Raw genomic sequence first — 123,260 nt, 5'->3', positions numbered from 1 at the left:
TAGCCCTAGCCTTAAGTCTGATAAAGGTTAACTTCATGGAGCATGGAGGGCACCACTAAGTGATCAATTGCTTTAACAGGCAATCTAGATTCTTGCACACACGTCTGTCCTTGGGTCTGTCACCCTCCTCAGAACCCCTACAGCCAACTAGCCACTGCAGACCTATCACCTTTCTGAGGACCATAGCCAGAACACATACCTTTCTGAAATTGTAAGCAGGACCAGGAGTAACCCCTGACCCCTGAGCTCACAGAAACGTAACCAAGCCTCTATTAACATGCAGACACAACTTTTGCCCTCACAGTCAAAAGTAATGCTTGGGGGGGAAGTTGGCATCATCTGAGTGGGAGGATTTTGCCCGAAGTCAACCCATGATCTTAGGGGTCTATACCAGTTAGGTATCTCATTCAGCGATGAATTACAGTGACTTCTCTTCCCCAAGGTGGGATTAGACACACCGGATCAGTGCCGTGGTTTCATGAAACCCTAAGGGACTCAGCCCCTTCCAGCTCTCTGACCCACCAATCCTATCAGCCTTGTCATCAGGGTCCAGAAGGTGGTACTGAGGCTCCAGCTAATACAGGCCCATTTCAGGCCAAAGACTGGAGAAAAGGAAGAAAAAGGGCTCCCACCTTTTAAAGGAGAAATTTTATAAATCCTGCAAGAAAGCCCCTCTTGCACTGAGCTGTGAGGAAGTCTGGAAAATGATAAGTGGGCAACAAGGAGCTTAAGTGAAAATTAAGGTTTCCTTATTAAAGATAAAAGGAAATATGAATATTGGGTTAGCTAATAGTAATTCCTGCCATCAGGTCCAAGAAAATCAAATTCTTACTTTCCACCATAGAAAGTAGTAACAGGGTGAAACAACACCATTACAAGAGTGGGTCTCACATTTGGGGAACAAGACTAAATGCCTGCTGAAGTTCAAGCTGCTGGCACCCAGGAAATCCCAAATTCACCCTCTAATTTAGTTATGGTGATTCAGGAGGTAACAAGGACCGCACTTTGGAAGACTCTGCTTTACAGCTTCCTTGCTGTTTGTCAACCACTGGCTGTCTGTCACTGCCTGGAATGTTATTGATAACAAATTCTGTTCTACTCCTTTTTAACTCTTATTCTCTGTGATTTGACCTTGCACATGGGTTGGACACACTCACCAAAATGTTTGTTCCATCACTACAGTCAAGTTGGAATGATAATAACAGATGGGTTTTTTTAATTTTTTAATTTATTATTATTTATTTATTTAGTCTTTTTAGGGGCGCACCCGGGGTGTATGGAAGTTCCCAGGCCAGGGGTCGAATCGGTGCTTTAACTGCCGACCTACACCACTGCTCATGGCACTGCCAGATCCTTAACACATTGAGCCAGGGATCAAACCCGCATCCAAATGGATACTAGTCAGGTTCATTACCACTGAGCCACAACAGGAACTCCTAATTTTTTTTTAAGTTGATTTACAGTGTTTCTTCAATTTCTATTGTACATCAAAGTGACCCAATCACACACAGTTCCCTGCGCAGTACAGTAGGTCCCCATTGCCCATCTCATCCCTTCCAAATGTTCCAGTTTGCATCCACCAAACCCAAACTCCCCATCTATCCCACTACCCCCACCCCCACAGCCACCACCAGAACAGAGGGGATTTTAGTAACTCAATAAGCCCCTCTTCAAAGGCAGGTGGGAAAAGCCTTCCCCAGAAGGAGTTAACCTGGGTCCCAGAGTGGAGTGGCAGGGCCATGCCTTTCGGTGACTCTGATGGCCGGAAGCAGCTGGATCGGGCAGGGCAGTCACTCTAACCGCGAGTGATTAATAGACAAGCAGAATCTCTGGAGCTTTATTCCCTAGTCCCTGCTCCGCTTCCTCTTTAACACTCAGGTAAATGTCAAAAATGGACCTAGGGATTATAGCTGACAAGGGGTAAATGCCTTCATGTTGTCCTCCAAAGGTTAAGGTTTCCCAGACTCAGTTGGAGGCCCCAATCTCCAATAACCATTAATCCAGTCTACACTGGTAGGAGTGAGCATATTTATGACTGCAGCCACTAAAGGGTGAAATAAAGATTAGTTTTTAGTTAGGAACGCAAAGCTTTTGAGATCAATACAAACTCACTGCTGAAATCAATCTAAAGTTTGGAATTTTTAAGTAAAGATTTACTGGGCTTCCTTGTACAGTTAATTTTCCAAAGGGAAAAATAAGCTCAGAAATGTAACATAGTCATCAAGTTGAGTCAACTACCAGTCAGCTTGTAAACTGACCTCAGTTATGCACATATCAAATAAGTGTGTACGCAATAAAGATGTCCATAATGTGGATTGTAAATTTACCAATAAACAGGTAAAGTCGAAATACTCATATAGATTTACATAATAAAAATACTAGCAGCTACTTTTGCCTATTTGAAAACATAAACAATCAATAAGACATTAATAATGAAGTTATTCGTGCGTTTCCCTATTACTGTGCATACTGTTTCAATTGTTTCTACTTAGTTTGATAGAGAAATGTATAGCCATATTTTACGAAAGCCTTCCAAAGGTATGTAGCATTGTTCGTGAAAACAAAAGCTACTGTTTGGATGAAAGAGCAAGTGGACTGGAAAGACATAGCTTGTTATACTCTGATGTTCGTGTCTGATGCATGTATACAATTTATTATGCAATTTCTTGAGATTTGACAAAGTAATTGTCTGGCAAACCATAGCTTTAATGATTTTCTTCTGTTTCATATGAGAAGACTGTAGGTATCTTAGGGAAATGGTTTAATAGATCAGTGTCTATAAGTACTTTTGTGCTTGTTATCTATCTGTAGGTTGTGGAGACCCAGGGATGTTTTAAGAGGAGTGTGATTCCATGTAGTAAATTCATTTTCTTCAGCAGAGTAAGTGCATGAAAGCTTACAGTAAGCTATAACTTCAGAAATTATTTAAGTTACCCTTGGGCCCTCATAGTAGAACTGCATATCTTCTCAGTAGGATCTATGGGAGAGTGAACAGGAGTGCATCTCCGACACAAAGGGGATGTTGGGAGACAGGCACAGCCTCCTGTTCAGTTCTGCCTAGGCAGCTGTGATTGTCACCTGCAGGGGTTAGAGGGTAGAATGGTCAACTACACTCTAGCCGATCAACAGCTCAGATTCATTTGCCACCGTTGGCTGCCCGGATGCCAGAGATAGGCTCCTATAGCCCTTCACCTAAAGCATGTTCCTTCCATTCATTCCCAAGTTTTCAGGGAAAAGAGTATTATAGAGGCGTGTATGGGCAGTTATTTAATGTTGTGCGATTTTTGTGGATTTTTCAGTATCCGTGACATTGCTAGCTTTTCAAAATTTGTCATTTTTGGCACCAGAAAATTGCATCTGCTCCTGTCTACACCCCGCATGTGTTTCTTTGAGGATCCATCCAAGTCCGTTAGAAGCAGCTGTGGGGGTAGATGGATTTCTCTGATGCACAAAGATGAAGAATTGAATAGAGATTTCCCTTTAGATCCTCTCTACTTCAGGAATCCTCTCCCGTGAAATGAAGAATTGAGGCTCTTAGAGCTTCCTTTTGTGGGTATAGCCCCCTTCCCTACTGGCCTAGAAGAATCCTCTGGATCCCAAGGACTCAACCTACTACTACCTGGAGCCTCTTAGGTAATTGACCTGTCACCACTGGGGCTAGGAGACTTGAATTTGTTTGTTCCAGTTGTGCTGATGGATTCCATTGTGCATTCTTCATTCACTCATTTGTCAACAAACTATGTATTGCTATGTGTAAGGCCTCATCTGCATGCATATGTTGTTTCTTAGAAAAAATGTTTTGAGGTTTATGCAATAGAAGCACTGTCATGGTATGAAAATGTATACATTGTCATTAAAGCACATTGTCACTTATTGACACGGTTCTGAAATCAGCAGTAACTTAGAAATTCTTCTGGTGTCCTAACTCCCAACCTGGCTCATCTTGAAAGCGTAAATATTTGCTTTTGCAGTTTTGGTTTCATGACCTTCAACTGGCATGATGGCAAATTCTAAATAATACTATTTTCTAGAGAAAATAAATTTTTACCAGTTAGTCTTTCTAGGATTTCTTTTAACATGATTGACCAAAATTTGTTTTGTTTTGTTTTGTTTTTGTCTTTTGTCTTTTGTCTTTTTAGGGCCGCACCCACAGCATATGGAGGTTCCCAGGCTAGGGGTACAATCGGATCTGTAGCCGCTGGCCTACACCACAGCTCACAGCAACGCCAGATCCTTAACCCACTGAACGAAGCCAGGGATGGAACCCACAACCTCATGGTTCCTAGTCAGACTCGTTTCTGCTGCACCAAGATGGGAACTCCAAATTTATTTTTTGAATTCTTTTTGCTTAGAAAATTTCCTTCATCTTCCCAACTTGTAGTATGGATAATATGACATATTTGGGAGAAATTCTATGAGTTTCATGCACGAGCTGTATGATTTCAAATTTTCTTATGAAGAGCACCATCTATTATTGTTATTATTATTATTATTATTACTCAATGAATTTTATTACATTTATAGTTGTACAATGATCATCACAACCCAATTTTATAGCATTTCCATTCCAAACCCCGACCGCATCCCCCACCCCCCAACCTGCCTTGTTTGGAAAACAAGTTTTTCAAAATCTGTGAGTCACTATCTGTTCTGCAAAGAAGTTCATTGTGTCCTTTTATTTAGATTCCACATATAAGTGATCACATTTGATGTTGGTGTCTCACTGTCTGACTGACTTCACTTAGCATGATAATTTCTAGGTCCATCCATGTTGCTGCAAATGCCATTATTTGTTTCCTTTTTAGGGCTGAGTAATATTCCATTGTGTATATGTACCACATATTCTTAATCCACTGCTCTGTCGATGGACATTTAGGTTGTTTCCATATCTTGGCTATTGTATATAGTGCTGCAATGAACACTGGAGTACATGTGTCTTTTCAAGTCATAGTTTTCTCTGGATAGATGCCCATGAGTGGGATTGCTAGATCAAATGGTAGTTCTATTTTGAGTTTTCTGAGGAATCTCCATACTGTTTTCCACAGTGGTTGCACCAATGTACAATCCCACCAACAGTATAATAGGGTTCCTTTTTCTCCACACCCTCTCCCACACTTATTGTTTGTAGACTTTTGGATGATGGCCATTCTGGCTGGTATAAGGTGATACCTCATAGTGGTTTTGATTTGCATTTCTCTAATAATTAGTGATGTTGAACATCTTTTCATGTGTTTGCAGAGCACCATCTTAAATACCTTCATGGTCTCCAGGGACTGTTGCAATGGGACACATTCATATGAGAATATACCTCCTAATCCTATTCTTTCTTGTCTCTATTGTGTGTGAGTTAGCAAAGTGGGAAGTAAAAATGGGAAGTAAAAATATTTCTGGTGGTGATTCTTTTACTGGGGGGAGGGGCTAGCAATAACTTTACAAGGAAGTACAGATGGTCCTTGACTTGCACTGTCTAACCTGCAGTTTCTCTTTTTTTCTTTTTTCTTTCTTTCTTTCTTTTTTTTTTTTTTTCAGTCTTTTTAGAGCCGCACCCATGGCATATGGAGGTACCCAGGCTAGGGATTGAATTGGAGCTGTGGCTGCCGGCTTACACAACAGTCACAGCAACTCCAGATCCGAGCTGCAGCTGCAACCTACACCACAGCTTATGGTAATGCTGGATCCTTACCCCACTGAACCAAGGCCAGGGGTCAAACCTGTGTCTTCATGGATGCTAGTCAGATTCATTTCCCTGAGCCACAACAGGCAGTCTCCTACAGTTTTTCAATGACTTACAAGAGCAATAGCATTCTGTAGAAACTTTACATCGAATTTTGAATTTTTGTCTTTTCCCAGGCTAGCAATATTTGGTATAATATTCTGTCATGATCCTGGACAGTGGCAGGGAGCTGCAGCTCCCAGTCAGCCACATGATCGTGAGGGTAAATAACTGATACACTTAAAAAAATTCAGGACCCAGACAACATTCTGTTTTTCACTTTCAGTCCAATAGTCAATACATCGCATGAGATATTCAACACTTTATTATAAAATAGGTTTTGTGTTAGATGATTTTTCCCAATTGTGGGCTGATGTAAGTGTTCTGAGTAGGTTCAAGGTAGGCCAGGCTAAGCTGTGATATTTGCTAAGTTAGGTGTATTAAATGCATGTTCAACCTAACAGTAATTAGCAATTTACAATGGATTTATTGGGATGTAGTCCCATCATAAGTGAAGGGAGATCAGTAATTGTGAACACAAAAATACATCCTTCTACATCCACTACCTCAGTCTACACTAAATTCCTGGATCACCTTCCCTTTCTTTCGCCATCTCTCAAAAATATTTATGGTCCCTTCAAACCATCTGACATGAGGGAAAGTCAAAGTGGAAATAGAAGGCAATCAACTGATTGCAATTAAAATGTCTTATTTTTGCAAATTTTACACCTTGCAAGGGTCTCTCTTCCAGAGACTTGGAAGGGACATGGAGTGAGGACCCTTCCAACTGTAGCTTTCTCTGATGACTGAACTGGGACAGAGGGATGTATCATAACTAAATCAAGTGGCCAATCCCTTTAGCTTACATCAAGAAATTAACCCAGGCTCTGCATTATGAAGAATGGAGCCTATTTCCCATGCTTCAATCAGCATTTTAAGGAAATAGAGTCACAGAATTTGAGCTTTAGAGCTAAAAAGGAAGTTAGTAACTATAGGGTCTCCTCACTCCATAGGTGATTAAACTAAAATCCAAGGAAAGTTAATATGGAAATAGATTTATTTCTCAGTTCTCTTGTGAATTCATTCTTTGAGATTCACCAAGCTGATATTGAGTGTTTTGTATGCACAAGGCATCCTCACACCAAATTCTCACAATGAGCTTGTAGGATAAATGAACTCCATTTTCAGAAAACTGAATCTCAGAGAAATTAAGTTTCTTGACTATTTGACACAATTAGTAAATAGGGTCACTGGGATTTTTAACCAGAATTCACTTTCCTTTTTTTTTTTTTTTTTTGTCTCTTTTTATGGCTCCACTAGTGGCATATGAAAGTTCCCAGGCTAGGGGTCTAATCAGAGCTGTAGCCTCCGGCCTACACCACAGCCACAGCAACGCCAGATCTTTAACCCACTGAGAGAGGCCAGGGATTGAACTTGTGTCCTCACGGATGTTAGTCCAATTCATTTCCCCTGAGCCACGATGGGAACTCCGAGAATTCACTTTCTTGACCACCGTGTTATATCATCTCCAACTACCCACATATGTATGATTTCCTATGAAGACAGTATGAATAATCATACTCCTTGCCTTGTTTTATTAGTTCACAAATTACTTTCACATATACTAGTTTTCTTGATCATTACACGGCCCCTAAAAATAAATAGATGCAAACTATTGCCTTTGGAATGGATTAGCCATGAGATCCCGCTATGTATTACTGAGAACTTATGATGGAGCATGATAATGTGAGAAAATAGAATGTATACATGTATGTGTGACTGGGTGACCATGCTTTACAGTAGGAAAAAAATTGTATTGGGGAAATAACAATTTTTAAAAAATGAAATAAATAAATAAATATTGTAAGAATTATTATTCTACTTCACAAAAGAGAAAATTAAGGTTTAGAGACATTAGGATATTTGTCATCAACAAATTGTTAGAAATAGAATGAGTATACTAGTGTGGGATGGAGGGGTAAGAAGGATATGGTGAAAGGGATAAGACAGAGGAACAGAGAAATATTATTGTGAAAATAATATTTACTTTAATATCAAAGAAACTAAGAGCAGAAACAAATTGATATCTCTAGTTATAAACAGGTCATCTCTAAGGAAAACTGGACCTCAGTCAAGAGAGTATATCCTTGTAATGACACAGTAATAATTAATGATCAGGCATATAGGTATTTGACTGAGAAACATCAGTCATTTCTCTCTATTAACTATAAAAAAATTTCAATCTGCTGGTGAATATTCCAACACAGTAATATGTATCTTTGTTTTTAAGAAATAATAAGAAAAAAAATATTGCCACAAATAAAAGAAAAATTTGCGGCTGGAAAGGTGATCAGAATAATTGGCAAATTTGGGTGATAACTTTATGATAAAGATGAATTGTCTTGAGTATAGAGAAAGAGTTTCATGCCTTTCTTTAATGCATATTTGGAATATGACGTCTAGAGTAAAACAAATACTTTCTCATAAACTCCAACTCTTTGAAAAATTTTGATGCATACTAAAAGAATTTACTTGTGAATGTACCTAATATACTTTCTATTGATATGCTCAAAATACTTTCAGTTTTTGATTGTTGTATCTGACTACTTCCACAAAGATGCCTGGGCATTTTTTAGGGGGCAGAGACGTTCTTTTCTTCTTCTATTACCTAAATCCTCATCTTCTTCCATACATCACTGGGAACATTTCCAATGGTTCTTTGGGAACAATTCACTTTAGTCACTTCTTTTCATTGCAAACCTATGCAGTAGTTACATGAGGGAAATGCCATCTCTCTCCAAATAGGAGAAAATTGAGACTTGGAGAAGAAAAGTGAATTGTCCAGAGTCACAGGTAACATCAAAGACAGAGGCTGAAGTACAACATACTTTGTCATCTCATCCTTTCTCATCTGAAGTACTATCACCAAAGAGCTGCTTTTCAGAATCAGAAATATAATCTGCAACTATCATTAACCTATCATTAATAATAAACATCATTACTTTTTTAGAATCCCAATCACTCAAGACATGTATGTGAGATGCCACTTGTCCCCAAAGATAAAAAAAAGTTGATTTTTAGGAGTTCCCATCGTGGCTCAGTGGTTAATGAACCCAACTAGTATCCATGAAGACTTGGGTTCAATCCCCGGTCCTGCTCAATAGGTTAAGGATCCGGCAATGCCATGAGCTACGATATAGGTTGCAGATGTGGTTCAGATCCCAAGTTGCTGTAGCTGTGGCATAGGCGGCTACAGCTGCGATTCAATCCCTAGCCTGGGAACCTCCATACACTGCGGGCATGGCCCTAAAAAGACAAAAGATAAAAGATAAAAGATAAAAAAAAAAAAGAAGATTTTCAAAGTAATAGGTAAAAAACTATAAAATAAAATATTTAAAATGAAAAGTCAAAAATAGTGGTTTTTTTCGTTAAAGTGACCAGTTGCTTTTTAAATAGCATCATGAATCATCGCAACTCTGAAAAAAGTAGATTTTTCCTTCCTCTATTCAGTATTTGTTGAGCAATGGACATAATGGACAGAAAAGAAAAAACAAAAAGGAACAATGATACTAACTATGTTTCTGGAACAGTTCTAAGTACTTTTACTAATATTTTCAAAAACTGATGCATCAAAAAACCCTAAGAGGGAGGTGCTACAATTAGTCCCATCCTCAAGATAAGGAAACTGAGCAGAGAGAGGTTATTTCCCCAAGGTCACACAGATGGAAAGAGGCAGAGCTAGGATTCAAATGTGAGCGGTCTACTTCCAGAATCCAGGCTTAGACAAATGATGCTGTGCTACCTTTGCTTGGTGGTTTAATATTTCTGTAGAAGTATCTGCTCTCTTCAAGTACTTAAGAGCACTTTGCAGAGTCATGGTTGCCATTGTTGAAGTATTTCCTGGAGGCACTCACTAAGGTCCCATCAAACTGTAACCCAAGTACTGTGAACAATAAATTATTTATTTCACAATGTTATAAAGATTTTTATTAATTTTTAGACAGTAGATCTATAATCAAGGCATTAACATGACTTTAGTCAAATACCCAACCCAAGCTCTGATTATGAAATACCTCTTTGTTCTTTCTGCTGTTACCCCAATAAAACTGAAAACTTACCTTTCATAGTCCATCAAAAGATTTTATTGAATAACTACTCCAGGCAAGATACTGAGCCATGCACCATGGGAGATTTTATCAGGCACTCTTTCTACCCTCAAAACTTATCATCTAGTTGAAATCATAAAACTTATTATCCTAAACAAATAACTAACAATACAAAGAAGTAAATAATAAATGTCCAAAGAATATTACAGGGCTCAGCAGTGACAAACCCACAGATTCGATCCCTGGCCTCACTCATTGCATTAAGGATTTGGCGTTGCTGTGAGCTGTGGTGTAGGTTGCAGACGTGGCTCAGATCCAGTGTCACTGTGGCTGTAGTGTAGGCCAGCAGCTACAGTTCTGATTCGACCCCAGCCTGCGAACTTCCATATGCCATGGGTGCGGCCCTAAAAATACCAAAAAAAAAAAAAAAAAAAAAAAAAAAAGGAATATTACAGATAATAAGCACTAGAAAGAAGTTAGGAGCCTACTCCTTTCGGCTCCAGTAGTTCATTATACGTATCCTTATTAGAGCAATTATCACATTGTAATTATTCACTTACCGTATGTAATTTACCTGCCTGTCTCCTCCATTAGAATGTTTGCCCCTTGAGGGCAAGGAAGCAGTTTTATTCATCACTGTATCCTCAACCTTCACCTCATTGGCTGACATATAATAAATACTTAACCTATGCTTGATGAATGAATGCATGATGCTCCCGGGAGGCAGGCCTTTGTTTTGCGGCCAATGCAGCAGAATGGTTCATCTCTGGAGTCAGATTGTGGGCTTTGAAAAGCTGTGTGATCCTGAAAAATTTACTTGATTTCTCTGCACTTCTTGTTTATTGATAAAATTATGGTAATTAAACCATTCTTTATCAGCCAGGGTTACTAGGGAACATATCACCCTAAGAACTAACAGCTTGAAGCAGTAGCGATTTATTTAGCTCAGAGTTCTGTGGGTCAGTAATCTGGGCTATGTTAGTTTTTTGTCTTGGCCGAGTTTAGTCACACCTCTGAGTTCAGTTATCAAGCAAGCTGGGGAATGGATTGGTCCATGTTATATCTTATCTGCCACCAGACTAACCTGGGTCTTTTCCCATGGCAGCTGGCAAGGTTCAAAGAGGGAGAATTGAAGCATAAAAGGCCTCTTGAGGCTCAGGTTTGGAGTTGGCACAAAGTCACATCTGGCGCATTCTATTGGTCACAGCAAGTCACAAGGCCAGCTCACATTCAAAGTGCGAGGAAATAGACCCCCCTCTTGATGGGAAGAGCAGCCACATCATAATGCCATGTTCATTCCGGGAAGGATGGCGATTGGGTCCATTTTTACAATCTACCATACTTTTATAGGATTAGCAAGGAGATTAAGAAAATAAAACATCTAAAGGATTTAGACTAGTGTCCCCCCTCAAGTAATAAGCTCAATAAGGATTAGCTATTATTATTCTGCTTGCGGGTGCCAGGAAATTTTTCACATCAGAAAGAAATCTGAGTTTCTTCTTGAGTACTAGGTGGAATTTCTGTATGTAGAAAACCAAGGTCTCTCATAAGGACACAACCTAAGCATTTAAGCATCAGCACTGATGTGAAAATGGGTTGTGTTCATAAAACAGCTTACAACAGACTTCCAAGACCCACTAGAATGAGATCATGGCAACACAGGATGCTGGCCAAGGAGTTGGGTTTGACCCTGGGGCCATAGTAGACCTTTGCCTTTTGATTAAATGCTAGACAATAACACTGTTTCTTATCTTTTATTGTTGCTTCTGATTTTTTGTTCTTTAATAAGCTTCTTGATGCTAATGGCTTTGCAATATCTCTGGCCAAGACTTAAAGTAAAACACTAGAAACATGAGAGTTTTGTCTGGGTTTTCCACTTCCTGGCTTTAGGGAGCCAACAGGTCTTTCCTTACTAAATTTTACTGTAAAATGGAATAATATCTGCCTTCATCCACCCACTACACAGTGCTGGCACTCTGAAAGGTCAGGGCACCAGAAGTAGGTTTTCCTAACTGAAAGACACACAGGCTTTGATGTTTCTGTAATTGGGGGATAACTCATAAATCTTAAGCAGAAAAGTGAAGAATGAGAGAAATAAAATTTCAGTGCAGCTGCTCCTTTCTGTTAGGCAGCATAACACTTCTTGAACCACGCGCTGGAGGTAATCTTGGGTACCCCCAGTCCAGTGAGATGACCCTGAGAAAACTGAGCCACTGATGCCCCTGGGTCCCTGCCTCCCTGAAGGCTGACCAGCCTGCTCAGAGCTGGTGGCAGCTCTGGTTAGACTGCTCAGTGCCAGCAGTTTCAGCATCTTTCCACTGTACATACTTTAAATGCAGATTCACTGATGAATAATTTTGATAATTCTGTCGAAGTATGAAGACTGCTTGAATTAGATGACTACATGATCATCTTTAATTTTTTTTATCAGACAATTCTGGCTTCTCTTATGCCATGTGAAATCCATCCCGCTGAGTGCTCTTGACTAGTCACGTCCTTCCTGCCATTTTAAAAACAATAGTGGCAGAGATGCAGGCTGCTGGTAGAGCTCAGCAGGACAGATCAAACACACAGATGCAATTTCTGTACGTTGAACAGTGAAGTAGGATAAAATTCAAATACTTAAAATCGCTTAGTAGCTAGCATCTGATTGCTGCAAATTGAATCTTTCATAACGAGATTTATTGTAAATAGTGTCATATCATTTGTGAGTTCTGCAATAATTTCAGTCAAAATCAGAGCAAGATATTGGAGGTGTGTGATTTACAGGATATTAACGCTCGTTTACACACAGATTATGAACGGATTTTTTTATTATAATTTAATTTTTTTAATTGCTTATAAAATAGCCATAAGTGTAATTTTTCCCTGGATTTTAAACATCCTGAAATAGTGTAACTTTAAAATCCAAAATAAAACAGCCTAGCCACCTCATTTCAACAGCTGTTTTAGAACTGCAACCCCAGTGCTCCCTTCCGCTTCCTTAGTAGTTAAATAAGCACTAAAATTATAGGTAGTTAAAAATTTTGAAATGTGGCTTTTACTTGTTTGGAAATGGCAAAGATCCTAGTAATTATAATTAGTGATCAATATCTTCTATCAACATGTATAAAAATTCAAACCTAAGATATTGTGAGGTCTATAAAATATACCTTGATTCCTAATTCCTTTATGATAAAACAGAAAGATGGCAACAATTTAAGTGACCAGTACTCTTACTCCACTTTGGATTTGGATCAGCATACTTCACTGGAAGATCATAAAAGATCAACATCAAAAACATACTATAAAATTGTACTTTGCATTTCTGAGAGTTTGGTAACACTTCACACACTTGATAGCTTTAATTGCTAATGAAACAGAACCCCCAAAAGGCACTATATTACAGTCACACAGTCTTCCTTGTCAAGACTAACTAAGAGAAATTAAAAAAAAAAAAAAAATAGGACCAAGACTTGGATAATGTGTTCTCTTTCTTTTCCTTCCTCTAATCAAATTGTCCTTTTCTATTATTGTACTATGTATTGGGGTCTTTTATTATAAATATGAATATGAAAATGTGACATCTCAGCCAGATCTGAGTAAAGTAGTCTTACTCTCAGACAATCTAGGACCTTGATAGAGACAGGCCTTTGTGAGGGATAAATGCTTCGGTTAGATTCTTCTTCTATTTAAGAGTAAATATCTCATATGCAATGTTAATATTTATCATTCTAAATGGGGAATTCCCTATTTCTGAACCAAAGAATTTTCAGGTTTCCCCCCCTCCCTTAAGCAGATGTCTTTCATCTCTCACAGATCAAAGGGGGAAGGTAGAAAGACAGCCCTTCAGTGGTGTCCTGATATGTATTTTAATAAGTTTACTAATCAGAGCACTTATAAATTAAAATGAATAATGTTCATATATTTAATAGCAAACAAAACTCAGTTTAACTCATGTCCAGCTTTCCTCCATGTTCATTTTATTCAAGGGCATACCTTCCTTTTTCCTGCTTCTTTTTTTTTTTTTTTTTTTTTTTTTTTCTTTCTTGGACACCTCCAGCCCACATTGACAACCAAAATGCAGGGCTATAAATGTAAGGGCGCAATACATCATGAGATAAGTCTAGAGAACATGTCCTCTACCAAAATGCACATGAATCTCTGGTATAGCTCAAATTCCAGAGTCATGCTGGGGTTCATTTTGCATGCTAAGCAGGGTCAAAAATGTGAGCTCTCTGCAGCCGACCTTATATATCAGATGAGCTCCTAAGTTTAAAGGTTACATTTATGAGATTGCAGCTGACTTTCCTAGCACTTGATTCTAGCTCCTGCAAATCAGAGACTCCTAATTGAAAGACAAATCTGACAAAAGGATAATCTTCCTCCCCCAGAAATGTTACTTCTGAACCCTTATTGTGGAAGAACTGACAGAGAAGTTCAGAGACGATGGTATAACCGGATAAAATGATGGAGAAAATATGTTTTCCAACAAGATCATAAAGCTTGAATAGGGCAGGGAAACAAAAGTAAAGCAAAGGGCTGCCTTCTATTCCACCAGCTCCACTGCCCCCACCCCGGGTTGTACACTCAGCCACTCACCTCTTAGGCCAGGGCTCCTGACTCCCAAATCAGACTCAAACCCCCAAATACCAAGACACTATAAAGTGGCATCCTGGCATACTTGGAGATCAGACGGTTTCTGCATTTCATAGCGTGGGGGGAGGGGGGAGTGAAAGGGAAAAGCAGCATACCAATGTAGTGAAATCTGGAAACAACAGCACATATACAGACACAAAAAAAGTTTGCATATTGCACAGAGCGCTTGAAGATCATAAATCTATGCATGAGAAAGATGTAGTGGAAATTTTGGGGGGGATTAGAGTTTATTTTTGTCATCTCTGTGAGACAGCTACTCATTCATCCAGATCACAGCTAAGAAAAAAGCTGGTCACAGAAATTAGCAGTTTCAGCTCAGCAGCGAAGTCGCCAGCCTGTGAAGGCAGAGAGAAATTGACTAATTAGCAATGCGCACTAAAACTTGACGGTTCTTTATAGAGAGAGAGAAGAGAGAGGGAGAGAGAGGGAGAGGGAGGGAGGGGGGGCTCGCTTTTTCCCCTTCTTTCTTCCAAAGATGTTTGAAATCGCAGTCATTTACGCTCGACAATTTTTACAATAGCCTTGAGCCATAATTTTGCGAGTCTCTCCAGCATCCATCCCCCTGTATGGTCTCTCTCTACTGGCCAAGCACGACCGTTTCTCTCCCCAACCGTGGATTTCCTATTACTCTCGTTACGACTCACTGAGCCCCAGGCCCAAGGATAATGATGTGTTGTTTCTTGGTAGCATAATTTGTCACACGTACATTTTTTCTTCTTCTTCTCTTGCAGAAAGCTCTGCTCCCTCTCTCTCTCTCCCTCTCTCTCCCTCTCTCTTTCTCTTTTCTCCCTCTCCTACATTTTCTTGCTGTTGCTAATTCATGGTGATCAAATGATGTACGACAAAATAAATTGTAAAGAGTGACTGCCTGGAGTTGGGAACCAGAAGGTGTTTTCCCCCCCTCCCAAGGAGAGAGCAAACCTTTAAAAAGGAAGGACAATTGATTTTTGGGGGGGAGCTTAAGTGAGCCTTGACTTTGCAGCTGGTTGAAAGCAGGTAAGTTTCTGGCCTTGTGTCTGCCTTGTGTGTATTTTGTTCTGTCTTTTGGATTGTTGGCGCGGGGGGGAGGGACGGGGAGGGAGTCTTTCAGAAGGGTAGCCGGGGTGGTTGTGTGGCAAACGCTCATAAAGAATAAAACTCCTATTGCAAGAAATAAGCAGATGAGGGGGAAAGGCAAAGGAGGAGAACCAGAAGGGGGACAGGAAAAGATGGGGGTGGGGGGAGACAACGAAGCGGGGAGAGCTAGAGGTATGACCGGGTCCACTTAAAGGGAGACTCTGGGAGATGTTTCACGAAAGCCAGAGCTTTGGGGGCGGAGGGTGGGGTGCAGCCGGGGGAGGGAGCTCAAGGGGAGGTTGGGGTCCACCTGGAATGGGATGATAAAGTGAGTCGAGTGGAGCCCAGTCCGGTGTAAATAGGAAGCCGGCGATCCAGGACTGGCGCCAGGGAGGGCAGAGTGAGCCGCAGTGGAAGGGGCAGGTCCGGCGGGATCCCTCTGAGCTGGGCGGCGGCGGCGGCAGCTCTCCCCGGCCGGCGGGCGCGCGGGCGGGATGTGGGCAGAGGGTCCCTTTCTGCTCAGCCCTAGAAGGTGCAATTACAGGTTAAGGACCTGGCGTATCGATTTTGCCTCGCCTCCCCCCATCCTGCCCTCCTCTGCCTAGACACGGGCGGCTCAGAGTTTTTACAGAAGTAGTTCCAGGGCCAGGGGAGTGGGGGTGCCCGAGTGGGGGGCCGCTGGGGGCTGTACGGAGGGGCTCTGAAGGAAGCTGCGGTTTCCGGTGGCGAGGCTGTGTGGGGTGCAGAGACCCCGCACCGAACTGCGCTCCCCTCCCCCTTGGACAGCCCCCCCCCCTCAACACCTGCCAGTTAACTTGAACTTCTGGTAGTTACTGGAGTTAAAGCCACTGAGCCTGGTGCCGGGGAGGGAGTACCGTCCACATGAATCCCTCTGGGCCTCCCGGCTCTCCCTCTAAATACCCTTAAGTGGCCCCACTTCCTCCCTCCTCATATTCCCCGGTGCCGCCCCACAAGGGAAGGAGAGATACACGCGTGAACTTCTGCTCCTTGAAATGCGGGGGAGGGGGGTAGGGGGGAGAAGAGGTCGGGGTGAGGGAGCTGGAGGGATTCTCCTGGCAGGTTTAAAGGCGTCTCTGGAAAATTAGTAAAACTGAGTGGTGACGGGGAAGCCAACAGTTTGCGAAGCAGGGAAGCAGGCAGGGCCGGGGTGAGGGAAATGAGCTAGAATTGATAAGGACAGCTCCCGCCTCTGCCGAGTCCACTGAGCTGGTCCTCACCGCGCTCCGCTGCACTTTCCCGGGAGAAGAAAGGGCTTTATCTGCTCCCTCAGACTATTAGCCTAGGAGTTTCTCGGGGCAGCACGGATAATCGAAGGGTCCCTAGCATTTGGAGGGCTGAGAATCGCCCGCCCGCGCGCTTGTCGGGCCCCCTTTCCCACCCCCACCCCTCCAAAACTGGACCAACTGCGAAAAGCAAAGCTGCAGGCGCGAGTTGACCTGGAAGCTCCGCCGACGGTCGCCTCTGTGCTCTTGGGGCACCCCGGCACCCCACTCCCCGCCTCTCCCTGCCTCCGGCCCGGCATGGACACAAGCACACGAGGTGTCTCGGCCTCAGCCGCCCCTTTGCCGTCGCTGCTGCTACCGCTGTCGCTGCCAAGAGCCGAGCCCGGGTGGTTTTAGGAAAGTGAGGGACGAAGTGTGTGGGCGGTGAGGATAGGAGTAGCAGGGAGCAGAACGGGCGCCCGGACCCCACTCGGGGCCCTTCTGGTGGCGCTCAAGGATCCAACGCCTTCAGACCTGCCTCTCAGGGTCGGGGTCTGGAGGCCAAGCTGAACACTGATTGTGGTTCTTCGCCCTCCCTCCCCTCCACACCCTTCCCCACCCCGACCACACCCCACCCCCTCCACTACCCTTTCCCCCTCCCTCCCATCCCCCACCCCTGTCTGCCAGGTCGGAGGAGGGTTTAAAGCCAGGTGCCCGGAGTCAGCTCGCCATGTCCAGATCCGGGGACAGGACCTCCACCTTCGACCCCAGCCACAGCGACAACCTGCTGCACGGCCTCAACCTGCTGTGGAGGAAGCAGCTGTTTTGCGACGTGACCCTGACTGCCCAGGGCCAGCAGTTCCACTGCCACAAGGCCGTGCTGGCCTCCTGCTCGCAGTACTTCCGATCTCTCTTCTCCAGTCACCCCCCTCTCGGGGGAGGGGTCGGCGGCCAGGACGGCCTGGGGGCCCCCAAGGACCCGCAGCAGCAGCAGCAGCCGCCGCAGCAGCCGCCACAGCAGCAGCAGCCACCGCCGCAGGAGGAGCCCGGGACTCCTTCCTCCTCCCCCGACGACAAGCTGCTGACCAGTCCTCGGGCCATCAATAACCTAGTGCTGCAGGGCTGCTCGTCCATCGGGCTGCGCCTGGTGCTCGAGTACCTCTACACGGCCAACGTGACCCTCTCCCTGGACACGGTGGAGGAGGTGCTGTCGGTCAGCAAGATCTTGCACATCCCCCAGGTCACCAAGCTCTGCGTGCAGTTCCTCAACGACCAGATCTCGGTGCAGAACTACAAGCAGGTGTGCAAGATAGCTGCGCTGCACGGCCTGGAGGAGACCAAGAAGCTGGCCAACAAGTACCTGGTGGAGGATGTGCTGCTGCTCAACTTCGAGGAGATGCGCGCCCTGCTGGACTCGCTGCCGCCCCCGGTGGAGTCGGAGCTGGCGCTCTTCCAGATGTCCGTGCTGTGGCTGGAGCACGACCGCGAGACCCGCATGCAGTACGCGCCCGACCTCATGAAGCGCCTTCGCTTCGCTCTCATCCCGGCCCCCGAACTGGTGGAGCGGGTCCAGTCAGTGGATTTCATGCGCACCGACCCGGTCTGCCAGAAGCTGCTGCTGGACGCCATGAACTACCACCTGATGCCCTTCAGGCAGCACTGCAGGCAGAGCCTGGCCAGCAGGTAGGAGACAACAAAAGGGGGGTGGGGAGCCTGAGAGGCCGGAGGGAGGGGAGGGGGGCAGGAATGAGGGGAGGGGGCGGCTGGGAGGGAGGCTCCTGCAGGCTGAAAACCCATGAAAACAAACAATTCAGACTGTGTGGGGAAAGTTGATTTCAGAGTCCCTGAAAGGTCAACAGGAAACTGGCCTCGCTGCATCCCTGAGAGCTAGAAAGCCCACGTTCTCAACATCCCCGGAGCGAGGAATGTGGGACCTGTGGACTGAAATGGACAGGCAGGTGGGGTCAAAGGCCAGACCGTTAGAAGTGCCCTGGCTTTGGAACCCTTTCTATCCAGTCCTCTCTCTTCTCAAAATGAGCTTGCTTAAGGAAAAGGATTCTGTGATGACAAGTCCCCACTCCACTCCACCTCTTTTTTGCCTTGGGAGAGCAGAAGTACTGGAGGAGGAAAGCTTTCATTCATTCTGACACTCAAGTTGTTTTGTGTTTTTCAGTGCCTGGGTGGTTTTCTCCCTTTGGGGAGCTTAGAGCTGTTGGGAGGCTTTGTTTATTAGGGTCACTAGTGGAAATTCTGGTATCACACACCCAGGCAAACTTTTCTATCTTGTGCAAAGCAAAACCTTTCCTTTTTGCTTTCAAAGGAGAGTGAAGCAAGAGGTTTCAGGGTGTCAGAATGAATCCTTCCTAGGAACTCCCATCTCAAAGGGGAGCACAGCTGAAAATTGAGAGAAGGGGTGTCATCTAGCTACAATTAGGTCTGTGTGCCTACTCTGAAGTCCTAAGAAGTTGGAGAGTTATTATTGTGGCTGTTCTTGATATTTGGAGTGTAGTGAAGGCAGGATTTCACGTCAAAGGAGAGAAAGGAACAATGCCTTTTAAAAATGCTGCTGAGATTTTTTTAAAAAGACTAGGAATTGACAATGTTTTATTGACTCCAATTTTAAAACTCTTTGTTTTGTTTTGTTTTGTTTTTGTAATTTTAAAACCCTTTATAATGAGCCCCAACAGAAGGTTGCTTTCTCTTTTTAGAAAGGAAAAGCAGTATCGTCTCAGTTTCTCCTGATAAAACATCATGATTCCATATGCCAGGTTATCCCCAGTCTAATTCACCTAAAAGCTATGTTAGAAAGTATATGGTTTAAGAATCCATCATGGCCTTTTACCATTCAGAAGGATATGTCGAAAGATGGGGTCCACTTTCTGTAGCCTTATGGAAGTTGTGTTTATTTTTTCCATCATGATGTTTCTACCAGACCAAGGTAACTAAAGTTTTAAGAAATTGGAAGACAGTCTCTACAGTTGTTTAGAAAGCACTGGTGTGAGGCCCACGGGAGGCATGGGAAATCTTGAACTTAGAAATCTTGTAAGTTGATTTTTCAACTGTTTGTGAGAAATGAATTAATGAACTGTAGTGTCAGAAGATGACAGTAAAACAATAGCACAAGCAAGAAACCAAACTCATGCTTGAATAGTGAATGCAAGAGCCCAGTGACAACAAGAAAGTGGAAAGTATTTTTATTTTGTAAGAGTGTCCCCTTTGCCTAAAGATCAAAATGGTAAGCTTGGTGTGATGGGCAGATGTCACCACACCAATGGACACTGGTGGGCAATAGTCTGTCATTTTAACTTTTATAACTTTTAAATGACTTACAAGTATACTTAATTCAGCATATATCATACATATTCAGTTCCAGTCCTGAACATATCAGTATTCATATTTTTTTAAAATGTATAATCTAGTATAAATTCAGAAACCCAGGAAGATAATAAAATTAAGATTTAACTTGTTCTAAGACTCATTTGGGGGAAATGAGTAATATAAATTTGATCCAATAAATAAGCCTGAAACCTTTCAGGCACTTTTAGTTGATAAATATGTCCTGGATTTCCCTGTTAGAAGAGTTGACTTTCAAAATGCAAAATCCATTTCCCACCTTAGTGTGGGTTCAGCATACCAGCTGGGGCCTGCTGGCTCTGTCCTGGTGGATGGCTGAGATACCAGGCTGCCTGGCTCCGTGACGACACCGACCAGCTTCACTGGGCCATGTCATTTGAAGGATATGTAGTGGTGTCTGACCACTGAATGCTTACAAGTGTCATGGATGCTGCAAGAATCTGATACTTCTGTGGGAGGAAGAAAACTGTATTTTCCTTTAAAAGCAGAAGATAGTTCATGTGAACCCACTGTTGATCTCCAAGTAATAGAATTTAGACTTAGTTCCGTTATTAGTAACTGTATCACTTTAATTTTAGGAACTAATTACATTATTCTAATTTTAATTCACAGAAAGAGTGCAAGAATAACCATCAAGATCTTAACTTTAATGTAGACAAAAATACTGTAAGTTGAAACCAATTGTATCAGATTGGCCCACTTATTACAGCATCAGCATAATATAAAAATGTTCTCTCAGCCTTACATGTAGTTTGGCAGAGCGATAAATGTGTCAAACAATTGTTTTTGAAATTGTGTCACTTTTATTGAAGACAGTTGAATGAAAGGGCATTATATTCATTGCTTTTTATCTACCTGTAGTTTCTAAGGTCTAACTATGAAAGAGTTCCTCAAGTTCGGAGAAGGAGTTGGGAAGTGAAAACTGGCCAGTCTGTTGGAATAAGTTCAAAATACAAGCAAATAGAATAACTTTGAGGGGTATTTACTAACTTAAGAATACATGTTATCTATGGGATGTTGGACTATTAATATAATAATATTTAAAACATGTTTTTTAATTATTATGTAATTTTGAATTTGTATTCAGTCTAGAAAAATAAAGCAAGCCAAGCATAAAGACTTCATAAATACCCAAATTAATTTAATTTTTGCCTTAGTTGTTTAGTTTTTCTGATTATGCCATTTGTGCTCAGATTCATATTTTATTTTAGCAAACTAAGCATTAAGAATGCCAAAAAACAAGAGACTTATTACCTTATATTCAGATATATAGTTAATGTAAGATCACGAGACTTGGATGGACAAAAGTTAAAATATTTTGAAGTCTTATTTTTTAGTTATTTTCATTTTGTTTTATTGCAAGAAATAGAATATTTAAGAAATAAGTTTTTGAAAAAGTTTCTGGGAAAGTCATTATTAAAGACCTGTAAAGTACAAAAATTTAGTAACGCAACATGACATGCAATATTAGTGCATTAAAAAGTAAATATCAGAGAACTTATAGTCTAAGTTTAGTTTACGTAACCTGAAAAGTTTTTATTTATATTTTGTAAATTTTCATGCATAACTGAGTACCCAAAATAATCAAATTGGACTGGATTAATTAACCTCACTTCTACATTTTCATTGCACCTCTCACAATGTAACAGTTAAATAAACATTTAGTGAAAGTTGAAGGAAAATAAGAAAAATAAGAAAGCCTCACTATTATATTTTATAAATATGTTCCTAAATCTACGTTATAATCACACATTACAAAAGGCCATTGAACCTCCTCCAGGAAAACACCTGTAACAAAAAAGCATTTGTAAAAATATTTATATTTTTTAAACATTTAATCACCAGCTATTACAGTCCCATATACAGTCTTGTTTTGAAGTGTAGTTTTCAAGAGATTATATTTTTTAGAATATAGAAGGCTATCTTATAAAGATTTCGCTCTCTACAAAACTGTCTATTTAAAGATTTCACACAAATTAACATAAAAATCTATTTAAACATCTGTAATACTAATTATCTATTGCTAAGATTACTTGCAAACTATTAGATTTCCTTGAGGCACAGTTTTGATTCTGGTTTGGGTATTTAGAAATTGTTGCTTTAAATGTAGGACAGTGTTTTCTATTGGTTCCCTTCCTAAGACCTGAATAACAACCTTAGCAAAGCAAACTAATCTTGCAGCCATTGCATCCTCTAAATTGTTACTTCCCTTTGTATCAATTTGATACCCTCAGATAAGAAGTTGTTAGGTAGTAAGATTTTATATCAGAAGTCACTCAACCATTCAGAATACAATTTGTTTATTATCTGAAGCAGGATCATTGATTACAAAATTATATCACAGGTATGGGAGCCAAATAGTTATATCCCACGATCAAAACACAATTAGAGTAGATGTTAGTGCATGGCATTGGCTTATAGGACTTACTGACAATCGCAGACATGTTCAGATTTTTAACTCATGCTTATATTTCCCCCCATATTTATGAACTTACTCATTCCCTTAACTAATTTCTAGGTAACTGAACTTTCTTAACTTAAAAATACAGTGAAAAATGTGTTACTTTATTTACAACAGGTACTTCCTATGAAGTGATGTTCTAAGCATTTTACAAACGTTAATTTATTTAATGTTCATCACAGCCCTCAGGGAAGACTATCATTTGCTTCATGTTATAGATGGAAAAACTGATGCACGGAGAAGTTAAGCATTTTGTCCATGATTGCATAGTTGGTAAGTGGCAGAGCCAAAGTCTGAGCCCAAGAAGTATGGCTCTTGAATCTGTGTCTCATCCATGGTGTTCTGCTTCTTACTATGAGCCTCTCTATTCTATCATCTAATATAGTGATTGAACCATTCCAGGGCGGGGTGGGGTGGTATAAAATAATACTTCTACCATGCCAATTTAAAATTTCAACTCTCCATAATCAGACTTAAGAATTTAAATAGTGATCCCAGGAAGGTAAATAGAATAAGCAATTAAAACAGTGAATGCACTGCTTATTTTTTCAAATATGCTGGATATAGACCAACTAACATAGATTGGACTTTATTCAGAATAGGCTTTAATCATTGGTATGGTATTTTAATGATTTCCAATAAGAAATTAGAGGAGCCAGATACATTTAACATACTGTTTTCTGAGGTTGATGTGCACATATTGAATAAACTAGGCATATAAATAATCATATGAACAATTATTTTTCTAAATGCCAACCCTTATCTCCAGTTGCTATGATGGAAGGGCATATGTTGTTAGGACGCTTGACCGCTGGGGGAATTACCTGGCCTGAAAATGTCTGTAGAACTCCCTTGCCTTCTCCAAAGTAGGTAACTTCTGAAGGAGCATGCTTGCTGCTCGAGGTTTGGCTGTGTCTTTCTCCCCAACTAAATCAAGTGCCCATCCTTGATTCCCAAATAGGAGTTCAATATGTATTGGTATTGGTCTCAAATATAACTGTGGTGGACACTTAGGATATGTTTCAGTTCCATGTGACTTGACAACGCCAATGTAAGATAAAAATGGAGGAAATTTTAAAGATGATTACACACACACACACACACAAAACTGCTGTTTGCCAATAATAATAGTAGCTATCACTAGTTAAGCACTGACCATGAATGAGCTTGACATATTAATTTGCATTCTTTCTAGTCCTTTCAGTCTTTTTAAATATTAGAAAATTGAGGCTCAGAGAAAATACGTAATTTTTCCAGTCATCTGAATGGTATTGAGTGGGAAGTCAGCTGTCACCATCTGAAGAACAGTCTCTTATTATGAGTGCATATTGTAAATATGGCTTCTATGAAGAGCAACTCTAATTTATACCACCTATAGCTTTGTTTTACCACAGCATAGTAGTGATTAAAAGTTATAACCCTCTAGGAGTTCCCGTCGTGGCTCAGTGGTTAACGAATCCGACTAGGAACCATGAAGTTGTGGGTTTGATCCCTGGCCTTGCTCAGTGGGTTAAGGATCCAGCATTGCCGTGAGCTGTGGTATAGGTTACAGACTCGGCTGGGATCCCACTTTGCTGTGGCTCTGGTGTAGGCCGGTGGCTACAGCTCTGATTAGACTCCTAACCTGGGAATCTCCATATGCCATGGGTGTGACCATAGAAAAGACAAAAAAAAAAAAAAAAGTTACAACCCTCTAACACTTCTTCAAACTGCCCAGCCAATGAGGGAGAGTAGAATGAGGAATTCCAGTGAGAGGAATGCAGTAGAAAGCCCAAAGTCTCTCTTACTCAATTATTAGCACTGAGAGTAAGGGGCTAAATAATGAGTTTGCTGAGAATTACTGGCATGATATGACTTGCTAGAAACAGGATAAGCCTGTTCTAAAATAAAATGTATTTTATTTTATTTTAAGATTTTAATTTTTTCTATTGTGGTTGATTTACAATGTTTTGTGGGAGTTTGGAGTTAGTAGATACAAACTGTTGCATTTGGAGTGAATAAGCAATGAGATCCTGCTGTGTAGCACAGAGAACTACATCTAGTCACTTGTGATGGAACATGATGGAGGATAATGTGAGAAAAAGAGCCAATGTATTTTAAATAAATTAATTCAATAAGAACTTTCAGTTTAACCATGAAAAATAATTGTGAAAATAAAACAAATTAAAACAAAGCCCTGGAGCTTGAATTTGAACCCAGAATTTTTCCCCTAGGTATCTGTGCATTGGAATCATAAAATGCTGTCAGCTTTGCCTCCGTAAAGACAATAGAAAGCTATTCATGTTGGTGATGCTGATAGGTGATAAATAGAACAGGTAGAAACCAGAATTACAAAAGTGCCCGTATGTTTTAATAACATAAATAGGACTATGCTCATTGGAAATTTATTCTGTTTATAATTTGTTTCCAGAAAATCATTTTTAACAATTGCTATGCTGTAGTGTTTATGCCGTCTGTCATTCATTTAGAATTTCAGAAAATATATTCATTGCTATGTCTTTTCCATCAACATTCAAAATAATTCATGATGATGAGTTACTAATGATGATTTCTCTTAAAAAAACAAAACCCCAAACAAATAAATACTATTATGATGTGGTCAGGAGAGTGAGTTAACAAGGGGAAGGACTCTCATTTGTAACATATAGTGAATATGTCTATTTTACGGTAAACACAGAAAAGGCTTGTTTATTCACAAATAATATTAAAGACAATCAGGTTAAGGCTATTTGTAACATTAGAAGTAAAGGAGGAAGGTCCTAGAAAGCCTACAGCAGTCGGGAAATGAAAATAGCAAATACTTGTGATAAGAAAAGAGAAAGATAAATCGCAGGAAAGTAAAAGTAAAAAAAGAAGAAAAATTCAATAAGAAAAATGCAAGGAAATATGGGAAATCAAAGAAACTATTTTAAAATGATCCATATGAGCAAGAAAGAAAAAGAGAACTAGTAGCAGAGGAGGATGGGCAAGATAATTCTAGAGTTTGGAAAGTAGATGTTCGATATTTGTTGGACTAATAAGCACAAATTAAGAAGCATTTAAATCACTACTTAGTGAGCATGTAATTTGCAGTTATAGACAATGTTCGACTAAAAGGAAAAAAACTTCATTCTTCAAAAGAAAAATATTTTTAACAAGAAAAAAATCATCCATCATGGAACCTCCACTCCTATAATTTGACTCAGTTCAATAATTATATATCTGTAATCTGAGTTAAGATGTTTTATAAATAACTCTTTGATCTTGCGCTAGATAATGCAGTACTTTCAGAAGCATCGGAGTTTAAAGGGGCCAGCCTATTATGCCAACAGGAGGAGATGAAAATATAATTGTATTCTTTGTAAATCTTAATTTCCGGTATAATCAGAGCTGGCAGCAGACCTGAGAAACAGGGGTGACCTTCATGACCTTGGGTGGCTTTTCTAAACCAGTGCCTATGACCTTGCCATGCCCGTAGTGGGAAATTTACCACTAGCAAGTTCTGCTGTGGAAATACCCCCGAACCTGTGCTGATCATGTATATGAACCAAACTCTGTGCTATGTTCTGAGATACAAAATCGAGCAAGACAGACACATTCGTGACTTCACGTAGTTTACAGTCTAAGAGGAAAAAAAAGGAAATAATTACATCAGTTAATCACACTGGTAATACATGCCGTAGGTTAGAAAAGTGCCATTTGCTGGGAGACAGTACACAGTGTGGTAACCTTTTTTGAGTGGCCAAAGAACTCCTTCTCTGAAGATGAGGTTTAAGATGAGTTTGGAGAGATGAGATGAGATATGCAGATTCATGGGTCTGACCAGAGGCAGGGTCTGCAGCTGGGGAAAGCACAGGCTGAGAGAGGAGTCTGTGCGTAAACCCTAGGCGGTAAAGGGTTTGGTACCTTCCGGGAGCTGGAAGGAGGTGTGTATGGTTATAGATTGTGCAGGAAGGGTTGTCCAAATCACAGAGGAAGTTGCAGGCCCTGCTAAGGATTATCTACCACATGGATGAATTCCACATGGAAAAATCAGCATGTTTTTATACTTGAACCGAGTAAATGATCCACACGAAAGTGGAAACACTGCCGCCTTTGAATTCGTAAACCTTAATGTATTTATCTTAGCTCCACTTTAGCTGAGTCCCACGTCACTAAAATGGGTTTATTATTAGAGTTCGCAAAGGGGAAAGGGAGGAGAAGAAGGGATAAATTAGGAGGTTGGGATTAACATGAGCATAACCACTGTATATAAACAGATAACTAGCAAGGACCACAGGGAACTATACTCAATATTTTGTCATAAGCTGTAAGGGAAGAGAAGCTGAAGAAGAATATATTCAGCAATTGCTGAATTGCTGTGCTCTGCACTGGAAACTAACACAACACTGTAAATCAACTATACTTCAATATGAATAAATAAATAAAAATAATCATAGTTGAACTTCCTGGGGTTTAGCAAGGATCGGCTGAGAACATAGCACTACAGAGAGTGTTACTTATAATTGATTTGTTTTAATTTTAAAATATATGCTAAGCAAAATTCCCCCTGAATACGTTTTTGCCCATCGAGAAAACTCCTAAACATATTTGTGACTTCACTGATAGCACAGAAATGAGAGTCACAGGTTAGGGACCTATGAATGATGCTGGAGGGACCCAAAGGTGAACACAAGGGCACCAGCAGGACGTGGGTAAATCAGAATTTCTGATTGCTCTCAGCAATTTAGATTTAATTCCTCAACGGGAAACATGATGGCCTTTTTAGGTGTAAGAGTCTTCCATTTCTTGCTTTCACAGAGGACTGTCCCTTTTTAATCTCATAAATTCAACATCGTGCATCATCCTCTGTGGCTGGCAGAGCCCCTGGCATCCGTGTCTGGCTCTGGTCTCCCAGAGCTCCTGTGAGCGGGTTGGTGAGTTGCACCTGTGCAGGGGCCCAAGCTTCCTCCCAGCTCAGCTGGGCTACCGTATGGAGACTGGCTCACTGGAGGCTGCAGAGAAGTGAACTGAAGAATTACAGTCGGTTTCACTTCCCTGCCTTATGTTGCCTTCAGGTGCCTCTGAAGACAGGCGAGGCCAGTGAAATGGAGAGGAGGAGGAAGAGAGACCTAGGTTAGAGAAGAAAGAGTCCTTGACAGTGTAGAGGTAGGGCTGAAAAATGCGGATCATTGGATGTGTGCACATGTCTGTGTCTGTAGCCATCCACAAAGTGCGTCTTGTATGCTGCCAGCTTGAAATGTTCTGTAGGGTGGCTTCTAAGATGTGTTTTTTTTTTTTTTTTTTTTTTTTTTTGTCTTTTGTCTTTTGTCTTTTTGTTGTTGTTGCTATTTCTTGGGCCGCTCCTGCGGCATATGGAGGTTCCCAGGCTAGGGGTCGAATTGGAGCTGTAGCCACCGGCCTACGCCAGAGCCACAGCAATGCGGGATCCGAGCCGCGTCTGCAACCTACACCACAGCTCACGGCAACGCCGGATCGTTAACCCACTGAGCAAGGGCAGGGATCGAACCCGCAACCTCATGGTTCCTAGTCGGATTCGTTAACCACTGCGCCACGACGGGAACTCCTAAGATTTGTTTTTATCAGTTTTATTCTGTATCTGAGGGTGGGGCCGAGACAGTCAAAGATTCACTGCCCGGCACTGCGTGAGGAATTACTAGGTTGGGAGGGTCAATTTTTTTTTTTACCGAAAAGGAAACAGTCATATTTGTAAATCCTGCTTAGAACAAAGCAGCAGACACGGTCTGGCCCTGATTTTCAGCACCCCTCAGAATCAACCACACTGGAACATCTTGGGCAAATGGAAGGGCTTAGAAGAAGGAATGGAAAATCTGTGAGTCAGAGAGAGAAACTTTGAAGGGAAAACTTTAATACTTTAAGATGCATGCCAGGACCTCAGCACTTTCTACCTCCTGTGTACTAACCGGGGGTCATGGATACTGTGAGGGATCCCAGCCAATATTGGTGTATTACAGAGGCAGAATTTGTGCCTCCTAGCTGGGACCAATTTGATAGATTGGTTGCTATGACAACTGTACTACTGTCAGTGGCAATTCCTGTAAACTCCCTGTCTTGAGATTTTCACAAGCGTTCACTCCACAGTGACATTTATAGGTACAGCTTACAAAGTAAAGCTAGGAGATATATGCATGGAGAGAGAGAAAATGATGTAATAGGAAATACAGTGAGAAAGATCACATTACAATGCAAATATCTTAAACAGTTCTTTTGCATAGTATTTCAGACCTAAAAGTCAGACAGGGGTCAAAACCCACCTTGACCATTTACAAGCAAGCTAGCTCTCTCTGGGAAATTTACTAACCAGTTTTCTGATTACTAACTTATAAAATGCACATAATAATACCCACATCCTCAGGGCAATTCTGGACATTGAAAGAATGTATGTACTGCACTTAACATAGTGCCAGACCATAAGTGCTTAGTAATTAATAGCTTTTATTTTTATAGAAATAGTTTCTATTCACTTGTTAAGACTCTTAATTCCATACAGTATGTTCATCCTAGCTCTGGGTTCTCACAGCCTCAGTCCCAAGTGCTGCTCTGAGAGTGATCATTTTAGCTGACAGTGTCCATTTTATCCACCTTTGAGTAAACTACAGAGCTTAGTCCAGTCCTGGAGTCTGGTCCATCCTCTTGATCTATCCATGTCAGTAATTAGAAAAGTTAGACAAGCCTTTTGGATTCAGGTAGAACGGCTTTTATGAAATATAATTTACATATAACACAATTCACCCATTTAAAGTGCCCAATCCAATGATTTTTAGTATCTTCACAGTTGTGTAGCTACCACCAAAATTAATTTTAGAATATTTTATCATCCCCTCCATAAGACCCCATACCTATTAGCAACCAGCCCCCATCTGACCCTGCCCCATGCAGCCTTAGGCAACCACTAATTTACTTTTTGTCTCCATAAATCCACAGATTTTCTTATTCTGAACATTTCATATAAACAGACAGGCAATATATGGTCTTTTAGATTGGTTTCCTCCATGTAACACGTTTTCAAAGTTCATCCATGTTGTAACATGTAATGGTACTTCATTCCTTTTTATGGCTAAATAGCATTCCGTTGTATGGATAAACCACACTTTATTCATCAGCTGATGGACATTTGGGTTGTTTCCACTTTTTGCTATTATGAATAATTCTGCTATGGGCATTTATATACAAGTTCTCGTGTGAACATATGTTTTCATTTCTTTTAGGTATATATCTAGGAGTGAGATTGCTAGGTCATATGGTATAAAACAGTGAACAAATGTCTAATCTTTAGAGGAACTGTCAGGTTGTTTTGCAAAGCAGCTGTACCATTTTGCTTTCTCACCGGCAGTGTATAAAAGTTCCAGTTTCTCCACACCCTTGCCCACACTTAATACCTGTCTTTTTGACTATAGCTGTCCTAATGGGTGTGAAGTGCTATGTAACCGTGATTTGCATTTCCCTAATGGCTAATGGTATTGAGCATCTTTTCAATGTGCTTGTTGGACACTTGTATGTTTTTTTGTAAAAAAGTTAATTCAGATCCTTTGGACATTTTTTTAGTTGGGTTATTTTCTTTTTCTTATTGAGTTGAAGAGTCTTTTAGGCATTTTTAGAAGGACTCCTTATGGTTCCTAGATCCTAGCTGGGGCCACCTTTGGTAGGAACTGGATGTTCTGTTTGATGAAAACAAAAATCAAATGCATGCAGATGTACAGCAGAAAATTCTCCAGATACTTTTATATGGCACTTGTGTCTATTATTAAAATTCTTGGTGTTTAGTGTGGCAGAGGAAAATATCTATGGTTGACTTTGATGGTGTTTGTTTTCTTTTCCATGTGATTATTTTGGCTCTGTGTTGATTTAGTTATTGTAGTCTTCAAGTGCTGGTCTGGACCTGGTGTAGCAAATTGTTCATTTGAAGAAAAAATATATTTATTACTCAAGTTATTTCTTTAAATTGTCTTACAGGTGCATTTGAAATTTTTATTCAAAGTATGTTTGTACAATAATTATTTTAGGAAAATGGGGTAAAATTCTTTGCTAAGACTGAGAACTCATAAGAATCACTACAGAAGAAGAAACATGTAAAAAATGAAACAAAACAAAACAAAAAACACCACCCTGAAATACAGATGCTCTCATTTGAAAAAGGATGCAAAACTGGCATTGCTATGGCTGCAGCGTAGGCCGGCTGCTGTAGCTCAATTCGACCCCTAGCCTGGGAACCTCCATATGCCGCGGGTGCAGCCCTAAAAAGAAAATAAGTATATAAATAAATAAAATGAAAAGGGATGCAAAAGAGCTCCTTATGGGGATCTGCAGGAAACAGCACAGCCCAGGATTTTCAGTCATGGGTGCGATTCAGCTGAGGGCTTTAGTACACATACACCAAGGCAGTTTCTGACATGGAAAAAGCTAAATCCATCATGAGAATAGCTTGTCCAGTTTCATCTTCCTTTGCTACTAATTCAAGGCAGTCACTTCAGAACCCTGAAAGCACAACAAACTTCACTTGTCACTCAGACATTCTTATATTCAAAATTAGGATAGAGGGGGAGTTCCCATCGTGGCTCAGCAGTAACGAACCTGACTGTTATCCATGAGGACACGAGTTCGTTCCCAGCTTTGCTCAGTGGGTTGAGGATCCAGCATTGCCATGAGCTGTGGTGTAGGTCGCAGATGCAGCTCGGATCCCATGTGGCTGTGGCTGTGGCTGGCAACTGCAGCTCTGATTCAACCCCTAGCCTGGGAACTTCCACAGGCCATAGTTATGGCCCTGAAAGGCCAAAAAAAAAAAAAAAAAAAAAAAAAAAATTGGAATGAGGGAAAGCAGACAATGCAAAACTGAAACATTTAAACACGATTTTCTGCACTCAAATAAATTCAAGGTTTGTGATTACTCCAGAGTTAGGAAGCAGCAAACGAAACCAGCAGCAAGTAGCCTAAGTAAAAATCCATTCCAAGGAAAGGGGCCCCCTCTGTACACCGCCTCAAGCCTTCCATAACCCTAGTCAAACTGAGAGCCCAAGCTGCAGAACACAATAGTCTTTTTGACCTAGAAAGAATAACCTCACCTCGAAAAGATTTTTCTGGAGAATGCTTCCCCCCCCTTTTTTTTTCCTTCCCGTTTTTAATGGCAAGAAAACTGTAGAATCTCCCAGCATAAGAAACCTTTAAATATTTGAAGGCACAAAGAAATGTATGTCTCTAGTTTCATAAACACAAATTAGAATCTTCCACAAAAGCTCATGAGAATTACTTCTCCCCATTAGCTGTGTCTGTTCTTAGCCCTCCTGGCTGCCCTTTCTCCTCTGGAACATTGTTAACCATTAACATGCACTGCATATGTAAGTAGCCAGGCACCAAGCAGAGGAGGAAGAAAGGAGTCTACCCACTTCTGATGAGGGCTCTCTTCCTGGCTTTCAGATAGCTTCCTGTCCTCACAGGGCCTGACATGTGTCCTCATGTCTGTATGCAGAGCTGGGGTCAGGGAGAGCGGGAGGTCTGGTGTCTCTTCCTCCTCTTCTTCTTTTTCGACACTGTAGAGTTTTATATTATATTTTTTTTTTACTATTTTTTAATTAAAGTATAGTTGATTTACAATGTTGTGCCAATTTTTGCTGTACAGAAAAATAAACTCCCAGTCCCTCCCCCCTCCCTCCTCCCCCATGGCAAACACAAGTCTGTTGTCCATGTCTGTGAGTCTGTCTCTGTTCTGTAGATAGGTTCATTCGTGCCATATTTTAGATTTCACATATAAGTGATATCATATGGTATTTGTCCTCTTTCTGTTTTATTTCACTTAGTATGAGAATCTCTACCTACATCCATGTTGTTGCAAATGGGATTATTTCATTCTTTTTTATGGCTGGGTAGTATTCCTTTGTGTATATGTACCACATCTTTTTAGTCCATTCAACTGTCGATGGACATTTAGGTTGTTTCCATGTTTTGGCTGTTGTGAATAGTGCTGCAATGAACATAACAGGTGCATGTATCTTTTTCAAGGAAAGTTTTGTCTAGATATTTGCCCAGGAGGAGGATTCCTGGATCATATGGTAGTTCTATATTTAGTTTTCCGAGGCACCTCCATACTGTTTTCCATAGTGGTTGTACCAATTTACATTCCCACCAACAGTGTAGGAGGGTTCCCTTTTCTCCACACCCTTTCCAGCATTTTTTGTTTGTAGACTTATTAATAATAGTCATTCTGACAGGTGTGAGGTAGTACCTCAATATCGTATTGATTTGCATTTCTCTAATAATTAGGGATGTTGAGCATTTTTTCATGTGCCTACTGACCATCCATATGTCTTCTTTGGAGAAATGCCTATTTAGGTCTTCTCCCCATTTTTCATTTGGGTTGTTTGCTTTTTTGTTGCTGAGTTATATGAGTTGTTTATATATTTTGGAGATTAAGCCCTTATCAGTGCATCATTTGAACTATTTTTTCCCATTCTGTAGCTTGTCTTTTCCTTTTTTTTTTTATGGTTTCCTTTGCTGTGCAGAAGTGTGTGAGTTCATTTAGATCCTATTTGTTTGTTTTTGTTTGTATATCTATTGCCTTGGGAGACTGTCCCAAGAAAACGTTTGTATAGTTTATGTCAGAGAATGTTCTCTTCTAGCAGTTTTGTGGTATCATATCTTATGTGTAAGCCTTTAAGCCATTTTGAGTTTATTTTTGTGCATCATGTGAAGGTGTGTTCCAGCTTCACTGATTTTCATGCACCTGTCCAGTCTCCCCAGCACCACTTGCTGAAGAGCAGTATCTCTTCCTCTTCTTCTAAGGACACCAGGTTTTTGGATGAGGGCCCCACCCTTATGACCTCATTTAACCTTAACTACCTCCTAAAAGCCCTATCTCCAAAAAGGTCACATTGAGAGTTAGGACTTCCACATATGAATTTGGAGGCAGCACAATACATAACAAGGGCCAAGAAGAGGACACAAGGAATTATGAAACAGGTTTGAGAAACTAGAAATATTATTTTTCAACTAGATCTCAACAGGCAAATCATAGAGACAGTCGAGCAATTATCCAGCTCAGCAATATATTAACAGCTCTTCTATTAATACAAACCTAGAAGAGAGAAAAAAGTGCAGACCCACTTTCCTGGGCCCCATAAAATCTTGCTGAGATCAGTAGTTCTCTTAAGAATCAAGCATATAACGAATCCGACTAGGAACCATGAGATTGTGGGTTTGATCCCTGGCCTCGCTCAGTGGGTTAAGGATCTGGCATTGCCATGAGCTATGATGTAGGTCACAGATGTGGCTCGGATCCCGCGTTGCTGTGGCTGTGGCATAGGCCGGCGCCTACAGCTCCAATTAGACCCCTAGCCTGGGAACCTCCATTATGCTGTGGGTGTGGCCCTAAAAAGAAAAAAGACGAAAAGAATCAACCATAAAGTTTTTTAATTTATTTTTTGATTTTTTGATTTTTTTGATTTTTATTTATTTTTTTAATGAAACAGATCCTCCCCAGCTCTACCCTAGAGATTCTAAATAGATTGGTCCAGAACATGGACCCAGGAACCTGCATATTCAGCAACATCCCAGGTGGCTTTGCTACCAGTGGTTTTTGGACCACACTGTGGAAATCATGAGACCAAGCAGATGCTTCAGTTTTCCAGTTTGCTACCTATCTATAGACAATGGAAGAAAATATTGATAGCAATTTACTGGAAGATCAGTTTAAGGAAAATGTGTTGCAAAATTAAAAAGAAATCTCATTGACTGACAGGAGTAATGGGGAAATGAGTCATAGGGAAAGTTGCTGGATTATCAGACTCTAAGGAATTTGTTTCCTGATGATAAAATTAGGGTAACCTGCTGCACTAGAGAATTTTCGGAATAATTCATGCCACACTGTAGAGTGTCCATAATTCAGCTTCAGAGAACATGGTTAATTTTCCCAGAATAATTTGTTTCTGCCTGTCAGAGGTCGGATGATTGAAAAGGGGATTGTCAGAGATTGGCTGAGTGGTGGGTCTCAGAGGCTTCTACAGATGCCCTTTCTTGGGGGTAGGGGGATGTTTGGGGGATGTCGGGGGCCTCTGAGACCCCACAGAGCCCTCCAGCTAGGGTTTACGTTAGCACTTAGCCCCTCCAGGGTTGGTGAAGCAGCAAAGAACAGAAAGAACTGGCTCCCCACGGGGAGGGAGAGGGAAAGAGGAGGAGGGGAAGAGAGTCCTATTTCACCCACAGCAGCAGGGTGTCCCTAAGCTGGATCCCACAAGCCACACCTCATTGTCTCCACCACACACCCACCCCGGGCCTGCCTGAGCCCCTTGCTGCTTATCTCCCCCAAAATAAGGATAACTCTCTTCATTTATCTTAAGCTCAGCATGATTTTATCACCATCTTCTTCCCCTCAAAAGACATTCTGGGCCCATTTACAAGGTCTCAGTGGCAACAACTCCCTGTTCTTGAAGATGGATACCTATTTGTTGCCATGCATGTTCCAGGAGAAACCTCCAGTAATATATTCAGTTACTAACTAACTTTTCTCCCTGTCTCCTCGCATGGCCACTCCTGCAGTGACTCTCCAACCGGAAACAGCCGGCTTGGCAGGAGGCTGGCTCCCGTTCCTCAGAAAGCGCTTCCTACTTTCCCCACGAGAGAAATCTCTCCCTGGAGTTAGAGGAATGGGTAAAATTGGTCTCTAGACCCTGTGAGGTGGGATCTGGCCATTGTTCCCCTCAGCATCGTCCTGGATGGCTGAACTCCTGTTTGGGAGAATGTGATTTTGTTAAAGTAGTCATTTTGACTGTTAGATCTCGGACTGTCCAGTACAATCATTTCAGCGCGATGTGTGTTACATCCTGAGCCTGAATTTTCAACGTGATTCTGTGATCTTGTGTCTTTCTGCACTTTTTCTTGTGCAGCTGGTACCCAAATTTCCCCAGGTCAAAAAGTCACTCTTTTCAAAAAAGGTAGCCAGATGGGAGGGAAAGAGAGAGAGAAGTTTCAATAATGAGATTGGTTCTCAAGAGGCAGCATAGTCTAATAATTGGCCTTTATTAGGGGTTTAAATGCAGGCGTTGCTTATGAGTCCATCACTGACTTAAGAGTGATGCTTTGTCTCCTTTCGTCACTAGGCTGCACAGAGCCTGAATAGCTCCTTGGTGACAGGCTGCACAGAACCACTTCTCTCTTGAGCAAAGGAGAAGAGTGTTCTCCTGTTACACGAACATTGGTGTCCCTGCCAGCATGTTGAGTGGCATCTGTGCTAGTGAGCAGGGAGGCCCCAAGTCCCACTTGCAGGCAGGAGGATTAGTCTATGAGGTCATACTTGCCATGCAACTTCTTCACAGGGATGTGGGGAGGATTAATGAGATGCTTTTTCCATTGCAAATGGAATGTATGGGCTTCAGAAGAAAGGCTCTAAGTAGGTATTAGAAGTGGGGATTATATAGGTAATCAGGCAAAGAAGATATTCAGCTGCTTCTAGTTACTCAAGGAAGCTTTAATCTGGGAGGTGGGGAGAGAGGGGGGAAATGCAGGGAGTATAAAGTTGGCTGGACGCTGTTGTCCCTCATAAAGTGAAAGACCAGGAGTGGAGTGTGAAGTACAAGGTATAATATAAAGATAGACCCATTCTGGCTCTTGTGACTCATGTACTAAGCCTTGAGGAGATTTGCATTTCATGGATTCAGATGAAGACCTTACAGCCCTTTTGTCATGTCTGGCCTCGCCATCATCAGCTTTGGTGCCCAGAGAAATCTGGCAAAAACATCAGCAAACTACCCTACCTGCATGCTGGAGGACATGGTGACATTCGGAGATCAATGTGGCAGGGAAGAATTGTCCTGCAGGGTCTGGGGTGAGATGCGAAGGGGTGGGAAGATGGTCCATTACAACGGTAACGTGCAAAGCTACAGTCGTTAAAGATGCTGATCAAACATATGCAGGAGTTCCCTGGTAGCCTAGTGGGTAAAGAATCTGGCATTGTCACTGTTGTGGCACAGGTTTGATCCCTGACCCAGGAACTTCCGCATGGTGGGGTGTGGCAAAAACAAACCAAATGAAAACAGGTAAGTGGCCAAGTTGGAATATGACCAGGTTTTCAGAGGTTCAGATTTTAAAGTCCTGGTTTCTTCCATTTATTACAGTGTGTCCTCAGCTACGGTTTACCTACCTCTGGTAAGACAACTTTTGAAGGTACACGAGAAACCATTTTTTGATTTATTTTAATCATTGCGTTAAGTATTACTATATTTTAACATGTATTATAGATAAAACACAATTAACCCATGAATCCCATGATTCATAAATATAACTGTTATACAGTGATTCTCAGTAGCAGTTGCATGTTAGAATCACACAAAAAGCTTTTTTAAAAAATCGCCTTTTAAGCATCAATGCTTAGGTCCCACACTAGATCATTAAATCTCTGAGAGGAGTCCTCACCCTAAATATTTTATAAAAGCTCTCCCAGGTGATTCTAAAGATCAGCCACCATTGAGAATGACTAGACTGGACTGGGATTAAGCATTTTTAAGTGAGCAGTTTTAAATAAAACTTTAAGTAAATAGTATGATAAAGATCCTGAAGGTCCTGTATTGTGCTAACAGCTGAAATTTGGTGAACTTCCCTTCCTCATGCATAGCCCCATTCTGGAAGACAACACTGATCCTAAAGAACAAAGGAGAAACAAAAACAGAGATAGCCAATAAAGACGATGGGTGTGGTGGTGTGATGACAGCAAGACAATTATTTGGGCATGCGCAAATAAAAAACAAGGGATGAAAAACAGAAGGGTTTGGGGCCATGCAAGTTAGATGTGAGATCAGTCAGTAAGACTGTCTGTTCTCCAATAGGTCACCTGCTGACTCCTCCACATTTTGGTTCAGAAACATGGCTTCTCCTCTTTCTCTTTTGCCTTTTGATACCCCCATCACCATGTGCACAGACTGGACATTAAGACAGATGAGGGGGAAAAAAAAGGAATGATAAAGAGTCTATAATGACATGTTTCTGTATAGTGGGATTGCAAATGATTTTGACTCTTTTCACCGATTCGTTCTTTTATTTATCATTTCTTCCTACAACAAGCATTTACTGAGTACCTACTGGATAATACTAAGTTCTTTTTGTGCTTAAATATACTTAGAGTTTTTCTCAGTGAGCCTGTGCTGTCTTTATGATAAGCTCAAACAAATCTTAAAGTTACTTGTGTTTTAGGAAAATGAAACACTGTATATGACGGACCATTCCCCTGTCACCGCGGGGCCAGACTCCTGGTGGGAGAATGAGAGCTGGCACAGTGTCAGGAGATGGGAAGCAAACGCCCTTTTAGCCACACCTGAGAATCCCAGAAGGGTTGTGTGAAAAAGCCCCAGGGACTTTTCCTTGGTGAAATGGAGGAAATAAAACCCATCCTGAGGCATTGGAAAGGATGCCCAAGCCCTTTTTCCTCTATTCTCTCATCTGTTAAGTGGGGATAATGATACTCTGCGTTTACCTACCTCAGAGAGGCATTATCAGATCTATTTAAAGGCTCTTCTGATGAAAGCTGCTGTGTAATTACCAAGAACAGCTATGATAAAGAAACCTAAATACGACAGCAAATCAGCTGGAACAAGTTCTCTGGAGACTTTACTTCTCTGGAGAAAACTTAGAAAAAGGGTAGCAGCTCTTCTCTGGGAAATGGTGGGTACCCTTCTAGCTGGAAGTTTAGGGGAGGCTAGCTGATTTGCAGGGTCTCCTTCTGGCCAATGATTCAGGCTCTTCTGTTTACTTTTTCCCCACGGTCTAAGCAGTTTCCATCAGAAATTCCTCTTTCAGGATTTTTTTTTTTCCAGATCTTAACTCAGAAACTCTTTTATCTCTGAAAAGGATCTCAAGCAAGTCATTATGAGAGAGAGAGGCAGAGAGAGAGAGATGAAAGGGAAAAAAAAGGTTTTAATGCGGAGGGTAAGTGCATTTTATAGATGATAAGTAACAGGGAATTCTTTGATAGTTTTTAAAAAGAGGACTGAAGTAATTAATTAATGTCAGGCTTTGTTGAAATTCATTTGACAAAGAAGCTCCCAAAGTGAGGAACCACTACTATAATAGCTCAAGAGAAGGCCACCCAGCTGAATCTGGGTACTGGCAGGTTGCTTGAAAGGAAGAGATAGACTGAAAAAACATTACAGGTCCAGAATACATAGGATTTAGTAACACATTGACTAAGCAAGAAAATAGAAGAGTCAAGATTACCATCATATTTGGTGACTTAGATATCATAAAGTTTAGGTGACTTCCTTAACAGAGAGACATGGTAGCCAAGAGTGAGCAGGTCGAATTTACAAATGAGATCTAGACCAATACCATTGTATGAAGCCCATTGGTTTCATATTTTTGTTAAACTTGCTTATGGAGTAAATATTCTGTTTATAAACTGTGCACCTGTGGTATCAGAAAAGGCTTCTAAGCAGCAAAAGAAAATGCCAAGGAGTTCCTTGATGGCTCAGAGGATTAAGAATCTGGCCTTGTCACTGCTATGGCTCAGGTCAGTCCCTGGCTCCAGACTTTCTGCATACTGTAGGTATGGGCAAAATAATAATAATAATTATTATTATTACTATTATTATTATTATTTTATAAAAAAAAAGAAAGAAAATGCCAAAATTCCAGAGATGGCTTTTCAAATGAGTGCTTTGTAAGTTTAATGATTATGCATAAGAATAAAAGTTCTCAGGAGTTCCCATTGTAGCTCAGCCTGTTAAGAACCCAACTAGTATCCACAAGGATGCAGGTTTGATTCCTGGCCTCACTTCATGGTTGAGGATCCAGCGATGCCACACACTGTGGTGTAGGTCACAGATACCACTTGGATCTGGCATTGCTGTGGCTGTGGCAAATTACACAAAGGAATAGCTAATACTGATGATGAGGACGAGGAGGAAGAGAAGGAGGATAGTAATAGATAGCATTTAATTAGCACAGTTATAAATGCTTTAGATACATATTTTTTTTAGTCCTGAAAATTAAGCAAACCTTAGGTCTATTCTTACCTATATTTTACAAATGAGGTGGAAGAGGGCAGAGAGGCTAGCCCAAGGTCACTTGTCTCTGAAGAGCTGAGCCAGGAGTCTCACCCTAGTTGTGATACCTATACCCTTAACAATCCGGCTGTCCTGCTTTGAGAATTGTAACTTTTCCAGTACATGTCCCCGCTAGGATGGCAGTCACTACCATGAGGAACAGGGAGTGTATTCCTCTTGTTGGCATCATGACCTTAAGTGTTTGGAACATAATTGAAACTCAGATAATAATTGCCAAATGCTAAATGAATGGAAACAAAGTGTCTCAATCAGTAGATATAAAAGCATTTAAAAAGAGTCACACATTGATATTTAAAATATTTAACTAGAAGAAATATAGGATAGGGAAAAAAAACCCACTTGAAAATCTGGCTTTTTTTTTCAACCTGTATTTGTAGTCTGCTGGAAGCTGTACAGGAACCAAGGCTGCTTTGTGACAGCTAAAAGACCATTGTGATTCTAGAAAGCCTAAAAAAATAACATCACATCACATATCACATTTGGTATATTGTGTACAGTTCTGACCTTCACATTTTTAAAAGAGGCAATGATAGTCTCGACTCAAAGGAGGTGAACAGGATAGTAATGAAAACTGAAACTTTTTCAGAAAGAATGAAAATTTTCAATGTGGAAAAGAGAACACATATGACAGCTATGTTCCAATATTGAAGGTGCCTCCATGACACAAAGATGGGTATTTGCTCTTTTTCTCTGAAAGACTTATGCAGATTCTCAGCCCAGCACAAAGAGAAAAAAATAAATCTAACACAACAGTCCAACAATTTTCCGCAGCAAAGTGGATTTGAAAAACTAAGGTCCATTGAATTATGAATTTCCAAATTAATAAGAATATTACTTATTAAGGAAACTGTTGAAGAGTTCCCTGGCAGCCCAGAATTTAAGGGATCCAGCATTATCACTTCTGTGGTTCTGGTCACTGCTATGGCACAGGTTTGATCCCTGGCCTGGAAATTTCCATATGTCCCGTACACAGCAAAAAAAAAAAAAAAAAAAAAAAAAAAAAAAAAAAAAAAAAATCCACATTATGTAGAAAACTGACCTCACATCAGTGGCCTCAAGTCTGGCTGTGTGTTGAAATCAACTGGAAGATAGTGAAACTATTGATTTTTAAGGCCTCATCCCATTGAATCATAATCTCTGGGAATTGAGACTTAAGAATCTGTTTTAAGAATCTAAATTTGTTAATCCCCTCAGATGATTTTGATGACTTCCCAGGCCTGAGAATCCCAGAACTAGTTGACTTCCAAGTTCTCTCCTAACTCCCTAATTTAATGATTCCTAAGAATATTGCAGGACATTTTCTTTAAAAAATTAATGAGAATTATTTATTATGAGTAAAATGTCTTAGTCTAAATGTACAGAGGCAGCTCTAAAGCTCTAGTGAACCAGGTGAATTCTTAGCTAGGCTAAAACTCTTCTTGCAATCTGATTAAGAAAAACTTTTTTCCTGTATCAGAGGAAGGAAAACTTGATCTGGCCTCTCTCCCAATTATTAAAGTTCCAAATCACTGGCATATAAATAAATGAGACTTTGCAGTACTTAGAACACCAGTACGATGAAAAATTTGTTTACACCAGGAGGTTTTAGGTCATCCTTCAATCATTCATCCCCGGAACCAACGTACCTATGCGCGCGAGCACACACGCGCGCGCACACACACACACACACACGCGGGCGCACACACACACGCACAGATGTGACACATGGTAAATGTTGGGCAATTACTGAGGTGGAACAAAGGAGACCTTCAAATCCCATCGCCTTTTTAACCTTATATTTTTCTATGCAAGAATCTAAGAATTGAAAGGCATCCAAATAATATTAATCGCTACATACTTAGCTCTTTTAAGTTTCTCTAATTACTTGTCTTTTAAATACATTACTTTGGTCTAGGTGGTGCTAAAATGGGATTAAAAAGGAATATTTTAAAAATATTAACAGACTTGAAGAGAATAGACTACTTTTGCCTAAATCGTTTTCCTATGTAAAGAGCTTCTAAAAAATGTACTATGTTCCCATATGAAGGAACACTAATTATTGTAATATGGTATATTTTTGCCTAATCTAACGTTAAACCTGTGAGGCTCTACAGGAATTGTTTAGACGAGAATAATTGAAACCTCCTTGAGCAGATTAATTCAGATTCTTCTAGTTTTACATTTCTAGTTCACAAGGTATCTATTTTCATGGTGTTTTCAAACTGAACTTCACACACATCAAATAAATGGCATGACAATCAGAGGTTTCAATATCCAATATGCATTCATTATTATCTGTCATTATTGTCATTGTCACTATTATAATTGCACATTGTAAAATGAATGGAAGCTTTTCCATGGGAATTATTCACGTGTATTAGTTTCTAGGAGTAATTGAATAGTTGACATTGCATTTATATCAAAGTAAAATATGTGTTGGTTTTTCTAATTTGTTTTATTCTTAAGAAATAAGAAATGTAGAGTAATCTCTATTATGTCTCTTCATTTGGATCCAGAAAGGTTCGCAGTTTTATGTAATGTCCAAATGTATACTTTCTTATAACAAGGCTCAAAAGATAGCCAATATAATTAAAGGTATAATTTTCTAAGAATATACAATTGTAAGATAACATCTGTGTAGAGAGACCTTCTTTATTAGCTTGTATTTATATATATGAACTCAAGAATCTCAGTGAAAAATATTACTTTCCTTTTTTAACTAACCAAGTTTGGCATAATGAAATGAAGCGCACTTTGTATTGTCAATAGTAAAGACTGATTAATAATAACTTACCATAGAGTTTACATAGAACTTTTCATAGCTTTATATAATCTTCATGACAGTCCTTTGAAGATGCAGGTCAGATATTTATGCAAACTATTGCATTTTGAGTGGATAAGCAATGAGGTCCTGCTATATAGAACAGGGAACTGTATCTAGTCACTTGTAATGGAACATGATGGAGGATAATGTGAGAAAAAGAATATATGTATATATATATATGACTGGGTCACTTTGCTGTATAGCAGAAACTGACAGAACACTGTAAATCAACTATAATAGAAAAAATAAAAATTTTAAAAATCAGTAAATAAAATTTTAAAAATAAAAATAAAGATGAGGAAACATAGACTCCAAGAAGTCAAGTAATTTATACAAAGTCACTCTGATGAATAGCAACAATAACCTGAGTCCAGGTTACCTAGGTCCTAATCAGAAATTATGGCAAAATAAAAATTTTAAAAATAAATTTGAATTTTAAAAAGATTCTGGGCCTGGTAGAGTTAGAAGGCCTGGGTCTGAACACTGTTTCTGCCACCTTACTTGACTATTAAAAACTTTCTCACTTCACTACAAAAGGGAGCTATATCTATATGAGAGTCAATGGAGAAAATGGTGAGAAAAACCACTCAAATGTGTTTTGTTACTTTATGTGTTCTTTCTTCTGTGCTATGCCACTTCTCACATGCTTTATGCCATTTTGGGTTTCTATGTGATTCACCTTCACAAAGTAGAATTAAATAACTCAACTTTATTTGGAATTAAATAATATCAATACCAGGCTAGAACACTGAACAACATAAGCTTTAGAAACAAAATACTCCAAGTTAGCCATACATTGAATGAGTGATGGTATAACAGTGCAAAAGACTCAGCATGTGTTTTCACTCACCAAAAAGCCCACCCATCTGCTTCAGAGCACTGTTCCTTCACAAAAAATGAGGGGAGCTAATGCTGGGAGCTGGGACTTCCTTTCTTTCCATGTCATTCTCATCATCACATTCCCTGAGCAGGCCTGGGTGGTTAGTGACTTGTCTTCATTGACGTGGAATCTCCTGTTGCTGCTGTGCCAGCTCACCCTTTGAATCATCTTTGCTAGCAGGGTGGATGTTGGTACCATTTGCCAGCTGTTCAGTGGCTTGAGTATTGGTCATCTTGGTCCAGTTGTTAGGGGGCAGATGTCGATGACTGTCTCTTTGGACAGAAAGGCCAAAGTCTATGTCCTCGCTTCACCTGCAGAGATAGTCCATTGAAGGAGGTATTACAAAGCACCCATGGGCTTGGTACAGGGAAGCTGGCCTTATCAATTGCTGAAACACCCTTACAAACATACTCAAGTCATGCATTGCTCTCCCTTTGTCACTCTTGAAACACAATTTGAAAGCAGTACATTTATTTCGTATTAAAACAGAGATTTAATTACAGGGAAGGACCACTTCCATGAGTCCTTGCCTCTGTGTCTAAGGGGAGATATTGGTCCATCTTCCCCGACTTCCAGTCTGGAGCCTGTGGATGTGTGATGTCATGCCAGATACAGATCTGGTCGAACAGGTCAATCTACACTTGGTAACTGACAGCAATCTAAAAATATATTCACTCTCATCTTGACTTATACCCACAGAGTGGTTGCTTATTTGGGCTAAAAACTACAGTCCAAAAAAATGGTGTTCTGTAGTTCTGCAGCGAGGCATGTAGGAGATTATATGGCACCTGAATTATGTATGTATTTTTGCAAATAAAAGAGAGGTACTTATTGCACTGAGTTTTTAACCCCTCTCAGCAAACCACCCCAAGCATTGAAATCTTCAAAATATGGAACTCTTTGCTCTTGTATTCTGGTTTTGTTTCCCAACTAATGAGCTCTGAGGCATGTGGGTACAGTTCCAAGGTACTTTAAATTCAAAGAAGTTGAGGTTTTTTGGGGTTTTTTTGTTTGTTTGTTTGTTTGTGGCCCAGTTAGTATTGCAGGCTGATAGCTCATCAAACATTCTTGGACAAGCACCGCTCCTCCTATTCAGGAGTCCCTAATAGGAGCTTCTCTAGAAGTTATTTTTTCTGCTGAGGCCCATACGATGCATTCGATGGCACCGGAGTTTCATTAAAGGAATTCTCTCGCTCCCTTCCTTCACATGGAAATGTCATTAACTGTATTAAGTTAACTCTCCGAATGTTAGGTTCTTAACCAACAAACAGTGCTTCTCCACAAGGGCGTACTTCGCTAAGCGTCCTTGGATCAGAACGACTGGGCTGAATACGTAAGAAGAGATTCAGAGCCCCACGGTGGGTTGCCATCATATTTAAGAGGAACCCTTTTATATTTATGGACCTTTTCCTTCAGTCATGGTTGTTTCGTTCCTTCCACCACCACCTTCAGCCTTTCAGGTAAATGAAAAGTTCAATTATATGTAAAGCGACCATTAAATCAGCAGGCCCCATGTGGGAGTCTGGGCCTCCCCTCCCCGCTCCAATCGCAAGTGAGCTCAATCCATTACTGTTCCAGAGGATCATACATCCATCAGATCAAGTGTGCCGGCCAGGGTGCATCTTACAGCTTTTACTGCATATGAGATGTTGCAGGCCTGTTCCCAGGAACTGCCAGGCAGACTGGGAATCACAGTCACGGTTAATAGCAGTGAATTGCCAGCTCTTGATGGGTGGGTAGTCACTCCTTTCAGTGGTTGCCCCCTGGGGGAGAAGGTAGAAAAACAGAGGGAGGGAATTAGAGTGACTTTGCACAGTTGAGCAAGTTCATGCCGCTGGATCAGTGGCAAGCATTGGCAGGGCTCCACTCTGGGGAGGCTCAAAACAACCTCACAGTCTCATTTTTACCAATTGGTGCTGCTGTGTCACCAGTGGTGCCCTGGGATTGGGGTGGGGTGGGGTGGGGGGAGCTGGGCAGGGGATAAAGGCAGAAGTCTCTGGGCTAAATTAAACAGAAAGTCATGTTCATGTTCGTTCTGGTGAACCCACCCCAGTTAGCCCTGTGCTACTAATTGTACCCAACTGGTATTTGAAGTTCGCCAGGTGATTAAAGAGTTGGCTCACAAACTCTCTGCATAACCTTAATTTTTTCAAGGTTCTTTGAGTGGAGAATGGTTTATAATAATGATTTTGACTAATACGATTTTTGACATGCAACTTTAATGCTTAACCTTAGTACAACTCCAAAGCATTTCATGTGTACTCAGCTGTAAAGAGTGATGATTTAAAGGGATAATATAAGAAAAAGGTCGTTCTAGAATGAACCTTTAACAAATTGCATAAAAGGAGCTTATTATTCCTGGAGTATGGGGATATGCCGCTCTTCTGATCATTTTTCTGCTCAGTTCAAAAAAATTGTTGAGACATGAATGGGAGAAGAAACAGGAAAAAAATGAAATAGAAATCTGCAAGCAAGGAACATTCTTTTGATGGTTATGATTTTGTTGCCACTAAAAAGGCTCTCCAATAATGTGGTTATTCATCTTCTCTTTTGTTTTGGGTGAAGAATTCGCTCTAACAAGAAAATGCTGTTATTGGTTGGTGGTTTGCCTCCTGGACCGGACCGGCTCCCCAGCAATTTGGTTCAGTACTACGACGATGAAAAGAAGACATGGAAAATACTCACAAGTGAGTGTTCTTCTTTGTTTATTTACCCACCTATTTATTTCAGGGTAGAGCTATCTTGATGAATTCGAAAACATGGTTAATCAAATTAGACATTTTATTGATTGGTTACCCTTTGGAGGGCTGTTTATGTATCCTGGGGGATTTGGAGTAAAAGACTAAATTAACATTGCAGAGGTGGCCAGTTTGGTGGTCGAAGAGGCCTAAATTAAAACTGGCCTAAAATCACTGCCCTGAGTTGGTGTTTCTGTGTGTGCTGCGATGGAGGGGGAGGGCGACCGAGATCTTCCAGAAATAACGCTTTGCTTGTGCCTTGGCTCTTTGAAAAGTAAAAGGTTGGTGAATAGCACTAGGAAATTTCTCGCCTCAAAATGGTTGTTCCGTTCGTTGTCTCTGTAACTAACATTCATTGTGCTTTTTAGGTATCTTTGCTGGTTAATCCTTACTCTGTAGAATTGGGTCTTTAGAGAAGCACCCCCTTCCATTGCTCCAGAGTTGGGATGGACAGACAGACCCGTGGCCACCCCCAGCACCCCACCCCGCCTGCATTAAATTGTGTTTTCGGATTTCCACCCAAGACCTCCTCCCCTCTTTAAAGGGTGATTGTGTTTTACACCAAACTTCTCACCTTGGGCGGCTGAGATTTGGAACTTATTGTTACATCTGTTATGATTCCCAATCTGACTTGGGCATGGAATCAAAAATCATTGTTTCTTGAGTGCAGCAGGCTGTGGGCACCAGTCCCCTCGTGGGCACAGTGGCTGCACTGGTCAATAAAACTAAATTTTAACTGTCAAAATTGCCCAGAGCTGTATAGATAAAATAATAAATGAGCAATTTTGATCCATAAATCAAAGCCACACATTTAAAACTGACAAAAATGAGAGCTAGATTTTCTGATTGCCTGTGTCTTTTAAGCAGTGATGTAGCTTAGATTTTTTTTTAATAAAAAATCACTTCCTCTCCTCTTACTGAAGACCCTTTAAAATCATAGAAACAGGACAACAGTTTGCCCATAAAAGCTGAAGAGGAGCAAAGACATGTGAGGTGGTTCTGGAAGTAATTCATTTCAGAGTTGGCTTACCCAAGCGAACCTTCAAGAGCACTGTCCAGGAGCTGCAACGGGAAAGCTCCCTGGATACCCACACACGGCGATTGTAGTAACTAAATGGTGCAGAGTAGCAGCCAGATGAGGAAGGAAGAAAGAAAAATAAGTTAGAGATGCCTTGAAATGATTTTCATTCTCTTCTTGACAAAAATACCATTAATAGTGGTTTAAACATCTGAATGAATGACCAAGCTGTATTTTTAAGATTCATCAGAAACTCAAGCTGAAGTAAAACTAAAGAATCAATTTTCTGACACTTGATCAATAGAGAGCGCCTACATGGAATGAGACACGGATACCAAGAGAAGGAGAGAGGAAAAAGGAGGGACAAGAGATTCTTGAGAGAGGATGGAACAAGAGAGGCTAAGGGACAAGGAGATACCAGACTTAAGCCATAAATGCTATTCATTCACAAATCCATCTCTTGTCCCAAATTATTCAGGCAAGGTCTAGTTTTCTAGCGCTTTGAAGCTCTTCATTAAAGGCAGAAATATTAATTAAAGCAGTTGGTATAGTACCTAAGTTAAGTCTTAGGTTCATTTCAAGCCCTGTTCAGAGATCATCCAATTTACTGTTTAAACCGAGACACTTTTCTTTAAAATTGTAGTTGATTTATAATGTGTTAGTTTCAGGTGGACCGCAAAATGATTCATTTACACACGTATATGTATACATACATACCCAGACACACATATGTATAAATCCCAAACTCCTAATGTATCCCCCCCCCACTTCCCTTGTGGTAACCATATGTTGTTTTCTATGTCTGTGGGTCTATTTCTGTTTTGTATATAAGTTCATTTCTATCCTTTTTTTTAATAGATTCCACATATAAATAATATTATATATTTGTCTTTGGCTTACTTCATTTGGTGTGATAATCTCTAGGCCTATCCATATTGCTGCAAATGGCATTATTTCATTCTTTTTTAATGGCTGAATAATATTCCATCTTCTCTATCCATTCATCTGTCAGTAGACATTTAGGTTGCTTCCATGTCTTGGCTATTGTAAATAGTGCTGCAGTGAACATTGGGGTGCATATATCTTCTCAAATTATGGTTTTCTCTGGATATATGCCCGGGAATGGGATTACTGGGTCATGTGATAGCTCTAGGTTTAGTTTTTTTAAGGAACCTCCATACTGCTCTCCATAGTGGCTGCACCAGTTTACATTCCTACTGACAGTTTAGGAGGAGGTCAAACTGGGACACTTTGAAGCATGAAATGGGGATCTGTTAATTATGCTGGGACAACAGGTATAGACTGGAACATATGGTTACCCTACTTAAACTTTTCCCATTGCCTGATTTGACTCCTTACATAGCAGGATGTAGTAAGAAAGCATGAACTTGAATCAGTCAGACATGGATTCAAACCCACGTCTGTGATTTTGAGCAAATCATATAAATGTCCAGAGTCGTGATTCCTTCATTCTGTCAGCATCATTTGAGTATCTTTAAAATAAAATTGTGTTGGTAAACCACCTAGCACATAGGACGAACTCAATCAATTGCAGGTGCTATTATTCTTGTAACACTGCTGCCAATATTAGCACAAGGACTGTATGTACCTTTATACCTTACAGGCATCAGTCAATTCAATCTCTCCACATGGGAAAAGATAAATTACATTGTAACAGGTATGATAATACTAAGATGTTTTCTCTACTTTTCATATGTTGGATATAGTAACCTATAGACTAAGAAGTAAAGATAAATGGGTTTCTGTTGACTCCATTCATCGGATTTGAAGTTGAAGGACATAAAGACATTAATGTATAGAAAAGTTCTAATAACAGGAACATACTCAAAGATCTTGAATCTTTTTTCTTATACCCAGGCAGGCTCATAGCCTTGAAACAAGTGTCTACTCTACTTACTCTCTTCATTTCACTTGGCTTCTACTTTAAAAAATAGAGTTTATTACCCAATGGGCTGTGACTACATGGTCCCAAGTGAAAGCATATTTTTCAGGTTTATTGGACAAATATAGATAGTTTATCTGGATGATGTCTGCTGTTGGTTTGTGTTTTTTAATTAAAGCATCTTATTTGGCTAAATTGAATAAATAAGTTGGGTAACTGACCAATTTTCACACTCTCTGGGCTAATAATAAATGAAGAAATGTTTCTTATTGGGATAAGAAAATATCCATATTCTTCTTAAATCTGATCAAACATCAGGGATTGCTGAGGTTCCCATGGCATTTTTTTTTTTCACTCAGAAGGACTGCTGAACAAATTGGTGGGAAGTGAGGATGACAGTTAGCGCTAGGAGACAGTTCCTGGTGTGGGGTCTGCTTACTTATTGAATGACTCTCTCCATAAAATTAACAAATAGGCAAACTAGCAAAACGTTTAAAAGCCTTTCAGTCTCAGAATCCTTTGCCCACCTGGCTTGAGCAAACATTTTCTAGCCTGTCTCGCAGACATGCCCCTTTCAGAAGGATGGCATTCACAGGCAGGAGCACAGATGTCCACTTCTGGAAGCCACACTTCTCATACACATAATGAAATGAAGAAGAATTAACAGGAAAGATAGTCATTATTTCCTTTAGCTCTTATTCTGTTATGTTATTTATGTTTTAGAGACACTATGTAAGGGATCCACAAATAATAATAAATTGTGAGTTTTCTTGTGGGTCAGTGGGTTAAGGATGTGGCATTGTCATGGCAGTGGCTTGGGGTGCTGCTGTGGCACAGGTTCCATCCCTGGCCTGGGAACTTCTACATGCCACAGGCGTGGTAAAAAAAATTGTCAAAAAAATAAAATAAAGTGAATTGAATGGAGTGGAGGTGAGTAGAAGTGAAAAAGGGGCACTACCTAATATAAAGAAAACAAAATTCAACAGTGAGCCAACCAGTAGCTTTGTCCACCCAAAGAGTAAAGGGAACCATTATTCCCACTGCAAAGACTGTTTTGGTAACATGCTAGCACAGCCTTCATTTTTATCTTCCTCTTTGGAAAAAAACTATTTATATAATGTTATATAATTCATGTTAGGAAAAGTAACAGAGAGGCCCCCCCCCCCCGCCAACCTCAATCAGGAAAGTGTTGAGAAATACCCTGTAAAAATGACGGTCAGTCCTTTTGTACATGTGAAGTGTTAAGTATTAACAATAAAATTGGCATTGTTGTTCTCTTGACTGTTAATAATGAAAGGGAAGTGGAAATGCCCTTCTGTTCATTTTTATTTTACAGTACTGCTTTTCTTGCATTTCTCACTCCTGCACGCAGTCTCCCGTTTCATTCTTAACTTATTAGAAAGCGCTACAGGAGACATGAATACTAAAATGGCCAATGCAAAAAGCCTGCCTCTTGCACTTTGTAGGCCCTCAATCCTTCATGTCAAAATCAAACAAAATAATTCCTGTGGCTACTATGGACTTTTGTAACATGGGGCTGACATAGCAAAGTTTTTATGAAGTCCTCTTGTGGAAGCAGCTTACCTTCCTTCCCAGGTGACAGCACAGTCTCTGTCTATTTTATTTGGCTTCCTGTTGACTTTATTGGCTTCCCCATTGACATTGCAGGCTGTCTATTTTATCTGGCTTCCCCATTGTCCAAGTTCTTTACTGGTGGATAAAAGTGTTTCCCAGAAATGGACTCCCATTTTCCCTAGATTTCAGATGAGAGTCCACTTATTAGGGGCTTCTTTCTGCTTCCTATGAGCAATGACAGAAAAAGGATTTCAAAACATAGATTTATCTTTCCACCTGCTGATGAAGACTTCCCTTTGATAATGTTAGAATAAAAGTTAGAAGAGCTAAGTGAGAAAGGTGTGTGCCTTCCATTGTTAGACAAACGGCAAAAGGCCTTTTGTTCCTCTTCCTTTCACTTTACAGCTCTGTCCTCTACTTGGGAGTGCAAGGATTTGGGAACTTGTGTTTTTCTGTGGTAGAAAATAAAGCAAACCAATGTGCAGAGGTTTCCTGGGGTTGTCTTCTCAGATCCATGAAGGACATTGAATTTCATCCCATCCACAAAGGTCCTGGAGCTGGTGTCATCACTTTCTTCTAGGAGACTTACAAAGATCAGACACTGGTGGAATCTTCATTTACACACACACACACACACACACACACACACACACACACTCTTCATTTTATATATATACTTTCCATAAATGTTGAAGGAAGAGTACTGAGAAAATTCATCTTATGTAAGACATTGAATCCAGTTCCAAAAGATAAATACAGGTTGGATATTTATCCAATATCTGTTCAGTGGAGAAGGGTTTAATTTCTATTCAGAGAATAACAAATCTGCACATTTATACTTTCAATCTGACTTTTTTCGTGGTCCTTCTGTTTCTTGATTTCAGTTCATTTCTGTTGTTTGGAGATATATTGCAGGAGAGTCAAGTTAGCTGAAAGAACATCATCATTTCTTATACTGATTTGTTTTGAAAGAAATAAAAAGTAATTTTAATTGAGGGTTTTATACCTGTGGGTTTCCTTTATTCATATGATCTTTATTACCAAGAACTAAAACCCACAAGTTATTTAATTTTATTTCTAGACAGGTAGGTAGAGTCGATAGACAGTGCATTTCTCACTGCGGGAGAACCTTGGAAAACAACGAGCTGCTTCCAGAATGACTCGATGCTGGGGAAGAATTTATACTTAACTATAGGCCTTATTCCTTTAGGTAGCAAGCAGTTCTTGCATACCTACTGGGTGCTGGACAGTAGGCTACAATGTGCTCATCTCTCTTCCCAAGAACCTGGGAGGCAGTTAGGATAGAGTGTAAGAAGGACAGACAAGGGAAGTTAGGCTACTGTGGGAGCATGAAAGGGGGCCTTTTATCCAAACATGGGAGGTTAGGGAGGCTTTCCTAAAAGTCATCTTCTGTAAAGCTGACCAAAAAAAAAAAAAATGGATAGGAATTGTTGGTGCAAAGAGGTGGATGAGAAAGTATTTTAATTAACGGGTCCTATACTGGAAGTGCCAAAAGGCAAGACAGAATTGGTGCCTTCTAGAAACTGAAATGAAGCATTCGCATTGTGGCTCATCGGGTTACGATCCCAACTAGTGTACGTGAGGATGCGGGTTCAATCCCTGTTCTTGTTCAGTGGGTTAAGGACCCAGTGTTGCCGTGAGTTGTGGTGTAGGTCGCATACATGGCTCAGATCCCATGTTGCTGAGGCTGTGGTGTAGGCCGGCAGCTGTGGCTCTGATTCGACCCCTAGCCCAGGAACTTCCATATGCCACAGGTATGTCCCTTAAAATTAAAAAAAAAAAAAAAAAGAAAGAAAAAAAGCTGAAAAGAATTTGTGTATCTATAGGCGAATCTAAGGTTGAGGAAGTATGTGGTGTAGCCGGAGAATTAGCCAAGAATCAAATTAGATGGGACTATTTCAAGGAATTATTAAGATAGGGTCAAGAATTAAGAATTGAGAATAGAGATACTCTTCTCATGTTTTTGGTGTTCCTGGAAACACAGTGATCTAAAGGTTTTATATAATAGCAGAGCCATTGTTCTCTCTTAGCTTGGAACTTCTTATTTCAGTCCATGGAGTAATTGTTTCCATGACTTTGGACAAAGAAGAAGGAGAGAGGATTGTGTTTGGACTTTTTAAATATGTTAGCATCTAATTTTACCTTCAATGAGCTCAATTCTAATTTGAGATACATGGCTGCACATTGCTATATATCTTGAATTATTTGCTACTGTGTATTCATGCACCAGTGCATTAGTGGATTTTTCATAGATTTTTTTTTAAATATGTGTGGTGGTCACTCCAAATACTGTATTTCAAATAAGTTGGGTGCCTAGAAAAACTGGTTGACTTTATTTCTGGTGTATACTTCCCTTGAATATAGTAATCACTTTTTCTCCAGAGAACGGCAAGTGTACAAATAATTCTGGTGCCTTCTTTACACACAAGCTGTGATATTTGCTACTGAATCTGGCATGAAGGAGGCGTGAGTCATGAGGGCTGCTTAAATTTGCTCTGTGTCAATCCCAGGCAAATTGCAGATGAAGTCTGGCAAACCATTGAATGTGAGTACTAAAAGATTAAGTGATCTTCCTGCTCAACCCTCTCATTTTACACGTTAATTTCATTCATTGAACAAATATAAGTGATACAGTCTTTGCAGCAGGCGTTGTTCTAGATACAGAAAAAAAAACAAAAACAAGGCTGAGTCAAAGCAAATGTCATCTGTCTCCAACAAGTTTAGAATTTAGTGGGGGAATAAGCATTGATAAATAATGCCAGATAATAATATGTAATGACAACATGTGATACTGCTCTGAAGGAAGGGTATAAAATACATAAGCTCTTGTAACAGAGAGACCAGCTCTAGTGTAGAAATCATGGAAAATATCAGCAGAGAAGTGACATTCAAGCTGAAGGATGAACAGAACTAAAAGACGGGACAGAGGTGGCCAGGTGCCCAGATAAAGATGTGAGAGATGATTGTACCAGGTTAGTTAATAGTTAAGTCCCAAGACCCTGCAGGAAGAAGGCGCATGGCTGAACTCAAAGAGTGAGAGGGAGAAAGACATGATATGTAATAAAGATGTAGGAGAAACCTGACCATGAAAGCATATCTATGGCAGGTTCACAATTTTGGCTTGTGCTTTAAGTGACTGAAAGAGCAAGGTGTTGTATGCAGAGCCACACAATGATTAAGTAGCAGAATGAGGAATAGAACATTGGTCTCTGTATTTCCATCACACAGTGCTGCCTCACATACCACACCAATCTGTCTCACCAACAAGTGCTATTAGTCAAGACTCCAAGCAGATGAATGGGATTTAATCTGCACTGACCCATCAAACCCATGAAAATCTAAATGGATCCAATGCACTTGGAGCAGTAGCACATTCAGAGAGTAGAACTGGTACAGGTTAATTGAATGAATATCCTCCTAGAGGTCAAAACTATAGTCTTGGTTTATGGACTAAATTGCAAATTATGATGTATAAGTGATGAAATTTGCATGGAAGATTACTGACAAGCCATAATTCAAAGAAGACTTCTTGATATTTAAATTCTGTCTTGGAAGCAGTGGCAGAAATGAAACCACACACACACACAGAAACAAAGTACTGCCTTTCATTACAGATAGATCTAAATTATAATACACCCCAGATATTGTTGAACGTGAGACTTTGAGCATGCTGCTTTCTCTCTCTGGTCCTTCTCACCTCCAACGTGAGTATAATTATACTCACCTCTTAGATTTATTGTGCGAATTAAATGAAACAGTACAAATAAAGCTCTGGGCTCAGTATCTCAAGTATAGCTGTCCCTTGATACATTTTTATTCCATTTGAGTCCATTATGTATTTTTTTATAATCAAACAGAAGTGAATCATGTCTTCTCCCTTCTCATCAGAAGTCTGAGAATGAAGACACACTTTTGATTCAGAATGGAATTCTCTGTCTTTGGCATGAAGCTTAAGTGTATCTGTCAGGATGGGCTTGATTATACTGTGGTAACAAACAACTACAAAATCTTAAAAAAAAAAAAACCTTATTTTTAATTCATGCTACATCCCAGTACAAGTTGGCAGAGGATATCTGAGTCATTCAGGGATCCAGGGATATGGGACTCCATCTTAATATGTATTTCCACCATCAGTGAAACAGGGAAAAGAATGAGCTGCAAGCATCTTATACTGGCAATTTAAAATGACCCTTGTCATTTCTGCTCAGTCAAAGGACCACATCCTATTTCAAGGGGGCTGGAATGTACAATCTTAGGAGAGTTCAGAGGAGGAAAATTCAAGTTATTTGGTGAAAAATGCAATTATGTGACTACTGTAATATATCCTACTAGACTTCACATATTCTTTGTATGATGCTCAAAGTATACTCACCCCTCCCCACCTCAAGGAGCAAAGACACATCAAGCTCATTGTCAATCTCTGGGTGATGGACAGTCATCCCAGTATCAGGCTCATTTGAGACTCCTGATCAGGGAACCAACTAGAGACAAACTTTTTGGTTTGACATAATGCACAGTGATGGATTAGAGACAGAAGGAGCTTAATAAACTTCAGTTTAGAAAGAGCATGGCAATCTAGCAATCCCACCAAACAGACATTTGGAAGAGTGCCTATCCAAGGTTGAATTCCTTGATTAGATTTCTTCTTAATTCTGCTTATTGTCCTTTGTTCCCATGACCATGACTCCAACCCTTTGGGAGATCAGCCTTCCATTATCTTCCTTATCTGAAGTGAATCTGAGGAATGTGTACTCCCTGAGAGTGGAAGAGTTTTCTAAGTACTTTCCCCATCCAATACATTTAGGGGACAGTGGTTATTTTAAATCTCTAATTCACAGCCTCGTGTAGTCCACACTGGTGAGTTGTTTGGTAATTCATCCTCTAGAAAATGTAGCTGTCTTCTTATATTTCCATCCACTCCATGGCCAGGGACCATGTAAACATTTCTTTTCTGATATACTTCTTGGCTTGCTTTTTCCTTTGCTTTCTTATCCCCTGTTTTATCTCTCTCTCATACTCTCTATATTTGTATATCTACCACTAGCTTTAGTGGGAAAGCTCTCCTTTTGCCCTTTACCCTGAGTTAGAAGAGTTTACTTGGTGTCTCACCCTTCATTGAAATGTTCTTCTAAGATACTCTAAGGTGGTGAACTTTCGGTGATGAAAACCATACATTTAATTTGGTCTTCGTCAATTAGCTGAGGTTTAATTTGCCTTTTTGGGCTCAAAAGTCTTTTCAAGGAGTTCCTGTCGTGGCACAGTGGTTAACGAATCCGACCAGGAACCATGAGGTTGCGGGTTTGGTCCCTGCCCTTCCTCAGTGGGTTGACGATCCGGCGTGGCTGTGGCTCTGATGTGGGCTGGTGGCTATAGCTCCGATTTGACCCCTGGCCTGGGAACCTCCATATGCCGCAGGAGCGGCCCAAGAAATAGCAAAAAGACAAAAAAAAAAAAAAAAAAAAAAGTCTCTTCAATTTTATATTTTACCAGATGAGACCGCAAAACATTGCTTCCTCCATTGCTGAACAGGCCTCAATTTCTGGACTGTGTTTCTTTCAATCCCGCTTATAAATAGGCCAATTTTTTTGTATGTGTGAGATCATCTCTTTTTTTTATATCTTGCCAAGGGCAGCCAACAGCAACCAATACATTACTATCAACTCTCTTTTCCAACCTCTTCCCTTGAAGGTGGAAGTTTATTAAATCCCAGCTAGCCATTCAAGTAAGAGCAAATAACAGTTTCACCAACTGGTTTTCCAAACCATAATATGCTGTCCATCTTCCCACCCTCCAATATCAGTTTCCTTGTCCTCAGCCACTGACCCTCTTAGTACCATTGCCTGTATCAGTTAGAGGCTAGGCTAAGTTAGGCAGCCATAACAACAATCCCCAAATTTTGGTGGTTTAGATAAGTAAATAGTTCTTTCTTTTCTATGGTAGGTTCCTTAGGTCTCTGTTCCCTGTCTTCTCATGCCAGGAGTCAGATGGATGGAAAATCCACTATTTGGCTTATCACTGCCAAGGCAGCGGGGAGAGAAAAACTTCACACTGACTCTGGAAGCTTCTGCCCTAAATTAACACATGTTATTGGGCAGATACCAATAGATCAAATGCAGCAATCCTCCCAAGCCCTCAGAAAGGGGATACTCTGAATATTTGTTGGGTAGCCCTGATGATTATGGCAAGGCACCCTCATGTTCAGTGAATATTTGGTTCACTCTCCTTGTCACATGCAAATAGTCTCGTGACTCCTCAAGCAATTCTTAGTCAGAAGATGAAGAAGCTCCATGCTTCTTTCTGTCTCTTCCTGCATCAGTGTCACTTTATTGTCAGGACTGTTCTTTATTCACAGAAGATTAGATGCTTCTATGTGAAAGAAAAAAATTTTAAAGTACACTTGAAATATTACTATAATGCATTGGGGAGGGAATTTTTCTACCTTTGACTCTCCTCAAATGGTTTAAATATATCCGAGTTTATGTAATTTTTACTATTCCTGCTGTTTATTATATATTGACTATTACTCATCTATAATATAGTTTTACAAACACATATAGAGATATAAATCATGTAGATACACCTAATCCCCATAGAACAGAATGGTTTTTCTTATTGAGAGAGATGATAAAAAAGGAATTGAAATGACTTTCAAAATTACTACCTAAAAAAATGAAAACTCAGAGGACTGATTATCAGTCCTGATAATACTGATGAAACTGATGCATCCTGATAAAACTGATGGACTAATTAAGGCAAAGTACAAATTGGCAAACTATTCTTTTTCAGACTCAATGACATGACTCTATGGCAGCATCAAGGAACCAAATCTATATTTTGTGACTATCTGGCCAGTTCGAATTTTCATTGTGTATTGTACACAAAGTGACTCAATTACTGGGGAGTGATCATTCCTTAATATTTATTAATTATATTGTCTTATGCTTTACAGAAGATATCTTAAGGGCCTTGCTGTATGTAGCTGGCATTAAAGAAGGTTTTGTGAAAGGGGAGTGCTAAGCAGACGCTTTCTTACCTCTGTGCCTAGATATCAAGGCAAACTGCTGCTCCTTACAGTGTGTGCTAATTATTAATCCCACTGACATGCTTTATTTGGTCATTGTCTTCATTTCTTTAAAGAACAAATTTTAAGATTGAATTCCAGTTATCTAACTAGAACAATAATCATTGTGAGTTTCAAAGACCAAAATCTTGCCACATTTTTATGTTGAGAACCGCAAAGCACTTTCAGAAAATCCTACTGCTAAGGCAATGATGTATCACTTTCACTTTCATTATATGTTTTTAATCAGAGCGTGACTTCACACTAGACAAAGCGATGCTTTATGCATGGTCTCACTTGTTTTTGCTAAAATCTTTTGACATGATTAATTTTACTTTAATGCTTTTGTCTTGTTGTAATGGTAAGGATGATGGGTATAAACCAGGCAAAAATACATCCTTTTCTATTATAACGCCTCTGAGCATTAAAAATATCTTAGATGAAAGGGGAAAAAAAAATCACAGGAGACTGGTTGGACTGGAATTAAATTTCTTGCTACCTGAACACAGAGTACATGAGATTTAAAAAAAATGATTCAGTCATTGTTTTTAGTTTTATTTTTGGTATTTTTCATAGCAATTTATTCATCTGTATGATTAGATCTGAAGAGGAAGAGAGAGATCGTAGCTCACAGATTTCTTGATCTCATTTGTCGCTTTGTAGCATTTACCTCCTTCACAATATTAAGGGACCAGAGAATTAACCAATTCGATACGAGCTGCATTTGCCAGGATGCAGGTAAAATAAGCCATACTTTTCCATAGTGATGGCTGGCATTAGATATAAGCTAGTTTTCAGTCTACACAAATTGAATACAATATCCTTTGTCCAAATGACAGAAAAGCAGTGATATAGGTGACTTTAAGAAGAAAACAATAGATCATTCAACAAGTGAGGCTTCCTGTGAGCAAATGTCCAAGTATTGACTCTACCATGTTCACTTTTTTTTTTCCTTAGTAAGTGATGGAGTTGCTTACCCATGTTATAAGAGTATGACACTTTCCTTTTTCTACACAACCTGTCTGTTTGTTTTACTTGCCTCCTAAATAAATCATAGTACAATAGAAATATCATCTAGTACTGGCCAACAGAACTTTATGTGGTGATGGAAATGTTCTATCTATATCTACACAATCCAACATGGCAGCCACTAGCCCCATGCGGCTGTGGAGCACCTTCAGTATGGCTTAGTAGAACTGAATTGAAACTTACAGTACCCCCTGGGACAAATGGCTTCTGTATCAATAGTGCAGCTCTGGATAAAGTTGTTTGATGGGGTCACATTCACTTAGGAGGGCTGTCCCTGGCTTTAGTGCCCACCCTAATCCAGTCTGGCATCATCTTTACTTAATTACATCTGCAAAGACCCTATTTCCATATAAGGTTACATTCACAGGTACTGGTGTTTAGAATTTAAGCATATGGAGTCCCCGTTGTGGTGTAGTGGAAAAGAACATGACTAGTATCCACAAGGATGTGGGTTTGATCCCTGGCCTCACTCAGTGGGTCAAGGATCCAGCATTGCCGTGAGCTGTGGTATAGGTTGCAGATGGGCTCGAAGCCTGCGTTGCTGTGGCTGTGGCCGGCAGCTCTAGCTCCAATTTGTCCTCTAGCCTGGAAACATCCATTGCCACGAGTGCGGCCTACAAAAGAGAAAAAAAGTATTTAAGCATATCTTTGGGGTGGACCCAGTTCATATCACCACACTTGGCAAATGACACACATCAGGAAAAAAATATATATATAACAAAGAGCCATTAAACACTTGCTGTGTGCAAGGCACACATTCTCGGCACTTCACTTGCATTTGTTCCTTTAATTCTTACAACAACACTCTATGGTATTAGGTGCTATGATTATTTCTACTTCAGAGGAAGAAATGGAGACACAGAGACATTAAGTCATTTGCTCAAGGTCACACAGATGGTAAATGACAGAGCCAAAATGTGTACCCAAATAAAGCTCCAGAGCCCAAACCCTTTTCTCTTTCTCATTACTGTAGTAATAACAGAGTGCAAATTGTAAAAAGTTAAAGGTGAAGCAAGACTAGACTTTGGCATTGTAAGCAGAATAAAATAAAATATTTTCTGCACAAATGGAATATATTAAGATCCTAAATATACATGTGTATTTGTTGAAACTTCCACTAGCCCCTTTATTGTTATTTAAGATGAAAGACTACTCTATGTATTGAGTTATTTCTCAGCAAAAACTATTTTATTGTATTTTATTTTATTTTTATTTTACTTTTTCTGTCTTTTTAGGGCCACACCTGTGGCATATGGAGGTTCCCAGGCTAGGGGGTCCAATCGGAGCTGTAGCTGCCGGCCTACATTAGAGCCACAGCAACGTGGGATCCGAGCTGCATCTATGACCTACACTGCCGCTTGTAGCAACGCCAGATCCTTAACCCACGGAGCGAGGCCAGGGATCGAATCTGCATCCTCATGAATGCTAGTTGGGTTCTTCAACCACTGAGCCATGATGGGAACTCCTCCTTATTTTTTAAGGTTTTTATTTTTTCTATTATATTTGATTTACAATGTTCTGTAAATTTCTGCTATTCAGCAAAGCAACCCAGTCATACATACATATATATATATGTACATATGTGTGTATATGTGTATATATACATATACATATGCATACATATATATATGTACATGTGTGTATGTATGTATGTATATATACACACATACACACACACATGCTTTTTCTCACATTTTCCTCCATCACATTCCATCACAAGTGGCTACATATTGTTCCCCGTGGTATAGAGCAGGATCTCATTGCTTATCCACTCCAATGCAATAGTTTGTAGGCAAAAATCATTTTAGAAGGGGGTGATTTTCACTTCCTGGAGCCTTGCAACTTTACCACTGGTTTCTGTATGTACCTCCTCACTTAAAAAAGTTATGATTGTAAGCTCTGTGTGCCAAGATATGGTTTTGTAAAGAGGGGAAAGCTGTGCATTTTGCACTCTTGGTTTGGTTATATTATTTACCTTGTGCTAAGCTCGTAGAGGCATTCCTCAGTCTGGGTGCATGGTAAATCTCAGATCTTTGTTTCATGTTCATTCATAAATTTGCCTAGAGTTTATTGCATCACCAAAATTGTTAACTTTACCAAATATTGATAGCTGCTCTTGTGTGTGTGCATAAAATTCCTTAGGATTAAAGTACTTTCTTCATGTTAGAGCTTTCATTTTTTTTTTAATGATAAGGTGTCCTTTTCTGTCTTTATTCTTGTCAAAAACCCAAATCATTTTCCCCACCTGAGTGATAATCAAAGATGTATTGCAGATAAATTAAGGAGAAGTGTAATGGTTATTTGCTTTTAATATTATTATTAAATTTTCAAGGTTTGCTGTCCTATATTGCGTTTGTCACAAATATATGTAAACAGGTTTCTTGATCTATTTCAGAAAATGATCCACAATGGTGCTCATAATTTATATGTATCTCTAACGGCCAACTCATTTGCTAGTCTCAGCACCGGGGAATCATCTTCCATCCCTTGCTGCAGGTTGTTTCAGCCCCAAACCCAAAAACTTGCGTGAACATGGGTACAAGATAAAGCCAGAAGGGTGGCACCACCCAGCATTTTCATTGGTGGAAATAATCTTCCTTGACCTTTGGGGGGGAAATTTTTTTTAATTAAATATGGTTGATTTACAATGTTGTTCCAATTTCTTCTGTATAGCAAAGTGACCCAGTCATTTATGCGCGCGCGCGCGCGCGCACACACACACACACACACACACACACACACATTCCTTTTTTTACATTATCTTCCATCATGTTCTATCCTAAGAGATTGGATACAGTTCCTTGTGCTGTACAGCAGGACCTCATTGCTTATTCATTCTAAATGAAATAGTTCCCATCTGCTAAGCCCAAACTCCCAGTCCAACCCACTCCCTCCCCCTCCCCTTGGCAACCACAAGTCTGTTCTCCATGTCTGAGTCTGTTTCTGTTCTGTAGATAGGTGCATTTGTGCCATATTTTAGATTCCACATGTAAGTGATATCATATGTTATTTGTCTTTGTCTTTCTGACTGATTTCACTTAAGAATTTATAACTGCATCCATGTTGAGAATCCCGCTGTATGAAAGTCTCTAGCTGCATCCATGTTGTTGCAAATGGCATTATTTTATTCCTTTTTATGGCTGAGTAGTATCCCATTGTACGTATGTACCACATCTAATCCATTCTTCTGTCAATGGACATTTAGGATATTTGACCTTTGGAAATTTTTTAATTCTCCATATTCTGTTTTTGTTTGTTTAAATAAGGAACATAAACATAAAATACATAGCTTTTAAAGAAGCACTTTTGTTCCTTTTACCAAATAAAGTTTAGTCGTTTACAAATATGATATCCACTCTATTGTGATCTGAGAAAAGCCAAGGAAAAGAGTTCGATTCCCTTTACAGCTCACCTGGGTTCATAGAGAGAGATTTCTTTTTCCAAGCCACAGGCACCCCAACCAGTGCCATATAAGCATTAATTAATATTAATATGACTATTGCTAATGAGACCCCACTGAAAGTGAGGCTGGAATAGTGCAAATCCACTAACATGACTAGAGAATAAGGTCACTTATTCTGCTGAGAGTAAGTTAGTAGCATCTTCTCATGCATTTTGCTTCCTTAAGCAGAACCATGGGGGCAGGGTGAGCACACAGAGTACCTTCCCAGGTCTTCTGAGTTGCACTTATTTGCAGTGTATGATATGGCACTTGACAGAGTACAAACTCATGAATATAAACATATGTCCCAGAACAAATAAATTCTATGCCATCTTTTCCCTTTGAGAAAAATATGTTAGTAGTAGTTGTTTATCCAGGAGTCAGCAGAGTTTTTCTGCAAAGAGCCAGGTAGTAAATATTTGGGGCTTTGAAGCCATTAGGTCTCTATCGCAACTATTCAACTTCCAATGTAGCATGAAAGCAGCACAGCCAAAACGTAAATGAATAAACAAGGCCGTGTCCCAATAAGGCTTTATTTATTGAAATAGGTGGAGGGCTGGATTTGACCTGCAGTCCATAGTTTGCCACCCCTTGCTCTCAAATCTAAGGACGTATCTATTTTATTCACAAATCACCACTTCGTAATAAAATACTTCACATGGTAAGCATAACATTTATTAACCTAAGCCATTTTATATGTTAACTCCTATAATTCTCACAACAATCAATCCAATGATGCAAGTTCTGCTATGACCCACATTTTATAGAGGAGGAACCATGACATAAAGAGGTAAAAGCACTTGTCCATGAGAAGTAAAGCCAAGATTTGAACTCAGGTAATCTCCCTCCACAGATCATGTGCTTGAGTCACAAGCTGTAGTGACCCTCAGGGAATATTTTGTGACCTTCATATTTAACTTCTAGACATACTCTGTTCTGAACCTTAATGAAACACTTTCTCAACCAGCAACATAGGAGCCAACATTAAACTTACCTTGTCAATTACCTCCACTGCCCTGCCTGGTTCACAGGACCACGCCCCACAGAAATGGGGCAAATGCTGAATCAGGGGATTAGTTCTTACCCTTGCCACGGCCACAGGCAAGTCCCAAAGTAGCTGAGCATAAGCTACGGCGTCCTCCCAGAGGTCACATACTGCTTGTGCTGAGATGTCAGCCTTTCAGAAATATGTCCAGCCTTTATATATGTGTAGTTAGGCTTTTCTGCTTGTCTTAATTCTATCTTTGAACTTGCAGATACTTGTTATGTAAACCAGCCTCTTTACAGACTGCACATGCCGAAGAAGTAAGGGATAAAGAGACAAGGAAGGGGAGTTTCCTTGTGATACAGAAGGTTAAGGATGCGGTGTTGTCACTGCAGTGGCTCAGGTCACTGCTGGGGTTCAGATTCTATCCCTAGCCTGGGAATTTCCACATGCTGTGGAAAAAAAGAAAAAAAAGACATGGAAAGTGCGTTTTGATTTTAGCAATACCAAAATGGTAATAACCGTTTTAATTGAGCACCTATTATATGTATACATATTATGTTAACCACATTACATACCTCTTTTTGGTGCTCACAAGACGCCATTTTAAGGCAGACAGAATTATCCTGAATATTTTAAAAACTAAAGTTTAGAAAGAGTAAATAACTTTTTCAAACTTACAGCTGGTAAATATATGAGTTAATACTCCAAGGCATGAAGTTTTGACTGCAAAAACCAGATGCTGCACCCTTGTCTGACACTGCAACCACTAAGGGGCCCTCTCTCCACCTCGCGGCTGAAACTGACATGGATGGAGAACATCTATATGTGAGACATTTGGCTCCATGCTTTACAGATTATCCCATTCTGTACTCACAGTAACAGTGTGAGGTTGAGATCACTATTATTCCCATTCTATTGATGAGGTAACCAAAGTCAAGTCTTGTTCATGGGGGAACCAAATTGTGAACCGAAGCAGTTGGCTTCAAAGCTTACCTCTCAAACTCCACATTGCACTGCTTTTATCTTGTCTCTGAGGAACTTGATGTGTTTATTGGATACCTTTTGGCCTTATAACCATGCTGGGTTATATCCTTGGAAAGCACTTTCAAGTCAATCCATTCATTGGATCTCCCACAATCCCCTTGTAAGATAAACAGGACAGGCATTATTATCACTGTTTGATCTATGAGAAAAAACTAAAGTTCAGAATGGTTAAGTGACTTGTCAAGGTCATGCAGTAATTGATGAATCTGTGACTCAAACCCATGGCTTCTGACCTAATTTAGTTTAGTGTTCTTTCTATTAAGCCATGTTCCATGAAACCTTATTAGGAGTTCTTTGACCTATAACTGACATTATTTGAACTCTTTTTAACATGATATTTTTTTCCCAACTGGATTATTTAGAAAAGTCTATCTCAGAGGCTTTGACTTCCCTCAAGCCATTTTGAATGAAAAATGATTAATTCTTTGCTTGCGGATAACACAGAGGTGAGAGCTCACAGGTGCCATATTGAAGCTAAAGCATATTTGATGAAATCACAGGAAATAGAAGATGTTTAATTATAAGAGAGCTACTTAAATAGATATAGACAGGGGTTAAGAACACCTCAAGTGTACTCCCTTTCTCGAGCCCCAGTGCTAATGCGGTGGGACACTGTCACCACTCTTAGAGCTGAAAGGCAAGGGGTGAGAGATGTTACCAGAACTAGAAACTTCACTGAAACAAGAAAGGCAGCCCATACTGACTCAAAAGAAGGAAGCGAGGGGAAGAAATACTCTGACCTTTCTCTCCTCCCTCCTTCAATCTTCAGAAACCAAATTCAGCCAGAAGGTAGAGGGAAGGGAGCCTCAAGACATGGTCAATATCATCTGCACCCAGAAGAACTGAGCAGGGCCATCAGGGGTGGCGAGTGCCTCTGCAGGGCCCAGCAGTCATGCGTCACGAAGCTGCCTTTTATTAGATACCAAGCTCTTCCACTGGCAGTGTTTTCAGTTCTTTGGAACTGTAATAGCTGGTTTGGCTTACCCAAATTCCTTTTCTCCTGGGTCAAACTGACTTATGACCAAGTAAACAAATTGGAGTAGAAGCAGGTAGCAAGGAGACAGTGCCATGATGCCACCAAGCGAGCACACCAGTTACAGGTCAAGCTTGTAACCAGTGTGATCCTAAGTCCCTCCCCCATAGTAGGAATGACCATGAATGGTTGGTTGCCTTTTCAAAGATGGATGGCTTTTCTTCTTCCCCGTGATCCTCTTGGCCATGTTGAAGACAGTATCTCCATGGTACCAAGTTGTGCTTTGCACGCATTAATGTGACAAAGTGAAAACTCGTGGTTTGACTCACCTGTATCAGAAAGTGTGAGTGGTGTTTGAAGTGAGAACTGAGGGCACTGTCTGCAGTAGCCCCGATCCCTGTGGGGCTCCGAGTTCCTTCTGCATAGGGCACGGCTCTGCTGCCATACTGCGCCTCTCCCTTTTCCCAGCTTCCTCTTTTTTGTCAGTGATGTTCATATTACAGTAGACGTGAAGCCTGCTTCTGATGCAGAAAAGGTACTACAGGAGTTCCCATTGTGGCTCAATGGGTTACCAACCTGACTAGTGTCCATGAGGATACGTGTTCGATCCCTGGCCTCATTCAGTGGATTAAAGATCTGACATTGCCACAAGCTGCGGCGTAGGTCACAGATACAGCTCGTACACAGTGTTGCTGTGGCTGCGGCCTAGGCTTACAGCTACAGCTCTGATTCAACCCCTAACCTAGAACTTCCGTAAATGTGGCAGTAAAAAGAAAAAAACAAGGAAAGGGGCTACAAATCTGAGGGATGGCATAGGCTTGAGCTGGGGCCTCTGAATATCACTAAATGATGAAGGAGAAGCCATTGCCGGAATGGTCCTGTGGGAGAGCCACACGATTTTTCAAGGGCAGATAGATACTTGTGGATTTAAAATGGGTGGATCAGGCAAGTGGGTTCCCTGTGCTTGAGACCTGAAAGCAGAAAGAGGCTACTGGAGGAGTTCCCTTGTGGCCCCAGTGGGTTAAGGACCTGGTGTTGTCACGGAAGCACCTCAGGTCACTGTTGTGCTGTGGATTCCATCCCTGTCTGGGGAGCTTCCACATACTGTGGGCATGGCCAAAAAGAAAGAAAAAATAGACTACTCAAGAAGATGTCCCCACACTTGTGTCCCTGACATTTTCACCCTGCAGAGATTTTCAGGTTGGTAATTGAGGAAGACCAGTCATGTGAAAAAAGAATTTGATTAATTATCCAACTATATCCAGTCTCTTGGGATAGAATATGATGGAAAATAGAATGAGAAAAGAATGTATGACTGGGTCACTTTGCCATGCAGCAGAAACTGACACAACATTGTAAATCAAATATACTTTAAAAAATGTAAAAAAAAAAAAAATCCAAAACTGAATGTATCAGGATTGGAGGAGAGGAACTCTTCCCCAAAGGAAACAGAAAACGGTAAAAATGTAAATTTCATGAACAAATGCTCAGGGACTGAGCAATAACACATCATTTAAAATAAGTATTATTAAGCTCAATAAAAATCTAGTTTGATTTTTCAAACTAGCTTTGAAAGGAAATCTTCTTTTCCTTTCTTTTATCTCTTAAATAGATGGCTTCCCTATTACCTGGTAGTGTGTGGTACCAGTGCACCAGGGCTGGCGGACAATAGGGGCTCCCCTCTGCTTCTCTAAAACGGCCCCAAGTGTGTGCCACTCTGCAGGCTGCAATTAACCCTTGAACAAGGCAGGTTTGAACCGCATAGATTCACTTAGATGCAGATATTTTTCAGTCCTACACTATGGTGTTTGGTTGGATCTGCAGATGCAGAGGAATAGTGGATGCAAAGGGCCGACTGTAAATTACACTTGGATTAATCCACCATGTTGCTCAAGGGTCAGTTCTGCAAAGAAATCCCCAGGTTCCCTCTTGGCAGGATTTTAAATGGGCCTTTGCCACTTTTGCTGTGCCCTGCCTCCTATGTTATCTAAGTATCCAGAGTCATGGGCTGGAGGGTATAGTTGGTAGAGTGGCTCAGAAATCACCAGCCTCAGAGCACCAGCTCCCTTCTGGCTCACATGGGAGTCAAGAGCCTTCTCTCCAGAGAACGGGCTTCGTTCTCTACACCTGCACTTGTCATCTTGCCCCTGTGTCGTCTCATCATTCTCCCATATTTCCATTTAATAAGACTAATATGAAGGGGATAACCTTTAAATACATGCACTTCCAAGGGAGAAGACAAAGAACTTGAGGCGGAGGAGAATCATGACAACACTGTTCACATCTGAGGAAGCTTAGTTGGCCTGGTCCTGAAATCTGGAGAACTCAGCATGTTTATTGGCCAATGACTTCTGGTCCAGCGATCATCCATTCTGTACCTCTAGTACTTCTCCCATGTCCTTCATCTCAATGGAACTGTGTCTGTCTTGTTAAGTCATCTTCTTACTCCAATATGTGACTTTGTGAAAAATGTGCTTTCTCGAGTAATCCTGGATGCCTCTTTTTCTGGTTACTCTCTAAGTAAGTACTATAGTTTAGCAGAATATCCTCCTGAGCCCTCTTCCCATCCTGAACACCCCTCCTGCCACGTGGCATCCCTAACAGTTGATGGAACACTAAACTGTATTTCCTTCCCACCCCTCTCTCTTGAAACCAACCACTGTATTTCCAATTGCTTCCTGAACATCTCCACTTGGCTGTAAGATCATTATCTTGCCTCCAAACCCATTGTCTTTGTTGGTCTCTGTTGCAGTGAATGACATCTCCATCTCCCCAACCTGAAAACCTAAGTGTCATCCCTGACTTGTCTCCTTCCTCCAATCCCTTCTTCATCTTGTCAACAAGTGCTGTCATTTTCGTCTTCCATAGCCACTTCAATCCATTTCTTCATCTCTGTCCACAGTGTCAATCCCTAGCATGAAATCATCAGTAAACTCCCCAAACACACACCATGAGATCCAGCTCCATAGCTTCTAAAGCCTACCTCCCTGAATTCACTTTTTAAATAAAATTTTTTTGTCTTTTTAGGGCCGTACCTGCGGCATATGGAGGTTCCCAGGCTAGGGGTCTAATCGGAGCTGCAGCTACCGGCCTACACCACAGCCACAGCAACTTGGGTTCCAAGCCGCGTCTGCAACCTACACCACAGCTCATGACAATGCCGGATCCTTAACCCACTGAGTGAGGTCAGGGATGGAACCTGCATCAGGATGCTAGTCAGATTCACTTCTGCTGAGCCACAACGGGAGCTCCTGGGTTCACTCTAGCTGTTTCTCCCATCCCACACCCTTTCCTCCAGCTTTTCAAACCACATGCAGATCCCCGCGATATAGCCCTTCTGACACTGAGGCCATGGTCCACACCTTGTCTTCTACATGGAATACTCTTCAGTTCTAAGTCCATGCATAACCATGCAACACTTGTTCTGTTTCCAACTTTGTGCTTGGAATTTTGGATACAAATAGGTTATGGCCCATAGTATTAAGGTCTCTTCCGTTTTCACAGGAAACATAAATGAATCACAGCTATATAATGTGATAGGCTGAGATAAAAGTAGGTAAGATTGCTAAGGAAACACATGGTGTTATACTCACCTGGCCATAAATGTCCTTCAGACCAAGCACCAGGCTATCTCCTGACCCATCTCTAACAAATAATTGAGCTCTCCTCCATATTGTCAAAGCACCCTGCTCAGACCTACCTTAGATAGCTTATTATTTGTTTGCGTTGTAGTTGTTTAAAATGTCTACTCTACTGTGCTGAAAGCAAGAATAACTATGCCTTATCTTTATAGCCACTGTGTCAAACACATGGAATAACTATTGAAGAAATGACTGAATGGTACCTAAACTACAATGGCAGCTTAAGCAACCCTGGAAATCAGTAAACTGACAGACATCAAAGTCAGTTAACCTTCACATCTTATTCCTAGAGTGATCAATTCGGATGAGAGTTACATCACATTGTTTGAGATACACATAAAATGTTATATGGTGAGGCCCCCAGGTGCTTATAGTTATTAATGATGAGAGAAATGCCAATTCATTCTGGTCTTTGAATAATGGACTTATGAGTTATAGACAAATCTTATTTATAGCTCAAGTTCAAAAATTGTGGGCAAGCTTTGAAAATGCAGTCCTCCCTATGGACTATTTATTAACTGCCTACCATAGTTGTACCAAAGAAGGACTGGCTAAATATCTGTTGAAATAGTGTGTTTCCATCAAATTATAGCACAGGATATTACACATTATGATGAAACTATCAGGTGCTATTTTTACAAAATGTTCCTGGAGGCTAGACTGGACCAATATTGTGAGTATATTTATATCACTGCAAAGGTATACAAAGATTAAAAATAGGATGGAGTTTGCCATGGTGACTGAAAAATGCTGAAATTATTTTTTAAACTCTGAGAAATGTAATAAATCCAAAGATATATGGAACTTAAGAACTGGCCTTCTGTGTAGAAGCAGCTCTATACAGACATCACATACTGAGGGAAACCTGTGTCTCAAATTCATTTTATTAGAATGTATACATGTATGTGTAACTGGGTCACCATGCTGTACAGTAGAAAATCGACAGACCACTGTAAACCAACTATAATGAAAAAAAAAATCATTATATAAAAAAAATTCATTTTATTTTTATTTTTTATTTTATTTATATATATATATATATATATATATATATATATATATATATATATATATATATTTTGCTTTTTAGGGCTGCACCCATGGCATATGGAGGTTCACAGGCTAGGGGTCAAATCGGAGCTGCAGCCGCTGGCCTACGCCACAGCCAGAGCAATGTGGGATCTGAGCCATGTCTGTGACCTACACCACAGCTCACGGCAATGCCAGATCCTTAACCCACCGAGCAAGGCCAGGGATAGAACTGCATCCTCATGGATGCTTGTCAGATTCATTTCTGCTGAGCCACGACGGGAACTCCTCAAATTCATTTTATTAACTAAAAATGCTACACCTCAATCTAGTCTGTTTTTTGGTGCCAGTACCCACATGTTTAGTATATGGGCTGATGTTGAGTATATGGACTCTCTTGCTAATCTTTTTTTATTATTTTTTATCCCCTTCTACATCTACTTAGTTCCAATCATGATTTTCCCACCTGCAGCCAGAGGGAGGGAGTAAGGGTGTGACCCTGTGCTCAAAACCTCCCAGGTTCTTATCTCCCTTAGAGTAAAAGCCAAAGACTTCACAGCCCTCCACCCCGCTGATCCGTCCTCGTCCTCGGCTGGTCTTGTCTTGAGCCACTCTCTACCCTTCTCCTGCTCTATGATTCCCACCCCATTTTATTCCTCCACACCCCAGCCCTGGCCCCACCACAGGACCTTGGCACCTGCTGTTCATCCTTCTCGCCCCCTGAATCTCTCTTCCCCTAGATCTTCATCTGGTTGTCTCCTTTTTAGTCTTTGTTTCAGCAATAACTTTGCCAACTGCTCAGCCTCATTACTAATGAGAAATGCAAACTAAACCACAGTGAGATACGATTTCACACCATTCAGAAAGATAAAAGGTTAAAATTTGGCTGGTAGCAAGTGTTGAGGATGTGAGGGCAGCAGGGCTACTGTCCCATGCTGGTGAGAGTATCATAGGTACAAGCCACTTTGGAAAAGTTTGGCATCAGCTAATAACAGATGACTCTCCTCCCAGCAATTCTACTCTCTTGCTAATCCTAAGACCCTCAGTAAATCATGCACATGTTAAAGAACCCTGGCTCTCTTGATTTTAAATTCTGGGAAGTGATCTCTGCCTACTTTTCGGAAGGTGCATGGGGAAAATCCCTTATAAACTGGAAAGTGACATACAAACGATGAGTTCTTTTTATTCCGCGCAGAGAAAGAACAACATAAACAAAAGCAGGGTGTGTGACACTGCATGTTAAATCTAGGAAATTGCGAAGAGTTGGCAACTGCTGAAGAGTGGGTTGAGAGCCGGTGTAAAGGGTCAGGTGAAAAACAATTAAATCTTATTCCATAGTCAGTGGGGAGTCACCAAAAATCTTTGAGCAGGGAAATAATGTGATTAAATCTGTGTTTTAAAAGCTAATTTGGGTGAATGGGAAAAGGAGAGACTGGAGACAGGGTAACTATTTATTGTATAACCTGGGCAGGGGATAATAAGGGCCTGATTTACATCAATGGCTATGAAAATGATGAAGGAATGGCAAAATTAAAACTCATTTCACAAAGAGAGTTAGGCTTCATTTGGTAAGGCTGGGCAGTAGGCGATAAGAGGCTGTCTGGCATGATTGGCTACATTGAGCTGATGCCTTTGCTCAAAGAAGGAAACCTAGAAGGAGATTCAAGTTTAGAGAAGGATGGAAGAAGTTTAGTCTTAGACATAGAGTTGTGGTGTCTAGATCCATCATACTCAGCTTTGTGCCTGTGGGAGGTGTTTAATGCATATCTGGTGAATGTATCAATGAAGGAAGGAGAGACTGGGAGAATTTCAGGGAAGTGATCTCAAAAGGTGGAAAATGCTGGTCTACATGATGGGAGAAAAGGCTAGGGACACAAAATCTTTTTGTTTTTTTTTTTTTTGGTTTTGTTTTTTTTGTTTTTTTTTGTCTTTTTTGCTATTCCCTTGGGCCGCTTCCTCGGCATATGGAGGTTCCCAGGCTAGGGGTCTAATCGGAGCTGTAGCCGCCGGCCTACGCCAGAGCCACAGCAACGCAGGATCCGAGCCGCGTCTGCAACCTACACCACAGCTCACGGCAACGCCGGATCGTTAACCCACTGAGCAAGGGCAGGGATTGAACCCGCAACCTCATGGTTCCTAGTCGGATTCGTTAACCACTGCGCCACGACGGGAACTCCCTAGGGACACAAAATCTGAAGTCAGCGTGTAAGCAAACTGAGATTCGGAAGGAAGAAGAGATGGAGTAGAAAGAGAACTAATAACTCAACCCTAACAAAATAGGATTATGTATGTCCGGTGCCTGGCACAGAGTGGGGTTCAATAAATACATATTTGTTGAGTACAAAAATGATGGAAGGACTGCATACCAACTTTTTAGGAGTAGGTCAAGGAAGAACAGCTGGGAGTCTTATAGTAGCCCTTTGTTTTTGTCTAAAGTGTTTCGTCTGAATCATGGGCTAATTCTTCAATTCATCATTGGGCTCCCAAGAGAAAGTGTGAATTATATAACCTAAATTTCAAGTAACCATGAGGAATCTCTTCCCTTTGTCCTTCTCCCTGCCACATGTTTTCTTTTCTTTTTTTTTTTTTTTTTTTTTTTTTTTGTCTTTTTGCCTTTTCTAGTGCTGCTCCTGCGGCATATGGAGGTTCCCAGGCCAGGGGTCCAATCAGAGCTGTAGCCGCTGGCCTATGCCAGAGCCACAGCAACACCAGATCCGAGCCACGTCTGCGACCTACACCACAGCTCACAGCAACACCAGATCCTTAACCCACTGAGCAAGGCCAGGGATCGAACCTGCAACCTCATGGTTCCTAGTTGGATTTGTTAACCACTAAGCCGCGATGGGAACTCCCACATGTTTTCTTTCTAATTCAATTGATTAACTTAAATCTATCATCAAACTGCAATTGTAACAATTATTCTTTCCTTAAGCCTGCCTGTAACAGAACAACGAGGGGAACTGATAGCAATTTTTTGTGTACTAAAAGTGGGCATTTGGTACACTAAAATAGCACTAAAATAATCAGTGGGTTCACTTCATTTACTGTAACCCATTTACACAACATGTTGCAATAAGGGCTTTGGAGCTAATGGTCTAACACCTTGACTATCATTAATTAGGAAGATCAGTTTGGAGAGGGAGGCACTTCAGTCTCACTTCAGCCTCGCTCTTATAAGCCCAGCCTAGACTGACAGATGAGGACAGTGGGGTATGTAAAATAATAAGATATTAAACCTAAACTTTTAGGAGTCATAATGTAAAAGGTTTGTATCTACAAAAGCAATCTTTGGAAAACATTAAATATAAATTAGATACAAAACCTGATGTGAAAAAAAAAACAGTTTCTAAATATCAGTTATACAAATAAAGAGATAAAATGGTTAGAATTCAAGCAAACTGAAAACCTCACAGTTTATAAAATGTCAGCCCTATCATCCTATGCCCTCCCTACAAATACACACACCAAAAACATCACAGTTCTTTCATAGCTGATACATGATCAACTTATTTGCATTTACCACTGTCCTTTGGCTTTACCTCTTCTCTAAAGAATTAAATAACCAAAGAGCAGGCTGAAAGGTGGTCACAGAAGAAACAATAATACTGGAATAATATATGAACCAGACCACTGGTCATTGAATAATCATGAGTCGAATATATTTTTTAAAGAGTCATCATTTATCATTAGAGCCCAAGAATTCTGGTTTCTCAGTTAATAATACATTTCTCAGTTCATAATAAGTTTAGTCTCTTCTAAATGTCAGGTGAATGTAAGTCCAAAAATGAGAACATAAAATTAGTGTCTGTTTTCAGAAGCACCATGAAGGCTTTTCATAATTTCACTGACTTTTTAGATTTTCCAACTGAAGGTCCACCTACAGACATTTTTTTTTCATCCCATTATTGTGTGATGAAAAACATCTTGGAGCAGTTTTTGTCAATGCAGAGACCCCAGCTGGTTTGAATGCTATTTCCTCGCAAAGGATGATCATATTGATTTGCTACAGTCATCTTTGTCAAGGATTCAGAAAGTTAACTGCGATGTGAGGTGAGGAGCCATGATTCATAGAAGACCCAGGTGAATGTAACAAGATAGATTAGAAGACAGGTTAAAATTACTTCATCCAAAAAGGATGGTCCATAGTTTAAAGGTAGGTGTTGTTTGTAAGAGTGCTTTAAGGTAAGGAAGAGGGCTTTTTTAGTCTTTCAACTTCTTCACTAAAATGTTTCCTTCTTATCTGAAAGCAATTTTCTGAATTAAAGGTGATTTCAATAGAGAATAAAAGATATATTGATGCTACTAAAAAAAAATCACCCATAGTTAAAAGCCTGTATATTTGTGAAAACCTGAGAGAAAAATTTGAGGTAAGGAGGATGTTCTTTCAACATCTCTATAATGTTTGCTTCTTGACTTAAAGCAACTGAACCATTTAAAAATGTTTGACTGTTATGTGAAATTATTGCCTAAAAAACAAAGGAAGGCAAATCATTTTCCCAACCATGTGTATGCCATCAGTAGAAATGCAAGTTTATGTTGATGCATCGAGTAAAGTTGCTTATAAACAAAAGGACAGTAGTAAACTCTAGCGTATTACATTTCTGCCACATAAACACCATAGGACTTACCTGAAGATCTTTTAGGTTATTGGAAAATCTGGTCTATTTTAAAAATCTGTCTAACAATATCAGCATAGGTCGTCTCTGCTAAGTATTGGTCCATATGAGTTTCTAAAAGAGAAAATAAACTATATTGCCTTGAGCACTGAAGTATGAAGTTCAAAAGTAGGTTACCATGAATACCTAGCGAATCAGAGATAGGTTTTGGCCAGCTCAGATATTTGGAATCACTTGGGAAAAACCAAATAAAGAAAATAACATTGTTATTATTCGCTAACTCAGCATGGTCTGATCAGGGGAAAAAAAGGGGGGGGGGACACCAGGGTCTTAAAGAGATTCCCCAAATCCGGTCTTAACTGTTGTAGTTTTCTCTGTTTTGTTGCCCTTTCTTAGAGCCCCATATCTGAGCATAGTTCTTGCCTCCTCTGGGGGGCAAGCAAAGAACAGTGTACACCATCTAGTGGCTTAGTTCAAAATTGCAGCCGTGCAAGAAAGGAGTTGAGCAGAGTGCTGCCATGGCAATCAGACTTCTTCCACGTTGTTCCAGAGGAACACTGAAGTGGTTGCCATGAATTCCAGAGGGAAGCCCTCACAGCATGTTAAAAAAAATTCCATCTAGGAAGTTAATTTAAATAGCCCACAGTTAAAATCCTACTTTATTCTGACTACGTAGCTATAATTACTCTGCTTTAATGAGACCTTTTTACTTGTCTGCTTAGTACCAGAATTAATATTACTACTGTAACACTTTGTTATGTCAAGAAGTCAGCAACTTGGATGGAAAAGGAAAGAGGTTCCATTTATGATCATATGCCAAGTGAATTGCTTCTCTAAATCACCATCAACCAAATCTGTGGTTGCCAGTTTGTGAATTGTTAGGGAGCCATGAAGCAATCATAAGAACCTTGAATCCACAGTCACAAAGCACATTTTCTATAAATCAAATATATAATGTCTTCTACGTATACTGGATTCACAACTGCAATTCAAATGTAATTAGTAAAAGAACATTACTAAATTATCAATAGTTTGTTTATGTAATGTTCATCAATTATATGTTAGTATGTCACACTCATCTAGGAATCCGGAAAATGCATTTATTTATTTTTATACAATTATATGTACATTACATAAAAGATTTTTAAGAAATACAGTGGTCCTGACTTCAGTAGTCTCACTTCTAAGATTTGTTCTAAGGAAACAATCATTCGTATGTTCAAAGATATTCACATAAGTGTCATTTATAAGAGTAATTAATTGAATGGTTAAGTTTTAGTTTATCCATACCAAAAAAAAAAAAATAGCATGCCACTATTAAAAACTACCCATGAAAATCTATATTTTTTTGAAAATGAAAATGCTATACATTTACAGGTGAAAAGGGCAGATTAGAAAAGCATATATGTCATAACCTATTTTTATGTATTTGTGAATAGACAAAGGAAAAGTCTGCAAGGATTTATTTTATCCCATAAGAAATGAATGACTTATTTTTATCAAGCATAATATAAGAAACAGAAAGGAGTCAAGAATGCCCCTAAGGTTTTTGTCCTGAGCAGGTAGTAGGATAGCATTGACAGTGACTAAGGTAAAAATGTTTGGAGGGGAAAGCCAGGGGCTTGTTTGGAGGCATGTTAAGTTGGAGAGCCCATATGGTAGCCAAGGAGAACTGTACTGAAGTTGTTAAAGTCATGTGACTGGCAGGTTACATGGATGGAGGTGGATGGAGGTAAGAAGAGATTTAAAAGCCAAGCTCTTGCGGCATGACATTTACAGACTGAGTTGATAAGAAGCAACCAGCCAAGAGTCAAACTAGAGGACAGCCACTTAGGGACAAGGGGGATCCAGCGAGAAGGTCTCCTGGAAGGGCACAGGTAAAGGAGAGAGTGATCTGTGCTACATGCTGCAGATAGGAGCTGAGTGCTAGGAAATGACATTGGGCCAAGCAACATGAACGTTAGTAACAGCTGTTTCAGTGAAATGATGAAGCTGAAAGCCTAGCTGAAAGGGTTTTGGTGACAACAGAAGGAGGAAAATTGGAAACCTTGAGTAAAGAAAACTCTTCCAAGAATTATTTATATAAAGGAAAACAGAGAAATGGGGTAGGAGGAAGACAAGGATATGGATCCAAGAATTTTTTTTTCTTTGTGTGCGTGTGTGTGTGTGCGTGTGTTTTAGGGCCACACCCATTGCATATGGAGGTTACCAGGCTAGGGGTCAAATCGGAGCTACAGCTGCCAGCACAAGTCAGAGCCACAGCAATGCCAGATCTGAGCCACATCTGTGACCTACACCACAGCTCACGGCCACACTGGATCCTTAACCCACTGAGCAAGGCCAGGGATCGAACCCACAACCTCATGGTTCCTAGTCAGATTCATTTCCACTGCTCCATGATGGGAACTCACAAGATTTTTTTTTTTAAGGTGGCAAGATAGCAGCATGTTTCTCTGCTGATAGGAGAGATTTGATAAAGAGGGAAAAAATTAGACACAAGACTTGATAAAATTGCTTGGAAAAAATATATCCCTGAAAAGTTGAGAGGCAATGGGACAGGAATGGAGGGCTTGACTTTCGACATAAGTGTGGATGGTCCATCCATCCTTAATAACAAAAGGAAACAAAAGGACAGGCAGAGTACAGATAATACTGATGCAGGTAATTTGGTAGGTACAATGCTGGGAGCCTGTGGGAGTTCTTTTCTAAATGTTTCTATTTTCTCAGTGAAATAGAAAACAAGGTTATCAGCGGAAAGTAAATCAGGGAGCAGATGGTAGAGTGTTGAGGAAAGAGAACAAGGTATGGAATAGTCATTTAGGACAAAGGTCAGAAAACTTTTTCTTTAAAAGTCAAGGCGGTAAATACTTCATCCTTTGCAGGCCATTAGGTCTCTGTTGTAACTATTTAACTCTGCCATTGTGGAAAGAAAGCAATAATAGACAATATGTAAACTGATGGCTGTGGCTGTGTTTCAATAAAACTTTATTTACAAAATGGGGGGAGGGCCAATTTGGCCTGTAGACCATAGTTCGTTAACCCTTAATGGGATAATGAATGGTATAGGGGAACACAGCGGGAATTTCAGGCAACAATAACATGACTTTTTTCCCATTTTTAAGTTTTATTGAAGTATAGTTGATTTACAATATTGTACCATTTTCTGCTGTGCAGCAAAGTGACCCAGTCATTCATATATATGCATTCCCTTTCTTATATTGTCTTCCATTATGGTCTATCCCAAGAGACTGGATATAGTTCCCTGTGCAGGACCTCATTGCTTATCCATTCTAAATGTAATAGTTTGCATCTCAAACTCCCAGTCCCTCTCACTCCCTTTCCCCTCCCCCTTAACAACCACAAGTCTGTTCTCTCTGTGTGTGAGTCTATTAGTAACATGAGTTTTGGTGTGTGTGTGTGTGTGTGTGTGTGTGTGTGTGTGTGTGTGTCTTTTTGCCATTTCTTGGGCCGCTCCCATGGGATGTGGAGGTTCCCAGGCTAGGGGTCTAATCGGAGCTGTTGCTGCCAGCCTAGGCCAGAGCCACAGCAACGGGGATCCGAGCCACGTCTGCAACCTACACCACAGTTCACAGCAACGCCGGATCCTTAACCCACTGAGCAAGGGCAGGGACCAAACCCGCAACCTCATGGTTCCTAGTCAGATTCGTTAACCACTGCACCACAACGGGAACTCCAGTAACATGAGTTTTAATTGATGGTATAAATATCTCCAACCACACTCAGTTCTGGGGGGCTGGATATAACCAAGATTTGGTTCTTCTATACATGTGTGAAGAAAAGGGATAGGAGCAAGAGACTTGAGTGAGTGTGTGTACCAGGAAATTATTACAAAGGTGAGCATTGAAATCTGAACTGAGGCAGGAGGGAAGTAAGGACATGAGAGGTAAGTAAGGAGGAGTCTGAGAGACAGTGGAAAGGAGAGAGCCTCAAAGGATTTAGCCCTTGTGACTAGTCTTTGACGCTCAGATGCTTTTCCTGAGGGAAGATGACAATTCATTAGCTATTTTTTTTGGAGAGTAGGAGCTAAGTAGTGGTTCTAACTTTGTAGGGTGACACTGCTTTGAGTAGTTATCACTCTGTGGGTAGACATTATGCTACACCCCCTTTTATCAACTTGAAGTGAAGGAGAATCCACATGGAGTTTGAAGTGCTATTTGAAGGACAGTCTTGTTTACAATAATATCTAATTTTTAGTTATTAGGACTACAGCCTCTCTTCCTTCCCTTTGTTATTATAAAAAAAAAGTCATTTCCTACTCCATTTCCACAAATAATACAAATGCTCGTTGTTATGTTTTATTTTATTTTAATTACTCAATGAATTTTATTACATTTATAGGTGTACAACAATCATCACAACCCAATTTTATAGCATTTCCATCCCAAACCCTCAGTGCATCCCCCCATCCCCCAACCTGTCTCATTTGTAACCATAAGTTTTTCAAAGTCTGTGAATCGGTATCTGTTCTACCAAGAAATTCATTGTGTCCTTTTTTTAGATTCCACATGTAAGCGATAGCATTTGACATTGGTGTCTCATTGTCTGGCTGATTTTACTTTGCATGATAATTTTTCGGTCCATCCATGTTGCTGCAAATGCTGTTATTTCTCTCCTTTTAATGGCTGAGTAATATTCCATTGTGTATATGTACCACATCTTCTTTAAGCACTCCTCTGTCAACTGTTATGTTTTAGTTAATGTTCTTTTTTCCCCTCTTTATGACTCCCTCTTTCGTTTTCTTTGTCTCATAGCCTTTATGTGTGGTTGTGCTTTACCTTTTCTGGAACAACACTTGAAGGTGCCTATACTCTTCTTCTTTCTCCCTTTAGACTTTTATCTCTTTGGTTGCATTTATGATCTTTAAGATGATGGCTTTTTTAAATTTTATCAGAAACACACCCAGGTGAGAAAAGAACGTTAACACAATCTAAGAACAGGATCTATTCCCTGTTCACTCTGTCAGGGCTCTTCTGCCCTCCTGAAACCTTCAAGTCCTCTCTGCTGAGAGTGGTAGACTCTGGTTTTCAGGGACCTCCTTGACCTTGTCTGGTGCCACTTTTCCAACTTTATATCCTATTGCTTCTCAAACCTTACTCTACACTCCAGCCCTGAAAAGCTGCCTAACAGTTCCCCAGCCACCATGCCTCTGTGCACCCAGATGGCATTAACTGGAATTCCCCAGCCCTTCTTCCTTGGTCCATTTCCCACCCTTCCTTCAAGAACCCACCCCAAATCTCCTCTTAGCTTTATTTTCCAAGACAACTAAAAAAATTACTCTTCATTTGCCTCATCCTTCTCTGTCCTTTGGGCTTATGTCATTAACCATAATTTACTTTGCATTATATATTCATGTGCACATTAATTTTTTCTCCATTGCACATGAGCCCCTGGATTCTTCTCTGTTGTATACACATCACACAGTAGGTATCTGATATATGTTAGGTAAAAACTAACATATGTAATGTGTGTTGCTAGGAAGTTAATTAAACCACATGAAGATCATCAACATACCTCTTGATAAGGTGGGAACCTGTGTCACTTCATCCCAGCCACAATCCAGAAGTGAATCTTTGGGGACCATACATTTCTACCCCAATAAGCCAAACCTATGTTTAAATTCCCTTCTGCGTCAAATCCATGCTTTAATAATGTCATACTTTGGTCAAGTAGTTAATATCGCAAGTGAAGGAATTTTGCTTATTTGGAGATTTTTTTTCTTTTTTGTCCTTTGTAAAATTAAACAAAATAAGAATATTTGAAAGAGGAACTAAGGAAAGGGGACAATAAAAGAATGAACTTTTATAGTTTGTCTGTAATGAGCCTGGTGCTTTCTGTAAGTTACCTAATTTAATTGAATTTTTACAACAGCCCTATGAGGTAGATATTATAATCTACATCTTACTGATGAAGAAAATCACAACTGCTGAACTCAAATAGTTAAATGATACCATATCTAGATCTGTGTGGCACCCTACTATCTTCCGTTTCAAAAGGTAAATTGCCCATAAGCCTCCAATATTGAGCCTAGTAACTAAAACAATATGCTTATTTCATACTAGTCTACCTTCACTAAATCTCTTCACTTTCTCCATCTGAAATTTAAAAATATTGTTTGCAAGTTACAGAAATCCAGTTCAATGTAACTTAACTATTTTGTCATCAACTTAAAAAATATTTATCAGGTGCTTTCTTTGTGCAAGAGATTTTTTCCTAAGACACTAGGGATTCATTGGCGAGCAAAAGAGTCATGCAGCCATGTGGCTAATATATTCGTATTTTGCTTACCTATGCAGCTAATGTATTAGTATGGAAATACTTTATAAACAAAGGATCTGTAGAATGGTAGGCATTAGCGAGTGCTATTAAGGAGGAGTGGTGAATGATGGGGAGGCCTTTTTAAATGGGGCTGTCAGAGAAGGTCTCCCTTTCTAGCAGACCCTGAACAAAGTGAAGGAGAGAGCCGTGAGAACACACGAAGGAAGAACATAGGCAGAGAGCACAGCAGGTACAAAGTCCCTCAACCAGGAATGTGTTTGGGGCGTTGGGAAGATTTCCAAGGGAGCCATTATGGCCGGAGCACCATTGGTGAGGGGACAGTGGTAGGAAAGGATGTTAGGAAGGTGGGGCAGCAGCCAGGCCAGAGCATCCTTGTAGGCCATTCTGCAGACTTTAAAGTTTATTCCAAAGTCAATGGCAAATGAATGTCATCATCTGACTTGGGTTTTTGAAGGATCGTTCTGAGAGCCCTGTGAAGATGAAGCCAAAAAGGGACAAAAATAAAAGCAAGGAAATTGTTTGTAGGCTTTTGTAAAAGTGTGGTTGGAAAAAGGGATTTACGGGGCCACATAACCAGGAGGACAGGGCAGTGCTGGCCTCATGGACAGCTCAAAAACAAGATATCAAAATTTCGGTCTTATTCCTCCTGGTTCCATGACCTTTGCTCAGACCTGCTTCTCCACTGCCACAGGCAGCTCCAGGATCTGCAGTAAGAAAGGAAAGATTTCTTCTTGTCAGTGCCCATGTGAAACCCGCTCTGAAGGGCCTGGCTGGGTCATGGGACCATCTCGAGACCAGTCACTCACTGTGTCCAGCACTGTGATGATGGGCCCGGCTTTATGGTCCCGGGGATGGGACTCTCTAATGATACCTGGAAGGAGCAGGGAGGTAAAGAAGGTTGTATTTTCTGTGGCTTTTTTTTTTTTTTTTTAAGCTAAGCAAAACACCCTGTGAAGGCAGCAGAAGGATGTAGCTTAAAAATGGATGGAGATTAAAAATGGCACATCACTACCTAGTGGAGCCAAGCCATGTGACTTCTCCCTCCTCTGGATTATTTTTTGGCCACAAAGCTTCTGCACCACTGTATACCCCTTACAGTCTCCTACATGTCTGCAGTCATGTTTCAGGTAACTGCCAATTTCCCAATAAAGAGGGCCATGGTGTCAGATGTTCTGATAAATCCTCTAGTACCTGTGACGAGACAGCTGTAGGGATTTGGTGGATCCTTGGGAGATTTGCATGTTGATTCCAACCAGAGGAGATCTGGAGCCCATGCTTTCCTGGAGCCCAGAAGCAGCCATGTCATAAATATATAGATCCATAATCAGTTTATTGAAAGAATTTCATATACAGGACCAACTAAAAACAACTTCATTTTTCCCAACCACTGGTTTTTCAGAAACTCTCTCTTGGATGTCTCATCTCTCCCTGTGGCTAAACCTTAGGAATTTCTTAAAGCATCCCCAGGGATTGTAGGGGTGTTCAATCAAAACCTTCTTCTCTAAATACACTTAAAGCTTCTCTGTCTCCTCTTGACCCCCCCAGTTCAATGACTGACAAGGAGGACTACCGGGACCAGCATATGGTTGTACTCACAGCTATGACTCATTATGGGGGGAAATATAAGACAAAATCAGCAAAGGGAAAGGATGCCTGGGCAAAGTCGGGAGGAAATCAGGCTCAAGTTTCCAAGAGTTCTCTGCCAGCAGAGACACACAGGATGCACCTATTGCCTCCAGATTCAAATTGTGATAACACCTATGACATGTTTTCTACCAGAGAAGCTCACTAGAGATTCACTGCCCCAAGATTTTACTGGGGGCTTCTCAGGTAGACATCTGCCTAGCAGATACCAAAATTCCATAATCCCAGAAGAAAAGCAGTATAAATCCCATGGTTGTACAATTTGGGCACAGACAGCCACTCTTAGTTAAGGTAGTGGGAACATTCCTGAAGTCTAAGACATCAGCCAAAGTCTAACCTTTATAGAAAAGGCCAGGCCTTTCTTAGGATCGCAGTTTCAGCCTTACTCTGTTACATCTTTCCTACATGGTGAAAGTTAATGTGAGGGTGAGACTGGCTGACACACCCTTGGATGGGAGTTAGCCATCTGACTAGTTAGGTTCAACCAGAGTCAGAGCTGGAGGAGGAGAAGCCAAGGGGAGAAAATCTCTTATTCTCCTGGTGTTTTTAGAACCCGGCTTCCAGGAGGCAAGTGCTGTAAAGCTGACTTTGCTTTCTCATGAGCTGTCTTTACGGGCTCTGTTATGAACCTCTTTCTGAAGACTTCCTGCTGTCCACCACATGGCTTCTCTTAGGGATACCTTGACCTGGCAATTGCTCTTGGCAGTTGTATCGGGGATCCCTTCTGGCAGCTCTAGCCAAGCAGAGTTCCCAAGCCCCAGTTCAGCCCACAGAGAGGAACTGGGTACCCACCCAGTGGCCCCATGAAATCCAGAAATGCAAACCACTCCTGCACCAGCCCTCTCCCTCCACACTCCCATCACAGATGGCTCCCAGCCCTTTGTCTTCAGACTTCTTGTGCCTGCCAAGCCCCGAGAGGCACAGAAACATCTGCCCCAAGATTCCTCTACCAGCCTTTGTCTTTGTGGTGGAGGGTGGGAGGAGTGATCTGTTCTCCTGTGAATGGAAAATGCCCTCTGGTTCCACAACCACTCTCTTTAAAAAAAAAAAATTCCCATCTCATGAATAGTCTTCCACATCATTGTATATCTAGTCTCTGTGTGTGTGTGTGTGTGTGTGTGTGTGTGTGTGTGTGTACAATCACATGACCAATCCTGCATCCATGGTCTGGCACAGATATGTTTTTTTTCCCACAAAACTAGCATTTATTGAGCATCAACTACCTGCCAGACATTAACCTACAAACTGCTCTGCATAGAAAGAAAGGAAATCATTTACCAAAATAGCTTAAGGAGTTCAGTTTTTCTGACCCAATTTAAACATGACTGGAGCAAGTCTTTTGGGGATTAGTGTGACTGTCGGTGTGCCTAAGGACAATCTCAGAAGCATACTGAAATTTCAGCTTCCTAGACCCAATCTTGGAAATTCCAGAAGGTCAGGAATAGGATCCAGGCATCTGGGATGGCTCAAGGATGCTCGGACTATATAGTACCCATGGGATCTGTAAAATGAGGCTTGACTCAGGGTGTCTAGGGTGGTCTTTGGGATTCTGCATTGATGATTAGCTCCCAAGTGAGCTGGTGCTGCAGGTCCATGGAACACACCTGAACTAACAAGAACCTAGAGATCCAGTCTCCCAAAGGCTGGTTCATGCAGCACTTACCCACCAAAAGTCCTGGCACAGATCTTTAGATCAGCTTCTGTCTTAGAGGCTCAATCTAAATTCTAAGATAAGAGACGTGCCAAATATTCATGCATGTTCATAAATATATGCATAAGTAAATGTCACTTAGCAGTCAATGACTATCTAGTTTTGCCAGTAAAAAAAAATGGTGCCAAAAGAGGAGAAAGTGGAACTTCAGTTTTCATCTCATTGGCCTACATGTTTCCCTCTGTGGATCTGCACAGCTCTAGTTGTCTATTCTTTCCCAGCAATACAGATTTCAGAACATGCTCGAGCAGCAGTTCTAAGTACCTCATCAGCCAAGACCCTCCACCATGAACTCATCTCCTAAGATCATGGACAGTACTTTCATTTCCCTGGGAGGTTATTAGCTCTTGACTCAGAACAATCTTCAGTGCCCAACTTGACGGCTCTCATGCTTCCCAGATACAACACACACACATGGAGTCACATGAAGGTGTACAAACACACACACACCTACATGCACCCATCATGAAATGGCCACAGAGGGGTATATTGCAAATCCTTCTGAATCTTTGCAATGAAATGTCCTTTCATGTCAAGTCAGTGCAATAGCACAATGCCACGCCAAAGCAGTAAGAAGAGCAAATGCGGTGAGGGGTGTCTAAAAGACCAATGCCATGGCTCACAGTGCAGCCAATCCTACCAACTGCTTCCAGAACTCTGAGGTGGCTCCAAATATTGGGAGAGATTCAACTAGAGCAGAGACCCTGACTGCTGGTGGTCTAAGTCCCTCCCTTTTATTTGCTCCCATGTTCCCCAACCACATTTTCTGTAATTTCAACACAGTTGTTGATATTGTATAATATTATCATAGTAGTAAGGACACTTTGGAACCTGATTTCATTTAAAAAATCATTTTTTATAAAAATAATCCAATTAAAATTAAAATAATATCCCTAGAACCTAGCCCAAGATTCTGGCACATAATAGGAACTCAATAACTATTTGTTGAATCCATTTTTCTTTTACTGATAATGACTTCTGCTGCTGTGATAGCCTGGAAAATCCCGTCTTAGTTCTATGATGTATCTTAAGTCTCACCTTCTCCCTGAAGTTATGGACGTTTCCTCCTTGGTGCTTCTCTTGCTGTTCTAAAACTGTGTATCCTATTTCTCTGTTTATACCTTCTCCTTCTCTCTGCACTGTGGCATCCTAGAGTTTAGCACAAGAAAATACAGGAATGGCGTCTGAGAATTTAGCGCAATAACTAATTCCTCAGCACACATTTTTGAATGAGGCAAATGAATGAGTCCATAGATTCTTTTGCTGTCTCCTGGGTTTTAAATTGAACCACGAGAATTCACTTTTCAATATTGAGTGTGATCCACATCACAAAACGCTTCCTTACAATTCCTTGTTATCTGGACCGTACCCATTTCCTTCTTCCTGCCCTCAAGTACCCTGAGACAGCTGTAGGGTCATCATCGAAGAGAATTTAAGTTGTTTCACAGTCATTTTTGCTATCCTGTTGCCATATCATCCACGGCATGAACAGGCCTGGCTCCTTTGACCTCCGTTGAGGATCTTATCATCACAAGTTTAAGTTATATGAGTTGCTCTACTGCTTTCATTCATTCATTCATTAAAAAGTTGACTCTTTTTAATGAGCCTTTTTGGGTATAGAACAATAAGTGCAGTTTCTCACTCCCTGAGAAGGACATGATCAGGAAGGTGCTGTATTGGCCCTTAAGAAAGGACAAACATCAAAGTGCCAGCGTGTTCCATCACCACGTCTCTGAAAACACAACTCTTTATAAAACAGAAAACAAACAAACAAACAAACTCTAATCTTTGGATGAAACTGCAGCTTTCACCCCCAAATATTTTTTTTTCATTTTCCAAAAGTAAAAATAGAACTATTTAAAAAATTCTAACATGCCAAGAAATATCCAAGATAAAATAGCTGATGTTATAATAACAGTCGTGATATAAGAACATAATAGTGGAATTATTGTGATTAAAAATAAGACTTTGAAAGTCGGTTTTGCATAAATGGCTAATAGAAGTCCTATTTTTAAGTCCCCTTAGCCTCGCTGGCTGTCAGCACTTCCCTCCATTTACTTGCTCAGAGCTAAAACCATAAAGCAATAAGGATTTATTGAAAACCTTTGACCTTGGCACAATTAGACCTATGATAGTTCCTAAAGAAATATGTCACGGTCTTTGGAGAACTTACAAACCTCCTTGTTTAACCCATGTATTACATTTAGGGTGACATCCATCTAGAAGCCACAGAATCCTGAATTTCCTCCCTTTAATTCTTTTACGCCCTCCCTCCTTCACATCTTTTGGTACCTTTCACATTTTTTATACCTTCTGAAGAAGCAAATTCCAGTCACTCTAAGCCAGCATTCACTCATTCATGGTACTAACACTTCTTGATTCACTAATATTTCTAATTACCGAAATAGGTATAAAAGCTAGAGCAATGCCTAAGGCTGTACTGTCCTTTGTCCTGGTCACGGTGCTGGGCATAAAGCTATAGAGATGACACAGTCTGCCCACAAGGAGCTCACAGATCCTTTGGTTGGCCAGGGAGGGGGGTGTGATGTGCAAAGGACAGGTGATTTTAATACACTGTATCGTGACTGGTCAAGTGTAGGGTAAAGGTGTGCATTTACTGCAATAGTTGCACAGAGGAGAGAATAACAAAGCAATACTCATTGTTAGGAAGAGTATCTGTCCTTAGATACAGTTTCAAATTATGAAAGGGAAACAGACTCTCTTGGTTCTTGCATGGCCTCTGAAACCTAACATATAGGCACTTTTTTTCAGATTGATTTTGAACTCACTTCAATAACTTTGTCTCCAGTTATACAGTGTGCAGAACATGTTGGAAGCCAGGGAGAAAGTGTTGGCAACCTTTGGGTTAATTTAGAACCTCCACCAACTCATCACTAGATTCAGACCATGTGAATTTCTTCCAGGATTTAATTTTCCAGACTAACCGCCCATAATGATCAAATCATCCCCAAATACACAAAACATTTCCATTTATTTGTAATTTTCAGGGATAGACCAGTCCAAAACCAGAAAAGAGTAACAGAGCCTTTTCTGCAGATTATTTATTATATATTTAATAATATCTATCAAGCACCTGTTTCATGCAAAATGTTTTACTCTGTGTCTGTTTTTATCTCCAAAGAAGCACTGGCCACGTAGCTAGATCTTTGCAGAAAGATGAGATGGTAGAATTAAACCACTAAATTTTTAAACATTTATGTTTCTCAATTATAGTTATTATAAAATTGAAGAAATTATTTTTTAAAAGTTTTTCTACAATCCTATGGCAAGAAATACTCATTCAATATCTTTAAAGTGAGGCATCTCTCAGGTTGTATTTGTTTTCAACAGAATGTAATTGCTATTTGAATTTGCTTCAAGAGTAAATATTTCACAAGTATATATTCCAGCAATAGCATACTTCCAAAATATTATTTCTTTTGCCAGTTTGGATAGCCCCACAGAAAAGAATACTTTAAAAACAGAGATCACATAATAATAGGCAACATATGATATCAAGAAATCAAAAACCAACAGGAAAATATATAAAATACAAATAGATTTTAAGCATATGAAAAGATGCTCAGCTTCTCCCATGATTAAATAAATGGAGATTTAAATTTTAACTAAATGTGTTCACCTACCATGTTGGCAAAGGAGTACAATGTAAAACGGAGTACAATATGATGATATCCCTCAAATTGTGAAACACACCCATCCTTTGGCTCAGGAATTTCACTTGGAAGAATGACTCCTACAGATAAAATAAAGGGTATGCGTGTTGCGTACCTATGAGGACACCCAGCTGAGCACTGTCTATAATAGCAATGACTTTCAACACATATCCCCTTCCCTCCAACCCTAGGGTCCTTTCTGGCCACGACTTCATCTCCCATGTAGACCACAGAAGGAGCTCCCTGCCTAATCTTCCCCTTTTACTCCCACAGTATCCATAGGTGCCAGAACTGTAGTGTTTTTCTTGCTTTTTTTTTTTATGTGTTTTTAGGGCCACACCCATGGCATATAGAAGTTGCCAGGCTAAGGGACAAATCAGAGCTGCAGCTGCCGGCCTATGCTACAGTCTCAGCAATGCCAGATCCAAAATCCATCTGTGACCTACACCGCAGCTTGCGGCAACACCGGTTCCTTAACCCACTGAGCAAGGCCAGGGATCAAACCTGCATCCTCACGGATGCTATGTCAGGTTCTTACTCCCAGAACAGTAGTTTTAAAATAGATCAGAGTATGTCCTGCTGCTGCTAATAGCCCTCTAAAACCTTTCCCTCCATCATTGCTTAGAATAAAATCCACACTGCTTATCCCGACTTATAAAGACCCATCTACCCAGCCTCTGGCTACTTCCTGACTTACTTTGTGTCTCTCCAGCACTTACCCTTGGGACTCCAGACACAGGGGCTTTCTCTGGGCTGCTGCAGCTCACTTGTGCTTCAGGGTCTCTGCATGGATTCCTTCCCCTTATTTTCTCCTAACAGCCCCTTCTCACTCTTCAAAATTTACCTTCAATGCCAGCCCCAGAGAGGCCTTCCCTGGCCAGCCCAGCTAGAGCCATCGCCAGGCACTCACTCTCTCACATATTATCCCATTTTTCTCCTCTCTACATTGTCTGTCACCACCTGGCTGTGTTTCCATGCATTTCACTGTGTATCTGTTTACGTTTTTCTTTCCTCTGTTATTTAGCTCTTAGAGAGCTGGGACACTGTCAGTTTAGATCCCTGCTGGATTACCAGCAATCAGAAAAGTGTCTGCACATAGTGAGTGTTTAGAAAATGTTTGTTGAATGAATTTACAAGTAGCCATCAGAAGGGGATGGAATACATCATAGGACACCCATCACTATGTGGCTGTTGGAAAGAATGGGATGGTAGACAGTACAAGTGGTGACCAAGACCCCACCGTCACCAAGCTCTGCCCTTGATCTCCATCCCAGACCTCATCCCAGAGCCTTCTGTTCTTGGCCTTCTTGCTCTTCTTGTTCCACTCCACGCCTGCATACCTGGCCCTTGCCATTCCTGTCTCTGCTCCTGCCTCTACACTGCCATCTATACCTGCCTGGCTCCCTTGCTCACTTCTGTCAATTCTCTGCTCACAAATAATCTGCTCAGGGAGGCCTTCCCTAACCACTGTCAAAATTCCTCACCCTGGCTCTCCCTCTCCGTGGACCCTGCTTTCCTTGTCTTCATTGCACTTAGCATTTGAAATAAAAGTGCCTGTTTATTTATGTCCCTGTTGATTATGTTTTCCCCTGACTAGAATGTTCCTTGATGCTGTTTGTCATAACCTCCCAGCAGGTAGAACGTTGCCTGACATAGAGTTGCAACTGAACGGATATTTGATTGGTGGGGAATGAGTAAATGAATGTATTCTTGAGTGCAAAAAAAAAGCAAGGGGCTAAAGAGGGTGCCTAGGGAATGCTGTGCCAATTGTATTAAAGAATATGACCCATATATATAAACACTCTGGAGGAAAAACCCAAGAATGCAATAACATAATAGCCTCTGCTGTAGGGAAGTGAAAGGCTGATAGAGAGAGGAGGAAAACTTATTGTTCCTATGTATCATTACTTTTGAAAAGACTGTGTTTTTACAAAACATGGACACTAATTACTTTTTCCAAAAAATTATGTCATATTTGACAGTTTTGCAAGTTTATGTATTTGGAGCCAAAAGGAAATCCAGGCCCTCATAAAGATTACATTGAAATGATAAATGTTTGATAACCATGTATTTATTTTGCAATCTTATAAACTTAGCACAGTCCTGTGCAGTCGCTTGTTTGGATGTTCATGCAAATCTGTGGGTTGTAAAGGATACATGGGAGTTCCTGTTGTGGCTCCGTAGGTTAAGAACCCAACATAGTGTCCATAGTGTCTGTGAGGATGTGGATTTCAATCCCTGGCCTTGCTCAGTGGGTTAAGGATCCAGCATTGCCTCACGCTGTGATGTGGGTTGCAGATGCAGCTTGGATCCAATGTTGCTGTGGCTGTGGTGGAGGCAGGCAGCTGCAGCTTTGATTTGACCCTTAGCCTGGGACCTTCTATATGCTGCAGGTGTGGCCATAAAAAGAAAAAAAAATGGATATCTGTAGTTTCTGTTGGAAGAGGTATATATTACTTAGATGTAAAATGAAAGGAATCACTAGTGTAGATCTTTAGCTGAATATGGTCTTCATAAATGCAACAAGACCCCTGCATATTTTACATGCCAGGAAAAAACCCTGTGTGCCCAAGATACTTTGAATCTGCTTGCAAGGTAGAAATATGCCCTCTTTGTTTAAAAAATAAATAAAAGCCCTCTACCAACAGAACTCTACCCATCCTTACATCCTTAGCTGGCTGATTTGGTCAGTGTTTTTCTGGCTCCATCAAATAAATATATCTTACTTTAAGAAAATCCACTATTTGAATATATAGATTTACAGAAAAAACAAATGTAAAGGTGTGTCCTCTTGCTTTAATTAAGGATTCTTTTAAATATGAAAATAATAAACATTTAAAAAACGATTCAATACCAAAAAAAATTATACAGAAATTTCAGGAACACCATCATTGAACACACAGGTACTCAGTAATTACTTGCTGGTTGGATGAACATACCTATTGAAAATCAGTAGAGTGAAATGGATGAGAGCGTGGGTTGGGATCCAGATATCCCTGTGTTTGGATTCTATCTCTGCCATTCATTAGCTGAGTATGACCTTCAACAAGTGACTTAACCTCTCACAGCCTCAGTATTTCTTACAGAAATGAAATGAATGACTGATGCTTCCCTTGTAGTTAGTTATATTAAACGAAAGATATAGGCAAATAAAATGTAGATTTATTTTATCATGTATTATAATGTCATATATTATTCCCTTCATGTAATTTCCACCTGAATAAGAGCAAGTAAGAACAAAACATAAGGAGGAGTTCCCATTGTGGCTCAGCGAAAACGAATCTAACTAGCATCCATGAGGACACAGGTTCGATCCTGGTGTCGCTCAGTGGATTAAGGATCCAGCATTGCTGTGGCTGTGGTATAGGCCAGCAGCTACAGCTCTGATTTGATCCCTTGCTGGGGAACCTCCATATGCTGCAGGTGCAGCCCTAACATTAAAAAAGATTTTTAAAAAAGAACAAAACATAAGGAGTTCCTATTGTGGCTCAGAGGAAACAAACCCGACTAGTATCCATCAGTATGTGTGTTCGATCCTTGGCCTCACTCAGTGGGTTAAGGATCCAGTGTTGCTGCGAGCTGTGGTGTAGTTCACAGATGCAGCTTGCATCCCAAGTTTCTGTGGCTGTGGTGTAGGCTGGAAGCTGTGGCTCAGAGTCTACCCCTAGCCTGGGAACTTTCATATGCTGCACCTGCAGCCCTAAAAAAAGTAAAGAACAAAACATAAGTATTGTATTTTCAGAGATATAATATAGGTAACTATATTTATATAAATATCATTACACACATGTTTTACATATAGAGAGAGTGCCTGGCATATAATAAATATTTGGTAAATGGTGTTTACTATTATGAAAGTAACAAAATATTCTGAGAGTTTGACTGTTCATTTTTTCAAATTTATTTTATCAAAGTAGAATTGATTTACAACATTGTGTTCATTGCTGCTGTATAGCAAAGTGATTCATATATATGTGTTCTTTCTCATATTATTTTATTTTCCATCCTGGTTTAATCACAGGATAGTGAATAGAGTTCCCTGTGCTATGTAATAGGTCCGTGTTGTGAATCCATTCTATATATAATAGTTTGCATCTGCTAATCCCAAACTCCCTATCCATTCCTCCCCTACGCCCTCTCCACCTTGGCAACAAGTCCGTTCTGTGTGTCTCTGTGACTCTTAATTTTCATGTCCACAAAGTCCAGTTCTGTGCACAACATTCCAGGATATTTCATTGCACTGGTAGAGGGAGGGGTAAAAGAATTTGGTTCACTGGGATTTTTATGGCCTAAAAATTCTGGGAAAACAATGAACAGGTATATAAGTGAATTACAGCAGAGTTTTAACTTGTAACAATGGCTAACAGCTATTGAGTGGGTGATGATTAGTCATTCTGAAGAGTGAATACCGTGACTTAGTATCCTCTCCAAGTTGTTTTATAGTATAGCCTGCTTCCTACTTTCTTAATTAAAATATTAAATGTAAATGTTTTCTTGAATTTCTCAGATGAGAAGAGAATAGCAGGTGTTGGGAGGAAAAGCAAAAATGGTACAAATGGCTTCCAATTTAGGGACTAAATGAATGTGCTCCCTCAGTGACCAAAGGTTTCTTCTTTTCCAGTTTTCTTTGCTTTATTCCCCTTCCTTTCTAACGCTTCGAGTGTGTTTAATAAAGTTGAGAATTCTCACAAAGGGCCTTATAAACACGTGTTAGGAGATTTTAAATCTGATTTGAAAGTGCCTCTCTCCTGCTCCCTCTGAGTAAAGTGACCTTTTTAAATGGAGGGAAGTGGGTTTAGATGACAGTCATGATAAATGCGGTCATGTTCACTCAATAAAATAAGGCCCAGTGCATTTGAGGATAAATCAGTGAAATGTACAGCCCCACCTGTCTGTCTCCATCATTCATTTCCACTGTCACTTTCACAGTGGCTGATGGATCACAGTTGCTGTAAAATTAGACAGCCTTTAATCTCATTTCATCCTGATTAGCTTCTCTTTACCCTTTCCCTCTAACTCACTGACTGACACGCTAAAAAACTCACACCGGGCTGTATATGAACAGGGAGTGCAAACTTATCCAGTGCCTGCATCTGAGAGCGAGGCCAGCGTCCACCCCTAGAGAAATCTGGAAGGGAGCGGCAGGCACCGGCTTCCTTGTTATTTAAAAGATAATCAATAAATGCGGTATCCAGGGCCATTTTAAATAGATGTTTCCTCTTGCTTACTGCCCTCTTTGTTTTGCTTGCCTTCAGGTTTAATCAGAAGTCAAGAAATGAGGTCTTCTGCAAAACTCAAACATTGATTTAATATAGATTTTTTCCCTAATAGATTTGGAGCACTTTATATTCAAAAGAATCTCAAAGAGTTATTTGTATGTATTTATAGCTTCTCGATTTACAGTAATAATTCAGAAAAGATAATAATTCAGGAATGAAAATGCTGAAGTAGCCAAGAAATATGGCATACAAGGTTTTAAAACAAGAGTAAAAATGGGTAGACAAATAAGAATATCTTTAAGTAGCCCTTATATTAACATTTCAAAGACCTCTTATTTTGACGGTTTCAATAGTTTAGTGCAATAGTTTCATTTGTTTGCATAAAGCATAACAATAGGGGTAATCAAATGAGAAAGAGGCTTAAGGATAAATCATGTATTATTTCCTTCACTTAATTTTGGCCTGAATGTGAGCAAGTAAATGGAGAGAATGAAACACAACTGTTGTTCTATTTTCAGAGTCTGTGCTTTATTATAAAGCTGGACTTCCAGTTAAAAAGAAGATAATATAGGTTTTTATTATTTGTAAAATGTGGGCATCGAAGTGACCAAAAGTTCAAAAGAAACATTGCAAGAGCAGTGTTCAGAAAGTAAGCTAGAGGTAGTCAGGGGTCTCTGTTCTTACCCTCCTGTCTCATCTGAATAGATGCATATGGATGATCATCAGTGCTGCAGGTTTACTCTGCCCAGGTGACATTATGACAAGCCAAAGTAGTACCGTTCACAATATACACAATACACATAATATATGGGTGGCATAGTTTTGTGTTTGGTATTTTGGAACCAGCATCATACTCCAAACAATGAGGAGTTAATTTAAGAAAAAAAAAAAGATGTTCAAAACATATCCATTCACCCAAGTTTTGTTGCTCCATGAACTCAGCATATGTTCTGCCCCAGTGGACTCTGGAAAGTGAAGCCTGCAGGAGCTATGTAGTTAAAAGCATTTTGCAAAGAGATAACTGAGGATGGGGGGGCAGAAGGACGTTCCTGAGATGACTTCCTAAATCAGCTGACCTTATTCATGGACCACACAATTCCAGGGCACATCCAATTTCTCCATTACCCCAGAGATCAAGGGTTTCTATATTACACCAGGGCCATCCCCCTTGTGGATATAAGTTCAAAAACAATGAATATTCACAGTAAAAGCAAATACATCATAAAATAATCAAAACTCCTAAAAGCCTTTAATAAGAAGCTTCACTGATCTGATTTGCCCTTTCAGGAGCTGTATTATAGGTTTCCAAGCTGTGCCTGTTTCTTCTTATTTTTGTTTACATAGCCAGCATAAGTGCATTCTGAGAAAAATAGAAGATAATAAAAACAAAATGAAATGAGAGCTATATATCACGCAAAATAAATTGGGTATAAGATAGGTTCTCTCTCTCTGTCTCTCTCTCTCTCACCATTGGCAAAAGAGTACAAAGTCAGAGCTGGCCCTGACTCATATTGATTTCCCACTGCACTGGTTTCTTAAGTGCTCTGTTGATCCGTGTCAAGCAATAAGTTCCCTGCCCGAACACGCACATCACCTCCCCATTTGTCCTCACCTAGATTTAAGGTGCCCATATGATGAGCTGAACAAGGACATCATTTTTCCTACTGGTGTCACTGGGCCCAAACCACTGCATGTGCTATGATAACTAATGCCCTATAAGCTTACATTCTCCATATCATATTATAATAGCAGAGACCAGCACCAGGCTGCACACGGGGTGACAGGGGTGTCCCATTCTGGTCCTATGTGTCTCCCAAAAAGAAAATGTGAAGGAAAACAGATCCAGAGAAACCTGGCTTTTGTGGGTTTTGGAATCACACCCCCCTCTTCCCAGCCACCACATCTGGGGCAGAGAAGGGCAAGATGAGGGGAATGGATATTTGTGATGTTCCTGACAGTTTTTATCTTTGTTCCAGAAGAGCTCTTAAGCAGATAGATAGAAAATGTGTGATTGTGCTGCTAATGACATTGTACAGGAAATTAAGCGTATACATTTGGAGAAGGCATTAAATCAGCAGGACCTTAATTTAAAAACTTAAAACTGTATGGAAATTCAGCTTGCTCATTGCTGTGGAATAGAAAGCAACCAAGCACCCCGAGTCTGTTTATGGAAAGACTGCCAGCAAGCCAAGTTTGGGCAGAGCATCTTAATGGCTCCAAGTGTATGCCGGGTTATTTCTTCCAAGAAGTCACCCCCAGCCCTGACCATTTGGCAGTGTCAGTCATGGTTTTAGACTGTGATCCCCATCATAAGGCAGGTGAGGGGCACTAAAGAATGGAAAGCAGCCTGACAGGTTGTTCTTGACTAGTCTGTGGAATAACATTATGTAAAATTAATCAAAAGGGGTTGGGTTTGCAGTCACTGAGCCAGCCCCCATGGATTGGTGGGTGCCCCACTCTGCTGTCTCTGTGCTCTTCTTCCTTCTGACTTAGTGTCACATTTTCTAATTATTTTTTTTCTTTTTAGGGCAGCACCTGCGGCATATGGAGGTTCCCAGGCTAGGGGTCGAATCAGAGCTACAGCTGCCAGCCGACACCACAGCCACAGCAACGTGGAATCCAAGCCACATCTGTGACCTACACCACAGCTCACAGCAATGCCAGCTCCTTAACCCACTGTGCAAGGCCAGGGATCGAACCCAAAATCCCCTGGTCCCTAGTCAGATTTGTTTCTGCTGCGCCACAACGGGAACTCCACATTTTCTACATTTTGGTGAAAGCCTCTTAGTTGGGAGCCAAGGTCTCAAGTCCTAAGATGGAAAATTTTATACGTCTTTTTTTTTTCTTTCTCATTTCCAGTTATGCCATACAACAGCGCCCATCACTGCGTCGTGGAAGTGGAAAACTTCCTGTTCGTGTTGGGCGGAGAGGACCAATGGAACCCTAATGGTAACTATTGAACCACTTAATAGCAGGTGCTCAACAAGTACGTGCGTGATGAGAGGCACCAGGGGCGGTCCATTTGGTAATTACCGTAGAAAATATATTTCCGTGCAGCAGGGACAAATGAAGTAGTCGGTGAAGTGGGCTGACAATTGGAGGGAGGGTCAACCGTTGAGCTGGCAGAGGACAGACGCAGCAGTGCGTTCACTCATGGACTGTCTGGGGATTTGGCTTCCCTGGGATGCCCAGCCGCTCTCCGTATCCATCCCCTGAGGAATGCCACCAGCAGAAGCCCAGACTCCCTAGAGGCAGGTAGCAAGCGACAGCTATTAAGAATTCTCACCACTTTCTCCACCACTTGTCTCCCATGTTATCAGGATAATAACATGCAGTTTCAACAAATAAGCATTATCTGCCATCGTGCTGTAGGTAACCTGAGCTGAAGTTCCTCCGCAGCATTTATTGCTTGAAACCTATTCTGGCTGCTGCATCTTTGGCAAAGGGCTTCATCCACCAATTATTCACCATCTTCCTTGTTGATGTGATTTCATAATCATATCACAAAAAGACATTAAACATTTTAATACACTTCCCAAACTCGACGCTGGGCAAGCACTGCGCCTTGCAGAACATGCAAAATTATCAAGATATTTTTGGAAATCTTGCATGTGAAGGGAAGGGCTGCAGTTGTAGCCTTCTGTGTAACAGAGATAATTATGACTGAGAAACCATAAAACAGCTTGCAGGTACACATTTTTACTTTAAAACCCAAGAACATCCAGCTGAAATTACATATACTGCATATATTTTATGGTGAATGTTTTCTTTCAGCATCTGCACCAAGGCAAATTATAGAAAATTGTTACATCTGTTCCTTTGAGAAAATCTTAAAGGAAAACAACCCAGGCCACCCTCCAAGAACATTTCTTTAAAGAGAAGGGGACATTCTTTCTCAAGATCAGCTTTGTTGGTTCTTCTCTTTTAGTGTTGGAAAGAAGACAGTTCCTGGGCTTTGGGAGAAACAGATTTGGGTCAGGAACAAAAATGTTATTTAATATCTCTCCTCTAATTTATCTTTGCAATGACGGATTTGGTATATTACCAAAACAAACAAACAAAACAAAACAAAAACACCCTGGTAGATGCACAATCCACTGTGAACTGTCCATTTATTTTTTTACTTCTCTTCCTCCTTGGAAGTGATGTGAACAGAATAGAGCATTTGTAAGGAAACAGTGCAAAGCCAACAGGTTTATCGAAGGAAAAATCTGCAGAATGTTTTTGGTTTTTGTTTTTGAAGGCCAGCTTAAAATTAACACGTGGCAAGAGAAGGCTGGAAAGCCCTGTTTCTGTACCACAGTACCCTCTCAGTCCAGTTCCCTTCCCTGGTGGGATAAGCCTTTATTAAAAGACCAGTCTTGGGGGAGTTCCTGTTGTGGCTCAGCAGAAATGAATCTGATTAGTAGCCATGAGGATGCCTCAATCAGTGGACCAGGGATCTGGTGTTCCCATGAGCTGTGGTGCAAGTCACAGATGCCTCTCAGACGCCACGTTGTGGTGGCTGTGGCATAGGCCGGCAGCTGCTGATTCTACCCCCTAGCCTGGGAACTTCCATATGCCACGAGTGTGGCCCTAAAAAGCAAAAAAATAAAAGTTAAAATTCAAAAAAGACCAGTCTTGGGGCAACAACTCAGTCTTCACAAAACACTATGAACCTCCCATCCTGTGAAACAGACTTAATTAGTGACACAGAAAACCCGCTCCCCGCAAAACTGCCACTGCTTCCTGGTCAAGTTCTGTCACACATACAGCTGAAAGGATGAGTGGGGGGATGAAGGGTGTGTATAAGGGACAGATTCCCTTCTCTTGAGAATCAAGATTTTCTCGTTGAGCGAAGTCAGATTTCCATAAAGCTGTGGCATCCGATCTCACTGATTTGTCCACTTGGGGCAATGCCGGATCCTTAACCCACTGATCGAGGCAAGGAATCAAACATGCAACCTCACAGAGACAACATCGGGTCCTTAATCTGCTGAGCCATGACAGGAACTCCCCTTCAACTTGTTTTCTAATCAACACCTGGCTCTTCTCTAAGTTCTGTTTTCCCAACCACCCTCTTTGATGGCAACTGTATTGTTCCCCACCCCCACCCTTATACTGCACAATATTGGAGGCAGGTAGCTTTTGTATTTCCTCTTCATTGCCATACTCACATCCTTAAAACTCACCATTTTATTTCTTTTTCTTTTTTTTTTTTTCTTTTTTCTTTTTAAGGCTGCACCTGCAGCATATGGAAATTCCCAGGCTGGAGGTCAAATTGGAGCTGCAGCTACTGGCTGGAGCTGCAGCTACTGGCCTCAGCCACAGCCACAGTAACTCGGGATCCGAGCCACATCTATGACCTACACCACAGTGTAAGGCAACACCAGATCCTTAACCCACTGAGTGAGGCCAGGGATCAATCCTGCATCTTCATGGATACTAGATGGGTTCTTAACCCACTGGGCCACTACAGGAACTCCCCAAACTCACCATTTCAAAGGATGTCCTCAGGTTTTACCACCTGCTGCCCTTTTATCTGGCGATCATCTGCCATCATCCTAGAAATGCCACCTCCTTCACTCAACCCTACCACTTTTTCACTGTCTGTCACCCCCTCCTGCCCTCCTTACTGAGCTAATATTCTATTGCCCTCCCTATAACCACATCAGTGCTCAGGCTTTCATCCCCTCTTGTCCCTGAAATGGCACTTGTCACATTTATCACCAATCCCCATGTTGCTAAATCCTCTGGCCAGTTCTCCGTTGCCCAGTCCTCTTTTTGAAACACTGTTTGACATGGTTCCCAAAATATGCTTTCTTCCCACTTCTGACGATTTCTTACCTTTGCTGTTTTTTCTTCTTCTTCCCCAAAGCTCATTCCCAGGACTCATTATCTTTCATTTCCAAACCCTCTCCCTAAAGGGTTTCTTAGGGAAACCCTATGATTTTAAATAATCTATGATTATTAAATAATGATTTAATAATCATTCTATGATTTTAAATAATCTATGATTTTAAATAATCTATGATTATTTAAATAATAATCTATGATTTTAAATAATCTCTCTGAACTAATGACTCCAAAATTTGCACCTGCCTCATCTAGCCAGCAGCCTACTTCTATTTTGAGATCCCATTGGCCCCATAAGGTTAAGTCCAAAACAGAGCTCATGGCTCCTCTCCCTAACCCCCCAATTACTCCTGCCTAGTCTTTCCCACCTCAGTAAATTGCATGACTTTTCATCCAGTCACTATGGCTAAAAACCTGGCAGTCATCTTTAATTACTCATGTTTTCTTATCCCAATGCTCAATCTATCAGAAAATTTTATTGGTTGTACCCATACAATAGATCCCAAACTTGGCCATATCTTGCTTCTGCCTTCATTCAGGCCACCCTCAGCTCTTGCCTTGACTAATGCAGTGACCTCCTGGCAGGTCCCCCACTTCCAGAGTGGCCCTTCTACAGTTAATTCTTTAAACAGCAGCTGGAGTGAGTGTGGTAAGAGATCAATGAGGCCATGTTTCTCACGTGCTCAAAACCTTCCAGTGACTTCCTAATGTCCTTATAACAAAAGACAAAATTCGACCACAGTCCACAAGGCACATTGTGTCTGGACCTTGGTGTACTTCTGATGTCAGTCCAAGTCAGCCCAACATTTTTGCTGGTTTTGAACTCATGGCCAGCCCAGAGACCTTAAACTCACCTTCTGCACTGCCTGAGAGGCTAATTCTGCAGATATCTGATTGGCTTGCAGAAGGCATCTGTGAGCAGCTGACCATTCTACTGAAACTGGCTTCCCCTCTTGCAATCTCTACTTCATTTTTCTTTATAGCTCTCATTTTCACTTGATAATTATTTATTTATTGACAAGTGCGTGTTTATGTATTTACAAAGATAGGGAGTTTCTTTCTTGTTTACCAATATATTCTCAGAACCTAGACTACATAAGACACATAGTAGGCTCTCAATATATATTTGTGCAATTAATTATTGTGCTGTGTATACATGCCTGCGTGAGTTCAAGTACACACACACACACATGCATGTCTGCATGAGTGCAAGTACACACACACACACGCGCGCGTGCGTGCATGAGTGAGCAGTTTATTCCTGTTGAAGTTTGGTACCCATATTCCAATGGTTAGTTACACACATATTAACAAAAATAGACTTTTAGAGCAAAGACCTCAGGTGCTGTAGACAGTTGTCATCTCAAGTGCTACACAGAAAATGGAATATACTCTTGCTTCTATTTCTTGCTTTGGTGTCAATCTGTATGTAAAATTAGATTCATTTTAATCCCTTGGAGGCATTATGGTGCATCTTGGGCTCAACAGAGGAGATTAGCTGGTTAACCAGCTCTGAGGACTCATGTTTTCCCTTTCAGCAAAGGTACCTACAAATACATCACAGCGACTGTGCTTTTCCCAAATGCATAAATAGAACTTACATGACAAACATAGACTACAACTGACTTCCTAATCCAACTCTTATTGGAAGGATTGCTTTTATTTCCATGGGACTGAATGGACCCTACCACTGCTAGAATTCTTGGATCATTACAAAAAAGGTTCTAACTGATGCTATCACACAAGATGGTATCTAGAACTGATTATGTATAGACAGTAACTTCATGTTTTTAAAACATATGAACACTAAAATCCAGAAATTGTACCACCACTTTGGGGAGAAAAACCTGGTTTGATAAACATACTTGCTTTTATTATAATGGTTTGTTTATTTTTATTCCAACTCTCCCCCCTTCCCCAAAAATGTGGAGGAGAAAAGAAGAGGGGAAACATCTGAAGCGATCTCTTCTCATACCATGTGAGATTGTCCCTCTGCTTACTTTGTTAAACCTGAGAACAGAGGCATCTTATAAAATACTTTTAAATGTGCAAAACAACAAAGGGATCTAAGTTGTAAGAGTCTCAAATATATTTTTACAGGAAAACACAGTACGAATTTTGTCAGTCGATACGATCCCCGATTTAATAGCTGGATACAACTTCCGCCCATGCAAGAAAGGTAAGTGTTCATTTCTTGTATCTGAAACATTTATGATTGCATTACAGGAAGCAAGATGCTGAATGCTTTTCCATGAAAAAGTACACTAAAGAGAGCCAATGAGAAGACATATGAGGCAAAACACAAAACCTAGCCTGGCCAACTTAGATTAACTGCCTTATTAACTCATTGAAGAAAAAGCAATCAGATAAGTCAATTATTTGTCCCGATGTGGGAAGAAAAAATGTACATGACGGGTTTTCCTTTTTTTTTTTTTTTTCTCTTTTTACGAGTCAAGTTACACTTTTTTATTGACATAGTTGCTATACAATATTATATGACTTACAGATATACAATATAGAGAGTCATTATTGTTAAAGAGTATAAACCATTTATAGTTATAATGAAATATTGGCTATATTCCCTGTGTTGTACAATATATGCTTGTAGCTTATTTTATACCTAATAGTTTGTAGCTCTTAATCTCCTACCCCTGTCTTGCCCCTCCCCTCTGCCCTCTCCCTACTGGTAACTACGTGTTTGTTCTCTAGACCTGTGGATCTGCTTCTTTTTTGTTATATTCACTATTTTTTTGTATTTTTGGATCCTACATATAAGTGATATCACACAGTATTTGGTTTCTCTGTCTGACTTATTTCACTTAGCACAATGCCCTCCATGACCTGTCTTGTTTTTCATTGCATTAGTTTTTTGACAAGCAGAGCTGCAATCTTACTAGCTACCCCAGTCTTTTTCATTATAGTACATTTAAATCCTATCATTGAAAAATAAAACACCATTCTCACAATGCTATGCATTTTGATGCAGTATTTCAATATTGAATGTTTCAAGTCTCACTATCTCAAATCCCTTACATTTGCCTCCTCAAATCTCTTCCTATCATACATCCAAAAAACAGGTGACTTGTTAGCTGAAAAAAAAAAAAAAAAAGTTTTGCAAGATATCCTCTCACTTTAAATGTACGCAGTGTTGATCCCGCCCAATTCTCCTAGGATCAAAGGACAAGAAAGCAATTACGTTTAACATATTTGGTTCTCCTGACTGTTACATAGACAGGAGGCTCTGTCTTAATATGCATATACAAACTCACATACTAACTGTTGAACACAGTTCTTTTCAAATAATATGTCTATATCCTCTTGAACAAATTCTCCAATATAATAGTAACAATAAGTAGCAACCTATTTCCTCTTCTCAGCTGAACTGAACTAAGAAATAATTTTCTTTCTTATTTTCTTCATGATCTTTCACCTTAATATCTTTTTTATTTTTTAGGGCCACACCTGAGGTGTGTGAGGTTCCCAGGCTAGGGGTTAAATCAGAGCTGTAGCCACAGCAACACAGCCACAGCCACAGCAACTCGGGATTGGAGCCTCATCTGCCACCTACACTGTCACAGCTCATGGCAATGCCAGATCCTTAACCCACTGAGCAAGGCCAGGGGTCAAGGCTGCGTCCTCATGGATGCTAGTCGGATTTGTTTCTGTCGAGCCATGACAGGAACTCCACCTCAAACATCTTTTTTAAAACTTTCAATCAGATTACACTAAGATCAAATCATAAATTCGAAATTAAAAGGAAATTTTCAGATCATACCATTCACTCAAAAAGGCACATTACCACAGAGAGTATGAATCGTGCTATTATCAAACTTTCCATTCCATATAAGTATATTAAAGCTCTCTTTCAGGAGACTAAAAGTTATACACTGAAAATGATGAGGCACCATATACCCTAAAGACCAAAGAGACACTGTTAGGAATGTCTACATTAAAGGTACTTCAAGAAATTATTGAGTCAATTAATATCTTGACAAATTTCTCAATCCTCCAGTTGCGTACATATGTATATATATAAAACCCTCCTGATGTCTTTCTGCAACATACCTTATTTCTCTCCTTTTGCAGTTATTTTCTAGTTGCTGTTATTGTAGCTGCATCACTTTACCCTTTAATCAAAACCATTCCAGAAAGTTTTATTTAAAAAATTTTTTTAAAATACACATCAATGACATGTTTGATGTCACCATCTCATCACCATCGTCCCCTTTGCTGGGGGCTGTTCACCATGATAATTAACCTTCATGCCTTGGGTTTGGGAGGCATAATTCACGTCGTGGTCAATTATCTCACTGTAGAGCCCCTAAGGATGAGAAGTGTTGCTGCAAAACCTAATTAGTAATTTTTTTAAATGTGTATTGTTTACTTGATATTCTATAATGACTTCCTCTGAGGCACTATGGCCGATCATGGCAGGGTCCTACTTAGACAATTTTTAGCAGCTCATTGACCTGATAAAAAGACCTGCCATGGTCTGTCGGCACCCGGCAGCCACCGTTGACAGGATGGACTGTTTAACGTTTCTTTCTAAGTCATTATGGTATATCATGTCAGGTCCCTAGTAAAAGAAGTTTTTTTTTTTTTTTTTTTTTTTTGGATTTAGAACAATCAACTCGATAGACCAAATAAAGAGCTCCTTCCAAGCTGAATGAGAAAAGGCAGATCTCACAAATGCCCAGTCAATCTTCTAGCTCCATATCTCCTATGGGTTGGTTGACCCAGGCAGCAATCCATAGCTTAAATGAGATTTTTCTGTCATTGCCCAGCTTCCATTCAACATGGCAGGTACAATTAGTTGCCAGTGTGGTATAATTGGTGATTAAACAAAGAAAGGGAAAAAAATATAAAATATACATGAGACATTCTTCAGATCAGAAAATAAGTTTCTCAAGACACTTCACTGAGTTAATTTTGCATTGTATAGATCATTTTTCAAACTCATCGGAAGTTCCCCATCTCCCTCCTTTGATTAGCTGCTGCCCAGCTGCTGAGAAGTTGTTATGCTAAGTTACCAAACTGATTGAGAATAATAGAAACACATTGAAAGCCACCTCTGGGGTCACCCTCTCTTACAGAAATGGCTGGGCAAATTCCTGGATATATTACCTAATCAGAGCTTCCAAAGGAATATAATAAAGTACAGGGAAATGGGCACAGGCTTACTCAGCCATAGGTCAGCTCATGAACTTTATGCCTGCTACCTATGAGCTTACTGAGAGAAGTGCTTACACAAAAGTAAAAATATAAATGCAAAGTCTCAGATCTAGGATTTGATTCTTCAGTAAGAAGCGGGCAAAACAAACACTTGGATCAATGAAAATGCATTGATGCCTTTGATTTCTTTTCAATAAAAGTAGACATTTTAGGTATTATTCTGTGGCAGTATTACTCCCAGCTAGTTTAGGAAACAAAACAAAACAAAACATATTTTGTTCTCTGCCTATAAAATAGATCATTTCCCATGCCTCTGTTCCAATATGTCCCATCCCCTGACCCTTCCAAAAAATGCTGCAACAAAATATTTATTTTTCACTAAATAAAAAAAGAGAAAGGAAAAGAAGTCATTTGGAAAACACTAATTACAAAGCTTACCTTTCACAGAGTAAGTGAAAAGCTAGAAGAAAATACATCAGAGATGTTCCCAGATTTAAATACTTTGTTTCCAGCAGCTTTATAAAAAAGCAATGGGAGACAATATTCTGTTTGAAACAAAATCTATTGTTTTTAACCTGTTGGTGAAAGTCAAAAGTTGAAACCAAGATAAAGTTATAATAATTCAATGTCATGCTTTAGGATAGAAACTGATCACCCCAAGGGTTAGAAAGGACTTGTAAAAATCAGTAAAAGATGCAGGTCCAAAATATATTTAAGAAATCCTTGGTAGTCTTTTAAAGTTTTTCTCAATACACTGAATCGCCTCTCTGGAATTGGAACAAGGGGTGGAGGAGTGGTGGAGGGAGAGAAGAACAATTTGAAATACAAATAGTGAAGTTCCATTAAAAAATCTTCAATAATCTTGAGCTTACTTTTCCCCCAAAATAAAAGCCTAATCAGGTGCACTCTTCACGTGGAGAGGGGCGGGAAGCATTCGCAGGAGAGACTGGTATGGTAAAATTTTAGCCTTGAGCAAATGTCCACAGTTGCTGACAGACGATTAAGTATCTATCTGGTGTTTCTATAATGCATTTCGTGAATTCTCACTTTGGGCATGTAAAGGAAAAGTCAGAGATTCAGGACCTTCACTGGTAGAATTTCTACATTAAAATGTACTTTTAGTCAGGAAGTAAAACTTAATGATTTTTTTCCCATTCAGAACTTAACAGTGACACTGTGTGGATAAAGCTAGGAGTACACACAGAGCATCAAATTAGGAACGCCTGGGCTCCGAAGAGAGCATTCTGGCAGGCTCACTTGGTGTCAGAGGGGAAGAAAGGAACCAGATCAGAAAGAGTGAGAAAACTGAACTTTAGACAAGATAAAAGATGTTCATACTGCCAAAAGAAGATCTTTCTCTTATTCTCCACTATCTAAATTTAATTAGAGGGTTTTCATACTTACCATAACTAACATTTTTCTCTTCAAGACCAGAAAACAGTATGTAGTACATAGTCCATAAAAGATCAGAATATAGTACATTACAACCCACATGGTCCAAATTATGGGATTGACCTACTAAAGATGGCCCATTAGTAAAATTAGTAAATTAATTATTTCAGAACTCCAAGACCTGTCATAGAATCATATGGAAGAGGGATCCTGACCTATCCTTGTGTCAATAGTGCAAAGAAATATCTGTGTTACTTTAGGTTTTTGTAGACGTATGTCAGTCTTTTCAATGGAACAGTTTAACTCGAGAAGGCAAAAGCACTAGTAAAAGTAACATTGACCAATCATATTCAATAAGAAAGCAATTGAAATCTGGTTAGAGAAATGAAAGGAACCAGTGGTCCAGCTGTATGCACTTAATTTTGCAATTGTTTTTAAACCTAACTTCATATTTAGATGAGTTTTTACTTCTCTTTACCAGGAAATCCCAGTTTTTTTAGGTTAGCAATTCCTTTGATTATCTGATTTAAAGCTTCCCCCCAAAATCTTTCTTCAAATATACTCCTCCAAAATATATATATTCATAACATGTGTGTATACACACACACATATATATATATGTAACATTTTATTAAACTTCCTTCTACAATTTCAGAACTTCATGGACCTCTCAGAAGACATGGCCCAGATTAATAGAAACCCATATTTAATGAAATCTGTCTCACCTGCTCTTTATTCTTCTTACTTTTATCCTTCTCCCTTTTTCCATTATTGATCTTTTCATCATCTTCCTGAATTTTCCATAGTACATTTTTTTTAAAGCATCAAGAAAATGTAGGGAAAAAAACATAGCCAAAATATTCCTCTAAAATTAACAATGATGCTAACAATTCCAGGACTATCCAACAATCCTTATGATCCAGCAATTTCACTTTTGCATATATAGTGTACCCAGAGGAACCAAAATCAATATCTTGAAGAGATATCTGCACTCCCATATCCATTGCAGCATTATTCATATAAGCCAAGATTTGGAAACAACCTAAGCATCTGTTGATAGATACAGATAAAATGTGGTGTGTGTACATATACAATGGAATATTACTCTGCCATAGAAAAGAAGGAGATCCTGCCATTTACATGGCAAATATGGATGAAACCCAAAGTGATTATACTAAGTGAAATAAGCCAGATTGAAAAAGACAAATACTGTATGATATCACTGTGGAATCTTGTTTAAATTTTTTTATTTAGTTGATTTACAACATTCTGTCAATTTCTGCTGTACAGCAAAGTGATGTAGATATGTGTGTGTGTGTTTGTGTGAGTGCGTGTGTGTTCTTTTTCTCACATTATCCTCCATCATGTTCCATTACTGGAATCTTGTTTTAAAAGTCAAACTGAATAAAACAGATTAGAATGGTGGTTACCAGGGGATGGGGGCCAGGGGAAGGAGGATGGGGAGAGATTTATCAAAGGGTACAAACTTCCAGTTATAAGATGAGTAACTTCTGAGGCTCTAATGTACAACATGGTAACTGTGCCGTATTGTTTACCTGAAATTTCCTAAGAGAGTAGATCTTGAGTGCTCTCACCAAAAAAAAAAAGAAAGAAAGAAAGAAAAAGGTTACTCTGTGAGCTGATGGATGTGCTAATTAACTTGATTGTGGGAATCATTTCACAATGCATGCACATATCAAATCATCCATTGTACCCTTTAAGTATATTATAGTTTTGTCAGTTATTCCTCAGCAAAGCTGGAAAAAATAAAATAAAACAACCCTTCATCATCTATAACATATACCATAACTATATATTAATAAATTATATAAACAAACATCAAATTTTAGTCATCACTTAAAATACTATTAGGAAAAGCTTATATACAAACATCTTGATGGCTGATTATTAAGCAATTTTTATCCAGATAATATTAGCTGATGGTTCCTGAGCGTGAACAAAATGTTGGCCACTATGACAAGCACTTTACACATGTGATCACAAATAACCCCTGGAGGAAGTCCCATTATCTACCCCATGTACAGATGTGCAGTCTGAGGCTGAGAGGGGTTTAGTAGTATGTCAAAGGCCACACACCCAAGAAGTTACATAGCCAGGCAATCTGATTCCAGAGACCAAACTCTTCATCAAGATGCTAGATACTGCTTACCAGAGGTTTTGACACCTTGTAAACACTGCTTGGAAACTCTTCAAACAGTATAGGTTTACCTGGTTAAAAACCTCTAGGACTCCTTATTTTGCTATTGACATGGCCCAAGAGTCTTGGCATGAATTTTTATAAAGACCATTAATTTATCAAACATAAATGATGTTCTCTGAGTCGCTTGGCACGTCGCAATTGTACTTTTTCAGTATTGGACCACATATTATCCTTATGAAGCATATTATTCCAGTAGCATCAGTGAGAAAAAAAAAAAAAAGAAGAAGAAGCAAAGGGACAAGGACATGCTGAAGATTTCAACCTTGTCATCCTAACTCCAAATTTTTGAGTCCTCTTCCAACCTATTTTCTCTCTAAGATTTCCTATCTCATTAGTTACCAAGTCTGACATCTTCCTTTAAAATATCTTGCATCAACGGTTTTCTACTAAAACTCTAATTCAGGTCCTTAATATCTCACTTCTGGATTATATTCTACCTCGGAATTGGCCTCCCTGTTTCCAGTCCTTTCAACACAGCTTGCATGTGTTTTGCCTTTGATGGAATGGTGTTATAATTTCATATAGCCTCTCTTGAAAAGAGACTTGAGATATTTGTAAGATTCAACACCAAAAGCTTTATAGATGAAATTCCTAAAATTAGTTGTATAAGACCAAAATTTCAACACCATATTCAGTTCAAAAAGTTTCTCTATTTGCAGTAATACTAGGGGGAAAAAAGAAAAAAAAAATGATAATTGAAGAAAAATTTTGATGATGTAGTTCTCTTATAAATTGGGAACAATGACCCTTGAAGGACCATAAAGAAAGTGAATGTCAAGATAATTTATTATTGTTACATTATCTACCTCGTTTTTCACTTTGTCTTATTGAGCTGTGATATCCTTACAAGGTACCAAATATCCCAAACATTAGTGAACACTTTCACAGTGTATAAAAAGCAAGATAAAAAGAGCTGAAACAAAGAGCTGGTGAATTTCTCCTCTAGTATGACTTTATTATCAGTAACGTTAACCAGAACGGGCCCTGCGCATGATTGCTATACAAGGTTACAGATTTAGAAGGTAACTATATGTGTAATTTCCAAAGGTCTGCACCCCTTGCTGAAGTGGGATGTCCCCCTTTTCCCTGACTGGGCTCCTTTTGTGATTTAGGATGAGTTGCTTTTTTTTTTTTTTCATTGTAGAAGAGCCAGTTTCTACGCATGTCGGTTGGACAAACACTTATACGTTATTGGTGGACGGAATGAAACTGGCTACTTGTCCAGCGTGGAGTGCTATAACCTAGAAACAAATGAATGGCGTTACGTGTCCTCTTTGCCCCAGCCTCTGGCAGCTCATGCGGGAGCAGTGCACAATGGGAAAATATACATTTCAGGCAAGTCATTCCTCTGCTTTCTGTTACAAAATTCAGTTCCCAAGCACTTTCTTGACTTGTATGTCTATGTTTAACTCACAGGGGGTGTACACAATGGAGAATATGTCCCATGGCTCTATTGCTATGACCCCGTCATGGATGTCTGGGCTCGAAAACAAGATATGAACACAAAACGTGCCATCCACACTTTGGCTGTAATGAATGATCGCTTGTATGCAATTGGAGGAAATCATTTGAAAGGTCTTTTTTTTTTTTTTTAAATCACAATAACATTTGCATCTCATGCCTCTTGCTAAGGGGGTTTCTCGTTAGATAATCATAGTTAACCAAGTAAAAAACATGTTGACCAAATAAAATCCACTCTGTGTAAATTAGCAGTACCCTTAGGCAAGCACTTATTTTGGCTCTCCTGCAGATAGGATTACTCTGAAGTTACCACACACATTAAAGAAATGAATAATGATGTCAACAGAAAATAAAAAACAGGAGCATTAATAACAGAAAAGCACAAACAATTTGTTGTAACAATGAGTTCAGTTAAATAAATTATTCCCTATCACCAAAGTTATAGTAATGGATTTTTTTCCAGAAAATTGTTTTTGTAATAATCATAAAGAACTTTAGTCATAGCTGCATAAAGACATGAATATGTCATTTTTCTTAAAGGAAACAGTAGATTTCATGTCTAAATTTAGAATGTTTTATTTGAAGAGTTGAATATCAAACCATCTATGATTCTCAAATTCTTTCCATTTGCTTTTTTAATAAGTAACATATAAAGCATAATATTTTTAGAGCCATGTTTTGGCTCCTTTTCCTGATATATATAAACGGCTACAACTTTTTCTAGTTTGTGTGCATGTGTGTAACTTTCAGTCCATGTATATGACACTGAACTCGACAGGAAAGCAGAGAGACTTATGATATTGAGAACATTACTGAACTGCTCTGAGCTTCAGATTTCTCATCTGAAAATGAAGAAGCTGGTCAAGTTGGTCTTTAAAATCTCCTCCAGCTCTGACCTTCCATGATCCTTGAAACTGAATGAATTGAGAAAAAGGTATTTGAACATGGCACATAGGTGATTCTGTGCATTTCTTTTCCAATCATATAACCATCTTAAGCAGCGGGTTAGATATAGATGTTTTTCTATTTTTCCTAATACATTTATCCTTAAATGTAAAAATACTGGACAAGTGTAATTTTTAAGTGTTCATAATTCATATTCAATCAGAATTGTCAATATCCTGATCTATGTCTGTTTCTCACCTTTGAGTTCTCTTCAGTGGAAAGGAATTATCTTTACTTCTTCAAACTCTTCCCTTTTCATTCTTTTTTCCTTTCATTGGTGCCCTTTCATCTCAGTCCCTATACCATTCATTCCTTTACATCAACGTATTTTCTATTCACTTATAGCTTTCTACATTAAACTATGACTTCTACTCATTTCTTTTGCACGAAAGTGCCTAAAAAATTCAGGAACTTTTCGTCGTTAAGGTTATACTTGGTCAGAACAGACTTGAGTAATGACCACCTGAGTGAGAAATAGCACATCAAAATTAGGTTAGCTCAGCGAGGCACTGCACAAGGAAGAAAGGGTATGGATTTTGCATCTAAGCCTTGGTTTGAATCCCAGTTATGCTCTTAGAGTTGTGTGGTCTTATGCCAGACATTTACCTCATGTCTGTAAAAAGGGGGTAATTATGCTTTCCTTGGTAATTGTGAGGGTTATAATAGTCAACATATATAATATAGGTACTCAGTACAGAGAAGACACACATGTCCTTATAGATGCCACTGATGGAACTTGTCCAAATCCCCATTCCAAGTATAAATACTTCAAAAATTATCATCCAAATCTTAATGGTAAAAGGAAAAGATTACACCATAGAGTTACAGTTAGTACATTGCTCTATTGCTCCCAAATCTATGAGGTTTATTTTATGTCAGAAGTTAGTGGCCTGAAATAATCTGTCCACCTGATGGGTAATGAAGTTTTTCTAATTTTTGATCTATCTTCTCAATTACTTTGAAAAGCCCAGTATGTTGATTAGTTTAGTGCATGCGTTGTGATTGTCAGCTAGCAAACACTCATAGCATGCATTTAACTAGAAAAAAAAAAAAAAAACTTTGAAGATTTGGTCTGCTTGGTGACTCTGAAGCTCCTTTGACTTCCTAAATGGAAGACAAGACTTCAGTGGAGTCCAGGAACCTGAGTTGTTCTCTGCTCTGGAGTTACTGCTCCAGCCACTCAGAAATTTTATCAGAAGTGGGAAAAACTCCTTCAGTGTAAATTAGTCCTCTACTCTAAACCTTTATTTTTAGTAGATATTGGAAACCATTCACATCATCACAGCTTTTATAAATATAGTCAGACTATAAAAAAAAGTAAAATATTTTGAGAGAATTAAGTATTCACTTAAGAAAAGCAATAAAGGTTAGTCTATAAAAGTGTGACTTTTGAAGCCTGTTCACCTGGATTGAAGTCTTATCTCATCTACTGGCTGTGACTTAAGTCATTAACTCCCTCTGTTCCTGTTTCCCATCTATAAAATGAATATAATGATATAACTATCTAAAGGATGGTTGAGGAGATTGAATGAGTTCCTTTATATAAAGCATTTAGATAAAACAACCAGCTTATTGTAAGCAATCTATAAAATGCTTGCTTTAACTATTTTAAACCTTTTTTAGTAAGGTTTAAATAAAACTTTACTGACACTCCAAGGTAAATCAACCTTTACCTTTTTTTTTTTTTTAATGGCTACACCCATGGCATATGGAAGTTCCTGGGCCAGGGATTAAATCTGAGCCTCAGCTGGGACCTATGCCACAGCTGTGGCAATGCCAGATCTTTTAACCCACTGTGCCAGGCCAGTGATCAAACTGGGTTGCAGCAGTCAGATTCTTAACCCACTGCACTACAGTGGGAACTCTTTTTTTTTTTTTTTTTTTTTTTTGCCAGGCATTCTTGCTTTAAATTAATCCAAAACATCCAGGATTGGGGTTTTGGGTGGACGGTTGTTTGTTTGTTAGGTCTGACATGTCTCCCAATTTCACCATAAATTTATATATTTGTATCATCAAAGACACATTTATCTACTTCTTGGTTCCAGATCCTTTTTTCAAAAGAAGCCCTCACTTTAAATTGGGACCTTGAGAATTTGTTCATTGGCGATTTCACTTTGCTCTGTCACTTAGGTTTCTCCCACCTCGATGTAATGCTCGTGGAATGCTATGACCCAAAAGGTGACCAGTGGAATATTCTCCAAACTCCCATTTTGGAGGGCCGAAGTGGTCCTGGCTGTGCAGTGCTTGATGACAGCATTTACCTTGTGGGAGGCTACAGCTGGAGTATGGTATGTGACCACATTCACCTCCTCTTCTTCTATTTGTGCTTACTTTTTGATTCCCTCCAAATTTCTTACCACCCACCCTCATGCCTTTTAAGAGGATCATGTTTCTATGCAAGCAGTAAAGTACATTAAGTAGTAAAATGGAATCAATGTGGTTTCTGTGGAGCTGGCTTGCTCTCTAGTCACTTGTACCACAAAAATGCAGTAGGTCTCTGCTTCTTTCCCATCCCAGGCTTTCGCAATTCTAACTTTCCAACTAAAAGTCAGACTGAAGTTGTTTTACAAAGGTTCTATGAAAATTGAAAATTGTTTGACCGGGAGAGTCTGAAAAGTTTCTGACCAGTAAGGCATAAAAGAAAATGGAAATTAATTGTTCAGTTATCCACAACTTCTATTTAGGCCTATGTAATTTACCATTGTTTTCCACTTCCCCCCACCTTTTCATGAAAATTTCAAACATACACAAAAACCGAACTTCAATGGGCCCTTGTTAAGGGACCATCCAACTTCAGCATCCATCAGTGCTCTGCCATAGTTATTTCATTTATCCTCCCTTAAAAAAAAATTGACTGAAGCAATTTGAAACAAACTCTAGACATATTTTTTCACCCTAAATGCTTCAGTATTCCTCTAAGGAAATCATTTGTTTACAAAAACACACTATCATTATCACACCCGATGAAATTAACAATAATTCCTTTATATCCAATCCATATTCAAGTTTATCCCATTGACTTGCCAAAAAAAAATGTATGTTTTTGATATGTTCAAATCAGGATCCAATAAGACTTATTTGTATTTGGTTATTAGATCTCATACATCTCTTATAATCTAGAGGGTTACACCTGCCACTCTTCCTGTTCCATGCCATTGACGTTGAAAAAAGCAAGGTCACTTATCCTATAGAATATCCAGCCTTCTGGAATTAGCCAATGATGTCCTTGTGTTGTCATTTAAAAACAGTCCTTTGTCTCCTTATTCCTTATAGACTGGCAGTTAGAGATAAGGATTCAATTAAGTTCAGCTTTTTTTCTTTTAAAAAAATTTTGGATATGCATTTATTTGTTCCTCGTATCCATGTATGTATTTATTTTGGCAGGAACATGTAAGGAGGCGGCTGCATGATTTAGATTATGTCACATCAGAAGACACACAGGGTCTAGGGGGGTATACAATCACTTTTTTTTTTTTTTTTTTTTTTGCTTTTTAGGGCTGCACCCACAGCATATGGAAGTTCCCAGGCTAGGGGTCGAATCAGAGCTGCAGCTGCCAGCCACAGCCACAGCCACTCAGGATCCGAGCCACATCTGTGCCCTACACCACAGCTCACAGCAACGCAGCATCCTTAACCCACTGAGCGAGGTCAAGGATTGAACCTGTGTCCTCAAGGCTATTAGTCTGGTTCATTACCACTGAGCCACAGTGGGAACCCCCACAGTCACTTTTTAAATGATGACTGTTCCCATATTTTCCTATTTATATGTGTTGGTTTTATAAGATTAATTTGAGATTCTAATAGTATTAATTAGTTTTATTTCTTTGGCATCCAACAAGATTGTTATACAAAGTTTTAAGAAGCTTTGAAAAGTTATTAGTTACATGGAAGTGCATATGTATTGATATATATCATGGGATATTCATACATGTGATATTCATTCATTCATATGCTGGTACAAATCGCTGGCTGCCAGAGTATGTATGTTTGGAAGGAGACATCAGGAGTACACGTTCAGAAAATGGTTATGTCTGTTGCAATTTTTATTTGTTTCTTGCCTATGATAAAAACAAAGCTGCTTTGGTTTAGGAAGGGAAATGTTGTACAAGCACTACTACCCCCAGGGGTTGACAAAGGAAACAAGATTAAAGATATTTTTTATTTCTCATGTGGCCTCTTGAAAATAAATAAATCAACGTGTGAAGAAGTTGGCAAGTCTTCATTTCCAGTTTATTGTAATCTGGTTTTGAACCCCATCTCTGACTCTCTAGAGTAGTAAGATAAAAATGGAAAAGTGAAGTAGCCATCTAAAATCCAATTTACTTCAATTATTTGAATATTTAAGACAAATGTTTCTTTTTTAAAGTTTAAACCAGAGAAGTAATTTCCAATTTGGGGTAAGTACCATAAAGGATTTGTTAATCATCTAGGGTGTTATAGGTATTTGACTTTTTTTTTTTTTTTTTGTCTTTTCTAGGGCCGCACCCCCGGCATATGGAGGTTCCCAGGCTAGGGGTCTAATCACAGCTGTAGCCACCGGCCTACGCCAGAGCCACAGCAACTCAGGATCTGAGCCGCATCTGCGACCTACACCACAGCTCATGGCAACGCCAGATCCTCAACCAACTGAGCAACGCCAGGGATCAAACCTGAAACCTCATGGGTCCTAGTCGGATTCGTTAACCACTGAGCCACGACGGGAACTCTGGTATTTGACTTTTAGTATTAGTCACATATGCATACAGAAACCCAGATTTTGAAATCTTGCTTAGAATAAAAATTTAAAATCTACTGGGTTTTTTTGGATTTATTTTTATTTTTTATTTTTGGTCTTTTTAGGGCCACACCCAAGGCATATGGTTCCCAGGCTAGGGGTCCAATCGGAGCTGTTGCCGCCGGCCTATGCAGCAGCCACAGCAGCAGGGGATCTGAACCTTGTCTGCGACCTACACCACAGCTCACAGCAATGCCGGATCCTTAATCCACTGAGTGAGGCCAGGGATCAAACCCGTGTCCTCATGGATGCTAATCAGGTTCCCTAACCACTGAGCCATGACGGGAACTCCTGGAATTTTTTTAGCAAGAGTAGAGAAACAATACTGTCTTCCCAACATAACAGTGACAAATAAGGTTGCCATTGCACTGCTCTGAACACCCTTCCCTAAATGCTCTGTGCTCTGCCATTCCAGGGGGCCTACAAGTCATCTACAATATGCTATTGTCCAGAAAAAGGCACCTGGACAGAACTGGAAGGAGATGTAGCAGAACCACTGGCAGGTCCAGCCTGTGCAACGGTGATCCTGCCCGCCTGTGTCCCTTATAACAAATAACACAAGGAGACCCTGGAATGAACAGTATCACATTCTAGGAAGCAATGACAGGTGACATGGCTATTATAATAGGAACAATGCATTCTAATGTTACAACTGCCCAAACCCACTCTTGGTTTCTGATGATTTACAAGAAGCTTCAGAAGAGGAAGACCTGTTCTTGAACAGATATTGAGTCTATAACTCGGATCACACCAAACTTCCTGGGGTGACAGACTCTTCCATTTCAGACTGGTTCTAACTTGTCCCAGCTTTACAAAAACTCCTCATGTGGATCTCACCTTGCAAAAGGAGAAAGATAAAATACAGAGGCGTGCCCCCAGAGAGACCTGAGATCAGTATTGTGCATTATAGTCTACCTGCATGTGATCTATGTTGAAGTTTTGGGGATACTGTGTTCATGAATGATTCAGAATTTGACCCACCAATGTACTCACACTGCATTACAGCAATGGTCCCTTGATTCTAAACTCCTAACCTGTGGCTACTTCACAGACTCCATAGGCAACGCAGTTATAGAAAATCACGTAGGATTCAAGAGGAATGTTTTTGTTTCTGTTTAACTTTATTTCATATTCCTTCTGCCCCTTACAAAACCTTGTGGAAATGGAGAAAAGAAAGACACTGGCTCTTGCAGCAATTGCTTTCTGCCCTGCAGGTTCTAGGCCCACCAGAGTCATAATTTCTATGTCCTCCACTTTCTCTGAAAGATTAAAACGAAATGCACTATGTCACTATTCAGTTTATAGAGGCCCACACTTTCTCATTGGGGGCAGCATATAAGTAGTGAACACAGCTGTTATTTGCTTCAAAAGGTAGAACTGACAAAGGCAGTCATATGATATTCAAGAGATTCTGCTAACAACACATCTGACCCAAACCGAACTTGCAATGAAAACTGAGAGATTGCTTTCTGAAATTCAGGGACAAAAAGGAAGAAAAATTTCTCTTAAGAACCAATCGCCCTTGTTGCTTTGTCCCTAAAACATAAAACGTTAAGAGCTGCCGGAGCAAATTGCAGCTCCTAACAAAATACCTCCCCCTCCTCTTTACCTCCAGCTCTAGAAAGGCTCTAGATTTGGCTCCAGAAAAGCACACGAGGGACCTCGTTCTTCCCCCAGTTCATCACATTTGTTTGTTATCACCAGAGATGCCTGAGCTCAGTTAAGTGAGCAATTGCTAGTTGCTAGTTGAGGAATTTAGGAGCAGGAGGCCAGGAGGGCATAAGACAGTCTCAGTGTGGCCAATCAAAAGAGAAAAAAACTAGCAGGAACATAAATTTGATTTTCAAGCTCTTCGGAGCTGGCCCAACAATAGTTAGGAATAAATCAAAGCCTAAAATATTTTGTTAATCACCCACTGACAGTGTAAAATCCCTTAACCAATGTGTCTTTGAAAGCCAACCACCTGGGGAAGCCACAGATTAAAAATGCCTTGGTGATCAACCTTCACTGCGGAGCATGTCAAGATGGATGGATGTACTGGAATCCAATGCTGTTTCTACAGTAAAGTGCAATCTTTGTTGTTTTTGTATTTATTTGTATGTTCAGATCCAAAGGATCTGTTGTAAAAATATATATATATGAATATATATCCAGTGCAATCAACTTTCATTTCTTTTTCCTTGATCGCATATGAATATATAGAAAGAATGAAAAGTTACAGTACTTTGTGAGAAAATCCCAGCTGACGTCATGAAGAATACAAGGTCTCCTTCAGGACCTATTGTCATCAACCATCCCAGTTTCTTCTGAAGGTCACAGTTTATACAAAGATATTTGCTTTCCTTGGACTTGTTCTTCATCTATTTTTTATTTCTAGCCAAAATAAATAAAAAGCATTTATGAGAACTATACATAAAGCTTTCTGTATTTCAGAAAGACACAAACTATTAGAAAGTGAAAGGTGAATAAATAAGTGACAGAATGTAAATTTTGTACAATATTAGAATGTGTAAATGAAGCTTGCTTGGAAGGGGGAAACTTTAAATAAAAACTTTATGTACCAATTCAATTGTCTCTCATAGTCCGACTTATAAAGGATATGTATCAATCTCCACATTAAATTGTTTGAAGGTTTGTAATATGTAAATGCATAAATTTTTTTTTTTTTAATGGTCACACCTGGAGCATATGGAAGTTCCCAGGCCAGGGATTGAAGCCGAACTGAAGCAGTGACTACACCACAGCTGAGGCAACACCAGATCCTTTAACCCACTGTGCCAGGCTGGGGATCAAACCCATGCCTCCTCAGTGACCAGAGCAACTGCTGTCGGATTCTTAACCCACTATGCCATAGCAGGAACTCCCCGATGCATAAATATTTTTATTCTGCAGATACACTTTACAAGTTTAGCTTCCTAGCAATATGTATGTATGTGTAGTATGAACAATGCTAAAAATTTTGGAATGTTTCAGGAAAAGTGTTATGGGTTGAAAATCATGACTTGAATCTGTTTCTTTTCCACTGTAAGAGTGTTACAAGAAGCTGGGACTTCCCATTGTGGCGCAGTGGTTAACGAACCTGACTAGGAACCATGAGGTTGCAGGTTCGATCCCTGGCCTTGCTCAGTGGGTTAAGGATCTGGCATTGCCATGAGCTGTGGTGTAGGTCGCAGACGCGGCTCAGATTCCAAGTTGCTCTGACTCTGGCATAGGCCAGGGCTACAGCTCCGATTAGACCCCTAGCCTGGGAACCTCCATATGCCACGGGGAGCGGCTCTGGAAAAGGCAAAAAGACCAAAAAAAAAAAAAAAAAGTGTTACAAGAAGCCAAGATCTAATAACTATTTACAGAAATTGTTAGAAGCACCGCATGTACTAATCAATACTTGCTCACTTTCTAAAGGATGAATCACAGATTTAATTAGGTCAACTATCTAAATACATAGTGTTCAATTTTATTTTCTTTTTAGAAATCTGAAAAAGCAGTTGCATGGGGCAAGGAAAGGAAGCGGCTGTGGAAGACAATAGAGGAAACTGAGGCACGTAGCTGGAGGCTTGGACAAGCTTCCAGGCAAAGAGCCTGTAAGCTATAAAGAATTCACTGTAATGCTTCCCAACCAAATCTACCATTACTAATGATCAAACTCATGATTAAAGGGTCTTTGGACCCTCCCTGGTATTCCACAGAAACAAGAGTAGTGGAGTTTCTCTCTTCCACTGGCTCGTCATCCCCCCATGCTAGTGTAGCAGAGCAGAAAAGACCCTTCTCTCTGGTAGCCTCATCTCCTGAGCCAGTGGCTAGTTGTTGCAGGCTTCTTCCTGCTTCTCTGAAGCCCCCAAAGCTCTAGTGCTGACTGGTTATCATGATCAGTTAAGCAAATATACCTGTCTTTTTCCTAATCCCAAGGGACTACCTACTTTAAGTCCATAAGTAGACTGCTGAAACTGGAAGAGTGGACATAGGGACTAGATTTTTTTAGTTAATTAAGCTGTGTCTGGTCTCAAAATTAGTACCTGCATTTGTTCTCCCCTACGGGGGCCAAATTCCTATTTTCCCAGCTGCTTGACACTTACAGCTCTTAACAAACTCTCATCATTATCAACATTGTAAGTATCAAATATTTATTGAACATATCCCAAAGGCATTGCTATAAATGCCAGACTCTGGATAAAATTTGCTTCTCTAGGTCAAAATATTTTTAAATGAGCAGCAAACCAGCTGAAAGTAGCATTGGTAAAGCATACCAAAGCCAATTAATACACACTAGTGAGTGGGTATCTTAATAAACCGAGTTCCTGTAGATGAGGTGGCAGGAAAATCATGACTAATCAAGCCTGATTTCCTAGAAGCACCTGATCTTAGAGGATGTTGAAATTTGAGTGGAAAATAAAATGGCAATGAGAAGCAACAGAAAGGTCAATATGAGAAAATATCCTGGAGTTCCTGTGTGGCTCAGTGGGTTAAGCATCCGGTATTGTCACTGCGCATCCGTGGCATACAGAATCCCTGCTGTGGCGCAGGTTCAATACCTGACCCAGGAACTTCTGCATGCCATGGATGCAGCCAAAAAAACAAAAAGGAAGAAGAAGAAAATATCCCAATACTTATTCTGTTTTATTTGTACAGCTGTAGTAGCTGTATAGTGCTGCTGTGCATCATGCATTAAATATGAGCCACATAATGGGTAGGATTTCTTAATGGAGTTATTCTACATTGGTTGGCTCTACAGGTTTGGTGCAATAATAAAAGATTCAGGTATAGACATGCATAATAAGAAAGTGCTTTACCCCCTTGTGGCTCGGGGGGTTAAGAACCCAACATAGTGTCCATGAGGATGCAGGTTTGATCCCTAGCCTTGCTCAGTAGGTTAAGGATCTGGTGTTGCCACAAGTTACAGCATAGGCCACACCTGCAGCTCAGATGCAGCTCAGATCCAGCATTGCTGTGGCTGTGGCATAGGCTTGCAGCTGCAGCTCCAATTTGCCCCCTAGCCTGGAAATTTCTATATACCATAGATGCCACCCTAAAAAGGAAAAAAAAAAAAAAGAATGTGATTCAAAAATGCAACGTAATGGTGTAAGAATAAGGAAAAAGTCTTCTACAAATTGAAACATGAGTGGCTTATTCTATCCTATTCTAGGCTGTTGCCTAGCATATACTAAGGACTTGGTAAATGCCAATTCTTCACATCAGTAGGAGTGATGTTAAAAACAAGATGGTTGCTGTGAGTTGACACTTAAGACTGTCTACTTAGGCCCAGAAGAATTATATCCAGGTAAACTGACCCTTGATTGTGATCTCCCTTCCACTTTTTTACTTATCGACTCTTCCTCTCTGACCTTCCAAAGCCCCTATGTACAACAAAATGACATATGGGGAGAGGCGGGGGTTGAGGGGGTGAACCTTTGGTTGCAGGACAAAGTCATCCTACATTTAGAGAGATGGCAGGCTCCTGGCTTCCAATCAATTCATTCAAATCTGGGACATTTAGGAACTGATTGAACTCAATTAGGAAAAAAGGAATAAAGGATAGGATTTAGTTCAAAGGCATTATACCAGCAATATTCTTTTTTTTTTTTTTTTTTTTTTTTTTTTTTTTTTTTTTTAAATTTTATTTTTTTTAATTTTATTTTCCCACTGTACAGCAAGGGGGTCAGGTTATCCTTACATGTATACATTACAATTACAGTTTTTCCCCCACCATTTCTTCTGTTGCAACATGAGTATCTAGACATAGTTCTCAATGCTATTCAGCGGGATCTCCTTGTAAATCTATTCTACGTTGTGACTGATAAGCCCAAGCTCCCGATCCCTCCCACTCCCTCCCCCTCCCATCAGGCAACCACAAGTCTCTTCTCCAAGTCCATGATTGATTTTCTTTTCTGAGGAGATGTTCATTTGTGCTGGATATTAGATTCCAGTTATAAGTGATGTCATATGGTATTTGTCTTTGTCTTTCTGGCTCATTTCACTCAGTATGAGATTCTCTAGTTCCATCCATGTTGCTGCAAATGGCATGATGTCATCCTTTTTTATGGCTGAGTAGTATTCCATCGTGTATATATACCACATCTTCCGAATCCAATCCTGTGTCGATGGACATTTGGATTGTTTCCATGTCCTGGCTATTGTGAATAGGGCTGCAATGAACATGCGGCTGCATGTGTCTCTTTTAAGTAGAGCTTTGTCCGGATAGATGCCCAAGAGTGGGATTGCAGGGTCATATGGAAGTTCTATGTATAGATTTCTAAGGTATCTCCAAACTGTTCTCCATAGTGGCTGTACCAGTTTACATTCCCACCAACAGTGCAGGAGGGTTCCCTTTTCTCCACAGCCCCTCCAGCACTTGTTATTTGTGGATTTATTAATGATGGCCATTCTGACTGGTGTGAGGTGGTATCTCATGGTAGTTTTGATTTGCATTTCTCTTATAATCAGCGATGTTGAGCATTTTTTCATGTGTTTGTTGGCCATCTGTATATCTTCTTTGGAGAAATGTCTATTCAGGTCTTTTGCCCATTTTTCCATTGATTGATTGGTTTTTTTGCTGTTGAGTTGTATAAGTTGTTTATATATTCTAGAGATTAAGCCCTTATCAGTTGCATCATTTGAAACTATTTTCTCCCATTCTGTAAGTTGTCTTTTTGTTTTCTTTTGGGTTTCCTTTGCTGTGCAAAAGCTTTTCAGTTTGATGAGGTCCCATGGGTTTATTTTTGCTCTAATTTCTATTGCTTTGGGAGACTGACCTGAGAAAATATTCATGATGTTGATGTCAGAGAGTGTTTTGCCTATGTTTTCTTCTAGGAGTTTGATGGTGTCCTGTCGTATATTTAAGTCTTTCAGCCATTTGGAGTTTATTTTTGTGCATGGTGTGAGGGTGTGTTCTAGTTTCATTGCTTTGCATGCAGCTGTCCAGGTTTCCCAGCAATGCTTGCTGAATAGACTTTCCTTTTCCCATTTTATGTTCTTGCCTCCCTTGTCAAAGATTAATTGACCATAGGTGTCAGGGTTAATTTCCAGATTCTCTATTCTGTTCCATTGGTCTGTCTGTTTTGATACCAGTACCACACTGTTTTGATGACTGTGGCTTTGTAGTATTTCTTGAAGTCTGGGAGAGTGATGCCTCCTGCTTGGTTTTTGTTTCTCAGGATTGCTTTGGCGATTCTGGGTCTTTTGTGGTTCCATATAAATGTTTGGATTGTTTGTTCTAGTTCTGTGAAAAATGTCATGGGTAATTTGATAGGGATTGCATTGAATTTGTAGATTGCTTTGGGTAGGATGGCCATTTTCACAATATTGATTTTTCCAATCCAGGAACATGGAATATCTTTCCATTTTTTTACATCTTCTTTGATTTCTTTGATTAAGGTTTTATAGTTCTCGGCATATAGGTCCTTTACCTCTTTGGTTAGGTGTATTCCGAGGTATTTGATTTTGTGAGGTACAATTTTAAAAGGTATCGTATTTTTGTATTCCTTTTCTAGTGTTTCATTATACCAGCAATATTCTAACAAACAATGTAACACTTCTACTAACTTAAGGTTTGTTATTGGGCCCCCTCCTGGGCATTTTATACATGGTTTCTTATTTACTCCTCTAAATAGCTCTATAAGGTAAATATTATTCCTGTATTAAAGGTAAGGACACTTAATGCTCAGAAAGGATAAACTATTTGGTAATGTCAAACAGCTTATAGGTAGCAGAGCTGAGATTCAAACTGCAGCTTTATCTAAAGCTATCCTCTGACCAGCACTCTCTCCTGTTCACAAAACAAATTTCTTTCTTTCTTTTTTTCTTTTTAGGGCTTTCCCTGCAGCAAACAAGAGTTCCCGGGGTAGGAGGTGAATTGGAGCTGCAGCTGCAAGCCTTATCATATGTCAGATCCAAGCCACATCTCCAAGCCTATGCTGCAGCTTGCAGCAACACTGGATATACAACCCACTGAGTGAGGCCAGGGATCGAACCTACACCCTTATGGATACTAGTCAGATTCCTAACCTCCTGAGCCACTATGGGAACCCCCCTCACAAATTTCTTAAATCCATCATTTGAAATCATGTAGGAATTCCTGGTGAATTGACTGCTTTTTCCACATATGAGTAGGATTGTCAAAGAGGAAAGTGAACGATTAATGATGGTGCATTATGGCAAATGCTATATCATTCTCATGAATGAACTAAGGAAGAGTGAGGTGGAGAAAGAACTTGCTCTGTGACCTGGGGACATGAGTTAGTTTCTCCAGCTTCACCTTTGTCTTCTGTATATAGGGTGATAATCTCCTCTTCAAAACATTATTGTGAAACTCATATGTAAAGGATGTGAAAACACTTTGCACCTTGTAAACGCTGAAGTGAAATACGCATATCTGATATTAGGATGTGAGGACTAAGTCCAACTTCTAGCCTGGCAACAATACCTTAAAATCTGGCCTTAGCCTCGCATTTAAGACACATTTTTATTTGCTGCTCTCTTCACTGAGCAATGTGTATCCTTGCTTTTCCACAAAAACAGCTATGCTTTTCCATTTTTGCCCTTTTGCTTGTGCATTTTCTCCACAGAGAATGC

General features: G+C 40.1%; 1 protein-coding gene and 1 long non-coding RNA gene across 3 annotated transcripts; one reads left to right on the top strand and one right to left on the bottom strand.

Annotated features, from left to right (window-relative positions):
• Positions 13,816-17,453, bottom strand: LOC110261190. Of its 2 annotated transcripts, XR_002345078.1 has the most exons (3): positions 16,971-17,453; positions 15,824-16,038; positions 13,816-14,792 (listed from the first exon to the last, which is right to left on the bottom strand). It is a non-coding gene; the product is annotated as an uncharacterized LOC110261190 (long non-coding RNA). The 2 variants fall into 2 exon arrangements; XR_002345077.1 differs by lacking the exon at positions 16,971-17,453 and having other exon boundaries at positions 15,824-16,954.
• On the top strand, positions 14,792-117,257 carry KLHL14 (kelch like family member 14). The gene is made up of 9 exons (XM_003127890.6): positions 14,792-15,453; positions 17,424-18,419; positions 45,839-45,960; positions 95,755-95,844; positions 100,831-100,909; positions 108,660-108,850; positions 108,932-109,090; positions 112,052-112,209; positions 115,111-117,257. The coding sequence occupies exons 2-9, from the start codon at positions 17,467-17,469 to the stop codon at positions 115,249-115,251; spliced, it is 1,893 nt and encodes a 630-aa protein (XP_003127938.3). The 5' UTR covers positions 14,792-15,453; positions 17,424-17,466; the 3' UTR covers positions 115,252-117,257.

This window comes from Sus scrofa, chromosome 6 (genome assembly GCF_000003025.6).
Source record: "Sus scrofa isolate TJ Tabasco breed Duroc chromosome 6, Sscrofa11.1, whole genome shotgun sequence".
Taxonomy (NCBI): domain Eukaryota; kingdom Metazoa; phylum Chordata; class Mammalia; order Artiodactyla; family Suidae; genus Sus; species Sus scrofa.
This window is presented reverse-complemented; position numbering and strand designations above follow the sequence as displayed.

What these genes read in the sequence shown, in the direction of transcription:
- KLHL14 (XM_003127890.6), top strand. Translation starts at nt 17,467, where the DNA reads ATGTCCAGATCCGGGGACAGGACCTCCACCTTCGACCCCAGCCACAGC. An exon ending in GGACCAATGGAACCCTAATG is followed by an intron (nt 95,845 to 100,830) that starts GTAACTATTGAA and finishes ATATTTTTACAG; the next exon opens with GAAAACACAGTACGAATTTT. An exon ending in TGGGAAAATATACATTTCAG is followed by an intron (nt 108,851 to 108,931) that starts GCAAGTCATTCC and finishes TTTAACTCACAG; the next exon opens with GGGGTGTACACAATGGAGAA.